We start from the raw sequence: 125,240 nt of genomic DNA on the forward strand, positions 1-125,240 counted from the left end.
TCCTCTGTCTCACTTGCCCCGTCTGTTTGTTCAGTTTCATCATTTCTTACTTCTTTGGTAGAAAATGTAGTAATAATCTCATCAGGTTCATCGTTAGTAATGCTCTCTCTTCGAGAAGCATTTGTTTCGATAAAATTCACATGTTTAGCTTGGTAGTGATATTTTCCTTCCGCTGGATCATACAAAATATAGTTCTTTGAATGCGCATCAAAACCAACCAAAATGCATTCTGTAGCTTTGTCATCGAATTTCTTTCCTTGTCCATTTGTTATGTGAGCGAAAGCTTTACTCCCAAAAATCCGAACATGCTGTAAAGTAGGTTTCTTTCCTATAACTTGTTCGTATGGAGTTTTTTCTGTATTTTTTGTACTCAAGGTTCTGTTGAGTACGTAGCATGCAGTTCGGATTGCATCCTCCCAGTGCGATTCATGCAGCTGACTTTGGATCAGCATTGACCTCGCTGCATCTTGTTCGATTCGCATTTCACGTTCTACGAATCCATTACTGGGACTGCACTGAGGTGAGTTGAGACCGAATCGTATTCCTCGTTTAGAGAAGAAGGATACCAATTCTTGGCATTTGTACTCGCCCCCATTATCCGATCTGAACATCTTCACGTTATTTCCGGTCTGAGTACGCATGAAGTTAATCGCATCTATAACATTCATTGCGGTTTCACCTTTTTTCTTTTGGAAATATACTTGTCTAAAAGCTGATGCTTCGTCCTTTACTACAAGGAAGTACGAATTTCCATTTTTCGAAATTGCATTTGCATAACCAAGATCGGTTATGCTCAAAACCCTTATTTTAAAAAAATCTTGAAAACAATGCATTTTGACCCCGATAAAAAGTTAATTTCTTCACAAACCCCTATTTTCGTACGACTGTTGCCTTCTCCTCGTAAAATTTTGTCTTTTTATGTCACTTTTTATATCACCCCCCAGAAATCCAAAGCCTATGAATAAACTCGCTCAAAATACATTATTTTGCCCTCCTCTGAATCCTTGTGGTTAAATATAGTCGCTATTTATACCGAGAGTACTGTACATACGTACATAGTGCAACGACATATGTATGCGAAAATATGTAAGTGCCTTACTTGTTCCGAGCAAGATCTCGTTTGCAAAATGCGATGCTTTCTGAATAAGTGATGACGACTGGCTGGAAATGAAGTCATGCACATCAAGATCTGAATAATTAACCTGCAAGTCAAGTCCTCTTTTCAATATTGGATAATATCGAGGTTATTTAATCTACGGAAATTTTAGGCAAAATGAAATATGCTGAATTTCTCTACATATGTTCGATTTTCGAGTGAATCAGTGGCCGCAGAAGCTGTGGGGACATGTGGGGACATTAACATTGTAGGATAGAAGAGTTTGTATAACATGGGCAGATGATGTGGACATCGAATAACCGTGGGGACATTGTCCCTCCGTCCCCATCCACGCTTCCGCAGCCACTGTCCCCAGTAACTGTGTATCATGCAAATTTTCATACGCTACATATCCGATTATTGTATAACCTGTATGTTAAAAGGGGCACACAATGAGATATTTAACAAAATGGAGACATTCTAGCGTAGGAGTTAGATATTGTCAAAATCAGCACATTTTTTTATCATTTATGGGAATTTATTTTAAAATTCTGGACGACAAATTTGCCGTCAGTGAGTTGATTCTTACATAAGCATGTATTATTCTACAAATCTCTTCCTAAGAATTATTTATTGATTTGTCATTGTACTAAATAACGTGGTCATGAAGCAGAGTGAGTCAGAGGCAGTGTTTAATTCCTACCCCTGATGACACAAGTAAAGTCCTCCTCCCAAGAAGATCCACCGCCGTGGGAGACTTAACTGTAATAGGCATGTAATTTTACTTCTTGTATTAAGTTGCATTTGGCACATCTTTCCTAAATTCTTTTAAAGAACCTATAGAAATTTCAAAAAATGCGAGCGTACCCGGGTTGGGAAGGTTCTTTATTTTCAGTCATTTCCTAGCACTTGGCATCGGTAAGGTTAGGGACGCGTTGACATACCCACAGCCCCAGGGAGGATCCCAACCCATTACCTGGCGTCGTGGGTATGTCAACAACTTAGGTGTCAGGTTAGGCTGAATCTTCTTATTTCCTTATCAGATAAAGCCATTTCTTTCAGTTTTTCGTGAATGAATGAAATACGAAATTATATCTCTAAGTTTTCGGCATATTTTAAATCATGGCCTAATTATAGCTGCATTTGTATGATGATTATTCCGTTTTTTTAGAATAGTTGTGTTTGGAATTCTCATTGTACGATCTAATCTTAAATATATGTAATAAAGGGTTGAAATTCCCTAAATTTATTTGAATCGAAAAAAAAGTGAGTTGATTAATGGAATGGCGTCGAGTTTTTTGAGCCAGTTTCGACGAGTTCCAATTTTTCTGAAGGCTTCTTAACCTTGAGATCTCCTCCTTCAAAAAGTGTCAAAATCATAAGTGTATTTTTCTTAAAAAAATAGGCAACTCCCTGCTCTACAAATTTACCGTCCAGAATTTTAAAATAAATTCCCAGAGGCGAGAAATGATGAAAAATCTGCTGATTTTTATACCGAGTCATCAACTTCTACGTTATCTAACTTTGTCAAAACGGATCACATAACGTTACCCATTTTTTATGAAATTTAATGAAATTCCGTAACAAATCTCAGACACAAATATGACACAAGTTTTTTACGGATTTTATTATAAAAACAATTAGAACATGAGGTAACACGAGACAATTTCGTAATTAAAAGTTACACAATATTTACGTGATGACAAAACTATGCGCTAAATACTTAAATACTTACGTACATACATATTTACATAAATATTGACCCATTCATTCTCACGGTACGACAGTTCAGGTAAGTAAATTACAGATTACAGACGGTGTAAATATTTAATGTAGAACAATTTGTATACATATTTACATATTTTTTTAACCACAGCTTTTTTGACATTTTCGTAAACATACATAGAATTAATTAATTCGGGCAGTACCAGTAACATTAAATACATTCAGGTTCGGATTAATATTACGTTTAAATACACAAAATATACAACACCTTGACCAGAATTTGAAGACAATTACATATCATATGTTACTGTTTAATATTTACCTATTATGCAAATATGGAGTCAGTTTTTCACGTGCGAGTAACCACGTGCAAGAAACCACGTGTAAGAAATAAGGGGGACAAAGTGGTTTCTTGCAGCTGGACCTATAAGAAACGCACGGCGCGCCCCGCCGCTGTAAATTTTTCATACCGCGCATGGCTAGATGGCGCTTATTTCTTCCACTTTCTCCCAGTTTCTTGCACCTCGCATTTCCTGCCTTGCAATGCATTCCAGCCATGTCATTTTCAATGCAAGAAATAGCCGCAAGATAACCATTTCTTGCAGGTATTTTGACCCGCAAGAAAGCAAGGCGCAAGAGACTATGCCCCGCCGCTTTAAATAGTTCATACAGCGCGTGGCTAGATGGCGCACATTTCTCCCACTTTCTCACAGTTTCTTGCATTATTTTTGTTTCGGCAAGAAATGTGGCAAGAAACGAAACACTATTTGTACTTAGCTTATACACATAAATGAGACAATAAATGGTTAAAATATGTATAACTTTACTGTAAAAAAACTTGTGCTCTCTTATTTAGATGACGGACGTTTTTCTACTCTCTGCACCACCCCCACCACGTCCCGGGTACAGATTATTCGTCAAGATGACGCTCGACATTGTCGTCGCCCCACCGGGAACTCCTCTTCCGCCAAGAATGCTCCTTCTCTGTTGCGACGTGGACGGGGATGGATCCCGCTTTCTCGTCACGTAGTTTTCATACCGGCTGAAAGGATAATTAACCATTTTAATTATCGTATTTAACTAATTACAGGGGTTTTCGTGCAAGTAACCACTTGGAAGAAATATAGGGGAGAAAGCAGCTAAATATTTTGACCTGCAAGAAATGCAGGGTGCAAGAAAGGACGCCCCGCTGCCTTACTACATACGGCGCGTGGCTAGATGGTACACATTTCTTGCACATTCTGGAACCTTGAATTTCTTGCTTTGCAGTGCAAGATTTAACGACAAACAAGTGGTTTCTTGCGGCTATTTCGACCTGCAAGAAATGCAAGGCGCAAGAAACGACGCCCCGCCGCTGTAAATATTTCATACGGCGCGTGGCTAGCTTGATAGCGCATATTTCTTGCACTTTCTCCCAATTTCTTGCACCTCACATTTCTTGCGTGGCTTGCTTTGCATTACAGGAAATAAATATGGCATAAAACGAAAAACTGGTTAATTACCTGGCATGTCCACCTCCCGACCCTCGTCGACAATCGCTGCTGCCATAAGTCCCATAAATTAATGGGTTGACCACCGAGTTTGACACTGCCATGAGAAAGAGACCTTCTTGAAGACGCTTGTCCACCAACTTGGCTCCCTCCCGGTCGATCATATACCTGCGGAAAAGGAAAACCCATCAATGGAAACGTTCACCCCTTCATTTTCACACCGTCGTCCTCGTGCCGTCTCAAAATTGCATGTTGTTTTGTTGTCAATCGCTTTATATGCAAAGCCAGTCAGACAGATAAAGGGGTAATAATAACACCGCCCGTGACGACACGTGCGCAACCTTGACTTTGATGAGAACTACATCCACGGTACATACACAATAGTACGTAATTAGAATCGGGTGTGGATGCGGATGACAGAAAAATCTCATCCTCAACTCATCGTCGTCGTCGTTCTCAGTCCTCCCAATCAGTGGCCGCGGAAGGGTGGGTTGGGACAGGGGGACAATGTCCCCACGGTTGTTCGATTTCTGGATCATCTGCCCATCTTATACAAACCCCGCCCTCCCCCATCCTAAAATGGTAATATCCCCAGATGTCCCCACGGCTTCCGCGGCCACTGGGAACGACGAGGGCGCAATAAAGTGAGGATACTTGTGAGGACCAGTGGCCGCGGAAGCATGAATGGGGACAGAGGGACAATGTCCCCACGGTTATTCAATGTCCGCATCATCCGCCCATGTTATTCAAACCCCACCCTCCCCTTATCCCTCAATGTTAAGGTCCCCACATGTCCCCACGGCTTCCGCGGCCACTGAAACCTCCTCTCAATCGTTGGGACGCATTGTGCGGAGTGAGATGAAAGACGCCACGGTTCGTTGATGATCTTACGAATGATCAGAAAAACATTGTTTGTTCTTTTTCCTTGTGCAAGCGAGTCATTATTGACGTAAATTCGAAGCGTCTACGCAGGGATGGCATCCCAGAATGAGAGGAAAATTAGTCGGGTCCGTCTCTTTTGTTCCGGGAGTGGAGAAAGTTAGGGAAAAATGAGACTAACTGATTTTGGGAAACGGTATGAAGTAGCAAGTTCGAGAGAAAGCAACAACTTTAAAAGCAGTGTTTCGGATGTACAGTAAAGTAACCAGTTGCAATAAACCACTTGAATTAAGGGCAAGAACGTGTTTTTTTTGCACCTGTATATTATGACCTGGGAGAAATGTACGGCGCAAGAAACCACGCCCCGCCCCGCCCGCTATACTCATACCTCTTCACCTTCATTCATGTGACTGATTATGATAGAGAATGAGAGTGAATGAAAATGAATTTTCTGTGATGTGAATGAAAATGATTGAAAGATTCCGTCATTTCAGATGAATGACTGTGAATGAAAGGATTTCTCACTTATTTCATTTTTCACCCTATGCTTAATACATGGGCGAAGTTAGAAATGGAGTCCGATGAAGTGAAATGAAATGAATTTGAACGAAAATGACTGAATGTGAATGAAAATCTTCAATAAGAAATCGGGATGACTGAACTTTGAATGAAAATTGTTTTTTTGAACAGGTATAGTAACCATTTGCAAGAAATAATCGAAACAAAGTGGTTTCTTACAGGTAAATATTTTGACCTGGAAGAAATGTAAGGCGCAAGAAACTCCTTCCCACCGCTATAAATACTTCATACGGCGCGTGGCTAAATGGCGCATATTTCTACCGCTTTCTACAAGTTTCTTGCACCTGCAAGGAATGTCAAACCAGCCCGAAACGAAACACTGTTTGAAAGCTTGTACAACGCAATTAACGAGAGAAAGTTGGCACAGGTTTTGTCTATTTACTTTCACTCAGCACGAGGAAAACATGACTTGTTGTTACGGCACGAAATTTAGGCAGGTTTATTTGTCCACAGTGGCCGCGGAAGCATGGGTGGGAACATTGTCCCTTTGTCCCCACGGTTATTCGATGTCCCCATGATCTGCCCATTTTATGTAAACCACTCAATCCCCTATCCTACAATGCTAATGTCCCCACATATCCCCCCAGCTTCCGCGGCCACTGTTTGTGCAGAGGGAAGAAGAAGAAAAGGGCAAGGTTGCCTTTTTAGGGGACTCGTTGGCTAATTATTGTCTTGAGAAAGCAGGCAGAAAACTAAATACACGGCCCTGACTCGAATTACGAAACGAGTTTTAAACAGATTTCAGGTCTCTGAATTCATTACGAACTTTGCGAAGATTTTGCATCCTTGCTTAATAATCTCATTCATAATGGATTACGTAATTTTTACTTATACTAGATTTTTCGCAAATGTCAAGTTAGTATCTCAAACGCTGTCCTCGTTTAAATTGCAAATATGTAAATGTGATTATGCAAACCTGTCAATTGTATCATAACTCAAGAATTAAGTAAACAAGTCGCCCACTGTGGACAACTTGTCTCAGAAATGGACCATGGAGGTCGACCAGCGTATGCGATCCGATTTTGAGCAAATTAATCTCAAATTTAATTAGGATGAAATTTGCAAAAGAAGCGATCTCCCAATGGGCACGTTTGGCAGAGATATTTGCATCCAAAGAGGAGAAAATGCGCCTTAAAGTCGCCAAATTTTACACTCGCCAAATTTAATGCGCGATTTCTCCTTTTGGGATGCAAATATCTGCGAAAATTGCACATTGGGAGATCGTATCTTTCGCAAATTTCATCCTAATTAAATTTGCCATCGATTGACATTAACTACTCAAGATTTATGAGAAGATGCTAATTTGGCAGAGATATTTGCATCCGAAGAGGAGTAAACGTACAGTAAATTTGGAAAGTGTAAATTTTGTCAACATTAGGGCGCGTTTTCTCCTCTTGGCATGCAAATATCTTCGCCAAGCGTGCCCATTGGGAGATCGTGTCTTTCGCAAATTTCATCCTAATCAAAATTGTACTTGATTTGCACTAATTTTCTCAAATCTGGGGGCATACTCTGGGAAACCTCCATTGAAGGTGGTCGTGTTCTTCCAACCTGTCAGTTTTCATCACGACTACAAATCTCTCACTTTAGAGAGTTAGAGATTCCTTGTACTTCGACTGTAGACTGTACTGTGGACTCTAGATGATGACGTCATCAGCTTTTTGTACTAATTCTACAGTCTACAGTACACAAATTGAAACACGGGCTCAGTTTGTACTACTGTGGAAAAATCAAGGGTTGGCAAGTATGATATCTCCAGAACGCCTCAATATAATCAGACGCTGTTTGCGCCATTTTGCTTCTAATTTTTGACCCTAGGTCGAGTTCGAAGATGGGCGCCCTGTGGTCAAGGTCAAGGTCACCCTGGCGTGAAGTAAACGCAAAATTCAACCTTAATTTTCATATGCGGTGTCATTTTAAAGGAAATTTCACGAAGAATTCATCGTCGTCAATACGTTTGACCTCCGACCAACCCATAATCGAGAGGACGAGGTCAAAGGTCAAAATTGAAGTGTCGACTGTTTTAGACTTTGGTTTGGGCGCGAATTTCAGAAATTGACACAGTTTTAACGTGCGAAGACCCCGAGACCACGTAGACCAGGTCAAAGGTCAAAAATATTTATTTTTTATTTGGACCGTTGCAGACGTGTTTAGTTTGAGGCGAGGAGTTCAAAAATCACTATCGTTTCGGATTACATCAGCCTGGTGATTGTTGTAAACGAGGTCAAAGGTCAAAAATATCGAATTTTAAGTTTTGAACATTTTAGACACAATTTGTGGAAGGAGGTTCATTTCGTATATCATGAGTTGATTTGTCTCAATTTTTGACGCATCTATTTCGCGGAGTTCTACAATACAATTTTTCAGAGTACAAAATAATGGAAATTCTCTAGGTCTTTTGAATTTTGTACTAATTTTTGTATTGTATTGTAGTCACAGTACAGTACAAGTAAAAATACAAAAAATCTCTTTTATCAACTATTTATTTTCCCCGATTCCTTCCACTAACCAACACACATCCCGGGCCGGATATGTAGATGCAGCAGCTTGCTTCGTTCGTGTGAATAATGCAGAGCTGAGCAAAACTGGAAATAATGCGGAATAATCTTATTATGATGCCACCCACGGGACGAAATTTCTCAACTTTTTCGACAGGTACACATACATATGTAAGTTGCATCGTTTTGTGTTATTTACTTGGCAGAGGGCGGATATGTATTTATTTTCGACTTTTTCATTTAATCACGCCCGACGGTCAAACTTTTTGTGGGTGTGTTGCCTAACTCGCATAGAGCACAAAAATTTCGAAATATTTTTTTTACATGTCACATATTTCTAAGTTTTCTGAAATATTATATCCACTATTGTTTGAAAAATGCATAAATCTTGTACATATGTACACATATTTTGTGAATAGTTCAACGACGTGAGGCAAATTTTTTTTTGTTCGTAGATTAACGCATAAAAAATAGGTATACATACATACATAATAATACATATATATTTATTTATCAATATCGACAGAAGGGCGGATATGCATTTATCTTCGACTTTTTTATTGGATGATGACCCACGGTCAAACTTTGTCGGTGTGTCCGCTAACTCGCATGCAGCACAAAAATTTCAAAATATTTTTACATAATGGAACATATTTCTAAGTATTTTAAAAATGTGTAAATTTTACATGTTTTTTTACACATATTTTATAAATACTATATGATATGAGACGATTTTTTTTATTCAAAGAAATTGGACCACAAAAAAATCAAGAGCATTATTTCAATAGTATAAATTTTTTCAAAAATTCTTACTTTTATGTTTTTTGTACTTATTTACATATTTTGACGTTTTTTAGTAAATTGATATCCGCCCTCTGTCTGGTACTTACATATAAATATTTTAACTTTCTCCCAGTTTGTGGCCTCTTTCTGATATTGAGGGAGGAAATAAGTGGGATTGGAGATTCAGTTTGTTAGTGGGAAACATCACTTTTTTATGAATTGTGACGTTGTTGTTCTCTAATACAGAAGTATTTATTTTCGTGGTTTTGCACAGTGCTTCGTTTCTTGTTGGTGGTTTGCTACATTTCTTGGACTGCAAAGCAAGCCAGGCAAGAAATGCGAGGTGCAAGAAACTGCAAGAAACTACAAGGAGCTGCAATAAAGTGCAAGAAATATGCTGCGTATATATTTTACCACCTTATTCTTGCAAAGCCCATTGATATGAATTAGCTATAGATTAGCGATATGCGTCTTGTAAATTATTTAACTCTATGAATTAAAAGCACATTTATCTATGTAAATGTAACATTTTAAGAGGCAAGAAGACACGCACTGGCTTAGTTACTACCCATTATGGCCACAATTCGAGAAGAAGTCGCCTCAATGGTTAATAAAGGATATGTAATTGGTGATTCAATTGATACTTAATTTGAATAAATTCGTACGTTTTGTTATGCAAAAAAGTGTGAGAAATACGCGCCGCGCCAGTTTCTTGCGCCTTGCATTTCAGGCAAATCAAAATATCTACCTGCAGGAAACCACTTTTTTCCAGTTAATTCTTGCAAATGGTTGGTTACAAGCCCTACTTTTGCGGTTCTGTGGGTGGAAGGAAATGAAGTGGGATGTCGAAATTAACAAAGTCGAGTTTCCAACTTGACATAATCCCATTCTGGGAAATCAGTCGTAACTAAATTCGACAAACTTTTTAACAAAGACATATTTCCGAAACCTACATAAATTCTAAATTCTGTCAAAATATTTTATGACAGGAAATGGAAACCAGACCTCAAAAAAAGATTGTATAACGACCTAAAAAAATGATGGAAATGCGACATTTTTCCGAAATTAAGTCTACCCAGTCGTCATTCAATTGTAATGCGTATGACGTCATGACGACCTTTCTCTATTTTAATGCGATTATGTATGTTATGTCATAACACACTTACCAGAGCGTCATCACGACGTATGGCGTCCAACAAAAGACGAACGTGAGAACGATAACTGCTGTCAATCGGAGCGTCCTAATTCTCGCTCGGGCCATCAGAACGCCTGGAAATTCGGATAAGAAAATACATATATTTTAAAAAATCACGATCAGGTAATTTTAAAAAATACAATTTTTAAGACACGCCCTTAAAATTCAGGTAATTTCTTAAAAAAGAGACGACTTTTATGCGGCGCCTTGAAATTTATGTAATTTTGAGAGTTTTTTCTAAGGCGCCTTGAAATTCATGTATTTTTTTTTTTAAAAAGAGATGATTTTCATGACCAAAACACAATTTTTATTTTTACTCACCACCGCTAATGCTCGTTCTCAGAAACATTTTCTGTCCCAGGGTCACTTCCTCCAGTTGCGGGGGTGATGCTGCTGTCGAGGAGGATCCCGCCGCTTCTGTAAACAAAATCGGATTAATAACATATCAAAAATAAGTACATATTTATCTTTTGTCAATATTGACATTTGACAATCAGTGGCCGCGGACGCTGTGGGAGCATCTGGGGACATTGCCATTGTAGTTTAGGGGAGGGAGGGGTTTATATAAGATGGGCAGATGATGCGGACATCGAACAACCGTGGTGACATTGTCCCTCTGTCCCCACCCACGCTTCCGCGGCCACTGCATAAAAGTATGTTATACTCGTGTAATTAGTGGCGCGGAAGCTGTGGGGACATGTGGGGACATTGCCATTGTAGGATAGGGGGGGAGGGAGGGATTAATATAACATGGGGACATCGAACAACCTTGGGGACATTGTCCCTCTGTCCCCACCCACGCTTCCGCGGCCACTGTTTCGCGACACCCATGCACCCGTCGTCATACCTCCGTTCGGAGTAGGTCGCAGACTACTTCTTGATCCTGTTCCATTTTTGGCGGAATTATTATTCGACGACCCGGCGGCGAGGGTGGTGGTGTCGTCGTCGTCGTCGTCATCGTCATCATCCTCGTCACCGGTCCGTTCCGTTGGGGAGACGCCATTGTTCTGGGGGATAATCGTGACGGAGGGTTTTTTCTTACTCTTGGAGAAGGAGACCTTGTGGACTGGGGGTTGTTGACGGCCGAGCAGTTTGTGCGAAATTTTTAGCAGGATTCGCGCATAGGTGAAGATGATGATGAGCAAGGGGACGAAGTAGAGGACGGAGACGGAGAACACGTTGTAGACGAGTTCCTGTTCCACATCGGAGCGGAGAAATGCTTCGGTGACGCATTGTTTGAACGGGTAGCGGGGATGTTGTTCAACGTGGAAGATGATGCTCTAAAGAGAAAAGGGGAGGATTTTGGTCAAATGGTGCAAAATTTTGGGGAATTCGGCACGTTTTTTAAGTTTAATTATGTCGATAACAAGATATGCAAAATTTTTGGAAAGAAAATCTGAAAAAATTTGGGAAAAAAATGATAACATGTTGTCAAATCGTTTAAAAGTGCGAAATAATTTCAGAAAAATTTCGACTTGTTTACGATTACAATGACGCTATATTTACAAAATTTTCCCAAAAAATTCTGAAATTGGGGAAAAAGATAGCGACATGTGGTCAAATGGTTCAAAAATATGCAAGAATTTCGGAAAAATTTTCCCAAAACATGCGAAATCGTGCCGAAAAATATGGCCTCAAATGGTTTAAAAATGCGCAAAAATTTCAGAAATTCTACAACAAGACACCCTAAACTCCCAAAATTATCCAACAAAACTCTAAAATTTCACATACCTGCGGCGCCGCACAAATCAACGCGCACCCCCACGCAATCGCCAACGTGATCTTCGCCCTCTCCGCCGCCCTGGCCAACTTGAGTGGATAAATAATCGCAAAATACCGATCCAACGAGATACAAATGACCACCATGGAGCTCGCGTAGAGACCAAAAGCTCGCAAAAACTGGCACGCCTTGCACATCACGTCGCCTCCGTACCACTGAATCGTGACACGCCAAATGACCTCGAGCGGCATCGCGGTAAAGGTGACGACCAGGTCGGCAATGCAGAGGTGCAGGATAAGCAAGGAAATCCGATTCTTGGCGTGACGAAGCTGTTTGTAAACGCTGCAAAAAACGGAAATATTGCCCGTCGCCGAGATCACGAAGATGATCGAGTACGCAATCACGCAGTAGAAGGAGAGATCCGACATCGTGCTGAAGGAGGACGGCATCGCGTCGACGAACGGTGGCGTTGTGGAGTTGGTGGCGTTGGCGTCGTCGGGGTCAAGGTCAAGGTCAACTGGGGGGTCGCCCGGATCGTTTAAGAGGAGGAGGCCGGAGGGCGGAGGGGTGGCTACTTGTTGTACTTCCATGGTCGGGGGTCAGATGAGACGAGATGAGACTGAGATGAGACTGAGAGGATGAGGATGAGGCAAGATGAGAAATTTGCTGCGAAATTGACCACGTCTTCCAAGCGACTGAAGACTTTCCCCACTTTCTCCTCGTACTTATATCAAGCAACGACTCGATCGCTCACCGACTGATTCGGGCAGGGAAATTATGTACGTGGGGAACTGACATTTACTCAAAATCGGGGACAAGATGAGACTTTGTCTGCGCCCACCTGGAGAAACTTGTCACTGATTTGGCAGGGAAACATTGCGTATTTACATGGAGAACTCGACTGCGACGTTTACTTGTGTATCTGCACAGCAGGGGAAATTATGGAACTCGGGGACAAGATGAGACTTTCTCTCCGGGAGAGACTTGTTGGCATGTGTGTCATTTACGGAGTGTGTAATTATATGTACCTACTTGCTTTCCACTACCTGTCGCACACCCCTTTGTACAGATTTCTTGGCCACGTGGTAGCCCCCGTGGTAGCCACGATTTGTCCCATTTTATTGTCCAGGGAAGAAGAAGAGGACACCATTTTCATACCAGTTTTAGACTAAACTAATGCGCAAAAAACTGTAACGCACGCTTTAAGGACACCATTTCAGTCCTAAAAACGGTCACTCTTTTATTGTACAAATTTATTATCCACGTTTCTTGATAAGTACGACTTGTCCCATTTTCTTGTCCAGGGAAGAAGAAGAGGACGCCGTTTTCATGCCAGTTTTACACTCAACTTATTCGTAAGTAGGTATACGAAAAAACGGTAACGCACTAATTGAGAACACAATTTCAGACTCAAAAAAGGGTCACTTTCACTTTTCAGAAAATCAGTTGTTTTTCATAAAAAATAAGTTCCCACTTTCTCGTCCACTGGAGAAGACACCATTTTCATACCAGTTTTCGCGTCACCTTACTCAAAAAACGGTAACCCACAACACAAGCAGTCCTTGTCCGACACCATTTCAGTCTCTAACTAGGGTCACTTTTCCTTTCAAAGGAAAATCAGTTCTTTTAAAAAAATTGAGTTTATTTTTCCATTACGCCACGAAATGTGTCACACACGTTGCTAAATCTGTCCCAATTTGCGAATAGTGCTCCATTTTGCGTGCTATACATAAATGATGCATGTATCTGGTCACATTTTCCTCTGTACTCACATGTCTATGTGTATTACACTGTTAGAAATCGGGTAAAGTCACGCAAGTATTGATTCTTCGGGTAGTAAAGGTGCTACCACTTGGTATCAAAATTTGTTACCGATGTGGTACGTAAAACTATACGGTAGTACTTTTCGATACCGTTTGGTATTATTTTAATACTGGATTTCCACACTGTTTAAAATCTGAGGACTTTTTTTTGCTATGGACCCCCTGAAACATTTGTATTTAAATTTTGATAAATGATAACACTAGCTAGTGAAGTACGTCCAAACAATACAAAAAATGGGTGCTAAAAAAATCCACATGTCAAGGGTACCTCTGAGGGACCCATAATACCTTTTACACATATCCCTTCATTGTGGGCCAACCAGAAGTCGTAAAAATATGGGGTTTGGATATTTTTTATCTACATGCGATTGTCTAAAACGAACTTCAGTAAGGAGCCGCTACGTGACCTTTTTGACCTAAGGTTTGACCTCTATAAAAAATAAGTTTTACAGTTTATTAGCATGCCAATTTTGTCGCAATACATGTAAATTTAAAAAGTCAAACTTTAGGTCAAAAAGGTCACGTAGCGGCTCCTTACTGAAGTTCGTTTTAGACAATCGCATGTAGATAAAAAATATCCAAACCCCATATTTTTACGACTTCTGGTTGGCCCACAATGAAGGGATATGTGTAAAAGGTATTATGGGTCCCTCAGAGGTACCCTTGATATACGGATTTTTTTAGCACGCATTTTTTGCATTGTTTGGACGTACTTCACTAGCTAATAGTATAATTTATCAAAATTTAAATACAAATGTTTTGGGGGGTTCATAGCAAAAAAAGTCCTCATCTGATATAGTCACGCAGGTATTGATTTCTCTGTATTAAAGTTGCTACCGCTTGGTACTAAAATTATACGTAACACCGAACTATTACTACACGGTATTACTTGTCAATACCTCTTGGAATTATTTTAGTAAATGCTGGATTTCTGCACTGTTAGAAATCTGGCAAAGTCACGCAGGTATTGATTCCTCGGTAGTAAATGTGCTACCACTTGGTATTAAAATTATGTATACAGGTTCACAAAAATTTGTTACTGATGTGGTAAAACTCTAATTCCGATCAATTACTACACCATATTACTTACCAATTGGTATTATTATTATTTTAGCTTGGTATTATTATTATTTTGGCTTGGTATTATTTTAATCCTGGATTTCTAAGAGTGTACATAAATCGGATTACAATCTGACTCAATTTTTTGTCTGAGATCACATACCGACCCGACGTAAATAGCAGATGTGCAGAAAGGGGGAATCTTTCCTATGACATTTGCATTATATTTGTGACACGGAGAGATTGATAAGATCACATTTCGAGACGATCTGAGTGGAAGATTTTGATCCAATTTCCTCTCCCAGAATCTGGTTAAATGACCATTTACCTTGGTTTGTACATATCCATTTACATAATATGTACATATAACAGTACTTACTACACGTACATATCATTCAGTGGCCGCGGAAGCGGTGCGGACATTGGGGGACATTAAAATTGTGGGATAGGGGAGGGAGGTGTTTATATAAGATGGGCAGATGATGCGGACATCGAACAATTGTGGGGGCATTTCCCCTCTGTCCCTACTCACGCTTCCGCGGCCACTGTTCTTTTGGCATTATTATCACTGTACATACAGTGGCCGCGGAAGCCGGGGACATCGGGGACATTGACATTGTAGAATGGTGGAAGGACCGGGTTTGTATAACATGGGCAGATGATGTGGACATCGAACAACCATGGGGACATTGTCGTTTTGTCCCCACCCACGCTTCCGCCGCCACTGAGATGGTATTACTAAAGTTGAGCGGATTTAAGATGTGTCGCAATGCTGAATATGTTGTCGTCGTCAGTGTTATTGTCACTCATCGTCAGGTTCAAGTTGAATACATATTTACGTATATACGGGCTCTGAGAACATCAGGCTTAAAAGGTCTAGTCCTCTTAAAGAAATAGATCGCAATTCATTTAATTAATAAGAGTATAATATGCATATGACACATAATTATACAATGTGTCTTGTTTTTTTCCCCTAAATTTTAGACATGCATACGTCTAATTTTAGTAATTTTTAACTAAATATGTTGCAAAAAGGTTGAAATATTTAAGACATACGTACAAACGTCTCATTTTTAGCCAAATATTTTGCAAAAAGGTTGAAATTGTTTTATTTTTTCCTTGCTTAATTTTAAGGGAGAATATGCGCTTCGATGCCAAATGGAACTTTCAAACTTTAAATCATCTGAACAGAGGAAGTTATCTGCAAAATGTGTACATTTGGGTAAACTAAATTATGGAATTCGTTTTTATGGCGTTAAAAATCTCCGTTATCCTAAAAACAAATTTTATAAAACTTTTCTCATAATATTTAAAACTATCCTTGAGGAAAATATTTAAATATTGTGGCCGAGGGAGCCGTGAGGACACGTGGGGACATTAATATTGTATGCAATGGGAAGGCAGGGATTTATATAACAAGGGGGAGACGATGGGGACATCGAATAACGGTGGGGACATTGCAAAACTGCATATGATTTATCAGTGGAAGTGATAATACGTATCGTCGGAAGATTGGTTTCTAGATTTTTCTATATACACATGTATATACATATACATATGTATGTATATCATGATTATCCAGGCAGTGCTTACGTGCTTATCCTGGTAATACCTACGTGCTTGAATTTATGCGTACGTGCTTGTACGTAATTAATTAATGACCTATTGACAAATGATGTAAGTACGAAAGTCGTAGGCAGTACCTTTTATTCATTAGAGTAACTAAATTATTGAGTCTCAATATAAAGAAGCCAAAAATACATATTTCTTTCATTCCAACGTCACCCCTCTAAGAAGCACATACACCTAGTTCTTCTCAACGGGTTCGAACCCCTCATACGAAATCCTTCATCCGAACCCGATCATTTAACATATCTAAGAAATATATGAAACCAGAAATGGAAAATTTCTACATTGCTGACGACCAAACAAACTCAACTCGAGTTTGTTTGGCTGTCAGAAGTGGACCAAATTATTGTGAGCTATGAACAGACCACCTGTCAAATACATATGTATATGAAATGATTCCTTCACCACCTTCTTGCGTAGTATTGTTTACATTCAAATACACGCCAACAATGCGAACCAATATTGTCCTCCAGCCAAGAAACATGTGTATGGAACGCCCTGCCACGCGTTTCACTGATGTACTCAAACAAAGGAAAGTGGGCCAGATCGTATTAAATACATCAGATATAGCTCAATTGTACATTATTGGATCCATCCATGATTTGTAAAATGAATCTCCAGCGCCTGAAGATGAATTTAGCCAAATAATGAAACCAAATGAAATATGAAGCCGTAGAGAGAAAGTAAAATGGCGCTCTTTTGACACGACACAATAATTCGAGACCCAGATAAGTATTTAGTGCTAGAAATTTAATTTTGGATCAAATTAGATTTATGACAACGTTTCATTGTGCGTAACGAAACTGGAACAAATTACAATTCAATCATAAATTTGACAGACACCAAAATCTGGCACGTGTACGCACTTGGAAAAATTTGAGATGATCGAATGATGATTTCTGTAGGAAAGGATGAATATTCTCTAAAATATCGTATTCGGAACATTATTGTCATTTAGCTTTCACTTTCACCGTTCAAATTTTGCATTCAGACACAATATTCCCAAAATATTTTTTTATTTTAATTATATCCCCAATTTTCAAAATATATGTGTTCAGATTCCTAATATGTAGAAAATCGGAGCTGTATAATGTTGATGTTAGATTGTGTTGCTGGTTCAGTCTTCATTTAAGATTGAACGCAGTTTAGAAGCATGCAAATCATGTTTATCTGCACAGAAAAGTGCAAATGATGAGCAGTGTGTTACACGGTATCACTGTCACAGTTTGCAAACTCATCTTATGCAGATGGACTTGTTTAGCGATGTAGTTGCTAAACAGGTAGAAATGCAGTATTTAATGTATGCATGTATTTGTTCCAATGTTCAGTTCAACAAACAATTGTATTTATGTATATCATTTTCTTTCAGTTCTTGTCATTCACTGGTGCCTACTGCCTGCCAATCTGACCTGCAGGCAGGGACCCCAAATAACATGTAATAACTTCTCAGAGCTTTACAACCTCTGCACAAGATTGTGGCTCATGTTTCAGCTTGCCTTAAAATGAGAAAATGAACTGGCGAATTACTAATTTGTTAATTATTAATTTTATTACTAATTATTTTTCTTAGTGAGGAAAATACCTAACAACGAAAAAAATTTACTAAGTATGCATTTACCCCACCCCAAAAAAGTGACCATCTGCGATATCTCAGTCATTTCTCAACCGATTTTGATGAAATTTTGCACCGATTATTTTTACATAATTTAGAAACGGGATCTGGTCCGACTTAGCGAATGCTTGATTTTTACGCGAGTTATGGGCAAAAATATACCCCTGGAAACGTATTTATATTTATAGCTAATTAATGGCGTATCGTAATGAAAAACGAATTGCACAAATTTTAGAGTAAATTTTTGTGCAAATTTTAAGGGTAGTGTGATCAAAATCGGTTCATAAATGACAAAGTTTTTCCTATAAGAGGTGCAAAAACTTGGATGAAGCTTAAGGGGTGGTAAAAAAACAAACGCCATTGACAACAACTAATGGAATGAATATATGTATAAGTTCCACATACTCGAGTTACATATGTGGCAAAATATTTGCAAACTACATGCAAAATTAAATTTCGGGCATGCGTTGTGTTTAGTATCTAAATAACTCAATTACAAGTATTAAATAAACAAGCCCCCAAGAAAGGGAAATCTTAGTGAGGCTGGGTGCAGCTATCAATAGTAAATAAATTTTTCGGAACAGCATTTGCATCACCACTCTTAAAACTATGTATCTATTCCCACATTAATTTTTACTGATCAGAATATGGATTCCTGTTGTCTTCATTCGAAATCTTTAGTTCAATATATTTAATTGCCGTAATTTGTTAATAATTATGTAATTAAGTCCGTCCTGATGACGATCGCAACCGAGATCGAAAACTTGACACCATTAAAAAACAATAAAGTTTTTCATTGTTATTCAATTTGTACATCTACAATGTACGTAATCAATATTTCTACCAGTAATTAAATCATCTAGGCTAAAATAGTTTGGAGAGTCGTGATTCAAATGCTGTTCCGAAAAATGTATTTAATATTGATAGCTGCATCCAGCCTCACTAAGATTTCCCTTTTTTGGGGGCTTGTTTATTATTAATATATATTATTATATTTATATATTAAATTATTTTTTATTAATAATTTTTACTAATTATTAATTTTACAGTTGGCAGTAAATAAATTCTATTCCCAATGTAATAATTGACAAAACTCCACCACTATCATTTAAATTAACACAAAATCTTCCATCAAAATGAATAATGAATATATATGTGTGAATATATATATATATATATATATATATATATATATAAATAAAAACTAGACTATTATTATTAAATATACAATATTAATGTTAAACATAATGTTAAATTAATATAATATATAATATATATTAATATAATATTAAATATATAATATTAATATTATATAAAATCATTAAATTTCTCAAAGTTTAGAGACAATTTTTATGCCAAAATAAAAATAAACTGCGTAAATATAAGAAATATTTATTTAACTTAGACTATCCGCGTTTCACCATTTATCTATTTTGCCCAGAATAATATCAAAACGTATTTCTGTTATTCTCAGATTTAGAGAGAAAAGTTCGATTAACGTCGAGAGTTTCAACGCAGAAATCTTGAGATCAGAGATCCTGGTTGGAAAGAGAGGTCATTCATTACATTCATATTTAGAGATTGGGATGCAATTTCTTTTAACGGGAAAAATAACACTTGGAGAAAGTTAGTAGCGCAAATCAGTGGCCGCGGAAAAGTGAGGTCAGAAGGACAATGTCCCCACAGTCATTCGATGTCCCTATCATTCTCCCATGTAATATGTCTGAAAATGTGCCCACAGCTTCCGCGACCACTGGCGCAAATGTCTTCCTGATTTGACTTCATGTATTATAAAATTGTTTATTAGGAACACGGTTTTTTATTATTTTTTATGGTTCAGCTGGAAATTTATAGTTAAAAAAGTTTGGGGTGTATGTATGTACATACTCTTAGAAATCCGGTATTAAAATAATACCAAGTGGATTTGATAAGTAATAAGGCGTAGTAATAGCTTGTAGTTTTATCATATACATTACCAATTTTTTACGGGCCAGTATAATTCTAATACCAAACGGTAGCAAGTTTAATAATCTATACCTTCGTCACTACATACATATACCAGATTTCTAACAGTGCACTTATTAAAGGGCTGGCATTTGAATGAAACAAATATGTATTTTCGGCTTGTACATTTATTCAGAGTAATCAATAATTGAGTTATCATTTCGTTAAAAACTTTTTCTCCTTCCAAGTATTGGCACAGACAAAAAGTGAAAAACACGGCTTTCATGGTACGCCACGTGTAAGCTTTTAAGGGCACAAAGTTCATCGTGTAAAATGAAAAAATATTTAGCAAGAAGATAACTTCAAAACAAGTCCTACCGATAACAAGGTTAACAAAATATTTGCATAATTAGAAGGGAATTAAATTGTATCAAGTTTAAAATAGTTTAATAAACATCGTAATTGCCATTTAAGCATTATACCAAAATAGCACATTATTTCGTATTTATATCGTTCGCCAATAATTAATTAACCAATTAATTAATTCAAGCAGATAAACATTATCTGGATAATCATCAGAGGGTGACCAAAATAAATAAAAATTGGGTGTGTCACCTAACTCGCATAGATCACAAAAATTTCACAATGTTTTTACATATTTCTACGTTTTCAAGCATATTTCCGCTATTATTTGAAAAATATGTAAATCTTTCACATATGCATTCGTTCAGAAATACATATACATACGTATTTTGTAAATATTTCAAAGATGTGAGACGAAATTTTTTGCTCAAAGAAATTGGACCACAAGAAAAAATCCAGCTTCATGCAAAAACACAAATTTTGCGAAAATGCTTATTTTTATGGTTCTTTTCGTACATACAAGCTCGTAAATATTTTGGCAATTTTTTCGTAAATATTAAATACATACATACATGTTTGAGGGATTTTTCCTAAATAGATAACCACCGTCTGATAATTATTGTGTAGAGAAAAATCTAGAAATCGCTCTTCCGATGATCATTTCCGATGGCAAAAATTATTTGCACAATTATTCAGTCGAGTACTCATGGAGACGGCACGAATTAATTTCATATGTCAACAAACTTGTCTCCAAAATTCTTCATCTCGGAAAATTCCAATATCATATTCTTTTCAAAATTTTTAATTATTCTAATCAATAAAACTACCACCACCACCACCACCACCGCTTCTCGCCCCCAGCCGACATCCTCCCCGTTTTCGTAACCTAAAACTAGCCAAACATGAGGTGACGACCGTATTTGCATATTATTTGTGTGCCCATTTTTTCAGGAAACTTATTTTCTTTCATCTTCTCCCTTTCCAGCTCAAGTTGCAGCGTGTCCCCCGCAGCGGCGACGGCGGCCACAACGACGGCCTCCGTGGTTTCGAAACCTGTCGTGAAATTGGGGAAAGGATCCGTATCTCGAGCAATCGCTGGGACGGCGGCGCTTTCCGGGGCGACGGTAAGTTTTTAATTGTCTCGACAGTGTTTCGTTTGAAACGTTTCTTGAACTGGGAAGTAAACAATGCAAGAAATGTGAGGTGCAAGAAACGGCGAGAGATTTGCGCCATCCCGCCACGCGCCATATGAAGTATAGCGGCGAAGCGTAGTTTCTGGCGCCATGCATTTCTTGCGGGTCGAAATAGCTGCGAAAAACCACTTTCTTGCAGTTAAATATTTCTTACAAGTGGTCACTTGCACGTGAAACACTATCGTATCTCAATTTGAATAATTATATCCCGACATTTCTGAACTTTAATTGCTTCTCTAATAATTCTGTGTAATTGTTTACCCAGCTAAAAACCATTCTTCCCTCCGGGTATGGCTTCGTCGTCCTCACAGCGATCGGATCGGTCATGCTGCTCACTTGGAAGTCAATCAAAGTACATAAATAAATAACTAATTAACTAATTAATTAATTTGGCCGATATTTAACCTAATTATTGTCCCAATTAAGGTCGGGATCGCCCGTGAAGAGTACAAGGTGCCCTACCCGCAGATGTACTCGCAGGAAAACATGGCCTTCAACTGCGTCCAACGCGCACATCAGAACACGCTGGAAAATTACCCCCAGTTTCTCCTCACCTTGATGATTGGGGGCTTGGAAATGCCGTACTTTTGCACGGTCGGAGGTTGTATCTGGATCATGGGGAGGATCTGTTATGCACGCGGGTATTACACCGGCGACCCGTACAAACGGTAAGCGATAATTTTTGTGGCGCAGTGTTTCGATAGGAGGTCTCCCAGCGGATGCGATCCGATTTTGAGCAAATTAGTGTCAATCGATCACAAATTTAAGTAGGATGGAATTTGCGAAAGACGCGATCTCCCAATGGGCACGTTTGGCAGAGATATTTGCATCCAAAGAGGAGAAAACGCGTCAAAAAGTCGACAAATTTTACACTTTCCAAATTTACTGGGCGTTTTCTCCTCTTCGGATGCAAATATCTCGGCCAAATGTGCCCATTGAGAGATCACGTCTTTCGCAAATTTCATCCTAATTAAATTTGTGATCGATTGATACGAATTTTGCCAAAATCTGAGAAAATACGCTGGGAGACCTCAATTGCGAGTATACTTGTAAGAAATAACGAAAAGAAAGTGGTTTGTAGTGCAAGAAATGCAGCAAACCCGCAAGAAACGAAACACTGTTTTGATCATCAATTTTTGTCCAAGTTTTAAAAATGTATCCTTATCATCTTCCAGGTCACGCGGATCTTTCAGCATGTTCGGAATGGTGATGTGTCTCGCGGCCACGACGCGCTTCGCTTTGAAACATTTGGGATGGTCGGGTTGATAAGGGATTGAGCGATAAGGACAAGTAACAACGACATAGATAGAAGCGGCTAAATTTTTGTACCGGCTAAATTTATATATGGATTTCTAGTAATCTCTTTGAAAGATTTATCATGTAAATCAATTTCATCTCTGAAATAGTAAAAGTACAATTTCTCGCTTTAACTCAATCTCAATCTGCCTCATGAACTCATTTTCATTAAAGTGCAACACAACATACTCTATTTAGGTGACTTATCAATTAATTTGCATACGAAATTCACAGTTAATTTTAATCTACTGTAAAACGTTTGACATATTTTTAAAATTATTTATCCTTATTTCATTGTACTTTTCGTTTTCACCAATTGTATCCCCTTCTCACGTGAGCATGTATATTTTAAATGAAAATGTAACACGCATTAGTCTATTTACTTAAATAACTGATCAATTAATTTGCATGCGTAATAGTTAATTTTCATTTAATTTAAAACGTTCGCCGTATAATTACCTATTTTTTTAAATTCCTTAATTAATTGTAGTTTTCGTTTTCACCAATTTTATTATATCACGATGATTCCTCGTGAAGGTGCAACACGCATTAATCTATTTACTTAAATAACTCATGATTAATCAATTCACGTGCGAAATATTTAATTTGTATTTAATTTAAAACGTTCCCCACATAATTACCTCAGTTTAAAATTCCTTATTTATTTATTCCAGTTTTCGTTTTTTACCAATTTTACTATTATTACACACAACTCACGTCATCGCGATGATGATCAATCAAAGATCATGATCCTGCATAATATTTGCTTTGTTCTGCATTGCACATACACAGTTCAAGTGTCTCTCTCATTTTGAAATATGTAATTTACAAGATTTGTGCTTGTAGCAGGAGAGATAAGATACTCGTGGTTTGCTGATTGACAGCACTACTTGTAAAATACAAGCATATTTTTTATAGATAATTGTACACAAACAAATACGTTCCCGCAAAAAAAGTATTGATTTATTGTTCCGACGAAATTTTATCAATTATTTGCAATCTCAATTATTGTACTCACTCATTTAGTACATAAATAATCCTGATAAAATTCATTCATTTTAATGTGCAACGTCCATCCTCAACTACTTATGATGTGCTTTCATATGCACAAATTCAGGCTTTTATGGTGTTTACAATTGCAGTCGTGCTAAATATTTGATACTTACACACAATAAAACATTACGTATCTAATTACACTTTTGGGAATTAGTATAAAAACAAAGGCACACTTTTTTGCGGAGTGCAGTGCAAAATCGCAGCATCAAAGAGCTACAAACAGTAGTCGATTCATTCACGCAGAAAACTTGACGCATAAATAAATAATTACATATTTACACAAAATACTTCATAACAATTAGTCAGAAATCCTTCTGAGTTTTGGTTTCGTTTGTGATTTTCCATTCGATCGAGTCACACAAAATAAGAGTCAGCCATACACACACAAAATCAGGAATTTTACGTCATCGTATTTAACCAAATCAGACTGGTTAAGGAGTAGGTCATCATCCTTGAATACACAGAATTTCTGAGTCAGAGACGCTCACAGACACGTGCCAGATCTTCGTCAATTATTCATCCAGCGTCTCGTTGGCAAGGTGTTAGTCTCTGTTCTTTTTAAGAAATTTTTACAAGGGGAATTTCCTCAGAAAAATTAATTCCCCCAATTCCAGCAAATTTCAGACCTGAAACTGATAACTACTTTCGGAAAATTTCTACTTTTTGACTCCAACCAAATAACGAGAGAAGAATTAGTTCTACAAATTCCTGCAAGCTTCAAACTTGAAATTTATCACTTTTTTCGAAAAATTTCTGCCTTTTTGAACTCCAAACGAATGGATAAGATGGACACGTCGAATGAGATGATGACAATGGATTCGAATAATAACAATGGCGTCACAAAAATCTGGTGCGATGGGTGTTATGATATCACGCATTTTGGTCACTCAAACAATTTACGCCAGGCGAAAGAGTTGGGCGACGTGCTTATCGTCGGGGTCCACTCGGATGCAGAGTAAAATTTGCATAAATATTAATATTTTGTCACTTTGTACATAAATAAACTTATCGAAAATTTGGTATTTTTTTCAGAATTGAGAAAAATAAGGGATCCCGACCCGTCTTCACGGAGGAGGAAAGGTATTTAACAAAATTAAAATTCCGATATTTTTTGGAAGTAAATCATGATAATTTTTAGATACGCGCTTATCCGAGGGATCAAATGGGTCGACCAAGTTATCGAAAATGCCCCTTACTGTACCACTCTTGAGACCCTGGATAAGTACGAGTGTCAATTCTGCGCACATGGGAATGACATCACCACCACGGATGCGGGGGTCGACACTTATCAAATGGTAAGAATGACATGCTTAACGTATGTAGATGCGAAAACGTATGTAAGACTCGATGATCACAATCGTCAAAATCAGCACATATTTTATCGCTTCTCCGCTCTGGGAACTTTTTTTAAAATTCTGGACGACAAATTGGTAGAGCAGGTCGTTCCCAGTTTTTAAAAAATATACACTCCAGATTTTGACACTTTTTGAAGGAGTAGATCTCAAGTTTAAGAAGCTTTCAGAAAAATTGGAACTGTTCAAAACTGGCTTGAAAACCTTACCCCAAATCATTAATCAACTCACTGACTGCAAATTAGTCGTCCAGAATTTTAAAATAAATTCCCGGAGGCGAGAAACGAGTAAAATGTGCAGATTTTTGGCGATGAGTTATCGAGTCCTATGTTAACTTTATTAGAGTTAGTGACGAAAATTTTCAAATTTTCAAATTATCAAAATTTGTGCTCCCACAGGTAAAAGATGCTGGACGGTACAAAGAGGTCGATCGGACACAAGGCGTCTCAACTACTGATTTGGTAAAACGCATCCTCAAATCGGATCCGACCAAAAATTCGGATAATTCCACCGTCCCAGAGATCATCTCTCCCTACACGGGCAGCACCCAGTTCCTCGCCACGACGAGGAAGCTGAAGCAATTCGCGGCCATGAAGGATCCCCCGGTAATTAATTAACTAATTACATAATTAACTAATTAATACTTAATTAACTAGTTAACCTCAATTAACTCACTGATTTTCTATGCAAACAGCCCAATGCACGCGTCGTCTATGTCGCTGGAACCTTTGATCTCTTTCACCCAGGACATTTGGCATTCCTCGAGGCAGCGAGGGCACTCGGTAATTTTTTTGAAAATTGTTTGAAATTTTGACCCTAAGTTTATCTGTGTTTACTTTCTTGTGGGTTTTCTACCTTTCATGCACTGCAAATCAAGCAACGCAAGAAATGCGAGGTGCAAGAAACTGTGAGAAAGTGCAAGAAATACGCGCCGTATTAATTACTTACCGCGGCGGGGCGTAGTTTCTTGCACCTTGCATTTCTTGCAGGTCAAAACATCTACCTGCAAGAAACCACTTTCTCCCCGTTATTTCTTGCGAGTGGTTACTTTCACCCAAAACACTGAATTTTATCTTATGTAAATTTTTTTAGGCGATTTCTTAATCGTTGGACTCTACGATGACACCATTTCCGCCCGAACGAGCCCAACTGGCATCCAATTTCCCATTATGACCTTGTTGGAACGAGTCCAGAACATTTTGGGGTATCGCGTCGTGGACGAAGTCGTGATCGGGGCACCCTTCACGATTTCACGAGATCTCCTGGACCACCTCCAAGTCGCCGTGGTGGCGCATGGGATCGAGACTCAGATCCTGCCCGACCCCGATACGCGAAAGGTACAAAGAAAAATTGATGTCGGGTTGGAAAAATACTTTGTCAAAATTTGTACAGTATTTTGAGCTCCGTTCATTCCAGGGTTTGGATTTCCGGGGGTGTTACACCCACAAAAATACGAAAATCTACGTGGAGAAGGCAACAGTTGTATGAAAATACGGATTTTTTTAAGAAATTAACTTTTTATCGGGGTCGAAATACTTTGTTATTCGGAAATTGTGAAAACCATGTATTTTGACACCAACAAAAAGTCAATTTCTTCACAAAACCCGTATTTTCATACGACAGCTGCATTTTCCATACAGATCGTCGTCCATTCTTACAACAGCTTGGATTTTCGGGGGCTGTTACACTCTAAAATCTAAATACATGGAAAAGAAAGCAGTCAGTCAAGAATCCGTGTTTTGTGAAGAAATTAACTTTTTATCATTGTCAGAATACTTAATTTTAAAAAATTCATGAAAAATGCATTTTGAAGTTAATTTCTTCACAAAACCCGTATTTTCGTACGACTGCTACCTTCTCCACGTTGATTCTCGTCATTTTATGGATGTAACAGCCCCCGATATCCAACCTCTTGGACGGAAGACCTCAAAATCCAGTACCTTTGACCCCTATTTTTCCCACCCTTGCCAAAAATTCATGACAAAACCCATCATAAATATTTAATCGCTTGCTTATCATTTCTGTTTCAGGATCCCTACGAGGTTCCTAAAAGTCTCGGAATCTTCGCCGAAGTAGACTCCGGCTCGACCCTGGTCACTCGCGACTTGCTCGATCGCGTCCTCGCCAATCGGGCCGTGTACGAGAAACGAAACGCGGACAAGGAACGCAAAGAACTCGCCCGACTTCACGCAGATCTTGGAAAACAAGAACAAATCATGGCAAACATGCAGGCGGAAGATTAATTAGCAAGAAAATTAACGTACAACTCTAAACAAAAAGAAGACACCGGTTTTTTCGCGTCGGAAATCAAGATTTTAATCGATACGTACTTATCTAAACTATGAAAAGTCTTACCTTATAATTATCTACTTGAATCCTTTAAGAAGTGTGAATTTTAAGCTTACATAATTATTTATTGTACATAATAGGACTAATTAAATGCAAATATTTACGTGTAATCAGAACTATTAGACGATGAATAAAGAAAGGTGAGTAAGTTAAAGAAATGGAGAAAGTGTTCACTTTTTCAAGCCCCGAGCCGGGGCTTATGTACGCGTCATAGTTGTCTGTCTGTCTATCGATTACGCTCGCAAAACTTATGCAAATCGATTTGAAATTTTGCACACACGTACATAAATAGAACATGCAAAATTAGGAGTGAAGTTCGAGGATGATATTTAAAATTTGTCCGGAAATGAAAAAAAAAGATCCACCTAAATTATTAAGAACAATCTGCCTCGGGTACTGCATATATAGGTCATAAATCTGTATCACTTTTGTTATAGATTCATGGGGTACAACCTTTGTGTCACATTTCTGTCAAAATTCAAGGTCACCAAGCTGCCCGACAATTGATGCTGAACAATCAAGAAATATCAAGTGGGGGCAGTGGCCGCGGAAGCCGGGTGGACATTAAAATTTAAAATTATGGGATAGGGGAGAGAGGGGTTTATATGATATGGGCAGATGATGCGCACATCGAACAACCGGGGGGACATTGTTCCTCTGTCCCCACCCACCCTTCCGCGGCCACTACTACCAACAAGCAGTCTTATCCTGATCTTTAGACGTAAAGTGACATAAAAGAATTTTTCATCATATGATAACCCATGATGTCGACAACTCATAAAAAAAGAGGGTCATCGGTTTCTCTTACAATCCTTCCACATTTTTGGACGTGTTGCTCATCGACACATCTCATTGAAGAAACATGTATTTCATTCTGCATTAATTAATCAGAGGCATCAGATTTCTTACTTTCTACCTTTAGTGAATTTTCAATTAGCTACTTTGCACTACATACTTATTTATCTTATTGTCTGTAATAATAATTGGACTGCGAATTTTGTGACCAATTAAGACCACGATCTTGTAGTCCAAATCGCACGGAAACTTTTCATGACTAACTAACTTTCGCTCACAAGGGACACTCACGACCTGTCGTTTGAGTCCAGGGTACCCACTATGTTTTTTAGAATCTACTAGGACCCCAGATGAAGGATTCATTCATATTTCCGTGTAAAACTCATATTTGGCGACGTGGCGTGGCGCCAAATTCGCCAAAATTGAATGTTTTTATTTTTGAAACCGCCATAACTTTTGAAATCCTGGACGGATTTTCAAAATTTTTGGCAGAAATCATGACAAAGAGTTCAACTTTCTTATTCCATGAAATTTTTTCTAAAATTATCGCTTTTAACTTTTCGCAAAATTTCGTAATTTTCTTCGAAATGGGGGTTCGTCGAAAAAATCCTAAAAATATTGCAAAAATTAGAAATTTTTTATTTTTATTTTTTCGTCAAAAATTTCGACTTTTGTGATCATTTTAAGCATAAAATTTTGAAAATCCGACATAAAATGCAAAAGTTATGGGGGTTTGAAGTTGGTCGAAAATGCAAATTTTTAAGTTTGGCGCCACGCCATGGCGCCAAATATGAATTTTACACGGAAATATGAATGGATCCTTCATCTGGGGTCCTAGTAGATTCTAAAAAACATAGTGGGTACTCTGGACTCAAACGACAGGTCGTGAGTGTCCCTTGTCAGACACGTTCTTACATATATGCATTATGCTGATGAGTTGTACACAAAAGTAAACTTTGTATTGCATGACATGACGCAAATTTAGTAAATGGCTGTCTCATAGAAATAAAGCCAGTATTTACATATGCATCCATGTACGTAATGTATCTTGGGTCATCCAGCCAATCAAATTCCATTCCAATTCTGTACTCTACCTGCAAAATAGGAAGTGTTTGAGAACGGAAATTACCGAATTTGGCCACGTATCCATATCTTATTGTTTTACCATGCTACATACATATTTCTTAGAACAATGGGTCACAATCCCACCGCGTGCAAATGTTCTTGTCGCCCAACCCTGGAAAACAGTGACAAAAGCTTGGTTCCGTCCAGGCTTGGTGGGATCCTTCCGGCAGCGCTCGGCCAATTTCACCCATAATTGCATGAATCTCTCACTTAATCTGGTTTGAAATTTGAGATAAACTCCTTCCTTAAATTGAACTTTCACGATGCAGATTTTGATAAGAATCAAGGCCAAGATCTTGTAGTAAATATTAAGCGCATGGAAATTTATAATGGCTGATTTCTCATCAGACATGCTCATATTCTGTTGATGCGTGGGTTCGTTATACATAAAAGTAAACTGCGTACGTATTGCATGAGACGAATTTATCGCATATAAATAAAGCTATCACTGTACATATCTTGGATCATGGAGTGGATCGAATACCATTCCAATTCTATTGTAGTTATCTCCAAAACAAGACGCATATTTAAGAACGTACCGAATTTGGCCACGTATTCTTTGCCTGTTTTTACCATACATATTTCTTAAAACAAAAGGGTCACAGTCACCATCCCGGGGTGTGGTCACATACAATGTCCGCGGAAGCGTGGCTGGGGACAGGGGGACAATGTCCCCACGGTTATTCGATGTCCGCATCACCTACCCATTTTATATAATCCCCTCCCAACCTGCAATTCTAATGTCCCCACGGCTTCCGCAGCGACTGGTCACATAGATGTAAAGCCATCCATGCATTTTGGCTTGGATCATCGCGTCAATCGAATCCAGTTCTACTGCAAATCTAAGAACGTACAGAATTTAGCCACGTATTCTTCGCTTATTTTTGTTATGCTATTTCTTAAAACAAAGGGTCACAATTCCGGGGAGTGGTCACATAAGTAAAGCTATTCATATGTTTTGCATAGCTTGGATCATCGCGTCGATAAATAGAATTCAGTTCCAACTCTTGTATTGAAGAATGTACAGAACTTGGCCATGTATGTATTCTTAGCTTATTTTTGTCATGCTATTTCTTAAAACAAAGGGTCACAATCGGGAGCGTGCAAATCTTCGTAGCTACACCACCACCCCGAAAAACCGTGGATTCCGGACTCCTCTCCACGTACTTCGCCCAATTAATTACATACCATGCATGTCAATCTGGCTGGTTTGAAAATCGAAGTAAAATTCCTTTGTTCAATTCTGTTTACAGATATTGCTTGAATCGTGTGACCATCAACCCGGCGTCATGACTCATATGTATCGATACCATTGGCCATCGGGGTGTGGTCACATAAGTAATGCTATAGATGTATCTATTTTAGCTTGAATCGTCAAAATCGATCGAATTCACTCCCAATTCTACTGTACCTTTAAATCTAAGTCTAAGAAGAACGTACCGAACTTAGCCACGTTTGCTTATTTACCTTGTTTTTACATATTTCTTAGAACAAAGGACCACAATCGGGACCGTGCAAATCTTCGGATGTCCACCAACCCCCGAAAAACCGTGACAAAAAGTTGGTTCCGTCCTCGCACCGGATGCATGCATCTCGCCCATAATTGTCTTGTATGTATGTCAGGTTTGAAAATCGAAATACAATTCCTTTGTTCAAATCTGTTGTTCAAATCGTATGACCAGCGTCATGTCATGACTCACTTGTATCGATACCAGTGGTCATCGTCAGGTGCCATGAACCAATTTCGGATTAGTGTCTAATGCACTTCCACCTGGTTATCGCATCCTTCTCGTCTAGTCTTGAAAATAACTTGAAATTTCAAAGCTCAAAATTCGAATTCCAAATTAAAGAAGTCGAACTCGAACGCTTGAACTCAAACTCGAACGCTCGAACTCGAACGTTATCGTAATTCTGAAAGGTGAGTTTTTGAGCACTTTCATACATATTTTTTAAATTGATAGTGGCGAGGCGGCGGCTGACCAGTGTTTCTCGTACAAAGTAACCTCTTGAAAGAAAGTGGTTTATTGAAGCTAAATATTTTGACCTGCAAGAAAAGCATGGTGCAAGAAACGACGCCCCGCCGCTATATTTCTTGGCTAGATAGCGCACATTTCTTGCACTTTCTCCCAGTTTCGTGCACCCCGCATTTCTTGCATTGTATTGCTTGCTTCGAGTGCAAGAAAGGGAAACACTGGTTAAGACACGATTAAAAAGACTGCCTATTTCAACTTACATAATTTCATTCTTCTCAATTGACTCAATTTTAAGATGCGTCGACATTCGCCACATTGTCTGGAGGAGTATGCCATGGAGCCAGTGGGACAGGTTGTACCTGACCCCACTCCTCCTCCCCCCGCGCGGAGGGACAACATTGCAATCGACATGCTGGAAGAATGCTACGCAGAAAGTCGATCCCGTTGCGAATCCGTCATCCGGTCAGAGTACCAACCCAACCAAGGGAATTTTCTCGTCCAAGCCCTTAAAAATCTGCCCGGGTTTAGGGAATGCTTTGCGAACGACATAAATATTTGGATGAGGTAAGCTCTTATCAACATGTTCAAATTATAATCACACCAGTGGCCGCGGAAACGTACGTGGGGTCAGAGGGACAATTTCTTCATTATCTCTTTTCATCGAATGGCGACAAAAGTAGCCCCACCCGGGGACAATTTGTCACCATGCGGTGAAAAACATGTCGTAAAGTCACATTTGCACACCGTTCGGTCATGAGTAACACTTGCAAGCACCCTTTTAAAACTGGCATTAAATCATTACTGACCGCGTATTAAGGCACAATTTTAAATGTGTTACAGATGCATATGTAATGGAAGGCTTTGAATTTTTGGGAATTTTTGAAATTCTGCTTGGAGGCCGTTCATAAATTGTGTAATGCGAGAGGGGTGCAAGGCTTCAATGATATCATGGGACAAAGGGGGGAGGGGTCTAGAAAATCGCGATTTTTGCGTTACATAATTTACGAACGGTTCATTGTTCGCCCAAAATACGTACATAATTGTTAATAAAAGTGGACAAGCTAAGAAGTAGACTAACTAGAAATAAATTTTTTACTGATACATCTGAATTTATTATGGGTTACATTATTTGAAGGTGTGGCAAATTTCAGGTGTACAAAATTTTAAACCAATAATTGTCTAACAAATATTTCTGCGTCTTCGTCAGCGTCACGACCTTATGCAATCTCTTGAACGATGCGATTCACAGTGGGGGCATGGAGATCCGTCAAATTTTTTAGTCATTACACCGCATTTTTGTCCGTTTGCTGCACAGTTTTCTTGTTGAATTGCTTTTTTCCGTCCATTAACGCACCTCACGACGCCTTCCGGGGCACATTTGTTGGGTTTGAGTTCACGGCCACAGAAAAAAAAGAAAGTTCCCGTCGTGTTCATATCTGTTGGGCACAGGCAACCCGGCTCCGATTCGTTTGGCTCTACAAAATTAAACGCGTCGAAAGCCCCCTTCGAATGGAATGGAATTGAAGTGCAAATGACAAGTAGCATTGCCATCAGCAGAAGCAATAATTTAGCTTGCATTATTTGTAGGGGAAGGTGTAAAGGCAGAGACCTGGAATCAAATAAATCAGGTTTAAAAAATTTAAATCATGAATTTTGAGACGGAAATTTCACAAAACACTTTCGCATAACACACTATTATATAATATTTATTGCATGAACACAATATGACTAAATTTCAGATAAAAGAATCTAACTTTAACCCTTTAATTACGGTTTACTAAGGGGTGACGCGAAGCGAAATCCCTTTATGGAAATGGATTGTCTGTCTGTCTGTCCGTCCGTCCGTCTGTCTGTCCGTATCCACGATAACTTTAGAACGGATTCAAATTATTATTTCGACATGCGGTTTTCGCGAACGTCTTTCTAATTTTTGAAGTACGGAGGGGTTTCGAAGATGGGTGCTGTAGGTCATAAGGTCACGGTGATGACGCCAACAGTTAAAAGTGTCGAATTTTTTTTCCACCGTTTTAGACGTTTTTTTGGACGGGGATTTCAGAAATCGCCAGCCATTTCTACGTTCTATGACCCCATGACCGTGTGGGCGGTGTCGAATGTTGAAAAAATGATTTGTCATGTGGGGTGTTTATTGAAAGGTATGGTGTACGTTCGAAGTACGGGGTTGCGTGTTAAAACGGGGAAAATGAGACGAGGATATTGTGGGGTGATGTGAAGCAATGACGGGAAAGTAGTGAAAGGCGATGTGACAAAGACAATTCCGTGTGTTTTCAGTGAAAACTTTTCACCCCTTTGCTACATTTCATTCGCAACGGTTTACAATGAAAGCACGTCATAGTGTTAACTGGGAATTTACCTACAAATCACTTTATTTTCAGTTTTACAAATGAATACTTACCAATAGTGAAATTAATCGCAAGACCAACTACTCCCCGATTTATCAAGTTTATAAAATTGGATTTTTGCAATACTTAATGATTCGTCAATAGCTCAATTATGTGTAAAAACGTATGTAAAACATTTCGTTTCTTTTACTAAATATCGTTTTTCTTTCCTTTGTTTTGTTTTAGAGTGTTTTGGACAATCATTATTGCGGTATTAAGTGCCATTGTGTACTTAATTGTTCAAATGGGACAGACGAGAACAATGGGACATCCGCTAGTAATTAACCCTGAAACGAAGGAAACGTACATCGGAAATGTTGCATTTCCCAGGGTCACCGTTGCTCCTCCGGGGGGCTTCAAGAGTGCCCAAGTTTTTGACGCGATAAGGTAACAATCTCACTCTACCCCAATCCAATGTCTTTAAAGGCAAATAGTTTTGAGAGAAATGCAACTTTTTGTACTTTTGATTAGGAAAAAAATAGCGAATTATTTTTAAAAAATAAATTTACTCAAAAATGAACTCGCTATTTTTTTAATTGACTTGTAATTTCTCTCAAAAAAACCGAAGAAGTTGATGTCATTTTATTTCTGCATTTAAAGCCATGTAGATCGAGATTTAAAAAATCACGGAGAGTTTTGATAAGATTTTTATAATTGGTTTTAGACATTTAATCTTAGTCTTCTATACAGTAATTACGGCCGCCTAGTCTATGGGTATCCCGGTATTACTAATTGGACGTATAATGAGGCCCTGGGAGTGTTTCGAATCCTTGATCAAGTTTGCTCCCCCAACACAACTTTTGCTGGTTTGAATAACATCGAGCATGAGGACAATATTAACTGGGAATTAGGATATGAGGACATTAATAAGAGCGTAACGGACAATGAGTTACAGAAGAGTGAAAGAGTTGCCCCATTCATTCGACAGGTTAGGAAAAATAAAATCACGCATTAATTTCGGGGGCATGTGTTTTTATTTTATCATCAATAATGCACTCTATTCCATCTTATCTTTTGTCTTAGGGAATGATAAACTGTTCGGAATTATTTGAACGTTGCTTTCTCAATGGACGGAAATTAGATTGCGGGGAGGTTTTCAAAGGGCATTTTTCTGAGAGGGGAAGTTCTTGCATCTTTAATGGAATTCCAACCGCAGCAACGCGACGGTAAGATTACAAACTCATCTGGTATCTTTATTTTGTGCAAAATTATTTTTTTCATAGTCCGAAATATTTTTTAGAAATACAATGCTACAATCAGCACTTGGTCGGCAGTACAAAGCTGACGAGCTCACTGAATGGAAACACGTAAAATCTGATCGAGACAGCGACTCTGTTGCGGAAAAGAGACAAAATAGAACGATTCCAATTCCCTGGAAGCAATATTTCCCCGGTAAAACTTCCGGGTTAATTTTCGTCATCAAACGCGAAAACGATTCTGATAAAGCCTGCGTCCACGGTGAAGGGGATGGATTAATGGTAAATAACATTGTCGCTAAGAATGATGGTCTCCTAGCGTATGCATGCATTTTGAGTAAATTAGTGTCAATCCATAAGAAATTTAGTTAAGATGAAATTTTCGAAAGTCACGATCTGCAAAGTTTTGGCAGAAACTTTTGCATCCGAAGAGAAAAAAAACACCAAGTAAATTTGGAAAGGGTCAAATATCTCGACGTCAAGGCGCATTTTCTTCTCTTCAGATGCAAATATCTCTACAAAACGTGCCCATTGTGAGATCGTCTCTTTCGCAAAGTTCATCCTCATTAAATTTGCATTGATTGGTTAATTGGCATTTCCTCAAAATCGGGGAGAATACCCCTTGGATTTAAATAAAGACGGGAATTAACTTACAATTAGCATAAATTTCAGCTTACCGTAAATCATCCGTTTGACGAGCCTCAAATTCAACGCTTTGGGGCTCCCATTCCGTTTGGGGTGGAAGCCCACGTCGCCGTGCGTCCAACAGTTATCTTGGCCGATAATGAGATAAAAGACATCGATCCAAATAACCGTGATTGCTATTTCAGCGACGAAACTGCCAAGGCTAATTTAGACTATTATGAAAAGTATTCCAAGCAAAACTGCTTGTCAGAATGTTTCGCAAAGAAAATTACGAAGCAATGCAAGTGCACAATGGTCACATATCCGGGTACAAAAGGCAAAAAATGCTCTCGTGTTGACATAACTTAAATACGGTCTATTTAACCTAAAATTCCAGGAATTCCGGGATATATGTAGATTGTGTACGGTTGAAGAGATGAAAATCTGCGTCCATGAGCAAGAACGTACGTTAAACATTAAATTTACATATTACTCGTTGAGATGAATAGGTATGTATGCCCAAAAGTGCAGGAATATGTAAAACCAGTAAATTTATGCTATACAATATGCAAATTAAAGGATTAAATAATTACATTAATAATTGATAAAATTATTACTAGTATTATGTAAAATTATTAATATCACATTTGAAATTTGTACATGATATTTAATTTTTTACAGAAGAAATTTTCAAGACAGGACTTACAACGTTGTGTTCAAACTGTCATCCAAACTGCAGGGATACAAAGTACGAGATGTCAATATCTTGGAGCCCCATGACCCAGAAAACCATGAAGGACTGGAATATACCGTAAGATGTTTAATTTACGGACCAAGTGCATACAATGGAGGATTTTGAGCAAAATAGTGTCAATCGATCACAAATTTAATTAGGATGAAATTTGAGAAAGACACGATCTCCCTCTGGGGACGTTTGGCAGAGAGATTAGCATCCCAAGAGGAGAAAATGCGCCCTAATGGGTGCAAATTTTACATTTTCTAAATTTGCAGCGCGTTTTCTCCTCTTCGGATGCAAATCTCTCCGCCAAACATGCCCAGAGGGAGACGGTGTCTTTCGCAAATTTCATCCTAATTAAATTTGGGATCGATTGACACTAATTTGCTCAAAATCGGAGAACATACGCTGGGAGACCTCCTTTGTTAGTAATACGAATTTTAGACGATTTTTTCGGCTATTTTTCTGCTTTATTATGTAGAAACAACGCCAACTTTTCTCTTGTTCACGTCTACTTCGCCACGGATTCTGTCCAAGCCCTGAGAAGGAGCTCGCGTTACAATTGGTTCGAAGTAATAGGTGCGCATATATATCTAATAGTGCCGAATTAATTACATATTGTATTTAATTGAGAATTATTCACAGGTTTAAACGGAGGGACAATTTCAATGGTGACGGGAATCTCTTTGTTGGACGTCATCAAAGGTATTGTGACAGGTATTTTGGTCTTAGGTGGGCAGTATTTTATAATGAGCCAGCAACCGGATGGATGCGTGGAGGAGCCTCCTCCACGAGCTTCCTCCTCCTCCTCCGAGGTGGAGGAAACGAGTGAGTCATTTTTTACTGGAATTTTTTAATTAATTAGCCTATGATTTAATAAACATATCGTCAAAATCCGCACATTTTTAATCATTTCTCGCCTCTGGGAACTTATTTCCAAATTATGGACGTCAAATTTGTAGAGCAGGTCGTTCCCAACTTTTTGAAAATTCACACACCAGATTTTGACCCTTTTTGAAGGAGGAGATCTCAAGTTTAAGAAGCCTTCAGAAAAATTGGAACTCGTCGAAACTGGCTCAAAAAACTCAACGCCTACGCCATTCCATCAATCAACTCACCGACTACAAATTCGTCGTCCAGAATTTTAAAATAAATTCCCAGACCCATGAAACAATTTTAAAAATGTGCTGATTTTAATGATTTGGGAGATAAATTGAATGAAAACACGGCTTTCATAATAATATTTACTTATTAGCGACCAATTCAACCCAAATACGCAATGGGGTCGTCGTAGTTCCTCCTCCTTCACAGATTACCTATGTCCAACCACGACGCAATCCACCCACACCGCCGCCGCAGGATCGTCCAGTCGAGCCTGAACCTGACCAATAAAAAATGCCATTAATAAACTTAATTATTGCCAAACGTGCTAGTCTGAAAAATGATTGTGATAATTGTGCTCACAGCAGAAATTATGTAAATAGTTTTCGAGCTTGTAAATTAATTTAAGTAATTAAGGAAATGCTCAATTAGTCTTTTCTTGTATAAATTACCTAAAAATTACAGCGTACTTATTATTATTATAAATTAATTGAAATCGTGTCATGTCACCAATTTATAATTATAAGTATAATTAGTATAATTACTGTTGGAACTTATTTAGATAATAATGTAACTATTTTTACACATTTATTTGCATTTCACGAGATAATTTACACCATATTTTTTATAACGAATTTTTCCACCTGATGATAATATTTAGCAATACCACAATGCAAATAAATTGTTACGCTCATCTTGTCACTTGCATTATCGTTTTTATGAGGTTTTTAAAAAAAATTGTTAAAAATTCAATTAAAAATTAAAGTAAATTCTTAATACCATTGAATTACTATTAATATGAACCTTGTGTAAAATTATGTAGATTACGATGTATTTAATAAAGATTGAAAAAGTTTGCGATATTTCGCACCAATTTTTCGGAAAAGTTGACGACGGTTTTTTCAGAAACTTTTTAAAATGAGAAACTGGTCCATTGTGTGACAATGACAAAATTCTAAGAATATTATGATATTATTCGAACAAAAAAATCTAATTTTTCGAAATTTTCACTCATTTTAAAACTTTTATTACTTTTTACTCCTCCATACATAATTTTATTTATGACTGGATTTCCACACTTTTTGACTATATTTTTTTCCCAGTCTGGCATCTCAACCATTTCATTTCACTCATTAAAAATATTACAGGATAAAATTATTACACATTTTTAAGTAATAAATAAGTAGGTAAAATTTGTAGCTGACTAGATTAATTAACGTATTTTTTATATCATAATAATTAATTTGTGTGGTAGCATCTTTAAGAAGTAAATCTGTATGTAGATACGTGCTGAGGAAATTCGTCGTATTGCTTGCTGGTAATTTTCAATGTTCAGGTATTCTTAGCAGAGGAAGAAGTCACAACAGGTAGGCAGAAGATAAGCACATAAGAAACTATCGATAAGTCAATTAAAACTAATGGTGAACAAATTAACAGATTTTAAAAAGAACACTTGTTTTTACAAAATGCATCAAAAATTTCTGGATGTTTAAAAAGTGAAGCTGGTGAGAGGCAGAAAAAGTAATTATGTAAATATTTATCACGACATATGCAATTCTACACAAAAAGATATCAAAAACAGAGGAACGGTTGAAGAGAAGGAAGTAAAAATAAGTCGAGAGTAGATCAAAAAGTTTACATAAATTTTAAATAGGTATTTAAATACATGGATGAAAGGACATTGGTAACTTTGGCGTTGTTTGGAATGGCATGGCACGATAAGCATGGTGTGTATTAAGTAAGTAGATAAGCTATATTTTCCAACAAGAAAACAACGTAACGAACGACGAAAACTCTAGAAATATGTATACATGCAAGAAATGCGAGTAGTAAATAATATCCACTTTTGTCTTTGTTCGTTCATTCATGTTTATAGTTTCTGCATCTTTCTTAACTTAACGTAGGACTCGTCACCAAAATCATCAAATTCAACTAATTGTAATCATTTCTCGCTTCTGGGAACTTATTTTAAAATTCTGGACGACAAATTCGTAGTCAGTGAGTTGATTAATTGAATTGCGCTGAGTTTTTGAGCCAGTTTCGACGAGTTCCAATTTTTCTGAAGGCTCCCTAAACTTGAGATCTCCTCCTTCAAAAAGTGTCAAAATCTGAAGGATATATTTCCAAAAACTGGGAACTCCCTGCTCTACAAATTTGTCGTCCAGAATTTTAAAATAAATTCCCAGAACGGAGAAATGATTAAAAATATGCTGATTAAACGATCGTGATGAAGAGATTCCAAGCTACGTTAATATCTGGATTATTGTTGAAGGCTCAGATTATTCTTCTTCGTCGTGGATGCTAAGACAATTCCCGTGAGAATTTTCCTCCTCCGCGCCCACCACCATGTCATCGCCTTGAGGAGAAAGTGGACAGCGAAAGGCCACATGAGTAAGAATGCGATGGCAGAGTAGGACATGTTCCCGAAGAAAGCGGGCCCCCGTCGGCGTCGTCCCAGCTCCAGCATCCCCTCATCGCCACCCCCACCGTTGGAGACACTGGCGGCGTAAGCGGTCTCCAAAATCCGTAACCGAGCCATGATATGGTCGACGTCTCGGTTTAATCGGTCCACGGTGGAGGACAGGATGGCGTCCGATGAGAGGAGTCCCTCAATCCCGGAGGATTTTGGGCTGGATTTCCGATTTCTGCTCCCGTTGGAGAACGTGACGACCGACTTTTTCAAAGAGGAGGACGACGTTCCTACCGTCGACGTTGGCGGTGGTGAAGTAGAAACGCCACGTGTCACGACGAGGGGGGAGGACCTGTCGTGAAAAGAACTTTGTCCCAGGAGGAAATTTCTCGAGTGTCCGGCAACCGCGGGGGGAAAGTTGTCCAGGTGATGGTAGCCGTTAAATTTGTCGTCGAAATCGGGTTCGCTGTCGCCACTGTAGTATTTCTCGGATTCTGTGCCGGACGTCGTGGCGGCGGCCGCAGAATTTTCGAGCATTGTCACTTCCTGTTCGGGATCCTTTTCTAAATCTTCTTGACAAGTTATTGTTCCAGTGCCGTTTAAAGTGATGGCTATCATGTCGTCGTTTTGCTGTTCTTGGTCGTCGATTTCGTTGATTTCGTGAGGGAGAAGGGGGACGCTGTTCTTTCGGTAGGTGTGTTGTGGAGTGGGGAGGATTGGGTGGTGGTGATGGTGGGGTTGAAATCCGTTAGTGTACAAGGAGGGGGAACTTCCATTTGTCGTGATGTGGTTCGTCTCGTAAGTTGCAGTTCTAGAAAGGAATGATAAATTAGAAATTTGAATCTCACAATGGATGTGTCACAGCGCATGCCCTCCAATTTTGAGCAAATTAGTCATAAGAGGAGAAAACGCGCCGTAAATTCGTAGAATTTTACGTTTCTAAATTTATTGCACGTTTTCTCCTCTTCGGATGCAAATATCTCTATCAAACGTGCTCATTGGGAGGTCATGGCTTTCGCAAATTTCATACTAATTCAATTTTGATCTATTATTTTTCTGAAATGTGATTTCACGACATTATGAGCACTTTGCACCACCACGTCACTTCGTTAAGAATAAGAATTGCACTTCCGCTATTATTAAAGCACACGTCTCCGGTTACGCTGTTGAATATATTGCGTTGTAATGTTATAACGTTTAAGATCTCGTAACTTTACGTAAGATTGTGATGAAAAACTTAAAGTAACTTGTTAATCATGTAATTAAATTGATCAACCTGCAATGTACTTTATAGGCGATTGCCTGAAAAAGTTCAGAAATAAACCGAAAACATACTAATAATATTTGTGATCGATTGACATTAATTTGCTCTGAATTGGAAATCATACGCTGGGAGATCTTGATTGTTAGCAGATTTCATATCTCATCACTCACCTCGTTTCAACCTGAACTTGTGCCCTCGCCTCGGTATTATTTTCAATCATCGTGGTCCCAGAAGTGGAAGAGCTTTCATTATCCGTGAGACTTTTTAGGGGGGAATTTGGGCAAGAGTTTATCGGTGTGGGGACAATGGAGCTGATCGCACTGCTACTTCCAGAACTCGAGCTGCTGCCAGTACCACTGCTACTGCTGCTACTGCCGCTGCTGGTTAAACGGTCAATGGTTTCTTTGACATGACTCATTTCGGAACCTTGCAAGTTGACAAATTCATAAAATGGGCCGATCGAATCTAGGAAATCTTGGACGTTTCCGTCCCACGACATGGTCTCGATAATCTGAAAGTACAGATAACCCGGATTTCATTACGCTTGAGATTTTTTTAAGTTAATGCTCATCGTCAAAATCATCACATTTTTAATCATTTCTCGGCCCTGGCAATTTATTTTAAAATTCTGGACGACAAATTTGTAAAGTAGGTCGTTGCCAATTTTTAAAAATACAGATTTTGACCCTTTTTGAAGGAGGAGATCTCAAGTTTAGGAAACCTTCAGAAAAACTAGAACTCGTCGAAACTGGCTTACAGAGTAGAAAAATGATTTAAAATCTGAGAATTTTGACGATTTTGAGGACGAGCTATGTGCGTTAAACAATGGATCACCGACCTCTTTAAGACCTTCAATATACTTGAGCATAGCTTCCTCTTTGGTCAATTGGCCCAAATCGTGCCACGCTTCCCACTTGTATTTTCCAACAACGTCCCAAAAACTTGGCTTCGGGATGGTACATATTCCTTCCGTGGCTTGTTTGAAAAGTCCATAAAATTTGAGTTTTGTCCCGTTCGAGGGTTGATAAGGACCTGACCAGCAAAAATTAAATTAGAATCTTAATTATTCAATAATAACTAACAATGGAGGTTCCCAAAGCATGCTCTTTTTTTGGTAAATTAGTGTGAATCGGTCACAAATTTAATTAGTATGAAATTTGCAAAAGACACGATCTCCCATGGGCACGTTTGGCAGAAATTTTTACACCCAAAGAGGAGAAAACGCGTCCTAAGGTTGACAAATTATACACTTCGAAAATTTTATGTGAATTTTCTCATGTTCGGATGCAAATATCTCTGCGAGACGTGTCCATTAGGAGATCGTGTCTTTTCGTCCTAATTAAATTTGTGATCAATTGACACTAGTTTTTTTTCAAAATCGGAGAGCTGGTAGACTCCATTATTGTAACCAAATGAGTTAAAATTTACCATCTTTCGGTAAACTGTGTATAACTTTGACCGCAGCTTTGAACTTGTCCTCGAGCGACATATTGTTGGAATTTGGTCGTGATGGTGGTGGGGGAAATGTTGGGAGAAGGGCGACTTCCTTCTCGTTGCTTATCGGCATCGATAAACTGTTCGAATCTGACAACCAGGACTGAACACTTTGTAAAATTATGTAATTATTGTTGTGATTGCGGAGACATTTTATTTCCGGTGGTGCAGATTTTTCCACAGAATTTGCATAGAAGAACGAATAATTAGTTGACCAGTAGTAGCCTAAAAATGACCACAACCACGAAGAGAAAAAATTGTGTTCCAGTGACGATTCGGAATTGTTATCGTCCTTCTTGTTGACTTGATTCGTATGTGAACGTGACTTGTCTACGTGGTCGTGTGCTTGTTCTTCTTTGCGAGATCGAGTGAGCAGATAGGATTGGAGGAGGAGAAGGGTCAACATCTATTTATTTCTACGACGCACTTATCTTCGGCATTTTTCATGGTTCAAAATCCAACTTGTTTTTCAAACTATTGTCCAGTTTTGACTATTAAATACGTCACATCACTTCCCAGTTCCCTTCCAAATCAAAAGACGTGACCAGAAATTTTGTAGAATCTTCAAATCCAGATGACGATGACCCAGTTCGAGTGGACAAACAGTTTTTAGCAGTGGGAGCTGGAGTCTGAAAAGGATAAACTATTTACCAGTTGAGTTAAACATAACAAACAGACATTGATAAGTCAAATTGTACCTCTGAACTCAAACTCACATACACACAGCATGTGGATTTGATGTTGGACGTGGAATGAAGAGCAGGATTGGATTGTTTGGTAAAATTTCGTGGTGTGATTTTGCTTAACATTTGGTAAGTGAGATATATATTCCACCAATTACTTCAGTTATGTAGTAGTCTTTCCTCGCCTTTTTTAAATATTGCCGTTGCATCCATCAGTATTAAGTAAATGTGTATATGTATGATTAATCGTATTGAGTAGTCTTCATCTGGATTGGTTGTTGGGATGACATTGATGACATTGATCCAACCTAACGAATGATCTCGATGGATAGATAACCCCGTTGTCCACTCACTCACGTTTATGACGGGAAGGACTGACCATGTATTTATTGCAGTAGCTTATCCTTCTATTTGCCGATGTGATGATCCAACCTATAAAAAGAACAAAGCAACCCAGTAAAAAATAGTTATTATTATTACGGATTAATTTATTATTTTACTTTTTCAAATTGTACAGGAAGTACTTAAAAAAGACCGAATCGTCGTTCGTACACATGCATATTTTAGTAAGTCGTACCTCTTTTTGCACGGCGTGTTCACTTCTTCGGCGGCGTATTATTGATGGATCGTTCTAGATTGAGGTTTGGTTAGCAATATAAGTGGTGAATTTATGAAGAAACTACTCCCCATTCCGTTCTATGGCTTCGTCAATAAATAAATGTAATTACTCTTAATCTATGGCGGACTGACTAGAGGGGTCGGTACTGCTCGATTGACTTGTGAGCCTATGAAAACCAAAACAAAAAAGTGATTAATAATAAATCCTTCTTCTCGACCCCGGCGTCCGTCCGTTCGTCCCATCGATCACAAAAGATCAATAAAAGTTGCAAAATATTATTTATTATTGTGCGAATCATAGAAAGAAAGAAAGAGCGATCAATTTCCACTCACCTCACTCTTTTTTACTGTCTGGTCTTCCTTTCCTTAAAATGTGGACATTTCTGGAGGATGCACTTCCGGAATGAACATGTCGAAAATGTCAAAGATAAACGAACCTGCTGACAAGAAAATGTAAATAATCAAAAGTTTAAAACCAATATTTGTCAAGAATCAACTCTGACAGGAATCCTGTCACAGGATTATTTATCTAAAGATAAATAAATTAACTAATTCCTCGACAAGAGCGAGCATGAACAAATACAAATTATCAATTAACAATAGAAAATCATCACATTACGATTTCTTTAACTGTGGTAAAAATTAGTTAATTTTCTGGGCTATTTATTTACAAATCCAAAATCAGAGCAAATTTTATATTTATTCCTTACCAATTTACCGTCCAGCAGTTAACCCGTAATTTACACCTTTGTTTACTTAACTATTCCTTCCCCCCAATTAAATAGGGAATTAAATAATTAAATAATTTAGAATTCCATTCCAACTTCCACTTCCGTCCCGATCTTTTCTTCCGGGCTGCTGCTGCTGGTCTGCTGGTGAGACAGCAAAATGCAATAAGAAATCGGGTGCAACTACTTTTTTCCCACGGTATAGACAACGACCAGAAAGCAACACGCCACCAGCATAGCAAAACCATATAACATGCAATTCCTATATTGAAATATCGTCTCAATATCAAAATTTCGAAAACTTCACGATACTTTTTCAAAATCAGAATTAAGCAAGAAATTCGATCTGTTTTGACAGCTTTTCATGTTGAAGTTTAAAACGGTTGTGACGAAGTAGATTAGAAAAAACATACACTTCTTATATGGAAATCCGTCTCAATATCAAAATTTCGAAAACTTTTCAAAATCAGAAGTACATAATTAATTGGATGACACGAAAGTTTTCCTCAGAAAATTAGGAAAAAAGTTTACTTTATTCGAACGCTATCTCCACTTCATTATCAAAACATGGGTAGAAAATGACCCACAAATTATGATGAAATTTCGATAATTTTATATTTTCAAAATCAGAATTAGATAATTAATTGGATGACACGTGGAAAAATGAGGAAAAAAGTTTACCTTATTTCTTTATCAAGATTTCGAACGCTATCTGCAATTCATTATCAACACATGCGTAGAAAATGACACAAAAATTATGATATTTCTACTAATTTAATTTATTAATCATTTTACTTGATAATTAATTGACAAGATTTTTATGATTTCTCAATTTCACGGCAAGTAGCAGTTACGCATCTCGTATTTAATTATTCAGTTTGGTTTTGGCGTTTTAAAATACTTGAACTTAAATAAGCATTTCAAAAGATAATGGATATTTAAAATTTCGCCTAGCTGAAGACTACTACTAGTTTTTGGAAAATGTGTACCACTAAATAATGGACTTACGTCTAGTTACATAAATATAATTGCATATTTAACGGATTTATATTTCCATTTTGCATAGATAGAATTTGCTAAATTTTAGCACTACGTAGATAATTTACATCTAAAATGATACTAATATTAGAACAAAAAATTGTCCTACAAAACGGGACCGCTCATTTAGGACAATTAACTCAAGAAAGTGTTAAATGCGTTATAATTAGCTTCTTAATTATTTCAGTGTCAGTCATAAATAATAATTGACCGTCATAAATAGTAAATAATTGACTAATTGAGGACTCTCCAACAAGGATTATTCATTCATATTTTTAACCCAGAGTCAGCAGATCTCTACGAAAAAATCCAGTCTAAAGAATTTTACAATCATTTTTTGGTAAATACGCGACAGCTTTAATGTTGTTTTTCTAATTTTAGCAAAACACGACACAATTTCAGAGATAGGATATTATTAATAGCACGAATTTAACATTATTTAGGTCACGCTGTCAATGTTTTCTTCGTTAAAACGCAAAATACAACGATTTCCTTCCTTCATTCGAGATAAAACATAATATAAATTGCTGCATGTTGACGTTTTAGCAGGGATGTAGCCGTTGTTTCGGACCGCCGGGTGGGCTTATTCCTCCCGTCGTGGTGGGTTTTGTAGCAGGGAGAAGAATTTTTTCCTTTTTGTGATGTGGGACTGGGGGTGGTTGACCGGCGAGGATGGCCTAATCAATCGGATAATTAGAATTAATCAAGGTCTACTACATACAATTAATGACTAACGTAATGACTCATCGCCAAAATCAGCATGTTTTTCATTTCTCAGCTGTAGGAATTTATTTAAAATTCTGGACGACAAATTCATAGACCAGGTAGTTCCCAATGTTTTTTTTAAATCCATTAATCAATTCATTGACTGCAAATTTGTGGTCCAGAATTTTAAAATAAATTCACAGAGTCGAGAAATGTGCTAATTTTGACGATTTAGGTGTTGAATAATGAAGTCCTACATTAATCAAGTTTACTACAATTAGTAATTAAACATAAATCATGTCTACCTTGACATCTTCCGCGTCCAAAGTTTCATACATCATCAACGCTTCGGCCAAAGCTTTATGCTCTTTCGCGTGCGATTTCAATATAAACTTTGCTCTTTCATAGGACTCTGCGAGGAGGCGTTTAATTTCTGCGTCGATTAATTCCGTCGTTTGTGGGCCGAGGTCATTCACGGCGACCAAGGCTTTGCTGCTGTCTTCAACCGTGCGAAGTCCAACCTTATCCGACATTCCCCACTCTTTCACCATGTGTGTCGCGATAGAGGTGGCTTGCTGTTGGTTAATTTAATTACAATTAGAATCTTAGTTAACTAATTACATACTACTTGAATTTGGATAATCCGAACCTTCAAATCCGACGAGGCACCCGACGTGATTTTATCCACGCCAAAAATTAACTCTTCCGCAGCTCGGCCTCCCATCATGGTGTCCATCAACGCCATGAGTTGTGACTTGGTGACGTGGTACTGCTCCTTGTCCGGGATGTAGGCGGTATGTCCGAGCGAAGCGCCGCGAGGGATTATCGTTACCTGATTTACATTATTATTAGCTTGCTTATCATGAATTTGTTGAGCATTAATGTCCATTTACTTTGTGAATTGGATTAGAATCTTTGGTAAAATATGATGCAATTGCATGTCCTGCTTCATGATAGGCTGTGATTTTATTCGTTTCCTCGTCTGGGATACGGTTCTTTCGGGATGGGCCTAACAATAATTAGTCAAGTTAATTGTCATCAATTTACATACGTACAAAAATTGGTTATAAATTATTTCACAAACCCATGATCACTTTATCTCTAGCGAAATCCAAATGTTTCTTGGACACGCTGTCCGCTCCGTCAATCGCTGCTTTGAGTGCGGCCTGATTAAGATAAATTAGTTTTTAGATTAACAAACAACCCGACGAAATTTGACCTTTAAACCCAACCTGATTAATCATATTTTCCAAATCTGCCCCCGTGAAACCAGTCGTTCCCCTCGCCAAGAGTTCCACGTCGACATCATTCCCAATCTTTACCTTGCTCAGGTACAGTTCCAAGATGTCTTTGCGACCTTGATATTCTGGGGCGGGAACGGGAACCTCGACGTCGAATCGACCCGGTCGAAGGAGCGCTTTGTCCAAATCTTCGCGACGATTTGTAGCTCCGAGAACGATGACGCCCTCGTTTTGACGAAATCCGTCCATTTCAGAGAGGAGTTGGTTAATCGTCTGATTAGCGTAGGGATGAAGGACAGAGTTTGTCCGCTTTGCACCAACAGAGTCAATCTCGTCGATAAATACGACACATGGGGCTTTTAGTTTGGCAGCCTCTGCATAAATTAAGATAAGTTAAATTCAGTTATCAGAATTTATATATTATGCATATCGACTCACTAAACAAGTCTCGCACTCTTCGGGCTCCCTGCCCCACAAGGATTTCGTCAAACTCGGGACCAGCCGCGTGGAAAAATGGGACACCAGCCTCGCCTAATAATCAAACACAATTAAAGACAGCGATCAGACCTAAGGTTTTTGCAATTGGGGGAATAATTTCCGGTTAAAATATCCTGATTTGTAGAATTCGAAAAATAACCGATTAAAGCATTTGTAAAGTTTAAAATCAAGTATGCAATTTTGAAATTTTTTAAATGCTACAAATCCGAATAGTTTACACATTTTACACCCCCAAATTCAAAAACCTTCCACCAACACAGTCGTTTGTAAACAGTAACTCACCAGCGACCGCTCTTGCCAACAAAGTCTTTCCGGTTCCTACACAATTAAAAAAATCCAAATTATGAACAATTACACAAAGCACTTTAATCGAATTCAAAAACCAACTAACCTGGCGGTCCAACGAGTAGCACCCCTTTCGGTAACTTTCCACCCAGTGCGACAAATCTAGCAGGGTTTTTGAGAAATTCAACGATATCTTGAAGTTCTTGCTTTGCTTCGTCCACCTTCATAGTCAGTTAAAAAATTAGTTTCACTGATAAACGAACTTGCACCCAAATTGTACGAAACTTCTACATACCCCTTTAACATCATCAAAAGTAACATTGATGTCTTCCGGTTGAACCTCGTTCCCATTTCCTACACTAACTCGGAACATTCCACTCCCAAAAGATCCTAAATTAATTAAACGAAATATATAAATAAGAAACAATTTAAAATCACTGAAAATAATAGTCTTTCAGCGTATGCTCTTAGATTTTGGCCAGATTAGTGTCAACCTATCGCAAATTAAGTTAACATGAAATTTGCAAAAGGCACGATCTGCCAATGCTCACGTTTGGCAGAGATATTTGCATCCAACGAGTAGAAAACGTGCTTAAAAGTTGGCTGATTTTACACTTTCCAAATTTACTGCGTGTCTTCTCTTCTTCGGATGCAAATATCTCTGCCAAACGTGCTTATTGGAAGATCGTGTCTTTCGCATATTTCATCCTAATTAAATTTATGATCCATTGACACTAATTTGCTCAAAATCTGGAAACGTACGCTGGAGACCTCCATTTAAAAAAAACAGCAAGTGAACATATTATATGCTCACCCATTAACGAAGCCAGAATCGCAGTAAACACCGCAATCGCCAAGATTTGTTGGAGTGTCCTCAACCAGCGATAAGCTCTGCCTTTTTCACCCTGCCCACTCCCACCACCTCCCGTCCCAGACATGTATCCCTCAGCAAATGCGATTTTCAACTTGTCGGCATCATTTTGAGGTAGATCTGCCACCATTGCTGTGACAAAAACATGAACAAAATTTATACAAATATAAATCTCTGTAAAACGGAAATTCGTCGGTTCGATTTGTGGTGTACATAAACGTTCAAACTCGTCTGTCGGGAAAGCGAGGGGCGACCCTTGTTTAGGGTCAATTTATGGGAATTTTGTCCAATTTTGTTCCCCGTTTTAAAAAAAAACAGAAATCGAACCCACGCCAAAATTTTTAGTAATTAAGCACCTTTCAACTTATCACTGCTTAAAGGAGCACCCGGTCCGCCAGGCGTTGTTGAATCCTTGCCAGGAAAAAACTTGTCCTTGACACGTGCCAACAAGCTTGGATTCCTCTCTCTCGCCGCGTCCAGGTCTCGTTGTGTTTTGAAGGTGCGGAATGGGACTAAATTTGTTAACCAATTATTTATTTATCTAATTAAATTGTTAAATTAATTTTATAAATAAATTTACCAGCTTGATAAAGACCACCGTTCGTGGGGTGGAGAAACCTCTTGTCCAGGTCGAATAGACCGTTCTTGCTGAATCTGAGATACGGTGAGGAAGCAAATTCCTCACGGGAGGATGACCTCTCCACAGATTTGACCTGCTTCAGCATCACTGTTTTTAAATACTTGTCCGACCATCCAGTCATGGATGAGGGGAAGTCGACGTTGACGGTCTATGAATTAATTATGATTAATTAAATATATTTATTGCGGAAAGACAATTGTATGACATTTACGATGACCATCACCACAATCGTCAAATCACCACCTTTTTAATCATTTCTCGGCCCTGGGAATTTATTTTAAAATTCTGGATGACAAATTTGTAGAGCAGAAGGTCGTTCTCAATTTTATAAAAAATATACACTCCAGATTTTGACAGTTTTTGAAGGAGATTTCAAGTTTAAGAAGCCTTCAGAAAAATTGGAACCTATCGAAATTGACTTAAAAACTCACCCCCATTCCATTAATCAACTCACAGACTACAAATTTGTCGTTCAGAATTTTAAAATAAATTCCCAGAGGCGAGAAATGATTACAAACTTGTTGATTTTGACGATTTTCGTAATGTGCTATCGAGTCCTACGTTAATTAATATTATGTAAAATTACTTGGACGACATCCTCCCAAATCTGGTTAACCAATCTGAATTGTTCTTCACTTCGAAATTTATCCTTTACCGATGAGTTATAATTCTGTCCAGTGTTCGCCTTGTTAATGACCCTGTCCGCCAAGAGGGTAACGACTTGATTAAACTCTGCATCCGTTTTGAACTCGGTGAGTCCTAATTTTGAGAACTGTGCGGAGAGGAGCGGTCCGAGAAGATTTTTATTCGAGATTCCAGACGGTAAATTTTCTCCAGTTGATGATGAATTTGCATTATGACCAAGTTCTCCAGCCGCGGCGGCGGCGGAAGGGGGCAAAAAATTGTGGCGTTGTTGCTGTTGTTGGGTCGATTTAGCGTTTAACTTGAGTTTTCTTGGGCGAACTCTGGTATTCGTGACGGTCGCGACGACGCCGCATGTTAGTTGGGTTAGTTGTTGGAGAAGCTGGAATTAGGATAATTAGATTGATAAGCAAAATTATGCACGTATGTGGACAGTAATTGTTTAATTAATTAGACGATTAATTACCTGATTATGCTGAACAGAATACATTAAAGATGGTTGTACAACTAATTGAGGATTACTCTTGATGCCTGATGCTTATCTTGTGCCTCTGGTCTGAAGTAAGTGAAGAAATATAATGTTATGTAATCCAATTTATTTGTAATTCTGACGGTATTTCGCCTTCTGTAAACAAATAGGAAAGAATGTAACTATTCTTAACCTGATATTATCACCGATAAGATAACTTGCTCTGGATTATAACATTGACAATTTAGAATTTAGATTTTTATTCCCGTATTTCGATTTTACCAAATTCATGGAAAATTACCAATTTTAATTTGTCCAGAACAAAAACTATCCTAAACCTGACAAGTTGCCATTGACAGTATTATAGTTAACCACACATATTTCACTTATCAAGTGTCTTCTTACCTTATCCAGAATGAAATGCTTATCGAAATTCAAGACAACACCAAAAACCAAAACGTACTACGTTGTGGATGAGAAATCGGAGGAAAGAGACGTCTGTGAAGCTGTACCTGGGTTTGAGTGCACTGCTTCCGCCCACCGTCCTGCTTCCTACCGCCAACCGCCGCCTCTCTTCCTACCGCATACCCGCAGATGCCACTTCCAAAAAACCGTGTAATCGACTTCCCTCACCCTAAGCCGTATCATAATACCCCAAAATGTTAATTTTACTCTAAATTCCTAAAAAAATCCAGAAAACTAACTAATAAACTAATAAAATAATCCGCATAGGTTCCTACAGCGGGATTCCAAACTACCGCCTCCATGCTTGCATATATTACTGATCACACCCCCGGTCATCATTTAATGCGGACCCGCACCCGCCAGATCCCTTTGGTCAAAATTAGCAAGCCGGTAAAAGTCATAACTTGGAGTTTTTGCTAATTTTGACTTTGTTGCCGTTTCCTACAGCGGGATTTCAAACTACCGCCTCCACGCTCACATATGTTATCGACCGCACCCCCGGTCATCATTTAATGCAGACCCGCACCCGCCAAATCCCACTGGTCAAAATTAGCAAGCCGGTAAAAGTCATAACTTGGAGTTTTTGCTAATTTTGAGTTTGTCGCCGTTTCCTACAGCGGGATTTCAAACTACCGCCTCCATGCTTGCATGTATTACCGACCACACCCCTGGTCATCTTTTGGTGTGGACCCGCACCCTCCAGATGGATCGGATCCATATAAACCATATAAATAAACTCAGAGTTACTTTTGCCTTCTTCCTTAGTTTTACTTTGATTCTCAATAATGAACATGTACTATAGATTCGTATAACTTAAATTTATAAGCTTATCAAGTTAGTCAAATGGCGAGATGTTGGAAAGCTCTTTTCTTGCTTGGTGAAGTGGTATTTTCAAGACATCAGAGTAAATTAGCTCCAGTGTTTCGGGAAGCAGAACGGTTGTTACTTAAATGTAAATTGTGAAATAATCATTGTAAAGATACTTCAAATCCTAGAGCAGAGATGTTTTTAAGCTTTTGGAGGAAACTGTGGAACATATCTTAGAGCAAGATTTTGTGGTAAATGGATATGATACCACCATTTGCTGCAAATTTCCAGAAAAGTTTGGCTTTCGTTCCACCCACATCTGCGTAAATAATGTATTAGAATATTACTATATCAGGTTCTAGTTAAATAGCTGGGAAAATTTAGCGACCTTTTGTCGAGCACATTTGTAGCCGCCGACAAATTCATCCCGATTGGCCACGTAAAGTTCCATTATGTCTTCTTTAATGTTGGAGTAAGCCATCATGAGTGAATCCTCAGTAAGATTCTCAACGATTCTGTACAATAATTACGATTAAATTCATCGTCCATATTATTATGTATTTGCAAGTTACTTATATCGCTGATATTGTTGTTTCTCCTGGGTGACAAATTCTTCACCCCAAACTTGCTTCCGCAGCGATTGCTTAGCTAAGAATATAAGAGATTTTTATTGTTATAACTGTTATAAGAAATTTGGCAATAAACGTTTGCAAAAATTCAATTAGGCTAATCAGACCAGAATTCCCTTGCTGATCCGTCAGAATGTCAGAGACTATTTTCCTGAACTTTGACTCCAGGTTAGCTGTGGTAGTCTCCTCTTCTTCCGCGGATGTTTTATTACGCCTTTGCCTATTTTTCCCGAATTTGTATAGGAAGAAATTAGTATTTACACTATAATAAAACATCTTTCAGTCGGGTATTTTTATAGAATACGATGTTAAGCGGTTATTAAAGTTTGTTTAAATATTAAATACTACATTACCGAGTCTCCAAACATCCATCCATAGTTCGTGCTACATTATTTTGATTGTTCAGAGTAAGAACTTGTTGGAGGGGTTGAGAAGACCTGTCTCTCCCAATCTTTTGAACCCTTGCATTCTCTCTTGCCTTCTCCTCGTCAAGCTTGGTAAGCTCAGTCCTATTATGTAAATATCTATTTTTTCGTTCGCCTTTTTTTCTTTTGCTCCATGTCTCCTTGCATTCTTGAACTTCTTCTTGAATTAGTCCCTTTGGAATATCTCCACGTTCGATTTCGTCGTCATTTTGCAGCGTTTTTGTAACTAGCTTAACTTCTTTGCTTGCTGTTTTCTTTGGTAGATTGTCGAATAAAAATTTTTTGTTTTTACCATTTGTAATTTCAAAGCGATGCCGAACAAAGTCGGCGACATTTTCCGGTTCCACGATAAGATTTTGCTTTGATAGCCGAAACTCTGATTCACATGATCCATTCGTTGCCCGGACAAAGTTGGCGTTCTTGGTTTGCTGCACAACTCCACGTGCGAAAATTCCAACGTATGGGGCGTATGTGTTTTCAAACACGTTCAGCACAGCAGGATTGTAAAATGGGTTCAACTCTGCATCCTCATTCACGTGTTTTTCTTCAATTCTTCTTATTTTCTGAAAAGTGTGGTAGAATGGCAACTTCTCACGTAATAACCTACTTGCGTTTACTTCTTCCTCGTCTGATCCTGCATAGTCATCCACTATAACGTCCCCATCCACCCATTCTTCAAGAGAAATTGACTTGATTCGCGCGAGGTTGTGTTGGACATCTTCGGGGGACATCTTCTCCTTCCCAAATAGGGTACATATACCCTTCATGGCGATTTCCACGTCGTTTAACGTTGACGCCTCTTGTAATTTGGCTAACCCTCGTACGCTTGCGTCCACGATCTCATTTCGAAATTTATGCCCAACGGTTTTCTTGCGAACATTGTCAAGAAATGACTTTGTCAAATGAGATGCACACAATTGTATGCACGCCGTATCTCCAGCAAACGTGTCCTCGTTTTTGAGGACGGCGTAACTTTTCTTCAAATATTCTTCTAGTTTCATTGTGTTATATCCCTCAGACACAGCATGAAGCATGGCGAAATTAAAGTCGGTAATATTACATCAGGGGCACTCTTGGTCTGATATGGGCGTAATTTTTCACGCCTCGCTTGATGCTAGTAAGAGGACCCGCAATATCATTGGATTGACCTCGCATTAAAACACTGTCAGCCACAATGAAGCTTCCCTGCTTCGTTTGTGCCACAATAGTGTACAATAACAATGTGTTCCTTTTGTTCCTGTGAGTTTTGTCAGCAGGATCATTGCTAGGATATAGGGCATCTCGTGGTAGGGGCTTTAAAATACCTCCTGTCGCATCAATTCCCACAATAACATGTTCTCGTGAAATTGTGTCCGTAAATAATTTTATTGATTGCTGGTCGAAAAGATCCAGCCTAAAAAGTTTTGCATCCAAGTTAAAATCTTGGATGTAACCACAAATTGTGGCGTTGGCGTTGTGGCTTGTCTGGTAGTGATTTTTCAACAACCTCAAGTCGTCGAATATATTAGAAGCTAGTCTGACTTTTCCTTTGGACTCTGATTTCACAGTTCGTAGAGCGTCTGCACTGGGAGGAACGCTTTTATGTAAAAGCTGGAGCCCTTTCACATGGCTCAAGTCTGTGAGAAATATCTTTGCTGCCGATGTAGTTGATAATTGGTTTGATAGTTTTTCTCGTTCGATCCCCGTGATTGGCCTTGACGTCCTTTTTCCTTGGACGAGGGTGAAAACTCCGAAAGATTCCAAGGTAGTTTCCAAGGCCTCTCCCTGGATTGGTTTGCATGGGAAAGTTACTTGAAATTTGATTCCACATGAGCAGTATCCTTCCTGTCGAGCGAATGGCTGATCTTTTTTCCTCTCCGAATAATAATAGGGCTCCCGCCTATTCTTAAAAGGGCAAAGGATGCCAGCTTCCCGAAGTTTCTGCGAAATAACGTCCTCACGAATCTTGTTTTCTACAAATTTTGAGGTTTTGTAGTCAAAAAATTTGGAAACTTCGTTTGGGGAAAATATAACTGTCATTTTTTTAGGCGGAATATAATTCAGTTCTTCCTGAGAAATGCCAAGGACAGTACAAACTGTGTCCACATCGAGTTGTACATCAGCTAAAGGTGCGTGAACTCGTACGGTTTCATTTTCGTTTTCAGAGGGATCTGGCGGGTGCGGGTCCGCATTAAATGATGACCGGGGATGCGGTCGATAACATATGTAAGCATGGAGGCGGTAGTTTGAAATCCCGCTTGAGGAAACGGAGACAAAGTCGAAACTAGCAAAAAGTCAAGTCATGACTTTTACCGGTTTGGTAATTTTGACCAGAGGGATCTGGCGGGTGCGGGTCCGCATTAAATGATGACCGGGGGTGCGGTCGATAACATATGTGAGCATGGAGGCGGTAGTTTGAAATCCCGCGCTAGGAACCTATGCGGACTATTTTATTAGTTTGTTGTTTGGTTTTCGGGATTTCTTGAGTATTTTAGAGTAAAATTAACATTTTGTGGTATTATGGTACGGCATAGGGTGAGAGAAGTCCATGTACAAGGTTTTTTAGCATTGGCATCTGCGGGTAGGCGGTAGGAAGATAGGCGGCGGTTGGCGGTAGGAAGCTGGACGGTGGGCGGCAGCAGTGCACTCAAACCCAGGTACAGCTTCACAGACGTAGGAAAGAGTGACGTGAGTTTCACTGCCCAGTTTCTCATTCAACCTCTGCGCTTACAAATCCCGTCTCAATTTTGATCCCATGTTACATAATCTCAAGTTTCCAAGATATTATGCAAAGATAACATCTTATCGACTAAACTTAACAATAGTTAACTAACTATTAATTATCTTACAAGAAAAGCAATCCACCAATTTCACCCACAATTATTTTAACAATTGAAAAACATGCCGGTTTTACTTTTCATTTTCATTTCATACATAAAATAAATACCATCATTTCATTTTCATTTTACATGCGATGTAAATACAATTACGAAGCTCATTTCATTATTACACACTTTTAAAAACGATTGAATTAAAAATTTAGGCTGATTTTGTCGTTGATTTATTTCCTCTTCTTCTTTAAGCATCTTCACCTTCGCCTTCTTCCTCCTCGAATTCGCCTTCCTCCTCGGCCGTGGCGTCTTGATACTGTTGATACTCGGACACCAAGTCGTTCATGTTGGACTCTGCTTCGGTGAACTCCATCTCGTCCATCCCCTCGCCCGTGTACCAATGGAGGAACGCCTTTCGCCGGAACATGGCCGTGAATTGTTCCGAAACTCGCTTGAAGAGTTCTTGGATCGATGTACTGTTTCCGATGAAGGTGGCAGACATTTTCAATCCTCGGGGAGGGATGTCACACACGGCGGTCTTGACGTTGTTCGGGATCCATTCGACGAAGTAGGATGAGTTCTTGTTTTGGACGTTGAGCATCTAAATTTGGGAAGATAAGTTGGTGAGATAAAGTCGGAAATTGGAGGGGTTGTTGGCAAAATAGTTCAAAATACAGTATTTTTGAGCTCCGTTCTTCCCAGGGTTTGGATGTTACACCCACAAAAAGACAAAAATCTACGTGGAGAAGGTAGCAGTCAGGCCTTACGATAAAAGTTAATTTATTCATAAAACCCGTATTTTCGTACGACTTTTGCCTTCTCTACGTAGATTTTCGTCTTTTTTTTCTGGGTGTAACAGCCCGGAAAACCAAATTCCTGAGAAATTATTTCATTTTATGGCTCACCTGTTCATCCACCTCCTTCATTGAGAGGCGCCCCCTGAAGATAGCGGCAACCGTCAGGTATCGTCCATGTCTGGGGTCACAGGCAGCCATCATGTTCTTGGCGTCAAACATTTGCTGCGTGAGTTCTGGGACGGTGAGAGCTCGGTATTGTTGTGATCCTCGCGACGTGAGTGGGGCGAATCCCGGCATGAAAAAGTGGAGACGAGGGAAGGGGACCATGTTGACGGCCAATTTCCTCAAGTCAGCGTTTAGTTGACCTACACAAAACATACACAATTAATTTATGTCTGTCCTAATTTGTATTTAATTACCAATACTATTATTTTACTCACCAGGGAAGCGGAGACAGGTCGTGACACCGGACATTGTGGCGGAGACGAGATGGTTCAAATCTCCATAGGTGGGGGTGGTCAGCTTCAAAGTTCGGAAACAGATGTCATACAGGGCTTCGTTGTCAATGCAGTAGGTTTCATCCGTATTTTCGACGAGCTGGTGGACCGATAAGGTGCAATTGTACGGCTCGACGACGGTGTCAGATACCTGCATACACAGCAAATAGTTAGTTAGCGAATCATCCACAATTACATGTCATAGTGTCAATCGATCACAAATTTAATTCGTATGAAATTTTCAAAAGAAACGATCTCCCAGTGGGCACGTTTGGTAGAAATATTTGCATCTGAAGAGGAGAACACACCCAGTAAATTTGGAAAGCGAAAAAATTAGCTAACTTTGGGGCACATTTTCTCCTCTTTGGATGGAAATATATCTAATTCTTTGTTACCTTTGGGGAGGGGACGACGCTAAACGTGCACATAATCCTGTCCGGGTATTCTTCACGGATTTTAGAGATTAGCAAAGTTCCCAGTCCGGATCCGGTTCCACCTCCGAGAGAGTGCGTCATTTGGAAGCCTTGCAGACAATCACAGCTCTCCGCCTCCTTCCGTACGACGTCCAGGACAGAGTCGACCAGCTCTGCGCCTTCGGTGTAGTGACCCTTCGCCCAATTATTTCCAGCTCCAGATTGACCAAAGACGAAGTTGTCGGGGCGGAAGAGTTGACCGAACGGACCAGATCGAACAGAGTCCATGGTACCAGGTTCAAGATCGATTAAAATGGCACGGGGGACGTACTTTCCACCTGGGGAAAAAATTAATTAGATGCTGCATAATTATCTACTATTATAACTTACCGGTGGCTTCATTATAGTAGACATTAATTCGCTCCAGTTGGAGATCCGAGTCGCCTCTGTACGTTCCGGTGGGGTCGATACCATGCTCATCGGAGATGACTTCCCAAAACTGGAAAAATAATAGAAAACAAACTTTTTAATTTAGAATTTAAGTGGTTATCAACATCCACCACGATATCCATAAATAGGTTATCATATTCGTCACAAAGGTGAAAGGTCATTGACCCCTTTTTCACCTCGTCCCTCACCAATTTTTCTTATCTAATCCCCCTATTTTTCCCAAATCCCCGAACTTCTACGACCCTCTATGAAACAAATGCCCTCTAAAAATGCTCGGAAATCTCAAAATTTTCGAACCCCTTCACATAATTACCTTTGCTCCAATCTGATTTCCACACTGGCCAGCCTGAATATGAACGATTTCCCTCATGATTGACTATTGATAAACGAAATGTTATTTAGACAGCTAGATTTCCACAGGGGGAGGAGAACGAGAAGATAAGAGATTATCCAGAAAATTTCTTGGCAAAAGGAGAAAATTTTTCAAAAAGTGGGAGAGAGAGAAGGAGACACGTCTGTCGTCTGCAAAGACCGAGGGGCAACTGATCTCAAATTTATGACGAAGTTTTTGAAGTATTTTGCTGCAAATTTCCGTTGGCAGGGTTAATTGCAAAATTGCAATTATTTCGAAGAATGCATAGATTCCGATGAGGATTTATTGTAAAAATGATAAATTCTATTTATCTGATAAATAGAATGAATAAACAAACTAAATTGCTTTATACCCAGAACAAAGCAAATCACCATTGTTCATTCATATTTTGTCTTTTTAACTCTGAAAAGTTCCAAGAAAAGGGAGGAAATGAGACAATTATCATAAAATGAATCTGCATACTGAACAAATACCTTGCATTGTAATAATCCAACCAAGGAAAAAAATACTTACTTCCAAATAATTCATATCCAAGTAAAATGCTTACTTTTTAGACGCATCCATCAATTTTCCACCTCGGAGAAAATCTACATGCTAAGTTGCGCAGGAGTAAAACAACGCTTGGAAAGAAAGACAATGGGTTGGCGTTCACACTCCTTGTTCCATAGAACTTGCTGGGTCGGTTAGTGTGTGGGCGTCGTGTTGTGCTTTCAGAATGCACATTCCTTCATTTACAAATTTTGTAAATTATGAAAATTAATTATAACAATTATTATTTTTTTTAATGGATAATTTTACTTTAATTTTCAATAAATGAGCGACTTTTTTACCTTCAAAAATTTTACTTTCAAAAATAGATAATACATTAATTATTTCATACATAATTCAGAGATTTGTACAACCAAAGAGTCCATTGTTAAATATTTAAATATTTATCATTTTTTTAGACCATAACTTATAGATCGGATTCATCTCGAAAGAAGTTAAAAATTTGCACAAAATGTGGAAAAATTGAAATTGTAGTTACATTCGTTTCATGACTCATTAAAAAAATAGATACGTAAAAAATTGCATAAAATTTATGTATGAATTCGATTTTAGCTGTTAAAACTACTTATTTCTACTAATTCAAAATTTTCCTAGTTTTTAGCCATTCAATATGCTTGCATATATTAACACAATTTCGACAAATTTCGCCATTATCGTCGCCAAACGTGATAAGTTTTGCATTCTTCATCGTATGAAAGCATGACTGACTTTTTATTCCATTTCATCGTTTCACTTTGCCCGTTCGTCCTCTTGAAGTTGAATCATACACAAAAATCTTCATATGACAGTGATTCTATTTATTTGTGGGTGTTTTACTTGCTCCAAAAATTTACTATTAAAATTAACTAACTAATTAATTAGGAAACAAATTATCTTTTAAAGATGAGCATATTCTACACGGGGGACTGGCACAATGTGGGGAAAGATTATTATCGAAAGGTTGAACTCTACTCGATGGGATGGAGTCCGGGAGTCGATGTCGAAAACTTTTGTGTCGTCGGTGCCTCCTACGGCGGACCATTGGCGACTATTCGAGATGATAAAAAGTTCCTTAAAGTGACGCAAAATGTTCCGGTTAAACCAATCATTAACTTGTACACGTCATCGGGAGGGAATATTGCATCAATTAAGGTACTAAATCATCGTCTGGTTTATAAATTGTTTATAAATGGGTTAAATAACTAATTAATTGACTCGCTAATTTCAGTGGGACTCGGGCACCTTGGTTAAAATGGGGTGGTCAACATCCGAGGATTTACTATGTGTTCAAGAAGACGGAAACGTCCTGGTGTACGATTTGTTTGGGAGATCGAAACAAACGGTTAAATGTCCGCTCGGAAATGTAATGCAAAAAATTGTTTATCAATTCCGTACCATATTCATAATCATTTAACTTTAATTTAACGTAGAGGACTCGATGACTAATCACCAAAATCAGCACATTTTTAATCATTTCTCAGCTCTGGGAATTTATTTTAAAATTCTGGACGACAAATTTATGGCCAGCAAGTTGATTGCTCAATGACCGTGCTTTTTTTGAGCCAGTTTCGACGAGTTTAAATTTTTCTGAAGTCTTCTTAAACTCTCCTCCTTCAAAAAGTGTCGAAATCTGGAGCGTATATTTTTTTTAATAGGCAACGACCAGCTCTACAAATTTGTCGTGTAAAATTTAAAATTTTAAAATCAATTCTCACAGCCGATGAATCATTAAAAATGTGCTGCTTTTGATTAATATTTTGGCCATGAGTTAAGAATCATCACTTAACTAAATAACATTTTTTAATCTAAACAGGAAGCGAAAGAAAAAGCGTACGAAGCCGAAATATTTCTCTCCAGTTCCGGCACCGGGGTCGCCTACCTCACCACTCGGGACAACTTTGTCGTCATGAACAATTACAAGAACGCTCGGGTCAAACGGTACTGTCCCGTTGCTGGAAGTGGCATCGCCATCACGGCCTGGACGGTGATTTCATCTTCATCGTCCAACCAACCTCAGAAACCCACCCAAGTTCTCGTCGCGAGAGGATCCCTCACTTATCTCGTCGATGGATCCGAATGCACCCAGGTTTGCCCCGAGTTCAGCTCGGCCGCAGGAACAAACGCGTCAATAACGTGTGTCGCTGCGTCCCTGAATGGACTCCATATCGCAATGTTAACCGATTCCGGGGTGCTTTGGCTAGGATCGTCCGATTTGGAGAACAAATATTGCGAACATGCTGCCGGACTGAGGACAAAACCGAGACAAATGGTTTGGTAGGTTAATAAGTGGGTGCGGACAGAGGGACAATGTCCACACAGTTATTCGATTATCGATTATGCTGATATCCCCACGGCTTCCCACTGACGTTTATATTTGAATTATTTTGTGAGGACGAGGCTTATCTAAAATTCATCCTTGTGTTATCTTCATAGGTGCGGTTCTAAAGCGGTCGTGATAAGTTGGGACAATTCCCTCCTTCTAGTCAGCCTTAACGGAAACACGCTCACCTTCACGATGGACAGTCAGTTCGCCCTTGTTCCTGAAATCGACTGCGTCCGCGTTGTGGGCAACTATACGCACGAAATAATACAAAAAGTCCCCAAAGAAAGTAACGACATATTCGGGATTGGTTCCGTCGCACCGGGATCCGTGTTGCTCGAAGCGTCGAAAAAGTTTAATGAAGGAAGTCACAAGGCGGACGAGTACATCAGGATGATCACTGACATTAAAACGGCCGTGGAACAATGCGTCACTGCAGCGGGACACGAATTTTATCCACCCACACAGAAAATGTTGCTAAAAGTAGGAAAATAATTGTCCCCCGTAACGTAGAACTGGATGACTTTTCGCCAAAATCGTCTAAATCAACGCATTGCTAATTATTTCTCGGGTCTGGGAATTTATTTTAAAATTCTGAACAAATTTGTAGTCAGTTAGTTGATTGATGGAATGACCGTGAGTTTTTTAAACCGGTTTCGGTCAGTTTCAATTTTTCTGAAGGCTTCTTAAACTTGACATGTCCACCGTCAAAAACTCAAAATCTGGAGTGTATATTTTTAATAAACTGGACTTGCTCTACAAATTTGTCGTCCAAGATTTTAAAATAAATTCCCAGGGTCAAGGAAGATTTAAGATGTGGCGATATTGGCGATGAGTCAAGTTAACATAAGTTACGATTATTATTTCTAATTATTCTAATTATTCTTATAGGCCGCCCAATTCGGAAAATGTTTCTTGACAAAGTACAGCCCCGAAGATTATGTCCACATGTGCCAAATGTTACGCGTTTTGAATGCCGTCAAGGATTACAAGATTGCCATTCCACTCACGTACACGCAGTAAGTTTTACATTTGTAAATGTTGAAAGTAATGCTTTAAAACAAGTTTATTAAAAATCTTGATAGATTGGACAATATGGGAATTCAAGTTTTAATTGATCGCCTAGTTCTCAGAAGACAATACGCATTAGCAATTAAAATTGCGGAATTTTTAAAATTACGAGAAACACAAGGAAGATCACGGATTTTGGCGCATTGGGCGTGTTACAAGGTTTTAGAAAGACAAGCAAATCATATTTTTTAATGGATCACCAATCTACAATGTATTTATCAATCCGCAGGTTGGACAAACTCACGTCGAAGAGAGCAGATTAGCGTCGGAAATTTATGCCAAATTAAAATCTGATACAAACATCAGTTACAGTGAAATAGCAAATAAAGCTTCTGAAGCTGGGAGAAAAAGGCTCGCGTTGCATGTGGGTTTTTTAACGTTGTCAATTCTTACAATGGAGGTCTCCCAGCATATGCTGTCCGATTTTGAGCAAATTAGTGTCAATCGATCACAACTTTAATTAATATGAAATTAATTTGCAAAGAATACGATCTCCCAATGACACATTTGGAGTTTGGCAGAGATATTTGCATCCCAAGAGGACAAAACGAGTCCTATCGTCGACAAATTTTACAATTTCCAAATTTACTGCGCGTTTTCTCCTCTTGGTATGCAAATATCTCTGCCAAACGTGCCCATTGGGAGATCGAGCCTTTCGTAAAATTTCATATTAATTAAACTTGTGATCGATAGGCACTAGTTTGGTCAAAATAGGATAGCATTCGCTGGGGGATCCGCATTATTAATTCCTTAATTAATTAAAAATAACTCCTTTCTAAATAGCTGGCCCAATTCGAAGTTCGTCGCAGCGTTCAAGTTCCTCTCTTCCTAAAACTTGGCGACTACACGACCGCCCTGCATAACGCGGTCGAGAGTGGCGATGCAAATATAATTTATGACGTTCTTCTCAATCTTAAACGCACCATGCAACTATCAGAGTTTCAGGTGGAAAAAAAAATCTGGAAACATGCCCCACATATTTTTGCAATTAACTAACTTTGCCTAATTTCAGATGCTAATTCGTAAATATCCAATTGCTCAAAATCTGTACATCAAATACTGCAAGACCTTTAACCCCGAAGCTGTTCGAGACATTTACGAACAGGAGGACGATTTCCAACAGCAAGGTGCCCTTTTTGTTCAAGAGAGTTATAAAGACACGGTACGGAAATGGTTATCAAAAATACGGTTATCAAAAATATTTTGATTTCGTTTAAGCTTTTTTTCAAAATTAATTTTCCTTCCCAAAAGCGAGTCGCCTCTCAACTCTCCGCCCTCGTCTCGGCTCAAGAAATGTACAAAAAGGGAAAAAACGACTTCCTCGCGAATCTCTGTGAAGAACAGCACAAGCTTTTAAAATATCAGCAACAATGGGATCAACAATTCGGACAAACTTTTACCAGCCTCTCGCTCCGTGACACAATTAAGGCAATGTTGGTTTTGAAACAGATCAAGTTAGCGGAAAAGTTAAAGAGCGAGTTTAAAGTTTCGGACAAGACGTAATTTTTAATAATTTTAATTCATACGATTTCCTGTCTAATTTGTATGCATTTCAATTTCTAATTTTTTGTCAAAATGTTTCAGGTATTGGAGCATTCGACTCCAAACGTATGCGGAACAAGGAGATTGGACAGAGATTGAAAAGATGGCGAAAACCAAGAAAACGTTGGGTGGTTTTGAGGTATGTAGAGTTTTGTCAAATTGCATAAAAATTGGGTGGTAAACAAAATTATGTTTACAATTAATATGGAAATTTAGGAATTTGTCGAAATCTGTGTCCAATTCGGAAATCGGCGAGAGGCCAACAAATACTTGCCTAAAGTGAGGGATGAACTTCAAGTTAAATATTATTGCATGGCAAAGTAAGTACATTTAGTCAATAATTAACTTAATACTCGAGGATTTATCGTCAAAATTAGCACATTTTTAATCATTTCTCCACTCTGGGAATTTATTTTAAAATTCTGGACGCCAAATTTGTAGAGCAGGTCGTTCCCAATTTTGTTTAAAATATACACTCCAGATTTTGACACTTTTTGAAAGAGGAGATCTCAAGTTTAAGAAGCCTTCAGAAATATTGGAACATGTCGAAACTGGCTTAAAAAACTCAACGCCATTCCATCAATTAACGCTCTGACTACAAATTTGTCGTCCAGAATTTTAAAATAAATTTCCAAAGCCGAGAAATAATTTAAAAATGTGACGATTTTAATGATAAGTCCTACGTTAAACTAAACACAATCTGTTGATAATTTTAACTTTTGTCCCCAGATTTTTCGAGGAAGCCGCTAAGCTCGCTATGGACAGGAAAAATGAAGAAGACCTTCGCTACGTTCGACTTCAGTGCCTTGGAACGGATCGTGACCTTGCGGACAAAATTGTCGACATGATTGAACAATTGAGAACAAACCCACCGGAAAGATCTGGTCGCAGATAATAATCATAATACAAAAACTTCCTTAGATAAGTGTCTCCTGCTGACCAAAGCAACTAATTATCTGTAATTAACTTTTATATTATTGCCATAATACTATTTACATACATAACTGTATCGATAAGCCATTCCAGAAGAACGTACAATTTGTAATTACTTCATTTTTATATAGAATATTTTGAGAAATGGATAAAAAGAGAAATAAAAAGTTATTTAAAAACACACTTTATTATTCTTTCACATTTTTTGAACAGTATAAAAATACGGGTTAAAATTTGCCATGCATATATTGCATAGAATTTCTATATAAAAACAGCAATTTTTGATTAAAAGCAAACCCTGGTTAGGTTGCACTTCTTAAAAACAATAAATTTTAACAAAAGAACACGATTTAAGAACAGAACTCGAGAACAAACAAGAACAAATAAACAAATAAATTTTAACAAGCAAACACAATTCAGGAACACAAAACACAACCCAAGAACAAATAAATATTGACTAAAATTTTTGAACATGATTAACTAAAATTCACAGAATTAAATCACCAATTTGCAATTAAAGCTCTGAATATAACTTTTGACTGAATAACTTGACTTGTTTTGACTGAATAATAATACTAAATGGTAGACGAAGTAATTGAGTTCCTAATTTTGATAGTACATGTTCGACTGGGGTCCAGCCCGTTCATGGAAGTACATTTGCGACGCCGTCATTGGAGCGGATGACCTATCCTTTCGCTTCAGTTGGGGCGGAAGTCCGTATGTCCTTTCGTACTGCAAATTCGAAAAAAATGACACGATTTAGCAAAATGAGACAAAACTAATTTAATTAATTAATTGTTCACTGTTAGAAATCTAGTAAAGTCACGCAGGTATTGATTTCTCGGTATTAAATTTGCTACCACTTGGCATTAAAATTATACCGGTCCGCAAAAATTTGCTACCGAAACTTTAACAGCGAGCTAACTAGGCCACTTTTTAATACTGGATTTCTAAGATTGTCTCTATTTATTTACCTGTGGCGCCGCTTTACGCGGCGTATGCATGACCAGCTCAAGTTTCGGCATGCTTGGATACAACATGCTGTCCTGGAAGGCAGCCCCGACATCGGAAGAATCATTGCTGTCTTCCAAAACCTCATTCGACAAGAGGGACGGATCAAAATCGAGATCAAACGAGATTGGACTGGAAGTCGGAATAGCACGAAGTTCTTCAACCTCACGGTGATCCGGAGTCTTGATAGAATCTCCACCACAACTGCTCGAATACAGTGAACCAGACGAGTGCTGTTGTTGTTGTGGTGGTGGACGTTGTCCAAAATGTTGTTGATGGAAGTATGGGTAATTTTCAAACTGAGAAAGTCCTGAGGAAGATGATGACGACGACGACGATGCACTTGGTGACTCCCAGGCTGGCATGGGGGTCACGATGGGGGTGACAGTGGGTTGTGGTTGTGGTGGAACGATAGTTTGTTGAACCTGTTGCTGCTCCTTGGTTCCGTGATCAACTTCCGTTTCTGATTCAGTATCCGAAGGTTGGCTTGTCGTTGGGGTGACTGCGACTGCCTTCCTCTTGGGCGCTGGTGGGTGCAATTTTCCGCTGCGAGAACTGTTCGCCGGTACTGCTCGAGGAGGTTGAGTGTGCGCCTTGATATGCTTGTCGAGACTGCTCTTCGTCTGGTACAATTTGCTGCACTGGTCGCATTTGTAAATTTGCGGAGGGTTGTGAGCATTAATGGCGTGATACTTGAGCCCGTTCGCGTTCTTGTAGGTTTTTGGACAGTCCGGGACTGGGCAGTGGTACGGCTTTTGATTTCCACTTTGTCTGTAAGTATATATAATAATAAATTTGTATAAATTGTTACGAAAAATTGTAAAAATTAAATTTTTACACTAAAAATTGTAAAAATTAAATAAAAATTTCCAAAACTCACGCAAATTTGGGCTTATTTTTCAGTCCAGTCTCGTAAATGAAGCTGTACGAGTAGTAAAGTGGGCCCTCTTGATGAGGAGCAACTGGAGCAACAGAAATTGAAGGGGGCGTAACTACAGGAGCAACAAAAGTTGATCTGGGTGCAACTGGAGCAGCAGAAATTGGAGGGGGTGCAACCGTGCTTCGAACGACAGGCACATCTTCTTTTTCCTTATCCTCCTCCGTCTCGATCTTGACCCGTCGTTTAGTCTCAGCCGAGCACGATTCTTCCGTAGGTTGCATGATTTCATCCTTATCTTGACCCATTTCCATCCTCTGTTTTTCTTCAAGTTCGGCCCGAGCTTTTTTTTCTCTGTGTACAACTCTTCGATGCTTGGCCATTTCTCTCTCTGGCAATTTTGGTAGAGTTTTCCAATTTCGTCTCGAGGGAATACGACCTCGTCCCACAATCTTGGCGCTAGATTCCAACATGCTTTCTAGAGTAATATTGTCTAGCTTGATGGGCTTGTCACTAGAAGAGCAGCCAACGTTGTAACCGGCATCCAAGAGTTGTAATAATCCTAAAGACCTGCCTCCGACACTGCTGCTACTAGTTGAAGGACAGTTTGAAGAGGAAGAAGAAGAAGAAGAGTAAGAGCAACAAGGACGCTCCTCCGTTTTGTTGGACGAGTTGTCGCTCGTTTTTTCAAGTTTCAACTGCAAAATTTTAGTAAAAAAATGCTAACAATTAAGGTCTCAAAACGTATGCGTACAGATTTTGGCAAAACTTGTGTTAATCGATAATGAATTTAATTAGTAATTAGTATGAAATTTGCACCAGACACGATCTCCCAATAGGAACGTTCGGCCGAGATGTTTGCATCCGAAGAGGAGAAAACCCGCCGTAAAGTTGACAAATTATCTACTTTCCAAATTTACTGCGGGTTTTCTCCTCTTCAGATGCAAATATCTCGGCCAAACGTGCCCATTGGGAAATGGTGTCAAATTTCATACTAATTATTAATTAAATTCATCATCGATTAACACTAGATTGGCCAAAATCTGTACACATCCACCCACTGGGAGACCCAGACCATTCTGGAAACTCTCGAAATAATTCAAATCAATAATAACTCACCTGATCACTCGTCTTGATCGTAATTCCACCAACACTTGCTTCATCGTAGATATCCATCCACTTCATCTTCCGCAATTCTTCCTTCGAATACTTGCCATACTTGCCATGCAAATAGCTGCCACGCAGTGGAGCTTGAAGGATTGAATTGAAACAACTGGGTTCAGTCTCCATCAAATTCTTCAAACCCTCGAAATCTTCTAGAATCGCGCTGTCATCGAAGAATGCATCAACTTGGCTCGTATCAATTTGCATGTCGCCAGTATGATCGTCCTCATCGTCGTCCTCCCCGTCTTCTGAAGAAGAAGAAGAAACGTCTACTTCCCCAACACTGGTTTCTTTCAACTTCCGAGTGCATTCTTCAAACTTGGCGTAGAAGTTCTGGGACATTTCAGCCTCCGATTGACCCATGATGGTGGCCAGATCATGATCCTCTTGAGGAGGAGTATCACCAATAAAAAGGCGACGAAACTTGTTGGATGGCTTGACCAACCCTGTATCATGAAATTTAGACCCTGTATTTAAGTTTCTGACGGAAATTTTAAAAGTGCTGTCTCATCTCATCTCATCGATCGTCATGAATCTAATTACGACTTTTTTTACAGGTTAATGATTCATGGACGAGGCAAAATGAGACAGTACTTTGGTCGGAAACATGTCAAAAATCAAGAAAAAAAATAACACCACTCACCAAAACGGATGTGTTGCTCCAAATCGAACTTGTTCACATGGTGGAGGGCATCTTCCCTTTTTCGAAAAATCGTAGCACATTCGCTAAAGATGCATTTAAATCCGCGTTTATCGTTATGTGTTGCACTAAACTTGCACCAGTTGAACGTGCCCAACGTGGGGTCAGTGACTTGAGTCCGTTCTAATTTCATCTTCTCGTCTTGGAAGGTAAAATAGGAAAATTGTGTATTTTTAGGAACCCCCACTCAAAAAGAATTGATAACCGATAAGCCAAACCGCGATGATGACCACACCCTTTCAAAATTCCGACCTTTTTTTAAAAAAATTGGAATCAATAAATTTACTACAGTTTGTAAAAAGCAAAGAAACTAATAGAGAAAATTATTTTGATAAGGTAGAAAAGACTTGTTACCTTATCTTCTTCGAAAGTAAAAAAATAAGTTTCCAGAATTTCCAGCAGAGAGAAGAGGTCATTGACCGGTTGAACTGAAGAAGGTGAGAAAATCAAAAATCCACCCGATTTTGAGATGAAATGAATAAAAAAAACTATTTCGATAAGGTAGCAAAGACTTGTCATGTTTACCTTATCTTCTTCCCAAGTAAAAAATAAGTTTCCAGCAGAATTTCCACAAGAGAGAGAAGAAGACCACCAGTTGAGCCAAGGAGAGAAGGTGAGAAAACCAAAAATCCAGCAGATTTCCAGATGAAACTGCAGAAAAACTATTTAAATAAGGGGGACAAGGAACAGATAACCAGCTTACTTACCTTATCTTCTTTCTTGAAAAGTAAAAAAAAATAAGTTTCCAGCAGAATTTCCAGTCCAGCGAGAGAGGAAAGAAGAGGTGACCGGTTGAGCCGAAGAGTGAATCCAAGTGAGAAATAAAATCCAGCAGCAGCCGAATTGGAGACTTTGGCGTCCACTTGGGGGTAATGCACTCTACTCGATTTCTGACTCCGGCATGGTTCCAGTCTCAATTTGGGAACTTTGCAGATCGGCACTGACCTCAAGCATCCGTCTCGATCTTTCCTTTCAACAGGTCAATGCTTCGTGATAATGATGAGACAGCACTTTTAAAATTTCCGTCGGGAATATATATTTTAAATAGATCGGGAATATTGAAAATTGTCAAATTAATATATGCATCACGAAATTTTATTTAAACTCATCCTCATCAATATCATCTTTACTAATCCTTATCATCATCATCATCTTTAGTAAATTAATTAATGTAATTTCCAATGTTCTCGAGCTACTTTAAATATATCAAATTGAAATATGTTTCCGATGAAGATATGTTAGATAGCTAGCATTGGTCGGTAATTAATTGATAAATATTTTTTTAATGTACCCAATTGGGCTTCTTATTTCATTCTAGTCTCAATTTGGGAACTTTGCAGATCGGCACTGACCTCAAGCATACATCAGTCACGATCTTTCCTTACAGGTCAATGCTTCGTGATGATGAGACAGCACTTTAAAAAAATTTCCGTCGGAAATATATTTATTTAAAGTAGATCGGGAATTTTGGAAATTATTAAAGGATGATATTTATGAGACGTGTTATCCATCCGTCTTTGCAGGCTAATCATTCGTCATAATCGGTGAGATTAGATGAGATGAGATGAGACAGCACATTTTTAAAATTTCCGTCGTAATATAAAATAGCTCAGAAACATTGGAAAATTATTGATAAGCAGTTTTATAATTGATGGTTCAACTCAATTTTTTTATGTAGATCGGCATTGATATCAAGCATCTGTCTCGATCTTTTCTTACAGGTCAATGTTTCGTGAAGAGACAGCACTTAAAATTTCTGTCGGGAACATATTTTAAGTATATCGGGAATTTTGGAAATTATTGCATTGTATTATTAATTTAGATTATATATTTTAGGGTTTACAGGTCAATGCTTCGTGATGATTGATGAGACAGCACTTTTAAAATTTCCGTCGGGAACATAAAGTAGGTCGGAATGGAAATTACTTATTGCATCAATTAATTTGCATTATTGGGGATGAATTTGATGAGGATGCGTTTTATGAGATAAAAATTGAATAAAATTTCGTAGAATCAAAAATTACAATTGACAATTCATTTTCAGTATTCCCGAATTATCCTTGTGAGGTAAAACGTGAAAACATTGAAATTGAATAAAATTTCGTAATATCTAAATTAATTTATCAATTTTCCTTCTTCCCGAGTTAAAATCTAATAAAATTCCTCAACAATCAATTAATTAAATGCGCTAACTATGTAATACGACGTGAAACTTTGTCATAAAAATAATTATCCCGGAACTAAAAATTTAAAAGCGTTGAAAATGAAAAACTGAAGGAATAAGTTTCCGAAATAAGATACCAAGATTTTCACAATTTTCACAATTTTATTTCGTTCATTGATTCATTAATTATTTCGTGATTTCAACCGCGATTACTTACTTAATTATTTTACACTATAATTAAATTAGTTCTGGTGTGTACTGTGGCTTGAATTTATCAGAACGTTGACTAGATATTGCCCTCAGTTAAGTTGTAAATAACTCTCTTTTTTCGCTTACCTAAATATTTACATAATTGCTCGAAAAAGTTGAAGAATATTTAGTTCGTATAAAAAATATATAATACTTTTCGCAAATACTGAACAGATTATTACTGGAAGGAGTTTAATTAATTAAATATAAATATTGAGAATATTTAGAATACTACAAATTACGATGCGAATTACAAAATTGCGAAAATTAATAGAAGATAATAATTTTCCGACGGTTTTATTACGCCAGGAAGAAAAAGTTCGGTCCAGGAAGATTTCTAAAGAGAAAATCATACAATAATTAATCTAAAATGCGTAATTACTTAATTATATTAAAATATTAATTAAAAGCAAGCAAGTTAATTATATAGGAAATGCAGGGGGATAAAAAAAACTGCAAAAAGCGAGTGTAAGCAAGTCCGGAAATATTCCAAATTTTCTAATAGCGAGCAAGCAAGTCAAGAAATATTACAAAGTTTCAAAAAGCGAGTGAACAAGTCCAGAAATATTCAAAGTTTTTCAAAAGCGAGCTAAGAAATTCCAAATTTTCAAAAAAAAACTATGAAAAAAAGTCAACTACAAAAATGATTCATTGAAACTATTCAAACCTAAATTAACCACTAAATCAAATCCATTTAATTACGATACAGTATTTTCTCACGAAAAAAACTTATTTACATTTGAATACTGACTTTGTGAGCATGCAGTGCATTGCATTTTTTATTTTACACATATTTGTGGCGTAGCGTGGCTTGGCGTTGCAGTGCATTGTCGTCACGTCGGCATCATGGTCGAATTTGACGTTGGCAAAAAATATAAGTCATTAATTAAGATTTTCGTCACAAAAGTGTCCATGTTTGTGGTTTAGAAATGGTGATGGTAAATCTGCGGAGGTGGGGGTGCCTGATAGCGGGAATATATCATCATATTTTGTAAAAACCTGAGTGGTGAGGTCATACACATAGCCTGCAAAATACGTAAAACAAAAACAACTTTAAAATAATTTCGTAATTTCGATTTCATTCGAATTTTAGCGTGACATACTCTCGAACGTGGACAAGGATACTTCCTCAGGCACTGAGCAAATTGACGGTCGCACTCACACAAGTTGGCACCACAGACGCCTTTCCATCCCCGGTACTCGGTCACTGCGGAAAAATCATCGTACATAAAAAAGGACAAAGTAATTAACGACTCAGCACCTTAATTATCAAAATCTCTACACATTTTTAATAATCTTTCCCCTCTGGGAACTTATTTTAAAATTCTGGACGACAAATTTGCCGTCAGTGAGTTGATTGATGGAATGGCGTTGAGTTTTCTGAGCCAGTTTCGAAGAGTTCCAATTTTTCTGAAGGCTTCTTAAACTTGAGATCTCCTCCTTCAAAATGTGTCAAAATCTGGAGTGTATACTTTGCAAAAAATTGGCAACTCCCTGCTCTACAAATTCGTGGTCCAGAATTTTAAAATAAATTCCCAGAGGCGAGAAATGATTAAAAATGTGCTGATTTTTACGATTTTGGTGGTGAGTCAAGCAATCAGTGATCAAGCAAATATTGCAGGAAATAAATAGCATACCACATCTTGGCCGTCCATCATTACAAGTCCAATAATATGGCACGAAATAGGTCAAAAATGGGGGACATTTGGCATGATGATAGCACCAGTCTGGACACCATTGGATCAATTTACATTCATTCTACATACTTAATTCCCATTACGAAATAATGGATATTTTTAGTCGTTGCATATTATAATTTCGATCCAATTAGCATCTCAGGAAAATACATGTAAAATATATATAAATACATATAATACAAATACATATAATGAGAAAATACATAAAACAGACGAAAAATAATCACTAAAACTTAAATATTTTCCCATGGAAGAAAAAATCAAAATCAGACCAGCCTAACTTTGTAAACCTAAAAATTATCGATTTTTATGTGCATTCAAATCTTCATATTGTAAAAAACTCACGGAGATGATCAGGTTTCAAAATCGCCATTTGAATATATAGAAGAAGGGAAAGTTGAGACGCAACAATTCAAACTCAAAACCCGCATACTATACCACCTTAAACCTAATCAAAGAGATTTTGGTGTCACTGAGTCGACTGAAGATGATTTTCACTGATCATGTCGACTCATCGACACCAGAACCTTTAATTTTCATTAGGTTTAAATTTATTGCCAGAAATGTTTTATGGCGTTAAAGTTAGGTAAAAATATTTTGATGAAAATGAGCCAAATTTTGGCAAAAGTTTCTGAATGTTTGTTAAAAGTGTCGAGTTAAAAAATGATGCTAATTACATATTCTCTAAAATGGAATCGGTCACAAAAAAGGTGGATTTCTGGAATCTTTCAAAGGTAGAAGTTTTTGATACAAATTTATGAAAAGTTTGTATTTTTATACATTTTATATTTTTTACGAGTTTTTTTTAATATATAAATAATTTCAGTTGTATATAATTCTTTCTTAAATTTTGAGATCAACATGTCCCCAGAAATTTCCAAACAGTTCAAAATTGCAATTCCAAAGTTTGCTAAGGATTTTATCCGAAATGAAATTCAATTATGCAACGAACATCCATATTTCAATAAATAAAAATAAAAAAAAAACAAGCAAAATTCACCCACCATGTTTGGCACAGCATCTAAATTTTCAAAAAATGCCCAAAATTTACAATTTTTTTTTTCAAAAATCCTTCAAAAACTTCTAAAAAAATACCTATCAATCCCATCCACGGTCAATCCCGACCCCAAAAACCCACAGTAGCATCCATACCCTTTATACGCCAAGGGATTACAGCCCGTCGCACAAACCACCATGTCATACAAATGGACCACACTTCGTCTCGGGCGTCGTCTCCTGGTCAAATCACGACCTTCGGAATCCTCACCCCCCTCGGTCCCCCTCCCATTGTCAAAATTCAGGGACAAACTGACATCCTCCAAACTGGACCCAAAACCCGTCCCAACACTTGCATTATCTTTTTTCGGGTAAAAATTCCCAGAAATTTTCTTCGATTCGAAAAAATCTTCACCAAGCTCATCATCGTCGTCGCTATCATTATCATTTTGATAATCACCAAAATAATGGTCGTTATTCTTCTCACTTTTATTATCCCCAACCACCAAAAAACTGTCACTTTTACCGCGAGTCGTACTATTTTTATTTTTATTTCTTCTCAGCTGCTCGTCATAATTGTTATTATTATTATTCTTATTATTTTGTCTCGTTCTCGTTCTCATTGTTGCTGTGTTCTTATTGTTGTTAAAACCACCACCACCACCACCACTAAAACTGGTAGAATCGTCGTGACTAATTTGTGGGTAATCGTGCTCAGTGAAGAAATTATTTCTATTTTGCGGCTGCATTATTTTCCTTTTCGAATTGGTCTTCTTAATATGCGACGAGGATTTCGCATTTTGCGAGGAATTCTTCTTTTCGGCACGATTGTTATCATTATTGTGATGATGATGTAAAAATGTGTCACTTTTTGAATACTTTTGGATTTGCGTCCCAGCCGAAACTGATTGGTCGTTGTCGTCCCCCATTTCTGTGTAAAGGTTGAAATCGTTGTCGAAATTGTGACCGTCTTCGTCGTCGACGTTGTCGAAATCCTGGAAAAAGATGGTTTGGTCGCGATAATGGGACGGATTTCTGACGTCTTTTTGCGTAGTTTTGAAGGGGAGGATGATTTTGGAAAAGTCCGTTTTCATCAAATTTTTGAGGGAGGAGGTCGGATCGTCGGTGTAGTGGTAGTGCAAGGTGGCGTTTGGTGGGGGCAGTTGGATCGGGACGACGGGGACGGAATCATCGTCTTTATTTTCAAAATTTTGATTATTTTTTGTCTTCTTCTTCACGGTGGTCACTTTTGTGACGAAATCATCGTCATTTTGATTGTTAAAATTTTTTACGTTTGTCTTCTTGACCACTTTTTTCTTCTGTTCGGGAAGAACAAGTTTGTTTCCGACGGGGACGGAATGGTCGTTGGTTTTATTATTTTCAAAATTCTGAACATTTTTATTATCCGCCTTTTTCTTCTTGGGCACATTCGCCACTTTTTTCTTCTTGTCCAGAGGAACAAGTACGGAACCCTCGTTGTCCTGATTATTTTCAAAATTTTGAACATTTTTATTATCCGTCTTCTTCCTGTTCACTTTTTTATTCTTATCTGGAGGAAGAAGTTTGTCTTCTGTTTTCGTTTTTTGACTGGATTTTGTATTATGAGGTGCATTTCTTCTTCTCGTTGGGTTTAGGGTCTCGTTTGTGGGGGCAATTGCTGGCAGATTTTGGGGGGTAAGTCGGTCCTTTTCGAGGGGGAGGAGAAGGAGAAGTGCGTCATCTTGGGGAATTTGTGGTGGGTGGTGATTTCCTGAAAAAATGGAATAATTATTATGATTTTGTAGACAAATATATAGAATATTTCATCTCCCAAATTTTCGATTGGTTCCAAAACATAAGTACATTTCTGGACCGAAAATATCATAATTATTAAATTGCATGATCGAAGTGTGACGATTTCCTATAAAAATATATGTGTCTAGAAATCATACAATTTGTATGTCTAAAATTTTCAATTTATATTCCTGCATATATAAATTTCCAGTCAGAAAATAATTTAATTCGAATGAAAATTATTTATATATCATGAACAATGGGTGATGTGCAAAAAAATAATAATTTGCAAAAAATTTCATACGTAATAAATAGGACATAAATAGTTACTCAGGAAGATCTACACGCACCTACAAAATTTTAATGTTACTTTTATTACGCATCGCAAAAATTAATATGTGGGCGTAGAAATCATACAATTTGGATCCAATTTGTTTCTCCAAAATATATAAATTTCCAGCCAGAAACTAATTTGTCAATCATAATTATTACATCACAATATAAATACCGATGATGCAACAAATTTCAATACATTATTTGTCCCCTAGAATCTAATCAATCTCTCTCTTCTGCCAAACTCTTGCAAAAAAGGAAACATTGCAAATATTTTTCATGCAATTTTCTCTCCCTCAAAATTTCCCATTCGTTCCTCCAAAATACAAATTTCCAGCCAGAAACTTATCAAATCCCAATTATTACATCACGCCCTAAATAACGCAACAAATTTGCCTATAATAATTTGTCCCCTACAATCTACTCAACCTCTCTCATCTTCTACAAACCCTTGCAAAAAATAAACATTTGCAAATATTTATCAGCACTTATCATCACATGAAACTCCCCATTTTGATTATCATGTCCCATTTTCTCACCACACTAAAACTAAACCTAACCCAAGCCATAATTCCCACCATAAAAAAAAAAGATACATCATCAATCCGCAATAATTCGCATACATACATAATAAAAAAATCCTGACAACAATGAAAATGCAAATGCAACACGTGGACACAAATTTCCCATCATTCACTTCTCCTTTTTTCAAAATCTTTTTTTAGCCCTTTCCGGAAGGAAGTTTTATGCAAATTTTTGCAAATCGTGCCTCCTTGCATGGCTAAACTTAACTTTATTATTATGCAAAAGAAGACAAAAAAATGGGTCACTTCATCCCCTGGTTTACTTTACTTGCACTTTTTAATCATCATCAATTATTTAACTCACGAGTTTAATGGTAATCATCATGTGCAAGTTAAGTGAGCGGAAAATGGTGCACTTTTTTTTGTCTGAGAATTCAAACAATCTTCAATCTTTAAAGTTTTTTTTCTAAATTAAGCAGTTAAAAAAAGTGCAAGTATATTATTTATTTTAACTGACTTTAAATTTAACTCACTTCTTTCTTGGCCATTAATTTGCCTTTTATGAACTATCAGATTTCACAGTTTGTAACATGGTCGGTCGGTTAGTTAGTTATAAAGTTTTAAATAAGTATCACATTAATATTACTTAATCTTTCAGGTTTATATCGTGTTAAACGATTTGATTTTTTAAAACTTCTCGTGCAAAAATCTAGTAAAACGCATTGCATAGGTAACGCTCTGTTTCACCCGGTGTTAAAAATCGTTAGAATGCACACATACTAATAATTTGTTATTTTATTTGGTTTACACGTGTACCGTGAAAGACAAAAAAATGAGTGAATGAATGAGCGTTAATTGTCAAAATTAAGGAAGTTTTATCCAAATTTTGATTGGCCGGCCACCAATTTGTTGAATTTCATAAGAAGAAGTCAGAAAAAGTATGAAAGGATGAGATGCGAATTCAGAATTCTTGTGCAAAAATCTAGTAAACTGCATACATTAGAGTCGAATTATTTGTGCGTGTCACCTCATTTGCATAAAACCATTTTCAGCGATACTGGCGTTCCATGTTGAATAAGCTCGGTCTCGCGAATTTGACAAAATATGTAAATGAGGTGACAAGCATAAATAATTCCACTGCAGTTTCACCCAGTGCTCAAAATAGGTATAATTGCATAATGCTAATTTGTCACTATTTACATATTTGCACATCCGTGAAAGACAAAAAACTTAATAATTTTCAAAATAATGTAAATAAGGAAGTTTTATAATTCCAAATTTTTATTGACCGTCCACCAATTTCACAAGAAAAAGTCAGGAAAAGTATGAGATGAGCCGAGATGCGAATCCAGAATTATGTGGAACACGACCACGAGGCGTCGTACATATCTATTTAACACAAAGGAATTGCGTCTTCTTCTCATTATTGCACAAATTCAGTAGTATTTCGCAAAAAAGGAAATACACATACAACTTGTTGCAGAAATTGACATTTTGTCGCCTTCTTATTACGCCGCCCGCCCAGAGTTAAAAGAATAAAAGACAACAATGCGAAATAATTGCGAGCCGTGCATGCATGCAAAACTCCCACGATGCGAGAAACCAACAATCTTCTTGTATTATTACGATTTGTGCTAAATTGTATGCAAACAGAGGAAGAGATAATCGAATCAATTACACAATAAGAGAAGAATAAGTAGAGTGAAGTTTACGACAAATTGGTGACGACGGAGTGATGCAAGGGGTTTAATGGGAATAGGTATGTGTGGATTAATGCTTTTGTGTGCTTATCTTGACGATAAGGAAGGTAAAGTTTGCACATTTCGTAGTAAAAATAGTTTTTTAATGGGTGGGATGGCAAACAAATTGTAGTTGAAACATTGACAAGAAGATTTGCAGTCGATATTTCTGTAAAATTTTTGGCAAAAATCGCGAAAATCTGGGATTGCAAAAAAATTGTAGTTGAAGCATTGACAAAAAGATCGCGAAAATATTGGTTGGATTTTATGAAATTTTTAAACAAATATTTTCAAAATTGTGAGATTTTAGGGTCGGATTTAAAAAGATATATGAAAATTATTTCATAATTAATTGTAGATTTCGAGTTTGGGCAATTTTAAGTTAAAATTAACTTTTACGTAGATCTGAAAAAATGAGAATTTTTGATTTTGAAAAAACGAAAATCCAACCCGATTTGTTGTAATTTAATTCAACACAAAAATACTGTCAATATATTTTCCTACATATTAAAAAAAATGGCCGAGTTCGTTACATTGTTATAACATTTATTGCTAACTTAATCCGGGCAATCTTCATGAATAATTCCCAATAAAGATGGACCTCCAATTTTTTTTATAGGAAAACCATGCTAAAAAGGTTTTAAAATTTAAGCTAAATTTTAAATTTTATTTATTTTGCTTTGGTTTTAGGTACCTACCTAAACAAATAAATAGCGGAAAATTTGTACCAAATTGCACATAGAATCCTACAATTTTTCCTCTTGTTTTTCATTTTTGCCACATCTCTTCAACATTTGAAATATTTCCTAAATCTTCATCAGTGGCCGCGGAAGGGTGGGTTGGGACAGAGGGACAATGTCCCCACGGTTATTAAATGTCCCCATCATCTCCCCCATGTTATATAAACCCCTCCCTCCCTCATCCTACAATGTTAATGCCCCCGATGTCCCCACAGCTTCCGCGGCCACTGATCTTCATCATCAATCACCGTGCAAATAAATAAATAAAGTACGTTAACATTACTATATTTTCCCCAAAATCCACAATAAAAATCCACGTTAACATTGCTTATTTACACAAAATCGCAAAAATCTACGCACGCACTCGAGCGAATAATTGTTTTTATTTTCTTCCTTTCATTTCATTTCTATTTTTGACACCCAAACAATAAACTTGTTAAAGTAAACCTTCCCTCAGAATTGAAGTAAATAAGTTCCTGCACATATAATAAATAAGCAGGACGAAATTAATGCCAAATAAATGACTGACTAACAATGAGTACATCGTTATCCGGTTAAAATAACAATAAAAACTTGTCAACAAAGTTTCATTCCTTCTTTTTTAACAAAGAAGTAACGTTTAACAAAATAAATAAAGAATGATAATTTCTTAATTTTGTAAATAAACTTTGTTACTCTTTGAAATTATGAACTTTCAATTTTACTAAAAAAAACTATGGGAAGTAGATATTTTTAGAATAATTTATTAAACCTTAATTATTTTCAAATTTAATCTTGAAATTAATTATGACGGGATTGCATCTTCTTTATCTTAAAATAAAAATGTTACAGTTTGGCGTTTAAACACACCAAAAATAATATTAATTTTTTCTAAATCTTTCATCTTAAAATAATAATATAATAATACTTTTTTGGAGCATTTAACATAGAAGTAAAGTAACGTTGAACAAAATAAATAGACAATAATGATTTCTTAATTTTGTAAATAATTTATGTCACCCTTTGAAATTTGAAATTTTTGAAATTTTGTTCGAAGTATTTTTTAGAATAAATTTTAAATTCTAATTCTTTTCTAACTTCGTTATCAGTATTTAATCTTGAACTTAATTTTAAACGTATTTAAAAAGCGGTATAATTTTATGTGACCGAAGACAAAATAAAGTTTTTTGATCTTAAAATCAAAATGTACGACAATTCTTCAGAATTTTTTTATTTGGCGTCAAAAACTAAAAAATTATTAGGTATTTCCAAAAAGTTCGCCATTTTTTATATCTTAAAATCAAAATAATATTACTTTTCTTTACTAATAAAGAAGTAACGTTTGACAAAATAAATTATGATAATTTCCAAATTTTGTACATAAATGCTTCTCTTTGAAATTGTGGACTTTCAATTTTTATAAAAATTTATCGGCCATAATTTTAGAATAATTTAAACTTAAATTATTTTCTAATTTCGCAAAGATATAAATTTAAAAATTTTAACACTAAGATACGATTAGTTTTCTTTCAAATTTTTCTATTTGGCGTCAAACCCTTAAAAAATTATTCCTCATTATCCAATTTTTCATCTGGCAAATAAATTATTTTTGTAAATAAATTCTGTAAAATTGTGAACTTTCAATTTTTCTACAAATTCATGGTATATATTTTTAGAATAATTATTTTCACATTTCGAATCAAATTTAAGACGGAATAACCTGAAACTTAAAGTAAAATTGTAATAAATCTCTTCAAAATTTTTCTATTTGGTGTCGAACAATCCAAAAATTATCCTTATTTTCAGAACTTCTCATCTTAAAATCAAAACCTAATACTTTTCTCCATTTTTTTCCGATTTGTCGTCTGAAACTACAAAAATCATTCAATATATCCAACTTTTTATCTTACAATCAAAATTTTATACTTTTTTTAAAAAAAATTTTTAATTTGTCGTCAATCAAAGTACTTACAACTCAAAAAAATATTAATTAATCTTCCACGAGTTGCTGATCTTCAAATAAAATTTCAGTATTTTTTCGAAATTTTATTATTTGGCGTGTAAGCCCTCCAATATTTTTCTATTTGTCGTCAAACCCTGAAAAATTAAATTACTAACACTCCAAAAATTATTAATCTTCCCTGAATTTATTATTGATCTTCAGATCAGGTAGTAACATGTTTCTTTAAAAATTTGGATTTGGCGTGTAAGCAATTTTTACCCCGGGTAAACTAAAATTGTTCAAAAGTTACAAACCTTTCTGATTAATTTGACCAAAAAAACTTGTAATCTCCATCTCTCTCAGCGTCCTCCAAAAATTATTCAAATTTTTGCAACGAGTTAACTTGAATTGTACGAAAATTTGATCAAATTGCCAAGTTGTCTGATTATCTAATTTGACCAAAATAATTTCAGACGTTTTCCACCTTCAAATCAAAATTTAATATTTTCTTCAAAATTTTTCTAACCCTTCAAAATTTATTCCCCAATTTTAGCCCAAGTATATAATCGTAAATTGTCCAAAACTAAATCAAATTACAAACTTTTCTGATTAATTTAACCAAAAAACGTTTCCCAAGCATACATGTTCACATTCATTCATTTAATGATGGATGAATAAATTATTCATTCAATATTCAAAATTTGGATGAATATTGAATGAATATTTTATTCTGCTTTTTGAATAAATGAATATTGAGTGAATATCTATTCAATTCGTGTGAATAAATAATGAATGAATATTTTTTTAATTATTCATTTTTAACTCAATGCTTAATACATAGGGAAAGTTGAAAAATTCATATAATACTGTGAATTTTTAGTAACATAAATATTAAAGGAATGGTGAATAATGAATAAATGTTGAATAATTAATGAATATTTTGAATATTTTGTGAATGAGTGAATAAGGACTGAATATTTTTTTCAAGGCTTTGAATGAATGAACTTTGAATGAATAAATATTTTTTGAACATGCATGTTCCCAAGCATCAATCTTCGAATCATAATTTAATATTTTTTTAAAAATATTTTTCTTTTGGCGTGTAAACCCTCCAAAATTTATTTCTCAATTTTTACTTATAATCTTAAATTTTACAAAATTTTCATAAAATTTCAAACTTTTCTTATTAATTTGACCAAAAAAACTTGTAAGCTCAATCTCTTTGCGGCGTCCTCTAAATAAATCCTCATCGTTTTTCTTACTCACTCCTGACACTGATTGCACTTTTCAATCAATCAAACACTAAACCATTATTTGAATCAATGTCATAATTTATCCTTCCATTTAGAAGAATGTGAAAAATAAAATTGCATAATGCAAATTCAGGTACTTTAAAAATTTCGAGTCTTTTTTTCTGTTCTGCTCATTGATTAATGTCAATCTCAAGATCGAAGTCTTTTATTTGGTTTTTCTCCTCGTCATCAATGCCATATTTTAAGGATCGATTCACTCGTGACGTAGATTGAGTCACATTCACTTAAGAAAGTGGAGTGGTCAATATTTATTTGTGTAACAAGGCCCGTTGACCAATTGACCATCAGCTCAATTGTGTTACGTCAAGTTCAAAATGAGTCTAATTTTAATACAGATTGATATTTAATTTTAACTGCTGACTAATCTATGGTCTCATTAAGACGAGAACAAAGGAATAGCACCTTGTTACGTTTTTTTTTTGGGTAATTAAGAAATCTCAAGTATGTATGTATTTATGTCATGCATTGTGATAAATTATTATGCGGTAATAAACAGTCACCGAGCAAGGTTAGCTTGCAGAAAATTCGGTATTGACACGGTAAACATTTGCTACCGAGAGGTAAGTAAGCAAGAAATTGGCTCCAATTTTCTACCAAAGCTGCCGAAATGCAAGGAAAAATGTGCAAAATGTGTATGTTTAGTATCTACTCGGTAACAATTTTGTTACCACATCATTTATCACCCACCCTGCTGCATGACAGATATTGATCCAATGAACATTTGCTATAGAAGAGTGTAGTGATATCAGCAAAGTTGCAGAAATTCGTGAATGCAAAGTGTCAATCTTTTTGTCGCAAAATTGCAGAAATTCGTGCAAAATGTCACCCTTTACTCGTACCTAAATCTTGACTAATATGGTCCCGTAAATTTAGCAGCTACTCGGTAACAATCTTATTACCACATCATTCATCATCTTGCTTGCATGACAAATGAGATGTCTAAATTACCCAAAAAGACGTAGTATATAAGACTCGATTAGTGTCGTGATAAAGATGACATGACACACCGTAAAATAAATATAAAAACATACATGAATATACATGAATATACATGAATAACATGAATTCTAAATTCAAAAAACAAAAAAAATTGACGTGAATCACAAGTACAAAAATATGCAAAAAAAAATTGACATAAGTCCTAAATATAAAAATATGCAAAAAAATTTGACATAACTCCTAAATACAAAAATATGCCAAAAAAATTGACGTGAATCACAAGTACAAAAATATGCAAAAAAAATTGACATAAGTCCTAAATACAAAAATATGCCAAAAAAATTGACGTGAATCTTACCTAATGCGTCCTGATGACCACTTCCACCACCACCGGAAGTAGCAGATCCGATACACGTCATCGCGAGAAGGATGAAAACGAGAGGAAATTTGACACACACCTTTCTCCAGGTTGACCACGATTTTTGCACATTTTTCTTCTTCGATTTCCACTTTTTTTGCTCACTCAATTTAAACTTGTTTTTAAACTTTTTCCAGAAATATATATTATTCATCGTAATAAAAAATTGAGAAATTTTAGTATTTCTCAAAATGCACTTGTGGTTAAAAATCTCAATCTGCCTCCTCCTCGTCTTGTCTCCATTTCTTCTGTCTCATAATAATCGTCAACATCATCATCACTTTACTACTCGTCTCACTTTGATGATTTCCATTTCACTCGAAGAATCACGATTTTTGCAACTTCTTTTTAAAACAAAACGGTTTTAGTGTCTCGAAAGATTGAGTTATTGATCCTTATCGATGATTAATTATTAATTACGTATCGATTTTTTAGATGACATAATAATAATGGTAAAAATAGCTTTTATCTTCACTTTCGCTGCCGTCATTTTTACATAATTTCTCTCTCTCCTACACTTATTAAGTAATTATTTTTACAGTGTAAATGACTGCTTGACTAATGACATAATAATTGAAATAATATCACTACCTCATTTTTTTCGAAAAATTGAAACAAAAAAATGAATATTTTTTTGCTCTCCTAAAACTGAATTTACTTGTATCATTGTCCCATTTTAAAAAAAGTTGTATATTTTTGAGCTCCACTCTTAAAACTGGATTGATTTTTCATATCAGTCTCATTTTTATTCAGATTTTATTCATTTTGAACTAATTCATAAAAAAATGTTAAAAAAACTTTCATAAGTATTTTTGCCCTCGTCTCCTATCCTAATTAAAACTCCTAATTAAAACTGGGTTAATATCACTGTTTCAGAAATTCAAAAAAGAAAAAATATTTTGAAAAAAATTTCGAGCCAACTTCACATGGTGCCTTCATTACCTCGACTGAGGCTTAAAAGCAGAGATAAATATAGAAATACCACTGTATAACTAATAATTACACACAATTGGTCACCAACTAACTAACCAACTCTACCTACGCTATGCAGATATTGTATTGCGTGTAGTGCATGAAATAAATTGCATGGACGAGACGAGATTGCTCCAATTCTGACTGACTTTTGCTTGCTTGCACTTCTGTTTATTATCACTCACTGTATTAACTTTTGCTTAATAATTGCCCCCTCCGGAAGGAAGTCGAGAAGTAGTCTTATTGTATCTCTTCTTGTTGAACTGAAATCTGAATTTGAAATCCACCCCAAAAAAGCCTTATAATAATTTTCAACAATAAAAAAACGTGTGTGCCGACTGACTTTTTAAAAAATGAGGAAGCCTTTTATTATTACTTATTTATTTAGTTAGTTCCTTTCATGCAAAATTTTTGCGAGTTATGTTACGTAATTCGCCAAAATTTGAAATATCATTGCACAAAATGGAGGAAGAATTGATCTTCTCTTAAAACTTGCCAAATAATGCTGCTCCCAAACTTTGGGGACGAAACGCGTACTAACAATAAAAGTAAGAGTTTTAAGGTCTCTCTGATTTCTTGCTTGGATTAAAGTGTTGCAGTTAAAAAAAGAAGAAATCAAATTTTGATCATTTAAATTCCTCCCTTAATACAAAAAGAAGAAGAAGAAGAAGCAGTCTTCTTTCTTGATGCGGTGGAGTGAGACTGAAAATAAGTAAGTAAAGATTGAAACTGAAAGTAAGTAAGGTAGGTTTTAAGCTTTAAAATTGACTAGATGGACTTTTCTTAACGAGTTGGAGAGAGAGAGAGAGGTTAGTTAACTGTTGTCTGTCTGTCAACCATTAAAACGTCGCGTTGCGGTTTTGTCGATTGGTGTTTTTGGATGGAAGAAGTTGTCATCAAGAAATAACTGACTATGGAGGCGCAAACCATGTTCAGCGCAGATAATTTTTTGACCTTATTAGTTTGAAAGAGCAAGTCTTTACAAACAACATTTGGCTCGGCACTTGGGCAGATGCGCAAATTTCAGCACGTTATGGGCGCCGCAAGTTCGCAAAAACGCACGATTTTTCGGGCAATGCCCAGCGCGAGCTCAACTTCGTGCGTTTTTGCGAACTTGCGGCGCCCATAACGTGCTGAAATTTGCGCATCTGCCTAAGTGCCGAGCCAAATGTTGTTTGTAAAGACTTGCTCTTTCAAACTAATAAGGTCAAAAAATTATCTGCGCTGAACATGGTTTGCGCCTCCATTGTGAGATGATTCCATTGTGTTTACTTTGTCGTAGGCATCAGATTAGGAGGGGAAATAATAATGGAATGTGTGTAATAATGTGATTTTTAGCGACCCACATATATTTTAGGGATTAAAAAAAAATTTATGTATGTACACAGACACAATTTCATTGTGTGCCACGTGGTTTTTTGGAAATACGTTAGATGCAGGACTTTTTTTGGGGATAATTATATATTTAAATTATATATTTACATATTTGGGGTCACTGCGGGTTAGTGTGTTGCAGTGGCCGCGGAAGCCGTGGGGACATCTGGGGACATTAATATTGCAGAATAGGCGAGGGAGAGTGGTTTACATAAGATGGGTAAATGAAGGGGGCAACTGGTATTGAATTATTGCGAATCGTTACCGGACGGAGTACATATCTGACTCTATCGGCATCGGTAATATCGATCGGCGTGGTAATGTGGTGGTAATGAAATCTTTACCACTCAGAATCAAATTATAACCAATCCGGTAAGGAATTATTACCAAATCAATACCAGTACGGAGTACATATATGACTCTACCGGATGCTTTGCAGTGTACGCAACCCTCGCAAAAAAAGATGCGAGTGAAATGTCCAAGAAGCTAGATTTTTCGTAGAATTGGACTTTATATATATTTTTTAATTGGATGGATTCCAGGTTATCAAGAATTTCTGAAACTGTGTGAAGCATAAAATATATGCGTCAAATATGAAGAATTGCACTTACATAATTTTATTAATAAATTTGAAAAAAATGTATAATATAAACGTCAGAAAGAATTTATATTAGAAAAATGTAATTAATAAAATAAATTTTAGATTTCTTTTTGGTTGTTCATTTTCGTTTTTGTAATTTTCATTTTCGTTTTCCACTCGATATAATTTTTATTTTTAATCTTCTCACAAAATTTCTTGTTCGGAATTATTTAGGATTTTCTGAAATGAAATTTCCAAGCTATACTTATTTCCTATTATAGTGAAGAAAAGCATGCAAATATGAAGAAATGCACTTATTTTTTTAATTTAGAAGATTATGTAAAATATGTAAAACACAAACGCCAGAAAGACAATTAAAAGAAAAATTTAATTTATACAATAAATATCAGGTGGTAAATTTCAAAGCCATTTCATTATGTTCAATTTGAAATTTACGATTTGAAACAAGTTTTTATTTACTCATCCCAAATTCCCATGTTCAAAATCATTTAGGATTTTCGGGAATTTTTCTGCAATTTTCAAATTGCACATAGTTTTTATTACCTAAGAATAAAAAAGCATCAAATATGAAGAAATAGTACACTTGAACATTTTAATAAATTTGAAACAAAATGTAAAATATAAATATAGTCAGAAAAAATAATCATAACAAAAATGTGTTTCAAAAAAGAAGTATTAGATGGCTAATTAATTGGAAAGTTACGATTTGAAACAATTTTTTGCAAATTTCCAGGCTCAAAATTAGTTCGGATTTTTAATCATTTTCTGAAATTTTACAATTTCATTTAATTTTTCACATTTTCTGAAATTTCCAAGTTGCTCATACATATTATTAAAGAAACATATCATTTATCGCTCCTTTTCCTTCCTTTCCTTCCCCTCACTAATTTATCACGAATTAAAATCTAGCTCGAAATTATTATGCCACCAACAACAAACCCAAAAAAAACTATTAATTTTAATGACGTAAAAAAATCCGAGTCTCTCAATCTTTTTCAGATGGAGGATGGATAACACTAATTGAAATTTAGGTAGGTTTGCTGAAGTTCTCTTAATTAATATTAGACCTGTCTCTTATTCCTTTGTTCCTTCAGTGGCCGCGGAAGGGTGCGTGGGGACAGAGGGACAATGTCCCCATGATTGTTCGAAGTCTCCATCACCTCACCATGTTACATAAACCCCTCCCTCCCCCCATCCTACAATGGCAATGTCCCCAGATGTCCCCACGACTTCCACGGCCAGTGTGTTTCCCTTTATTATTTAACTAAAATATTTAGTTTAACTAATAGAAGAATGCAGTTAGTTAGTTAATAATTGTTACTACTACTCGGCTTTTAGTCACTGTTTGTTTATTGTGTGGTGACATTTTTTTACATACTGGGCTGTGTCTCGTCTCTTAAGTAATGATCAGAGGGCGGATATGTATTTACGAAAAAATGGCTGAAACCTGTATTTAATATTTATGAAAAAAAAATTGTATATAAAAATAAGGATTTTCACAAAATATTTTAGGATTTAATGCCGTTAATTTTTCTTGTCTGATTTCTTTAAGCAAACAAATTTCGTCTCTCAGATGTTAAAATATTTTCAAAAAATATATATTTTTGAACAAATATACAAAAGATTTACGCATTTTACGAATAATAGCTGAAATATTTATATTTCCGAATATGTTCCAATATGTAAAAATATTTGGAAATTTTTGTTCCCTATGGGAGTTAGGGAACAAACCCACAAAGTTTGACCATCGGCATCAAATGAAATAAACTTCAAACATAAATACATATCCGCCCTCTGGTCATAATTCATGTTTAGTTTACTTTAGTTAACTAATTCATTAAAAGTTGCGTTGGTTAGTGTCACGTGGCCGACGACGACGACGACACACATTTTCTTGCACATGACTTCCTTCCTCTCCACTTCTTTTTTTAGTGCATTGTTAGCTTTTCTGTCTGTCTGTTACTTCACATCGCAATATTAGCTTAATCTTGACACGATATCGGCTCCTGAGACCTACTTTATGCATATTTACATTTTGTGCAAATAATTTGCATATTTTTTCACCCCAGAAAGAAGAAAATGGTGCAATTGATGAGATGAAGATGTCGATATGTACGTAAATAAGATTGCAATTGTATGCTGATTTAATGACAATAATTAAAGTGATATTTGTGGTGGTGTGGTGGTGGTCGAGGTGTAAAAAATTGTGTAAAAGATGTGATTGTAAGAAATAATTATAAATAAAGATGTTTTAAATATTTTTGCAAAATTGTAAATTTCATGTTCTACAAATTTTTCGTCCAGAATTTTGAAATAAATTCCCAGAGCCGAGAAACGATTAAAAACGTGTTGATTTTGACGATAAATCGTCAAGTCCAACACTAATATAACATGCATTTTACGCTTTTTTAGTGCATTTTTCTGTCTGTTACTTCACATCTCATTATTAGCTTAATCTTGACACGATATTGGCTGCTGAGACCTATATACTTATGCATATTTTGTGCAAATAATTTGCACACTTTTTTCACCCAGACAGAAGAAAATCATGCAATTGATGAGATGAAGATGTCGATATGTATGGTCCGACAAGATTGCGTTTGATACCCTGTTGTGTTGTGTAATTGATTTAATGACATTAATTATTGTAATTAAAGCGATAATTTTAATTGTGGTGGTTGGTGGTGGTCGAGGTGTAAAAAATTGTGTAAAAGATGCGATTCTACGAAATTATTATGAATAAAGATGTGTTGACTTCTTTACTATTTGTACAATTTCATATAAAGTGTTACATAAATATGGACGATTTTGGTAAATAAAAAAAATATGCAAAAAATCAGATTTTTGTATGTATGATAATTTCGTCATTAATAAAAATTAAAATGAGAAAACGTGTCACTGGTAATATTTTAAAGATGTAAATCTCATTTTTTTTGTTTAGATTTCCACTTTTTCAGTTTTCCAGATTGTCAAATTATTTCCATTCCAGTAAAAATTTGAGTCGCAAACAATTTGAATAATTAGTTAGCAAAAATAAATTTTTGCAATTAAAATTATGTGAAATAATGAACATTTTATTATTTTGTTCCCACTAATAAACAATTTTAATAGGAGAACTTCTATTAATTATTTAGATCCTTAGTCGACGTTCTTTATAATTATTATTTTTTTCAGTTAGAGTTTTATGAAATAAGGTTTTGTTACTATTTGAAAACAAAAATATACTTATTTATTATTTGTTTCTACAATTGCTTGACTTTTACACGGGCGAGTTTGGTAAAATTTAATAAAAAATTTGGAAAAAATTTCAGATTTTTGTTTTCATCATAAATACAAATTGAAATGGAAAACTCTTCTAGCAAAATTTTTAAGATGTCAGATTCAAATTTTATTTTGATGTAAATAATTGCAAAATATTTCCAGTTGAAAATGTGAAAACCTGGCAAGTTTGTATGATTTTAATCCCACTAAGAAAATATTAAAATTTGAAAACTACATATTTTTTTATTATTTAGATTCTTGATAGCTAATTTATTTTTTAATTTTCGAAATTAGACTTTAGTGTAGCAAGTTTGTGTTATGATTTTGAAAACAAAAATATATTAATCTCCGATTTGTACAAATTCATAACGTGTTACGGATGAGTTTGGTAAAATAAAATAAAAATATAAGGAAAAAATACAGATATTTGTTGTTTTATGATATTTCACAAAAATTAAAGTGATCAAATTTTCGATAAGGTTTGAGATGAGAATTCCCTATTTCAAATAAAGGTTTAGAGTCACAAATAATAGAATAACAAAAAATGCTTATAAAATTGGAATCATATGAAAACCTGATAATTTTTGTGTGATTCCGTTTCCACTAAAAATATATTAAAACTAGCCTATAAGCCCGTCCTAAAGACGGGCCACATTAAATTTTTGAACGTTGCTAAGGATTTTTTTTTATTTTGCCACGGATTTTTTTTTACGTTGCTAAGGAAATTTTTTTATGTTGCTAAGGAATTTTTTTTATGCTGCTAAGCAATTTTTCTTACGTTGCTAAGGAAATTTTTTTATGCTGCTAAGCAATTTTTTGACATTGCTAAGGAAATTTTTTTATGTTGCTAAGGAATTTTTTTTATGCTGCTAAGCAATTTTTCTTACGTTGCTAAGGAAATTTTTTTATGTTGCTAAGCAATTTTTTTGACGTTGCTAAGGAATTTTTGTTTATGTTGCTAAGCAATTTTTTTGACCTTGCTAAGGAAATTTTTTTATGTTGCCAAGCATTTTTTTGACCTTGCTAAGGAAATTTTTTTATGTTGCCAAGCATTTTTTTGACCTTGCTAAGGAAAATTTTTTATGCTGCTAAGCAATTTTTTTGACGTTGCTAAGGAAATTCGTTTATGTTGCTAAGCAATTTTTTCGACGTTGCTAAGGAAATTTTTTTATGCTGCTAAGCAATTTTTTTGACATTGCTAAGGAAATTTTTTTATGTTGCTAAGGAATTTTTTTTTATGCTGCTAAGCAATTTTTTTGACGTTGCTAAGGAAATTTTTTTATGTTGCTAAGCAATTTTTTTGACGTTGCTAAGGAATTTTTGTTTATGTTGCTAAGCAATTTTTTTGACCTTGCTAAGGAAATTTTTTTATGTTGCCAAGCATTTTTTTGACCTTGCTAAGGAAAATTTTTTATGCTGCTAAGCAATTTTTTTGACGTTGCTAAGGAAATTCGTTTATGTTGCTAAGCAATTTTTTCGACGTTGCTAAGGAAATTTTTTTATGTTGCTAAGCAAATTTTTTGACATTGCTAAGGAAATTTTTTTATGTTGCTAAGGAATTTTTTTTATGCTGCTAAGCAATTTTTTTGACGTTGCTAAGGAAATTTTTTTATGTTGCTAAGCAATTTTTTTGACGTTGCTAAGGAATTTTTGTTTATGTTGCTAAGCAATTTTTTTGACCTTGCTAAGGAAATTTTTTTATGTTGCCAAGCATTTTTTTGACCTTGCTAAGGAAAATTTTTTATGCTGCTAAGCAATTTTTTTGACGTTGCTAAGGAAATTCGTTTATGTTGCTAAGCAATTTTTTCGACGTTGCTAAGGAAATTTTTTTATGCTGCTAAGCAATTTTTTTGACATTGCTAAGGAAATTTTTTTATGTTGCTAAGGAATTTTTTTTTATGCTGCTAAGCAATTTTTTTGACGTTGCTAAGGAAATTTTTTTATGTTGCTAAGCAATTTTTTTGACCTTGCTAAGGAAATTTTTTTATGTTGCCAAGCATTTTTTTGACCTTGCTAAGGAAAATTTTTTATGCTGCTAAGCAATTTTTTTGACGTTGCTAAGGAAATTCGTTTATGCTGCTAAGCAATTTTTTTGACGTTGCTAAGGAAATTTTTTTATGTTGCTAAGCAATTTTTTTGACGTTGCTAAGGAATTTTTGTTTATGTTGCTAAGCAATTTTTTTGACCTTGCTAAGGAAATTTTTTTATGTTGCCAAGCATTTTTTTGACCTTGCTAAGGAAAATTTTTTATGCTGCTAAGCAATTTTTTTGACGTTGCTAAGGAAATTCGTTTATGTTGCTAAGCAATTTTTTCGACGTTGCTAAGGAAAGTTTTTTATGTTGCTAAGCAAATTTTTTAACGTTGCTAGGGGAATTTGTTAATGTTGCTAAGGAAATTTTTCATAATCATATTCATAATCATATTCATAATCATATCCTAAATCATAACCCAAATCATAACCGAAATCATAACCGAAATTATAACCGAAATCATAATCGAAATCATAACCGAAATCATAACCGAAATCATAACCGAAATTATAACCTAAATCATAACCGAAATCATAACCGAAATCATAACCGAAATCATAACCTAAATCATAACCGAAATCATAACCGAAATCATAACCGAAATTATAACCTAAATCATAACCGAAATCATAACCGAAATCATAACCGAAATCATAACCTAAATCATAACCGAAATCATAACCGAAATCATAACCGAAATCATAACCGAAATCATAACCTAAATCATAACCGAAATCATAACCGTAATCATAACATAACCGAAATTATAACCCTTTGGTGGAGCCAGAATTTCAACAGCCAATCAGAATGCAGGGATGTCACGGAAAATTCCACGGGACGGACTTTTCGAAATTATAATATAGATATGAGAATCTCTATTAATTGTTCAGATCTTGGTCGATTTTGGCATACATTTTTTCATTATTCGAAATAAGCCCTTCCGGTTAGTGTAATAATTCGATGCCAATATTTCTAAATAAAAATGCATTAATGTTCGATTTGTACAAGTATAACACAAATAAAAACGAGGTCAGTAAATTGAAAAAAATATGGAAAAAATGCACATTTTTGTTTGTATGATATTTAATTAAAATTAAAATGACTTAAATAATAATAATAATTAAAATTAAAAGGTTTAAGAAAAGGATTCTCATTCCAATAAAATTTTATTGTCCAAAATAATTTGTTTAAAAGATTTTTGCAATTAAAATTATGTAAAAAAATCTATCATTTTTCGAAATCATTTCATTTTTGATGAAACATTTTGGAATTTTTCGAGTTTAGTGTAATAATTTGGTGTTCTTATTTGCAAGTCAAAATGTATTAATGCTCTATTTTGAAGCACAATTTCGAAGCAATTAAATGTTTCATAAATAAATATGTATTTGTTAATTTCCTAAAAAAAATTGATTAGGTATTGACGCCATTAATTTAAAATTGAAGTTATATAACATTGCTATTCATTGCCTCAGATTTTTTTTCTGTATTTAGAAATTTGTTCCGTAATTAATTTTGAATAATTCTTACGATTATAATTATAGCAAAAAATTACGATTTTGATGCCATTAATGAAATATTAAATTTGGACAATCTCAAGTTTATAATTGTTCAGATCTCTCGTCCATTCTTGGCTGATTGGTTCATAATTTCTATCATTTTTCGAAATCATTTCATTTTTCATCTTTCTAGTTTAGTGTATAAATTGTCTGTCAATATTTTCAAATAAACTTTATTAATTGTTTATTAATTTACACAATTTCGAAACAATTAAATCTTGCATAAATACGTAATTGTATGAATTTTTTTTTAAATTAATGGAAAATTTTATCCTTTTTTATGGTATTGACGCCATGAATTAAAAAATTAAGGTTACAACATTTATTATCTTTTTTTTAGATGTGCTGACAGTTTGATGTGTACTTGAAGAACTTGAAGAAGTACAAATTCAGTATAATAAATAATTTGAATAATTTTTTCGATTAAAATTATGTCAAAACTTATGATTTTGTTGTCAATATTAAAATTGGAGAATATCACTTAATCGCTTAGATCTCTCGTCCATTCTTGCCTGATTGGTTTATAATTTATATCATTTTTCGAAATCCTTTCATTTATCATCCAGCATTTTATCATTTTTCGAGTTTAGTGTAATAATTTGCTGTTATATAATATTTGCAGATAATCGTTAGTAATTATTTATTAATTTGCACAATTTCGAAGCTATTAAATATTAGAAAAATATTGATTTGCGCGAATTTCCTAAAAAAATGTGGAAAAATTACACATTTTTAATGTTATTGACGCGATTAATTACAAAATTCAAGTTTTAACATTCCCACTAATTGTTTTCAGATGGGATGGCATTCTAGTTTAATAAGTAGGAATTTAGTGTCACAGATAATTTGAATTATTTTTACGATTTAAATTATGACAAAAAAAATACAATTTTGATGCCATTAATGAAATATTAAATTTGGAGAATCTCAACTAATTGTTTAGATCTATTTTTGGTTTATAATTTATATCATTTTTCGAAATCATTTCATTTTTCATTAAGCATTTTATCATTTTTCCAGTTTATAGTAATAATTTGATGTTATATAAAATTTGCAGATAATAGTTATTAATTATTTATTAATTTTCACAATTTCGGGCTTTTAAATATAGCAAAAATATGTATTTGTGTGACTTTTCTAAAAAAAAAATCAAGTTTTAACATTCCCACTAATTGTTTTCAGATAGCATGGTATTCAAGTTTAATAAGTAGAAATTTAGTGTCACAAATAGGTTGAATAATTTTTATGATTGAAATTATGGCCAAAAATTACAATTTTGATGCCATTAATGAAATATTAAATTTGGAGAATCTCAATTATATAATTTTTCAGATCTCTCGTCCATTCTTGGATAATTTTAATCATATTTCGAAATCATTTCATTTTTCATCATTCATTTTATCATCTTTCTAGTTTAGTTTAGTGAATAAATTGTCTGTCAATATTTTCAAATAAAATTTATTAATTTACACAAATTCGAAACAATTAAATGTTGCATAAATACGTATTTGTATTGTATGAAATTTCTAAAAAAACGTATGGAAAAATTACACATTTTTTATGGTATTGACGCCATGAATTTAAAAATTAAAGTAGAGCATTTAGTATCATTGTTTTCAGATATGATGGGTTGGAATTGTGCTTGATGAAGTACAAATTTAGTATGATATAAAATTTGAATAATTTCTACCATTAAAATTATGGCAAAACTGATGATTTTGTTGTCAATATTAAAATTGAAGAATATCACTTAATCGTTTAGATCTCTCGTCCATTCTTGCCTGATTGGTCTATAATTTCTATAATTTTTCGAAATCATTTCATTTTTCATCAATTATTTTTTCTAGTTTAGTATAACACTTTTCTTTTAATATTTGCAAGTAAAATTTATTAATCGTTTATTAATTTGCACAATTAAATGTTCCATAAATACATACGTATTTGTATTAATTTCGTTAAAAAATATGAAAGACTGATATTTTTTGAATGGTATTTATTAATAAGTATTGACGCCATTAATTAAAAAATTGAGGTTAGAACATTAACAATAATTGTTTTAAGATATTATTATTATCGAGATTATTTATTTCGAGTTGGCAAAAACCTAAAGTTCATGAAAAGATTTGTCATAAAAATCCATTTGCGAATCTCCAGGACTAATATTTAGTTTGCAAAATATTTTTAAAAGTTATTTTGCAATGCGAACAAGCATGCAAACTCGTATTGAATACCCTCATTCAAGTTTTTAGTTGCATAAATAATAATTTGAATAATTTTTACGATTAAAATTATGTCAAAAAAAGAGACAATTTTGTCGCCACTCACTGAAAAAATATCAAAATTTTGAGAAACTCAATTAATTGTTTAGATCTCTGGACTGGATACTCGAAGAAAAAAAACTTTAGTATAATAATTTGGTGATATTTGAATATAAAATTCTAGAATGACTCGATTTCCATACTTTCGAATCGAATAAATACATACCTGTTCACTTTCATTCATTTCAGTGATTATGATGGTGAATGATAGTGAATGAAAATGAATTTCCTGTCATTTGAATAAAAGTGATTTCAGATGAATGACTGTGAATGAAAAGATTATTCACTCATTTCATTTTTCACCCTATGCTTAATACATGGGGCGCAGTAAGAAATGAAGTCCTATGAAGTGAAATGAAATGAATTTGAAATGAGGACTGACTTTTGAATGAAAACTAAATTTTTGAACAGGATTAAATATTTTGCACTGAATATATGCACTTATAATTATTATAACAAAAGATTATGACAAATTATAAATGTAATGGTTTTGACGTCATGAGTAAAAAATTGAAGCACAAAAACTATTCTTGAATCGTTTAAGATTTTAGAGTTCGGACGAAGAAAATTCAGTGCTACAAATAATTTTAATAATTTCTTTAAAAATATATTTGCAATTTAAATTATAGGAAAAACTCAGAATTTGTGTCTGCATTTTGAGTCCAGTATGATTTTGATTCCACCAATAACAAATTAAAATAGGAGAATATCTACAAATTGTATAGATATTACCTGCCTAATGTCCTCTTATTTTTTTCGTTTTTCGAAATAAGACAGTCCAGTTAGTGTAATAATTCGATGCTAATATTTGTAAATCAAAATGTACGAATACTCGATTTGTACAGGTTCGTAACATTATGTGTTACATAAATATTTATGTAACACATTTAACGCTTCGACTTGAAACTGGTCTAATTCAATACGGACGAATCTGGTAAATTTTTTAAAAATTATAAAAAAATTGTAAATTTTTGTTTGTATAATATTAAATAAAAATTTAAATGACTCCAGTAAAAAAAAATAATAATTAAAATTAAAACTAAAACTAAAAGGATTTTCCTTTGCAATAAATGTTTAGTTAGTGTCACAAATAATTTGTTTAATTTGTTTAAAAGTGATATTTGTTTAAAAATGATATTTAACAAATATAAAAGCGAGAAAACTTTCGATAAATTTTGAGATGAGAATTTCTTATTTCAAAACAGGTCACAAATAATTAGAATTTTTAAAAATGCTTCCAAAATTTGAATTGTGAAAGCCTGCCCATTTTTGTGTGATTTTGTAGCCACTAATACGTACAATATTAAAATTGGAGAATCTCAATTAATTGTTCAGATCTCTGGATGCTGAAAGAACGAAATTTTAGTTTAGTAATTTGGTAATATTTGTAAATAAAAATTTAAAAATTCCACAATTTCGAATCAATTAAATGTTGTATTTATTTGGGAATTTGTTAAAAGAAAATTATCGAAAAATTATATTTTTTTTGCATAATTTGACGCCATTAGTAAAAATTAAGGTACGAGAATTACTAGTAATTCTTGTAATTTTAGTTATTATTGATAACTTATCAGCCTTGTAGAAATTTAGTGTCACATATAATTTGAATAATTATTCCAAAAATGTTCTCTTCGAAATCTACATAAACCAAAGTTACTGACAATTTGCAAAAACAATGAGGGTATTCATTATTTCTTCGTATCCATCGTATCGTAAAATAGTTTACGAAGAAAAAACAAGGGGTCAAGTTTAGTAAAATTAGTAAAAATTAAGGTACGAGAATTACTAGTAATTCTTGTAATTTTAGTTATTATTGATAACTTATCAGCCTTGTAGAAATTTAGTGTCACATATAATTTGAATAATTATTCCAAAAATGTTCTCTTCGAAATCTACATAAACCAAAGTTACTGACAATTTGCAAAAACAATGAGGGTATTCATTATTTCTTCGTATCCATCGTATCGTAAAATAGTTTACGAAGAAAAAACAAGGGGTCAAGTTTAGTAAAATTAGTAAAAATTAAGGTACGAGAATTACTAGTAATTCTTGTAATTTTAGTTATTATTGATAACTTATCAGCCTTGTAGAAATTTAGTGTCACATATAATTTGAATAATTATTCCAAAAATGTTCTCTTCGAAATCTACATAAACCAAAGTTACTGACAATTTGCAAAAACAATGAGGGTATTCATTATTTCTTCGTATCCATCGTATCGTAAAATAGTTTACGAAGAAAAAACAAGGGGTCAAGTTTAGTAAAAATCGTAAGCGTAGTAACGTGATTTTCGATGACAAAATCTTACGACGCTTACAAAATCTCGTAAGCTTCGTAAAGGTGCGTTTATGCTTCACGTAATCGTCAAAAAATCGGATTTGGAGGAGGACGTGACGATGACGTGAAGCATAAACACCACTTAAGTTATTTTACGATACGAAGAATACTAAGGATACGAAGAAATAATGAATACCCTCATTATTTATAATTCAAATTGTGGCAAAAAATTGAATAATAATTTGTTTGTTTGGCATCATTGAAAAATTAAAACACTTACTTTATACAATGGTTTAAAAGATAGTTTGGCAGGTGTGCAGAAATTAATGTCGCAAATAATTTGCAAAAAAATATTTTCAATTAAAATGGCACCTAAAAATTGAATAATTTTTTTGCTTTGTGTGGTGGCCATTAATTAAAATAATAACACCAATTTGATTAACTTTTCTTTAAGATATTGCAAAAATCACACAGGAAATGTGCAAAAAATATTAAAAATATATAAAAATATTGAAGTTAAAATTATTTGAATACACAAATTTGACAACAAATTTGAATACAAATTTGTTGCAAAAAATTGAAAAACTGAATTTTGTTTGCTTTGTATTACTGCCATTAATAAAAACAAAAACAAAATTATTGTTAACTTGGTTTTAAGATGCATCCACAATTTTGAGTTATGCAAAAGTCACAAATAATTTGCAAAAAAATTGCAATATTTCAATTGGATTATTGACCTAGCTAAAAAAACGCCATAAACAATTGCATGCAATTTCTGCTCTAATAATCACTTTTTTTCTACAAATATCGCAAATGACACGCCTCGCAAGTTGGTCTCTTCCTCAAAGAAAAAAAAGTTACATAATATTTAGCGATGCGGCGGCTTAACAAGTAATTTGCATAATTTGCATATCCATCCCAGTCACGGTCACTTTGCACAGAATTGTTGAGAAATATATTTGTCCACACGCATGCATTACGTACACAATAATTTGTTGCTAATTACAACATTATACTTGCAAGAAGTCCAGTGAGGCAGGTAGTTAAACTTAGAATGGAGGTCTCCCAGCGTATGCGATCCGATCTTGTGCAAATTAGTGTCAATCGATTGCAAATTTAATTAGGATGAAATTTGCGAAAGACGCGATCTCCCAATGGGCACGTTTGGCAGAGATATTTGCATCCCAAGAGGAGAAAATGCCAAGTAAATTTGCAAATCGTTAATTTTGTCGTCTTTAGGGTGCGTTTTGCAATGCAAATAAATCTGCGAAACATGCAAATATCTCCGCCAAATCTGCGCATTGGTAGATTGTCACAAATTTAATTAGGATGCAATTTTGCAAAAAAAAACGCGATCTCCCAAGGGGCTCGTTTGGCAGGAATATTTGCATCCCAAGAGGATAAAAAGTCCTCTAAAGTCGACAAATTTTGCAATTTTGCAAATTTACTGTGCATTTTCTCCTAATCGGATTCAAATATCTCTGCCAATCGTGCCAATTTGGAGATCGTGTCTTTCGCAAATTTCATCCGAATTAAATTTTGTCATCGAATTGACACTAATTTGCTCAAAATCGGATCGCATACGCTGGGAGACCTCCATTCTTAAATGGTTGGTTACATTTGCAATAATTATTGGTTTGGGTGACGCTGGGTTTAATTTAAGACTTAAAATGTCTAGGCCATACTTTCACACTTTGCTTTACTAATTAGCAATCCATCCATTACATATTTTGTGGTGAGTGAAGTGGTCATTTCGCATATATTTATAAACAAGCACAGAAAAGTTTGGCAAAAAAAAATTGACAAATTTTGCAAATTTTTACAAATCTGCTTCTGTATCAATTAGATTAATTACAAAAATTTGTATATACAATTATTTAAAACTGGGCCAAAAAATTATACATGCAAATTCAAAATGTTATGCAATATAATATGCAAAATGCAAATTCAAAAATAAAATTTTAAAATAAAATTTTAAAACAAAGTTTCAAAATTCTAAAATTGATTGCGACATAAATTGCATAATTAGAAATCCGATTTGGAAAAATATATTAATTAATAACTTTTATGTAATTTTTATATAGTGATTGCATTTCAGATTATGAAATTGTATTTTAAAAAACGTGAAATTTTTACACAATTACAAAAAAATAGTTGCGAAATATAATCTGACACGATTTTAAAAAAGTCGAAAAAAAATGAAATTCCAGGTGCACGAAATGAAACTAAAAGTATTTCATGCTTTTAAAAAAAGGAAGCCATTTCATTGTTGGGGGCTATGTATTGTCCATTTTTGCCTTTGCTGGGCCAGGGTCACGCTTGCTTGTATAATAATGTCGTCAAAGTGAAGTGCGTATAATTAGTGGTGCCACTCTCTGTCACCAACCACTTGTTAATTATAGACCCCCTTTTCTGGCCTTATGAAGTCAGCATGTCTGTCCGTCTGTCTGTCTCTCCTCCACTTATCCCATGGAGTTGAAATTTTGCACAGAATTTTTGCACATATAAAAATTTAGTTTGAATATGAAGTCTAATTATAATTGTATTTTTTTCTGGACTTACAAAGTCAGCATGTCCGTCATCAATAATTCATCACGAAAGCTATATAATGCTTATCGAGATGAAATTTTGCACATAATTTCTGCACACGTGAAAATTTGTTTCGAAGATGCGGTCCATGTCGAGGGTCAAAATTTAAATTGTAATTAATTGTATGGGCGTAATCTTTTTCTCGCCTTATGAACCCGGCATGTCCGTCTGTCTGTCGCCCATTTAATATGAAAACTAACTAACTTATCCGATCAAGTTGAAATTATCCACAGAATTTTTGCACATGCACATAAAGGTTTTGTTGAAGCTGGCGTTCCATTATATGTAATTGAGTGCTCGTAACTTTGTTCTGCGCAAAATATTCGCAAAAAATTTCCCCTCGTTCGGGCTTGGCAGAGTTGCACCTGTACATAATTCACACTCTTTGAAAGAGTCGTCATTACGATATCTTTTGAAATTGAGACGTATTCCTGTTTACCTTCGAATAGAAAAATAATAATAATAATAATTACATAACAAAGAATTCGCACATAATACCGACCACGAAACGAAACTATCTATGTATACAGCTTCTCAGGAGGAGAGCGTCACCACCTGCCCTTCACAGATCTCGATGCCCTTTGGATATGTGGTAGGGTCCTATGAGTGTGCTAAAAGCCTGAAGTGGTTTGACTCCATGGCCACATTTGCGCCCGCCACACCCACTCAAAGGGATGAAAACCACAAAAGTTACCAACTTCAAAAATCCACCAAAAATCCAATTTTGCGCGGATTTTGATAAAATTTGCATTTTTGTGATTCCAGATACTTGCCTGATAATATTCAATAGCAATCTCAACCTTTTTGAAATTTTTGAAATTTTCCAGCTGATGAACTATTCAAAAAAATTCAAAATTTCCAAAAAGTTGGGATATCTACTGGATATGATCACACAAGTATCTGGGATCACAAAAATGCAAATTTTATCAAAATCCGAGCAAAATTGGATTTTTGGTGACATTTAAAGTACATGAAAACAGGGCTTTTTCCGTGTTTTTGGCGCCTTTGAGTGGGTGTGGCGGGCGCAAATGTGGCCATGGAGTCAAACCACTTCAGGGTTTTAGTACACTCATAGGACCCTACCACATATCCAAAGGGCATCGAGATCTGTGAAGGGCAGGTGGTGACGCTCTCCTCCTCAGTGTGATGTGAACAACCACGTGCAATAAGCAATTAACCGTCACCTAAAAAAATATATAATACAATATTTTACGATGGAGTAAAGCAAAAAAAATCGCAATAAAATAAAGGAACACCTCATCATGAATATGAAACTAATGGATTTTGAATACAGATTTCCACTTCGCAAAGACAGCAGGTAGAAATAAAATTCTACGCTGATTATGGTACCTAAAACTGCATGGGGAAATATGCATATTTGCACATTCTGTAACAATGTACGTTCGTAAATAATAACGATAACAATGCGCACTTAAAGATTACTTAAAGCTGTCAAGCGTATTTATCTGATAGCCAGTCTCGTTTAGTAATTGGCATCTTATTTATGACGACGATTTTACGAGAGGTGTGCAATTATGTAACGTTGCGTTGCATGGAGTGGACCCTGATGGATAAGTGGTAACGCTGTTCTGGTACTTATGCAAATACCTGGTTGATGATTATTGTGTGCAAAAATAAATATGCACTTCTGTCTGTCGAGGGCGAAAAGTAGTCTTGTATTATGTACAAGCGGATTGTAATAATGAGGATGAACAAAATAATGGAAGTGCAGATTTGCAGAATTATTTGCCGATTTCAACCGATGAAAAATAATTCAAGATTTAAATCTCTATATACTTTTTGAAAGTTGAGAAAATTGGGGAATAATTTTTGGCGTAGATTTCATACTTATTTTTTCATGTGGCGTCCTCTGCAATATTTTGGTCCACCTATAAGCGTGGTTCTCTATTTTTTGCAAATTTATGGTGTGGTTCTCAATTTTTTAAAATTTTGGGGAAGTTTTCATAACTATTTTTCATATGGCATTCTCTCCAATATTTTGGTCTACCTGCATGCATGCCTAGTTCCCCATTTTTCCCAAGTTTGGCAAAATTGGTGGGGTTAATTTTTGGAGTAGTTTTCATAACTATTTTTCATATAGCATCCTCTCCAATATTTCTGAAAAAAAATTTGACCCACCCACAAACCTTGTTTCCAAGCGACCAAAATCAACTTGTTGTTATCATCCACTTCCGGTTCAAGTTTAAAAACTTATTTTAGCCCCACACTTATCCTAAAAACTAAACCCTCCGAAATGACGAAACACGGGCACAAATTGAGCAATGAGAGTAGCCGAGTACACCGAGCAGGTGACCATCGCGGCGGCGGCGGCGGTGGTGGTGTCGCGGGGGGCGCAAATCTACTTCAAGTCCAAGAATCCACTGGGACCTCCCAGGACCCCCACGACGTAATTGTCGACGACGCTGCTGCTGAAAATGTCGCCCCTGTCGAAAAATCTCAGGAACGCTTAGGCGAAGGAGATGAGCAGGAAGAGGGCGAATATTCGGGTAAAAAATCTACTTAAAACTGATAAGTGGTTATCAACCAGCGTTTCGGATGCAAGTCACCAATCACTTGCAAGAAATAAGGGGAAAAAAGTGGTTTCCTGCAGCTATATATTTTGACCTGCAAGAAATGCAAGGCGTAAGAAACTAAGCCCGGTCGTTATAAATACTTCATAAAGTACGTGGCATGGCGTTTATTCTTGCAATTTCTTGCAATTTCTTGCAAATTTCTTGCGTTTATTGCTTCCCACTGCAAGAAATATGGCAAACCCGCAAGAAACTGAGCACTATTGTCCAACCAAATAATTATTGCCCCTCATTTTGCAGGCGAAGATGGCGAAGGGGGCGACGCCGTTAAAGTCAAGCTCCTTCAAGTTCAAGGCGTTGGGCGTCCTCTGGTTTGGGTCAGAATCAGACCAACGGAACCTTTCGACACTTCAATTTTCCAAGTCGGCGAGGATGAAAAGGTTTATTTATTTAAAAATCACAGATTTATTTAAAAATCTGGTCTACAATTTCTGGAAATTTAAAATTTTAGAAACTCCGCATAATTATCGAACCGGAGGATCGCCTCCTGCAAAAGAAAACTGGGGCTACCTCTGCTTTCACCTTCTTTTCGGATGGAATCCTTCAAACCTCGGAGCAAGAAGAAGTACAAAATTACATGCAATTTTGAAATAACTCACAAAAATTCAGTGCTTCGTTTCTTGTGGGTTTGGTTGGGGGAGTCGTTTCTTGCACCTTGCATTTCTTATAGGTCAAAATATTTAGCTGCAAGAAAGAAACCACTTTCTTCCCGTTATTTCTTCCAAGTCGTTACTTGTACCTGAAACACTGCGCAGTTAGTAACTGACTTTCCCTCATTTTTTCCAAAAATTTTGTCAGGTTTTTCAAAAAACTGTGAAGCAACTCGTCGAAAAGGGAATGGAGGGCGTCTCGGGTGCCGTGCTTTGCGTAGGACCCGAAATCTCGGGCAAGAATTACACTCTTTTCGGTCCCATGTCGAAATATCAGGTAGAAAAAAATTGTCAATTTGTTTATTATGAAAATATTCAAAATTCCCCAAAATTTTCAATTCCATTCTTATAAAAAATACTCAAAATTTCCCCAAATTTCAGCATCGCGGCCTCGTCCCTCGCTCTTTAGAACTTATCTTCGACACGATTCAAGCCAAACAAGAGGACCTCGAGTACCACGTGATTCTTTCCATGTTCGAAATCCACACGGGCAAAATTAAGGACTTGTTCACCCTGGGCCCTTACGATCTCAATCGCGTCGGAGAATTTGGGCCGAAGGGACTTTTTTACGAGGAAATCTCCTCCCTGGAACACGGTCTGAGCCTCATCCTCCGAGGACTCACGGGTCAAGGGCTCCTCCACCCGGAACCTTTTCAAACCCGGTACCACACCATCGTCTACGTCGACATTTTAGCCAAGGAGAAAAAGCTACAAAGAAATAAGGGCGATGTGAAGGAGTGGAGATCACGGGTACACATTTTTATTCACGAAAGTTTCCAATTTTTCACGAAATTTCCACTAAATTTTACCTGTTTTCACTAAATTTCCCCATTTTTTGTAAAATTTCTACTAAATTTTCCCATTTTTCATTAAATTTCCACCAAATTTTCACATTTTTATAGATCACTTTCCAACAATCGTAATTCGTAATTACTTATTTTGGAAAAAAATTGGATAGAATCGCATCTATCCCAGATGTTTTTTACTAAATTGTACAAAAATTGTACAAAATTTTATAAGAAATTTACACTGAATTTCATCATTTTTAACAAAAACTTCGATTTTTAAAGAAATTATGGGTGTATTTTTTTAAATTTTACTTTTATGCCAGTACCTACTTTTACAATAATTAAACAATGGTATGAAATCCCGTCTATTCTTTTTCAAGGAAATTATAAGTAATAAGTACTTACTCGATTTTTTTTGTAAATTTTGAAAAACCCATATCGATCTACTTTTTACCAAAATTTTACCAGATTTTTTTTTATTTGGACTAAATTTTATGCCCAAAAATAGTTAACTTTTAGCAAAATCGCGTCCATCCCACTCCGCGAGAAGGCCATTTCAAAGGCGAAAGATCCGTCTCCTTCCGCGCCAAACGCGTTTTCCTGTCCGCAACAGAACTGTTTCGAACCGCAACAAGCCCCAGAAGAGGAACGCCTTGAGCTACCCGCCGATCCGAATCCGGATCCCCGATTAAAACCGAAATGTTGTCGCGGTCCGAGCGGTGAACTCGCGGAAGGAATCAGCATTCGCAGAGATATGTATTTTCTCGAACAAATGTTCCTCAGATCGCATGAACTTCGCAAAATTCACGATTATTACAATAAGGTAGCAAAAATAATCACTAATTAATAATTAATCGATAATGAATTCACGGATATTTATTGATGATTTTAGAACTGATCCAAACTTTGGACACTGAAATTTCAAAATATTTTTCAGTATTTCTCACATTTCTCAATACTTTTCAAACTACTTCAATATTTCTACACTTTCTCAAGTATCTGTTTAATATTTTACTGAACATTTCTGAAATCCAAAAAACAAATTAATTTTATCATTTCGAAATGAATTTAGTCAAAAACAAAATGGGCAATACTACATTAAATTACTATAAAAATCTCTGTAAAATTTGTAAATATCAAAATCGTATCAATTTTGCTAAAAAAATATCAACTTTGCAATTAATTCGACGATTTTTTACCAAATTTTTTACAAAAAAAGACTACCAAAAAATTAGCGTTTCATTTTTCAAAATCAAATTGCTGAAACCGTCTCTAAAAATCTGTTTTTTTAAGTTTTTCATAAATATTCCATTAATAATTTTCAAAAATATTTACATATTATATATCCCTGCAGCTCCAAAGCATGGGAATGTATATGCTAATCCGTCCCCCGAAACTGGCCCCTTCGCAATACTTCCGCCAATCCAAGTTGACCCATTGTCTCAAAGATATCGTTTCTGGGAACACGATCGTCCGCGTCATCCTGCACGTCCGACCGGACCGCGCTTTTCTCCAGTCCACCCTGGAATCCATGCGCTTCGCGGCACGCGCGCGCTGCATCCCGGTCGATCCGGTCAGGACGCGAAAGGCGGGAAAAGGCTGCGGGGACGATGACTGTCTCACCTTCGAGGAGAAGATTAACAACATGTGTCAAGAGATGGGAATCCCGAATCCGGGTAGAATCGATGGTGGTGCCGGGATTGAAGGGGACGACGGTGCGGGTGCTGGGGCCAATGTCAACGTCAATAATTTCGGACAGCTTGCAGGAGATGTGTAATTAATTAGAGATTCGTAGCCAAAATTGTCAAAATTAGCACATTTTTTAAATCATTTCTCGCCTCTGGGAACTTATTTTAAAATTCTGGACGACAAATTTGCAGAGCTGGAAGTTCCCAATTTTTTGAAAATATACATTCTATATTTTGAAACATTTTTAAGGAGTATTTTTTAAATTCTGGACGTTCGTTCCCAAATTTTTAAAAATATACACTCCAAATTTTGACACTTTTTGGCGGAGGACATCTTAAGTTTAAGAAACCTTCAGAAAAATAGGAACTCGTCGAAACTGGCTCAAAAAACTCGACGCCATTCCTTCAATCAACTCACTGACTTCAAATTTGTCGTTCAGAATTTTAAAATAAATTCCCAGAGGGGAGAAATGACTAAAAATGTGCTGATTTTCAAGATTTTGGCGATGACTTATCGAGTCTTATGTTAATCTAAAATTTTTAAATTTCTGAGGTCAATAAACGTACTTTTTCACAGAAAAATCAGCCCGGACCAGCTAAAAATGGTGCTGACCCAAGCCACCGCATTTTTTGACGAGAAATTGGACCAATTAGAAGGACAATGTAAAGACCAAGTGAAATCCCTGTTTGAAACTTTTCGAGAAACTTTGATCCACGTGTTTGACAAGGACAGAGAAAATTTTTACGAATTTGAACATCGACAAAGTGCAGGTCAGTGAGCACATATGTACATCAAAATTTAACGCAGGATTCGATGCCTCATCACCAAAATCGGCCAAATTAGAACATTTTAATTATTACTCGACTCTGGGAATTCTAAACAAGAAATTTGTAGCTTTTTTGATATGCACAAAAAGGCGCAGCAAAAATGCAAATTTTCGCACTTCTATAATTATTATTTGCTGGCGAGTCGAGAGTGCTCGGATAAAGAAAATGACTCCAAAACGGAGAGAGATTCAACGGATAGGGAGATGGGCGAATGATTTTATTTAAGTGATTTACAAGCGTATTGTAAAAGTAGTAAACCAGATTTATTTAAAGCATAAAAGTCCTTTCCAGCTAGAAAACAATATTACTTACTTACGCCATTAAGCCAAAGAATGGCATTACCATTGTACAGGCTGAAGGATAATTTAAAAACCAACATCATTAATCGTTCCGTTGCCCTGTAATAAAATCACTTTTTTTGATGTTGATGATCTGAATACAATGAACACACACGTGAAGAAAGGAAAGAGAAATTACGTGAAAAATTATGCAAGTGTTGTGTACTTTCTGTAGGAGCATTATTATCTGCACATTTTTAATCAATTCTCGCCTCTGGGAATTTATTTTAAAATTCTGGACGACAAATTTGCAGTCAGTGAGTTGATTGATGGAATGGCGTTGAGTTTTTTGACCCAGTTTCGGCGAGGTCCAATTTTTCTGAAGGCTTCATAAACTTGAGATCTCCTCCTTCAAAAAGTGTCAAAATCTGGAGTGTAGATTTTTAAAAAATTGGGAACTCTCTGCCCTACAAATTTGTCGTTCAGAATTGTTAAATAATTTCCCAGAAGCAAGAACTAATTAAAAATGAGTTGATTTTGGCAATATTATTAGCGTCACACGTTGCGAAATTACAAAATTACGAGAAATTTATACCCTTTCAAAAATAACATGCGAATGATTAAAAATGTGCGGATTTTGACCATTTTTCGGCTCCTTCGTTAACAAATTATGACCAATTTTTAACCCCTTCCACCCAAAAACAGACATCGACCAACTCGACGACCACGATCCTTTCGACCACCGAAACTCAACCTCCAATCGAAAAGGCCCTCGTAAAGATAAGCAAGGCGGAAAAGGGGTCACCACCCCCAAAAAAGGGAAGAGCCGAGGGAACCACCGGGTCAGTGGGGCCGTCAACAAACGGCAGCACAACAGCCACCTCAGCGCCGAGCAGGACGACGACAAAAGTGGGGGCGAGGGGGGTGGTGGCGCCGAGTCGTCCGATGGGTCACCCAGAACGGACAAGAAATCGGGCGGTGGCGAAAAATCCCCGCAATTTAACAGCGCCATCGTCACCGTTCCGGGCGAGGACGGCGTCACGGAGGAGATCGATGCCCCCTCAATCGTGACGGAGGATGGAGACAATTTCGAAGATGGAGGAGGAAATAGTAGGGAAAATAGGGCAAAGTCGATCGAGTAAGGAAAATTAATTAGCGAATTAATTAATTAATTAACGAGTTTGATTAATTCTACAACGAAAAATGGTTTTAAAACAATGATGAAATCGAATTGCCAAACAATTCCTGAAAAATTCAAAGATTAAAATTAAAATGGATCGAAATAATGCCAATTTTCCCAAAAATTAACGATTTAAAATTATAATGATCCCAATTAATTAACAAAATTTCCAAAAAAAATTATCAGTTTAAAATTAAAATGATCCCAACTAATTAATAAATTTTCCGAAAAATTAACAGTTTAAAATTTAATAATTCAAACTAATGCAAAGTTTCCTAAAAATTAACGATTTAAAATTAAAATGATCCAAATTAAGTAACCATTTTTTTATAAATTAACATCATTCTAATTAATGGCAATTTTCCGTAAATTTCACGGTTAAAAATTAAAATGATTTGAATTAATACACATTTTCTGAAAAATTTACACTTTAAAATAAAGATGATTCGTATTGGTTGAAAGTTTCCGAAAAATTCGTATTCACAATTTAAAATTAACCCAAATTTCCCCAATTTTTTCCAGACCTCGAAAAACTCCTGACCACCACGAAGCGCACCAGTTTCAAGAAAAGTGTTGGAACGATTTCATCAAGAGTGATTCAGGATCCCAAGTTTTGGACCAATTTTCCCAAAAGCAGGACGCCGTCCGAAAAATACTCACCGATCATGACGAAGCACAACAAAATTTGGCCATTGGAATGGGAAAATTGACCCATTTACAACTCCAACTCGACATTTTGGAGCAGGATCGGAAATTTAAGGGGAGATTATTGGACGAACATGGCATCCCCATGATTATCACGTCCCCACAAGAGCAACAAGTCCGCCTGGAAATTCAGGTATGTAAATTTTATTTTTTACAAAAAATTTCAGGAAACATAAATTATTTTTTTTGCAGGGCGTTTTAAAAACTGAACAAGAACTCATGACCAAACTGAAAGAAATTCGAGTTTCCATTGAAGAATGCAAGTGTCGATTGGATGCTGCGAAACGGGAAGTGGAACATGTTTTCCAAGCGTTTTGTATGGTATGGAAATTCACTATTTTTCCCATTTGTCCCGTTTCTTCCGGGTTTTCTACATTTCTTGCAATGCAAAGCAACCCACGAAAGAAATGTGAGTGCAAGAAACTGCAAGAAATAAGCATCATCAAGCCACCCGCCGTCTGAACTATTTGTAGTTTCTTGCACCGTGTATTTCTTGCAGGTCAAAACAGCTGCGCACGTGGTTACTTGCACCCAGTGTTTAGTTTCTTATGGGTTTGCCACATTTGCTACATTTCTTGCAGTAACGCAAGAAATGCAGGGTGCAAGAAATTGCAAGAAGTATGGCGGTCGGGCGTAGTTTTTTTGCGTCGTGTACATAATTCTTGCAAATCAAAGTAGCTGCAAAAACGCACTTTCTTGCTGTTGTTTATTACACAGAAACGCAAGAAATGCAAGGTGCAAGAAATGCAAGGTACACGAAACTGCAAGAAATTCTAAGAAATTTGCGCCATCCCGCCACGCGCCATAGGAAATATTTGTCGCGGCGGGGCGTGGTTTCTTGCGCCTTGCATTTCTTGCGGGTCAAAATATTTACCTGCAAGAAACCACTTTCTCCCCCTTATTTCTTGCAAGTGGAAAAAACTTACACGGCTTTTTATTCCTTTAAAATTTTAGGACGCCCACGGAAAACACGCCGATTTGACTCATCTGCCCCTGAGCACCCTGACCCACGGCGTAACCACCACGTTGAACCGATGGAGTCGCGTGCACCGGGTGAAGTCTGTCCCAAAACCGGACGCAGACCACGAACCCGCCCTGTCCGACGACATGCTGGGCGCCAACGAGAAGGACATCGCGATGGCAAGAGAATTCGAGTATTTGAAGAGATTGGCACGCCAACAGGTGGAAACATTGATGGCGGCGTATCCTAAAAGACCACCCTGGGTTTCGTACTACTAGATAAATACATGCATAAGAATAATTAATCACGAATTGTTGGTCATGTCCAATTAAAAATAAAGCATTTAAAGACTATTTTCGCTACTATTTTGTGTTCTAACGAGAAAAACAATACTATTTCTTATTAATATTATATGATACTCGTACTTATCATTAGTGTTTCGGGTGAATGAAACCACGTGCAAGAAATAACGGGGGAGAAAGTGGTTTCTTGCAGGTAAATATTTTGACCTGGAAGAAATGCACAGTGCAAGAAACTACGCCCCGCCGCTGTAAATACTTCGTACAGCGCGTGGCTAAATGACGCTTATTTCGTGCACTTCCTCCCAATTTCTTGCACCTCGCATTTCTCCCGTTTCTTACTTTACAGTGGAAGAAATGCAGCAAATCTGAAGGAAACGAAACACTGCTCGTACTTTCTTGACACGCACATTGCACTCTTATTTTTACCAAAAGTTCATTAGCATAATAAGTAAACATGCACACATAAATCGTTTAAAGTATTTAACTGACAGGTGAAGCTAGACGGATAAAATAATGTCACGTCTAATACACAACTAATTAATGAATGAGTATCGATTTTACCGTGTTTTTGGCCGTAACATTTATTGTTTTCCTTGTGTAAACACACGTTCCGATATGCAAATAAGGTCACTGGATTGAGTTCTTGTCCTCTTTTTGAATTTACACGGTTCCATTTGCCCACAAGTTGTTTGTTTGTAGTTCAAACATTAGCTAACTTTTTAGGACGCATGGTATTATCGTTTAGTGACGAATGTAATGTAATACTTCCGGTGGTATAAATTGTAATTCTTGAACGTGAACTTTTACTGACATGAAATGATACCCGTTCGGCTAAATAAGTTCACTGGATTAGATCCTTGTCTCATTTTGAGTTCGCATTTGGCCACAAGTTGTTTGCACACATTGGGTAGCAATGCCCGCGGAAGGGTGGCGACAGAGGGTCAATCATACCTGTTCACCTTCATTCATTTGAGTGATTATGATGGTAATAGTGAATGAATGAAAATGAAATTCCTATGATTTGAATGAAAATGAATGAAGGATTCCTTTATTTCAGATGAATGACTGTGAATGAAAGGATTTCTCACGCATTTCATTTTTCACCCTATTCTTAGTACATAGGGCGAAGTAAGAAATGAAGTTAGATGAAGTGAAATGAAATGAATTTGAAAGAAAATGAGTGAATGTGAATGAAAAACTTCAGTCAGAAATCGGGATGACTGACTTTTGAATGAAAACTAAATTTTTGAACAGGTATGGGGACAATGTCCCCACGGTTGTTGGATGTCCGTATCATCTGCCCATGTTACACAAATCCCTTCCTCCCCTATCTTATAATGTTATTGTCCCCACATGTCCCCACGGCTTCCACGGTCATTGCTTTTTAGGACGCATGGCTTCATTTAGAGTGACCAACGAACCATCAAAATCCAGGTTGTGTAAATATCTGTATTGTAAATAATGCTTGAACTTTGCGAGGATAAAACGAGAATGAAATTTGAACCGAATTGAATAATGGGTTCAAAATAAATCTAATTTTAAACCGTAAGGAACAATCGTTTATTGAACTGCGAGTCTTGTCGCATGAGTTTTGTTTAAGTATTTTTGTTTCCCATGTAAATAGGCAAAATTCCGGGATTTTGTCAAATTTTATACCAACTTATTTAATGCAAAAAAAACATGTACCTTTGCTCAATAAGTTTCCAATTTTATTTTTCCCAGAAACTTTCCAATCATCAAATGTATTTAATTTTTGTTCTTCAACTTCCCTCGAACTTTGACCTGCGAGGGATAAGTCACGAGTTTTGTTTAAGGACATATTTTTGTTTCTGATGTACATAAATAAGCAAAATTCCGGGAATTTATCAAATTTTTGTATCAACTTCTTATTTATTTAATGCAAAAAAAACGTGTGCTAAATAAGTTTCCAATTTTATTTTTTCCCAGAAACTTTCCAATCATCAAATTTATTTACTTTATTTTCTTCTTACACCAACTTTTCTCGAACTTTGACACTGACTTTGATACATACATTCTAAAATTATCCTTATTTATTCATGCTGCTGCTGCCACACTTAATTTTTTAATTTTTACTGAGAATCATGCAACACAAAATAAATAAATTTCTTTAAAAAAAAAATCATTAAAATCAGTGGAAAATTGGATTGGAATTTTGATTCCACGTGTCTTTCTCTAAAAGTTTATAATTTACTAATAAAACTTATTAAACTTATGTATCTCTCACCATTTGCGTTACATTTACATGAATAAATCCCAACTTATTTGTTGGAGTATTAAATATTTCTCGTAATAAATAAGTAACTTTAAAATCTAAAATCTAAGAAAATGTTAAATAAATTCTCTAAGAAGAACTGTGTGTAATCACAATATTTTTTATGCTGCATAATAATTACGTATGTACATACATATCTTTAAGAAGAAGAAAAAACCCACATATTTAATTCTAAAGTTTAATAAATACTTGGAATTTCCAAAATTCTGGAATTACTTAATCCATATTTTCTTACCTGTACATCAAGATTTCACAATTTGTGACTATGTGACATTAGAAAGATGAATTTTTTTCAAGAATTCCCAAAATTTTGAAATTATTACATACATATTTTCTTCTGTACATTAAACTTTCACAATTTTTGACTGTTTAAATTTAAGATGACATTTTTTAAAAGAATTTCCAAAATTCTGAAACAATTACATACATATTTTCCTATCTGTACATCAAGATTTCACAATTTATGACTGACTACATATGTAGATTTTTTAGAAGATATGACATTTTCCAAGAAATTACAGACATTATTTTGCAAGAGATGGAGAAGATGAAGGTAAAAGTTAATTAATAATTAATAATTATCTTCTAATAATAAATCACCCCACGTGTGTAACTAACTATTTAACTGGGTTAAATTAAACACATATTATGTCCTTATTTACATATTTGCTTATTTCATGTGTGTTTATCTGTATGTCCACCCGGAAAATATTTACCTAAATAATTCCCCGATTTGTGGGTTATGAATGTATCTGTTTACTTTCTCTTTTCCGCCTCCACGCATATATAATTTATTGAATTAGTAAATTCCCCATTTATAGGTTATCATCAAGTAAGATAAGCGGTAATCAATCAATGGAAGGAAAAAGGCTACATCTATTTTCCTACATAGACACATACATATTCTTCCTGTGCAAATTCTAGTCTAAGCAAATATCGCTAATATTCATCCATTTTTTGCTTGCTGCTGCCTGGACTTGTTTTTTGTTTTGTTTTTTTGAATATTTTTTTATGAAAAAATGCATTTTTTGAAATTTTTGACAGATTGATAAGTTAGTTATCCGAGCTGCCGGATCCGGACGAGGGAACGGTGTCGATAATGCTGGTTCGGGTGAGGGAAGGTGACCCCCCGCCGTATGAAGAAGAAGACGGCGACATTTCCATGTCTTCCGCGGGGTCGTGGTCACTTCCGCCAGAACTGAATGCTGATTCAGACCTGTAACAGATTTTATGAATTTTGGATGAAATTAAAAATTTGGAAATTTCAAAAAGTGTCGAAAACTTCAAATTTAGTGATAGTGTGATGTCAAAAGAAATTGAATTTATTACGCGAAGTTGCAAATTCTTCAGATATATTAATGATTTTTATTAGAATTGTGTTTTTTGGAAACTTATTGCGAATTTAGAAATTTTTAATTTAGCTACAATAGAATTTGAAAATGGTCAAAATTATTTCTGGAATAGACATTTCAAAAAGTGTCCAAATTTATGAGGTTAAATAGCCTGACGCCGAAAGAAATTATGGTGCAAATTTACTATATAATTACCCCTAGTCTTAGATATTTTACGAAGTTTTGGTGAAATTTCATGGAAATTTTCAGAATTTTTTTGTAATTTTAAATTTACTGACAAAATGCAGAAGAAATTGGTCAAAATTTAATGAAACATTCAAAACATTCCAAATTTAATGAAACATGAAACATCTTTTTTTTTACCTGAGAACGCCACACCGAATTCCGACGTACGGCAAGTAAACGCAATCGTACGGGGATGCATTATTAGCTCCGGAATCAAGTGATGAATCGACATCTGAAAAATATTTTCGAATTTTAAAAAAATTCTTCGTAACTTTAAGTTTCTTATGGATGAAAAAAAATTTGAATTTCTTTTCTTGAAAATTTTCGTATTTTAGTAATTTTTTTCTTACCACTCTGCATCAAACTGGGCCAATAACTGCGCTTCCCACCGTATCGGCTGCCAGCATAAAACCTGGCTTGAGAACGGGATTGTATCGTTCTTGGTCCGGAGGAACGTCCCACGATTCGACTCACTTCTCCACCTACGCATAAAAAATATTCGATATTCGATACCGCTTTTATTTATTTTCCCTTCTCGAATTCATATCCATTCTTTTTTTCAGAAGTCATCCGTCATTAAAAATGAGAAAAGCGAACGATCTTTTTTGCGAGGAGTGCGGACACTTGGAAATATTTACATTTTGCATGACTTTGAAATTTAAAACGTCACCCACTTCCGATAAGATGAAAATGTGAACGAGTCATACAATAATACATAACTTTTGCGAAAATAGAATTTCGTGTTTACTCATGAAAACAATACATAATACAAATTTGTACATAATACAATGCAAATATCGTAACCTTTGCAATATTATCAAAAAAAAACAACAAACCATTAGAAAATTCCAGGGAAGAAATAAATACAAGAAACTTCTTCTTCAGCAAAAGTTTACAAAAATCACGGGAAAGTTGGGACTTTCCACGGAGAGAAAGTCGCCCCATTTCATTCATTTTAAGGCCCCACTAAATACATGCGGGTCTTGAGTTTGCATTTTTTCGTCTCAATTTTCCCTTCTTTCAAATCCTACGAAATGGAGCATCTCGCTATTTATTGCTGTATATGTACGCGACATTATTCCATCTAGTGATCTCAACGGTTCTCGGTTCTCATAGAACCGAACCTGAACCGATGGCTCGGTTCGGTTCCGGTTTATACGGAGAACCGAACCGAACCGAAACTTTTATTACCGGTTCGGTTCCGGTTCCAAGTCTTAGAGAACCGAACCGAACCGGCCGGTTCGGGTTGAACCGAACTACACACATAAATACATTAGCGAAGTTGATCATATTTCCGAAAAAGTTTTACGAATTTCCCGAAATACACCTAGTTTCCAAAATGAAATTTTGACGTGGCCGTACCTCCAAAGTTCCCAAAATGAAATTTTGACATGGCCACACCCCCCAAGTTACCCAAAACGAAATTTTGACCTGGTTACAGTTACATCCACAATGTTTGCAAAACCAAATTTGGACTTGATGACACCTCCAAAGTTTCCAAAATGAAATTTTCACCCCCAAAGTTTCCTAAACGAAATTTTTACCCCCAAAAGTTTCCGAAATGAAATTTTGACGTGACTGCACCCCAAACTTTCCAAAATGAAATTTTGACTTGGTTACACCCCCCATGTTTCCAAAATGAAATCTTTACTTGGTCACACCCCAAAGTTTCAAAAATGAAATTTTGACTTGGTTACACCCCCAATGTTTCCAAAATGAAATTTTTACTTGGTCACACCCCAAATGTTTCAAAAATGGAATTTTGACTTGGTTACACCCCCAATGTTTCCAAAATGAAATTTTTACTTGGTCACACCCCAAAGTTTCCAAAATGGAATTTTGACTTGGTTGCACCCCAAACTTGGAATTGTTTTCTAACTTCAATAATACATACATAAGTGGTTTTGCTGTTGACATGTGTTAGAATTTGCTTGTTTAAATACAGATAAGTTATTGGCTTGCATGTGAAATTTCATCAGAAACACGTGAATTAGCATTGTTTGTTGTTTATTGCATATTAATAACACTACCGGTTTGACCCGAACCGCCGGTTCGGTCACGGTTTGGTCCGGTTCCGGTTCGGTTCCAGCTAAAAATAGTTCGGTTCTGTTTCGGTTCTTCAATTCTGGTTCTCGGTTCCATACCGGTTCTTCCAAGAACCGAACCGAACCGCACCGTTGAGACCACTAATTCCATCCCATATGATAATTCCACCAGATTAAATCGAATCTGTCCTCGTATGAAAAATTTCACTTAAAAATGTTGAAAAAAATATTTTCTAAAAATCCTAATTGAAAGGGCTACACACCAATAAAAAATAATTAATAGTGATGATGTCGCCTTAATAAGATTAACAGATAATAATTTTACTTCATATGTATGTATCTGAAGTTACATACATAGTTTACTTTACTCTCTCAAACAAGCCAAAAACGCGTAGAGTTGTGCAATGTCAAGGGCATGCAAATAAATTGCCAAACTAATAATTAATTTGTGCCGGAAATGTTACCCATTTATTGGCTATACATATGTGGGCATAAATTTTAACGGCCAGAAATGACCAATTCCTCTCTTGACATGGTACATCCAATCCAGCTCAGTGTTTCGGGTGCAAGAAATAACGGAAAGAAAGTAGTTTCTTGCAGGTGAATATTTTGACCTGCAAGAAATGCACGATGCTAGAAACCTCTACTTCATACGGCGCGTGACTGGATGGCACATATTTCTTGCACTTTCTCCCAGTTTCGTGCACCCTTCATTTCTTGCACTTTCTTCCCTGTCCAAGAAATGCGCAAGAAACGAAACACTGGATCAAATGTGTAGACAGCGAGACCCACATTTCTATTTTTTGCACTTTTGTATCTAGTTCCATGCATTTTTTTATAGAAAAAGTTGTATCCACTGCGGAAACAAAAACTTATTATTGCCTCCTCCATCTCTGAAGATGAGTAAGATTGGGTCATTGTGTTAGTTTAGTTTAGTTTACTGAACTCTCTGACACACCCCACGTGACACGATGTATCTACATAATCTAATCTGTCTGCAAAGTTGTGTATGTACATATAACGATGAGCTAGAAAGAAAGAAGCCAACTTTCCCTATTTTTTGTACTTTTATACACTCCCAAATGAAAATGGGATTATTATATGGCCTCACAAATTGGCAGAGATCAAAGCGAGGGTGAAATCAGGTCCTTATTGTTTCTATAAGACTGCTTATGTACATACATACTTCTAATATTTGCATATTTACACACGATACATGACATAAGTGCGTAATTAAAAAAATGCGTACGGAAATAATCAGGCCAATTTGTAAGATTGTGTACATGCAGTGTTTCTGGTGTAAGTAACGACTTTCAAGAAATAAGGGGAAGAATTTGACCGGTTTTTGCGCGTATTTTGACCTTAAAAGCGCAAGAAACTACGCCCCGCCGCTGTAAATACTTCATACGGCACGTGGCTAGGTGGTGCACATTTCTCCCACTTTTTTGCACTTCTCAGTTATTGCTTTGAAGTGCAAGAAATGTGGCAAACCCACAAGAAACAAAGCTTTATTCTCCAAAAAGATTTTTGAGAAAAAAACTGTCACACAGAAATATTTCGAAAATAAAATAAATGAAATATTTCGAAATTAATACGTAAATAATGACAAAGTTATGTACGTAAATCAAATAAATTTACTAAGCAGATTTCTGTTCGATGAGACGTGCTGCTCTTAAAAAAGAGACACTACCTAACTGGTCACGCGGAAATATATATATTTCTCTATATTGGGATACTTTTTCTATAGAGAAAGTATCCCAATGACGAGAAAAACCACTTATTCAACTTTCCTAAACAAATGCAGCACATCTCACAACGGAGGTCTCCCAACGTATGCTCACAGATTTGGACCAAACTAGTGTCAATCGATCACAAATATAATTAGTATGAAATTTGCAAATGGAACTATCTGTCACTGCGCAGGATTGGCGGAGATATTTGCATAAAAAGCTGAAAAAATGCGCAGTAAATTCGGAAAATTAAAAATTTGCCAGTCTTGAGGGTGCGTTTTCTGCTGTTTTTATGCAAATATCTCTGCTAAACTTGAGCATTGGTGGATAGTTCCATTTGCAAATTTCATACTAATTATATTTGTGATCGATTGACGCTAGTTTGGTCCAAATCTGTGAGCATACGTTGGGAGACCTCCATTGTGAGTGAACCCAACCACCTGCTGTGGAGAAAATAATACCAGACCCAAACCAAACCACTAATTGGTGCATCCAAATTAGAGAGAAAGCGGCGTCATCAAAGCCTAAATTAAGTATCCCAGTTTCTTATTACGCAATCCCGTATTCATGTGTAAATTAGGTAATTAATTACGGAAATAAGTATTTTAAGCTAGAGGAAAATGTCAAGAATTAAAATAGAATACGGGACATTTTTTCCATCTATTTTTATACCTTTCCCGACTACTGGTTTCATTCCCGAAAAAAATTGGAACTTTAGTAAATTATGAAAAAATCAAGTGATATTTTTCAAACTATTTTTTGTATGACTTATTTTTCGTAAAAACTATCCACCTTTCCCTCACTACATAGAATTTGGTTTCATTTTCGTCAAGAAATAACATTTTTGGTAATTTATGAAAAAATAAATGTACAAAATGTGATATTTTTCAAATTATTTTTTATACGACATATTTTTCATAAAAACTTTCCACCTTTCCCTCACTACATAGAGTTTGGAATTTGGTTTCATTTTCGCTAAGAAATAACATTTTTGGTGAATTATGAAAAAATCAAGACACAAAATTTTACAAATTTCTGAAACGATTTTTTTTATGACTGGAATATTGTTCATATTTTAGTAAATAAAAGTACGAAATATGTTCTAACCTTGCATCGGGAGTGGCAGCCTCTTGCCGTAGCGCGGACCCAAATAGCCAGCCCCACTGACCAGCACGCTGTACAGCGTCAGCATGGCCAACGTCACGAGCAGGACTTTCGACATGGGTGGCATCGACGATGACGACGACCAATGGATGCACGTCGACGTCTGAGAGGAAGGTGACGATGCTTTGGGATGCATTCTAAATCTGCAAAAAAAATCCAAAAAATTTAGAAAGTGAGATCAAATAAAATATTTATGAAATTTATCGAAAAATTGAAATTCATTAAAAAAAATACAGTTCATACATCTTGATAACTATTATTAACTTAAACCTTTTCCAGAAATGGAATTCGTCGCAAAACTACAACAAGAATTTTTACAAAAATTTGCGAAAATTTAAAAACAAGGAAAGTGAGATCGAAAATATATTTAAAAACAAATTGGAAAGTGAGATCGAATAAAATATTTTACAAAATTTATCAAAAAATTTAAACTCGTCCAAAATCCCGAAGAAATTGATCTTAATAAATAGCAAGTCGTTAAACTATTTTGCTAGAAATATAATTAATTAATCGCAAAAATCCGACAATAATTTGCGCCCAGCTTTTAAACCTGCCAAAATAGGGACAAAGGTGGGAAATAAGATAAAATAAGATTTTTATGAAATTTTTCTAAAATTTGAAATGGTGAAAAAACACGAAATTTCATATAAAATAAAAAATAATCTTCTTAAGCCTTGTGAATTATTAACTTTTTCCAGAAACTGAATTCGTCGTTAAAATCTATCTATTTTTGTAAAAGCTGGTAAAAAATCGTTTTTGGTAAAAATCAAGGAAAACCAAAGTAAATAATTTTACACATTTTTCAAATTATTCCTAATCGATCAGTAATTTGTGGTTGTGAAAATTTAAAAAAATGAAAAAATAAGAGCAAATCTATAGTATTGAAATTTTTCAAAAAATTTTAATGGTCCAAAAACAATCTTTATCAGAATATTATATAATTAAACATTCCCCAGAAAAACAATTAGTCGCCAAAATCGACAATAATTTACACTCAGCTTCTAAACCTCCAAAATAAAGAAAAAATTGGAAAGTAAGATAAACTAAAATTTTTATGAAATTTATCAGAAAATTGAAATTGGTAAAAAAAATATGAACATTTATGGCAATGCCATGCAACCTTTCTTTGCATAGTACTGAATTAAACTTTCTCAAGAAATAGAATTCGTCGCCAAAATTTATCAATAATTTTCTACTCAAAATTCTCTTCTAAATCTCTTCTAAATCTGCGAAAATATTTTTTAAAAAGTTGAAAAGTGAGATGAGATCAAATAAAATATTGATTTTTTTCAAAAAAATGAAATTGGTCTAAAAAAACACAAAACAAGCAAAGATTGACATCTTGGTGAATATAACGCACTTAATCTTTTTCCAGAAATAGAATTCGTCGCCAAAATCATAATTTATACTCAAATCTGCCAAAATATAAAAAAATTGAAAACCGATATGAAATAAAATGTTGAATTTTTCCAAAAAAATTGAAATTTTTCCAAGAAAAACAGAAGATTTAGCAGTGTTAGAGATCTGGATGAGTATGTAACATGCTTAAACTTTTCCAGAAATAGAATGCGTCGCCAAAATGCGCCATTAATTTAAACTTACCTTTTAAATTTGCCCAAATAATTAAAAAAAATTGAAATAAATAAATTATTTATGAAATTATTTTTTTTATTAGTAAAAAAACACGAAAATTATCAAGACCTATCTTTATGAGTATATTCTGTAATTAATCTTTCCCCTAAAATATAATTTGCCCCCAAAATCTACCAATTTTTTTAACTAATCTTCCAAATCTACGAAAATATATTTTTTTTAAGTTGAAAAAATGAGATCAAATAGAATATTGGTATTTTTTTAAATTCAAATTTGTCCAAAAAAACAAGACATCGCAAAACTCGAGATCTTCATGAGCACAACGTACTTGAACTTTTTCCAGAAATACAATTCGTGGCCAAAATCCGACAATAATTTTCTACGTACCTTCTAAATTTGTGAAAATAAAAAAAGTTGAAAACTGCGATCAAATAAAACATTCAATTTTGTTAAAAATTTGAAATTTGACAATCACCCGTTAACTCTATCTTGATGAGATAATATGAGCATTGAATTTCTCCAGAAACAAAATTCGTCGTCAAAATCTCCCAATAATTTTTATACTCACCTTAAAATCCTAGTTTATTTACGAATATATATTTCTGATCAATTCCGTATTTTGAAAAGTTTCCGAAACTCCACTAAAATAAATTTCTTCTCAATAAAATCTCTTCTCAATTCTTCTTCACTCTTATCCCAACTTTGTCCAGTCTCGGTCGGCCCCTTTCTTGGAGAGTATTGGGTGAAAGTGAGGCAAGTTGAGACGGTGGTGGAGTGGATGGATGGATGGGAGATGAGACGGGTAGCGTGTCTGGGACGAGACTCTGCTCTCCGTTTTATCATCCCCGGAGTAAAAGTGGGTAGAAAGCAGACCCGGATTTTGGTATCTAACCACACCACGAAGTATGTATTCAAATCGTGATGACGATGCAAATGAGGTGCGAGGTGAGAAAACAGGTGGGAGAGAAATTTGGCTCGACTGGACATTTGCATACATACTTTCCCCCCGATGAATTGATACTTCGGGAGTGGAATATTGATACCCGGTTGAAAGAAACGTGACGGTGGACAGTTTTGGTGGACGACGTGGACGTAATAAAATTGTCACAAGGCGTGACGACACGTCATAAACCAACAAAACCACCCTTTAACAAAATTTCGTTGGTCATCACCCTCAAGATTATAATTAGTATAATAAGTCCCCAATATGACCGAACCTTCTCTACAAACCTCGCCCCCGATTACATCACACTCTGATGTTATCCGAAGATGTGACGTTATCTGATCTCACTTTGCCCCCAATATTATCATTGTAGTGCATACATTTATATCTGCTATGAAAGCATAAGAGATTAAGAGAGAGAGCAATTTGTATGTATATAATAAGTCAAACTTTCTCCACAAATCTCACCTCGCCCCCGACTGTATCATGTTATCCGAAGACGACAGGTTATCAGATGTCACTTGGCCCCCAATAGTTAATATAATGCATACCTTTCTGTTCGTTATCGTTATGCGTGGGTTATCTTCTGGGCAAGCTATCCGTTCATCCATCTAATCCACCCACGCGTTTTTTTTTACATTGTCACAGTTCAATTCGCATAATAATAAGTCAAACTTTCTATACAAATCTCCCCTCACCCCCGATTCTATTGTTGTCCGAAGACGTGACGTTATCTCACTTTGCCCCAATTGCATCATGCCATGTAAAATGGAAACCTTTTTGTATGTCATTATGAAAGAAGATGTTATCTGCTGGACAAGTTATCCAATCCACCCACGTGTTTTTTTCCTCTCACATTGTCACAGTTTTCTATCGGGTGGTGAAAGTAGTGGTAGGAAATCTGCCCAAATTTTGGTGACGACGATGGCATGGTGGTCAGGTCACCTGCTGGTGGACTAGTTTAGCCCGGCTGGATTGGATTTATTACCCCCCCAAAAAAAGTAAACGCAACTAATTGAACGTAAACCAAAGTAATTTGTTTGATCTGCTAATCAATCCGATTCTGGGATTCTGGGACTGGAGGAGGTGTGTTTCCCGTCCGTTTTTGCGTCATGCAGATAATTGTAGTATTATTATTTCTAATCAGTTATCTCTTTCTCTCTCTCTTGTTAGACACGATTCCTCGCACCCAATAATCCCACCAGCACGACCTGTATTTTTTGGGTTTTAGTTCGAAAAATACGATTTTGAGACGATGTATTGTCAATACTTTGCGTTTTTTGGGGAGATTATTATGCTTTTTTCAATATTTTGTAGATTGCGAACAATTGTATTTTTTTTGATTTATTCTGCAAAAACAGACAATTTGGAACAATGTATTGTCAATATTTTGCATTTATTGAGGAAGTTCGTATCCCTTTTTAGAATATTTTTATCAAGTTTTCTGCCTTTTTGAGCATGTTTTTCGCATAAGTGTAATTGAAAAGTGAGTTTGGAACGATTCTTCAAAATTGATTTTCTACGCCATCATAATTTGGTTCTACATCATAATTTTATTCATGATGACGGGCAAATGCTATATATCATTTAATAAATTGATTGATTGATTTCTACGCCATTGATAAAAAATTTGCTAAATTAAGAACCCAACAAGTATAACAGGTAGTCAGGTATAAGCATGAGGATTTATGTGCAAAATAAAAATACAACTAGTATATAATTTTGCATAAATTTACATCAATAAAAGTATTTTGCACATATAATTGTACACATTGGAAATAAATATTGATCAAATTCTTCTAAAAATTTTGAAGATGTTCTTGAAAAGTTATCCTTTTGAAAAATCAAATAAAATAAGTATTTTTATTTCGTCAGCGTTTAAATAAATCATTTACATGGTCGAAATATGTATTTATGAAAAAAAAATTTACGAAATATAAAAATCTGAATTTTAAGGTATTTTTTGTTTCACCAAATTTTTACTTTGTCAACGTTTACACAAATCATTCACCTGGTCAAAATACGTATGAAAAAAAATATTTCCAAATAAATGTAAAAATAGGAAGTTTTACGTATTTTTTCCCACGAATTTCTTACCTATCGTTTCTCCAAATATTAAAAATTCTATAAAAAAACTTTATCATCCATCAGTTCCAAATTAAATTAATTGTCGTCCGTTCCGACCCAGATTTTAATCTTCCATCTAAAAATACCTTCCCAAAAGGCTTTCCTTCTGCTAAACCAAATCCATTATTTTATTTTCATTCCATTATTCACCCCAAACTTTTGAAGATTTTAAAGAGCAGAGTTTCGAAAACTAATTAATTCCAAAAAGTAAAAGTCAACTAGACAGATGGACAAAGAAAATCCTTGTGTAATTCTTCGTCACCAGACCAGACCACCACTGTCCACACGGTAAGATTATCATCATCAGAGGACGGCTATGTATTTAATCGCTGAAATATACATATGCTTAATATTTACGGAAAAAAACGTATATGCACGAAATATGTAAACAAGAAAAATTGAAAATATAAAATTTTTACAAAATTTTCACAAAATTTTGACTTCTGAATAAAACGCTGTATTTTTTGTGGTGGAATTTCTACGGGCAAAAAAATCGTCTCGTATCGTTGAAACATTTACAAAATATGTATACATACGTATTTTCGAAAAAAATTTGTAAAAGATTTACGTATTTTTAAATAATAGCAGAAATATTCCAACATATTTAAAAAATGTACAAAAAAAACAATAAAACAGAAGAAAAATGTGGGGAAGAAAAGTATGAGTGAGATTTGACGGGTGCATTGATATGGTGGTCGAGTAGTACAAAGGAGTACGTCTGGGGCTATACCGGGAAATGTTTCCTTCGATGGAGACCGGGGTCACCAAATTTTTGCACTATACCGTTATTTCTCATTCCTACAAAAAGCTCTGGATTTTTTGTGGTAGAATTTATTTGATCAAAATAATTTCGTCTCACATCGTTTAAATACTTACAAAACATATATATTTTCGAAAAAAATATCTAAAAGATTTCAATATTTTTCAAATAATACCGGAAATATTTATGTATCAATCTGGAAACCTCAAAATATATTCCAATACTTAAAAATATTTCGAAATTTTCGTGCTCTTTACGAGTTAG

The 125,240-nt window shown here is 35.9% G+C and overlaps 12 protein-coding genes and 1 long non-coding RNA gene across 20 annotated transcripts; 5 read left to right on the top strand and 8 right to left on the bottom strand.

The window, feature by feature from the left end:
- Nucleotides 1-2,697: 2,697 nt before the first annotated feature.
- On the bottom strand, nucleotides 2,698-13,655 carry LOC110861316 (gonadotropin-releasing hormone II receptor). Its single transcript, XM_022110421.2, has 6 exons — nucleotides 11,977-13,655; nucleotides 11,093-11,525; nucleotides 10,567-10,662; nucleotides 10,217-10,319; nucleotides 4,324-4,479; nucleotides 2,698-3,863 (listed from the first exon to the last, which is right to left on the bottom strand). Exons 1-6 carry the CDS (start codon nucleotides 12,553-12,555, stop codon nucleotides 3,674-3,676), a joined length of 1,557 nt encoding a protein of 518 aa, XP_021966113.1. The 5' UTR covers nucleotides 12,556-13,655; the 3' UTR covers nucleotides 2,698-3,673.
- Nucleotides 13,656-20,849: 7,194 nt separating this feature from the next.
- LOC110861317 (microsomal glutathione S-transferase 3) lies at nucleotides 20,850-22,998 on the top strand. The gene is made up of 5 exons (XM_022110422.2): nucleotides 20,850-21,302; nucleotides 21,381-21,519; nucleotides 21,854-21,940; nucleotides 22,015-22,256; nucleotides 22,764-22,998. The coding sequence occupies exons 1-5, from the start codon at nucleotides 21,298-21,300 to the stop codon at nucleotides 22,852-22,854; spliced, it is 564 nt and encodes a 187-aa protein (XP_021966114.1). The 5' UTR covers nucleotides 20,850-21,297; the 3' UTR covers nucleotides 22,855-22,998.
- A 1,011-nt stretch (nucleotides 22,999-24,009) lies between these two features.
- Nucleotides 24,010-27,799, top strand: LOC110861334 (ethanolamine-phosphate cytidylyltransferase). Its single transcript, XM_022110442.2, has 8 exons — nucleotides 24,010-24,479; nucleotides 24,555-24,895; nucleotides 24,973-25,020; nucleotides 25,079-25,235; nucleotides 25,691-25,897; nucleotides 25,987-26,074; nucleotides 26,385-26,629; nucleotides 27,323-27,799. Exons 2-8 carry the CDS (start codon nucleotides 24,717-24,719, stop codon nucleotides 27,533-27,535), a joined length of 1,137 nt encoding a protein of 378 aa, XP_021966134.1. The 5' UTR covers nucleotides 24,010-24,479; nucleotides 24,555-24,716; the 3' UTR covers nucleotides 27,536-27,799.
- Nucleotides 27,800-32,622: 4,823 nt separating this feature from the next.
- On the bottom strand, nucleotides 32,623-34,073 carry LOC118433062. The gene is made up of 2 exons (XR_004833164.1): nucleotides 33,948-34,073; nucleotides 32,623-33,143 (listed from the first exon to the last, which is right to left on the bottom strand). It is a non-coding gene; the product is annotated as an uncharacterized LOC118433062 (long non-coding RNA).
- Nucleotides 33,200-39,042, top strand: LOC110861318 (pickpocket protein 28). 3 transcript variants are annotated; one of them, XM_035844623.1, is made up of 8 exons: nucleotides 33,765-34,057; nucleotides 34,120-34,320; nucleotides 34,624-34,861; nucleotides 34,957-35,099; nucleotides 35,174-35,411; nucleotides 36,971-37,068; nucleotides 37,135-37,317; nucleotides 37,745-39,042. In XM_035844623.1, exons 2-8 carry the CDS (start codon nucleotides 34,178-34,180, stop codon nucleotides 37,866-37,868), a joined length of 1,167 nt encoding a protein of 388 aa, XP_035700516.1. In that variant the 5' UTR covers nucleotides 33,765-34,057; nucleotides 34,120-34,177; the 3' UTR covers nucleotides 37,869-39,042. The 3 variants fall into 3 exon arrangements, 2 of the variants coding, with proteins under 2 accessions (XP_035700517.1, XP_035700516.1); XM_035844624.1 differs by lacking the exons at nucleotides 36,971-37,068; nucleotides 37,135-37,317; nucleotides 37,745-39,042 and adding exons at nucleotides 35,802-36,081; nucleotides 36,151-36,217; nucleotides 36,435-36,564 and having other exon boundaries at nucleotides 33,200-34,320; XR_004833163.1 differs by lacking the exons at nucleotides 36,971-37,068; nucleotides 37,135-37,317; nucleotides 37,745-39,042 and adding exons at nucleotides 35,802-36,217; nucleotides 36,435-36,564 and having other exon boundaries at nucleotides 33,200-34,320.
- On the bottom strand, nucleotides 38,595-44,943 carry LOC110861337 (acyl-CoA-binding domain-containing protein 5). Of its 3 annotated transcripts, XM_035844621.1 has the most exons (10): nucleotides 44,770-44,943; nucleotides 44,393-44,499; nucleotides 44,170-44,226; nucleotides 44,019-44,072; nucleotides 43,457-43,873; nucleotides 42,693-43,401; nucleotides 42,103-42,296; nucleotides 41,435-41,775; nucleotides 39,811-40,811; nucleotides 38,595-39,510 (listed from the first exon to the last, which is right to left on the bottom strand). In XM_035844621.1, the coding sequence occupies exons 6-9, from the start codon at nucleotides 43,162-43,164 to the stop codon at nucleotides 39,851-39,853; spliced, it is 1,968 nt and encodes a 655-aa protein (XP_035700514.1). In that variant the 5' UTR covers nucleotides 43,165-43,401; nucleotides 43,457-43,873; nucleotides 44,019-44,072; nucleotides 44,170-44,226; nucleotides 44,393-44,499; nucleotides 44,770-44,943; the 3' UTR covers nucleotides 38,595-39,510; nucleotides 39,811-39,850. The 3 variants fall into 3 exon arrangements, with proteins under 3 accessions (XP_035700514.1, XP_035700513.1, XP_035700515.1); XM_035844620.1 differs by having other exon boundaries at nucleotides 44,019-44,226; nucleotides 44,393-44,496; XM_035844622.1 differs by having other exon boundaries at nucleotides 42,693-43,387; nucleotides 44,019-44,226.
- A 599-nt stretch (nucleotides 44,944-45,542) lies between these two features.
- LOC110861328 (ATP-dependent zinc metalloprotease YME1L) lies at nucleotides 45,543-51,730 on the bottom strand. 2 transcript variants are annotated; one of them, XM_022110434.2, is made up of 16 exons: nucleotides 51,582-51,730; nucleotides 51,174-51,332; nucleotides 50,652-51,089; nucleotides 50,006-50,213; nucleotides 49,782-49,937; nucleotides 49,369-49,557; nucleotides 48,850-48,944; nucleotides 48,661-48,775; nucleotides 48,552-48,587; nucleotides 48,210-48,302; nucleotides 47,763-48,145; nucleotides 47,615-47,696; nucleotides 47,424-47,539; nucleotides 47,180-47,362; nucleotides 46,836-47,105; nucleotides 45,543-46,502 (listed from the first exon to the last, which is right to left on the bottom strand). In XM_022110434.2, exons 2-16 carry the CDS (start codon nucleotides 51,195-51,197, stop codon nucleotides 46,368-46,370), a joined length of 2,523 nt encoding a protein of 840 aa, XP_021966126.1. In that variant the 5' UTR covers nucleotides 51,198-51,332; nucleotides 51,582-51,730; the 3' UTR covers nucleotides 45,543-46,367. The 2 variants fall into 2 exon arrangements, with proteins under 2 accessions (XP_021966126.1, XP_021966127.1); XM_022110435.2 differs by having other exon boundaries at nucleotides 51,174-51,263; nucleotides 51,582-51,702.
- A 4,677-nt stretch (nucleotides 51,731-56,407) lies between these two features.
- Nucleotides 56,408-59,619, bottom strand: LOC110861355 (tubulin beta-4B chain). Its single transcript, XM_022110464.2, has 6 exons — nucleotides 58,783-59,619; nucleotides 58,410-58,518; nucleotides 58,002-58,357; nucleotides 57,550-57,757; nucleotides 57,218-57,474; nucleotides 56,408-56,913 (listed from the first exon to the last, which is right to left on the bottom strand). Exons 1-6 carry the CDS (start codon nucleotides 58,837-58,839, stop codon nucleotides 56,560-56,562), a joined length of 1,341 nt encoding a protein of 446 aa, XP_021966156.1. The 5' UTR covers nucleotides 58,840-59,619; the 3' UTR covers nucleotides 56,408-56,559.
- A 544-nt stretch (nucleotides 59,620-60,163) lies between these two features.
- On the top strand, nucleotides 60,164-65,417 carry LOC110861338 (vacuolar protein sorting-associated protein 16 homolog). The gene is made up of 13 exons (XM_022110446.2): nucleotides 60,164-60,522; nucleotides 60,599-60,733; nucleotides 61,184-61,644; nucleotides 61,804-62,173; nucleotides 62,582-62,709; nucleotides 62,776-62,920; nucleotides 62,991-63,125; nucleotides 63,545-63,706; nucleotides 63,774-63,923; nucleotides 64,013-64,260; nucleotides 64,346-64,442; nucleotides 64,520-64,623; nucleotides 65,033-65,417. Exons 1-13 carry the CDS (start codon nucleotides 60,274-60,276, stop codon nucleotides 65,196-65,198), a joined length of 2,550 nt encoding a protein of 849 aa, XP_021966138.1. The 5' UTR covers nucleotides 60,164-60,273; the 3' UTR covers nucleotides 65,199-65,417.
- Nucleotides 65,418-65,526: 109 nt separating this feature from the next.
- On the bottom strand, nucleotides 65,527-69,814 carry LOC110861319. Its single transcript, XM_022110424.2, has 8 exons — nucleotides 69,696-69,814; nucleotides 69,514-69,639; nucleotides 69,343-69,416; nucleotides 68,932-69,240; nucleotides 68,244-68,734; nucleotides 67,128-67,822; nucleotides 66,211-67,018; nucleotides 65,527-65,968 (listed from the first exon to the last, which is right to left on the bottom strand). Exons 4-8 carry the CDS (start codon nucleotides 69,119-69,121, stop codon nucleotides 65,840-65,842), a joined length of 2,313 nt encoding a protein of 770 aa, XP_021966116.1. The 5' UTR covers nucleotides 69,122-69,240; nucleotides 69,343-69,416; nucleotides 69,514-69,639; nucleotides 69,696-69,814; the 3' UTR covers nucleotides 65,527-65,839.
- Nucleotides 69,815-71,329: 1,515 nt separating this feature from the next.
- On the bottom strand, nucleotides 71,330-85,573 carry LOC110861348 (putative uncharacterized protein DDB_G0282133). Of its 3 annotated transcripts, none has more exons than XR_004833165.1 (7): nucleotides 83,735-85,573; nucleotides 74,194-75,844; nucleotides 74,103-74,119; nucleotides 73,039-73,128; nucleotides 72,505-72,608; nucleotides 72,190-72,426; nucleotides 71,330-71,738 (listed from the first exon to the last, which is right to left on the bottom strand). XR_004833165.1 is itself a non-coding variant. In XM_022110457.2 (7 exons), the coding sequence occupies exons 1-7, from the start codon at nucleotides 83,946-83,948 to the stop codon at nucleotides 71,702-71,704; spliced, it is 2,139 nt and encodes a 712-aa protein (XP_021966149.2). In that variant the 5' UTR covers nucleotides 83,949-85,572; the 3' UTR covers nucleotides 71,330-71,701. The 3 variants fall into 3 exon arrangements, 2 of the variants coding, with proteins under 2 accessions (XP_021966149.2, XP_035700530.1); XM_022110457.2 differs by having other exon boundaries at nucleotides 72,401-72,426; nucleotides 83,735-85,572; XM_035844637.1 differs by having other exon boundaries at nucleotides 71,330-72,426.
- A 21,519-nt stretch (nucleotides 85,574-107,092) lies between these two features.
- LOC118433060 lies at nucleotides 107,093-110,724 on the top strand. Its single transcript, XM_035844618.1, has 5 exons — nucleotides 107,093-107,261; nucleotides 108,302-108,734; nucleotides 109,299-109,614; nucleotides 109,674-109,802; nucleotides 110,436-110,724. Exons 1-5 carry the CDS (start codon nucleotides 107,093-107,095, stop codon nucleotides 110,718-110,720), a joined length of 1,332 nt encoding a protein of 443 aa, XP_035700511.1. The 3' UTR covers nucleotides 110,721-110,724.
- A 3,305-nt stretch (nucleotides 110,725-114,029) lies between these two features.
- Nucleotides 114,030-121,974, bottom strand: LOC110861351. Its single transcript, XM_022110459.2, has 5 exons — nucleotides 121,715-121,974; nucleotides 119,497-119,696; nucleotides 114,965-115,096; nucleotides 114,753-114,846; nucleotides 114,030-114,253 (listed from the first exon to the last, which is right to left on the bottom strand). Exons 2-5 carry the CDS (start codon nucleotides 119,687-119,689, stop codon nucleotides 114,091-114,093), a joined length of 582 nt encoding a protein of 193 aa, XP_021966151.1. The 5' UTR covers nucleotides 119,690-119,696; nucleotides 121,715-121,974; the 3' UTR covers nucleotides 114,030-114,090.
- Nucleotides 121,975-125,240: the final 3,266 nt, after the last annotated feature.

The sequence above is a fragment of the Folsomia candida genome, unplaced genomic scaffold (genome assembly GCF_002217175.1).
Source record: "Folsomia candida strain VU population unplaced genomic scaffold, ASM221717v1 Fcan01_Sc040, whole genome shotgun sequence".
Lineage (NCBI taxonomy): Eukaryota > Metazoa > Arthropoda > Collembola > Entomobryomorpha > Isotomidae > Folsomia > Folsomia candida.

Bases quoted from the DNA above. Each gene is read 5' to 3' on its own strand.
- LOC110861316 (XM_022110421.2), bottom strand. From the start codon at position 12,555: ATGGAAGTACAACAAGTAGCCACCCCTCCGCCCTCCGGCCTCCTCCTC. The intron at 10,320-10,566 runs GTGAGTAAAAAT...CCGAATTTCCAG, and splicing joins GAGAACGAGCATTAGCGGTG to GCGTTCTGATGGCCCGAGCG. The intron at 3,864-4,323 runs GTAATTAACCAG...TTATCCTTTCAG, and splicing joins TCGGGAGGTGGACATGCCAG to CCGGTATGAAAACTACGTGA.
- LOC110861317 (XM_022110422.2), top strand. The intron at 21,520-21,853 runs GTAAGTTTTTAA...TTGTTTACCCAG, and splicing joins CGGCGCTTTCCGGGGCGACG to CTAAAAACCATTCTTCCCTC. The intron at 21,941-22,014 runs GTACATAAATAA...GTCCCAATTAAG, and splicing joins TCACTTGGAAGTCAATCAAA to GTCGGGATCGCCCGTGAAGA.
- LOC110861334 (XM_022110442.2), top strand. From the start codon at position 24,717: ATGGATAAGATGGACACGTCGAATGAGATGATGACAATGGATTCGAAT. The intron at 25,236-25,690 runs GTAAGAATGACA...GTGCTCCCACAG, and splicing joins GGGTCGACACTTATCAAATG to GTAAAAGATGCTGGACGGTA. The intron at 26,630-27,322 runs GTACAAAGAAAA...TTTCTGTTTCAG, and splicing joins CCGACCCCGATACGCGAAAG to GATCCCTACGAGGTTCCTAA.
- LOC110861318 (XM_035844623.1), top strand. From the start codon at position 34,178: ATGGGACAGACGAGAACAATGGGACATCCGCTAGTAATTAACCCTGAA. The intron at 34,862-34,956 runs GTTAGGAAAAAT...CTTTTGTCTTAG, and splicing joins TTGCCCCATTCATTCGACAG to GGAATGATAAACTGTTCGGA. The intron at 37,069-37,134 runs GTGCGCATATAT...AATTATTCACAG, and splicing joins CAATTGGTTCGAAGTAATAG to GTTTAAACGGAGGGACAATT.
- LOC110861337 (XM_035844620.1), bottom strand. From the start codon at position 43,164: ATGTTGACCCTTCTCCTCCTCCAATCCTATCTGCTCACTCGATCTCGC. The intron at 42,297-42,692 runs GTAAATTTTAAC...TTTGCTGGTCAG, and splicing joins ACACAGTTTACCGAAAGATG to GTCCTTATCAACCCTCGAAC. The intron at 41,776-42,102 runs GTCGGTGATCCA...CTGTACTTTCAG, and splicing joins ATATTGAAGGTCTTAAAGAG to ATTATCGAGACCATGTCGTG.
- LOC110861328 (XM_022110434.2), bottom strand. From the start codon at position 51,197: ATGTATTCTGTTCAGCATAATCAG. The intron at 48,146-48,209 runs GTGAGTCGATAT...TAATTTATGCAG, and splicing joins AAGAGTGCGAGACTTGTTTA to AGGCTGCCAAACTAAAAGCC. The intron at 47,106-47,179 runs GTTCGGATTATC...ATTAACCAACAG, and splicing joins GTGCCTCGTCGGATTTGAAG to CAAGCCACCTCTATCGCGAC.
- LOC110861355 (XM_022110464.2), bottom strand. From the start codon at position 58,839: ATGAGGGAAATCGTTCATATTCAGGCTGGCCAGTGTGGAAATCAGATT. The intron at 57,475-57,549 runs GTGAGTAAAATA...TGTTTTGTGTAG, and splicing joins GACCTGTCTCCGCTTCCCTG to GTCAACTAAACGCTGACTTG. The intron at 56,914-57,217 runs GTGAGCCATAAA...TCCCAAATTTAG, and splicing joins TGAAGGAGGTGGATGAACAG to ATGCTCAACGTCCAAAACAA.
- LOC110861338 (XM_022110446.2), top strand. From the start codon at position 60,274: ATGAGCATATTCTACACGGGGGACTGGCACAATGTGGGGAAAGATTAT. The intron at 61,645-61,803 runs GTAGGTTAATAA...TTATCTTCATAG, and splicing joins AAACCGAGACAAATGGTTTG to GTGCGGTTCTAAAGCGGTCG. The intron at 62,710-62,775 runs GTAAGTTTTACA...AAATCTTGATAG, and splicing joins ATTCCACTCACGTACACGCA to ATTGGACAATATGGGAATTC.
- LOC110861319 (XM_022110424.2), bottom strand. From the start codon at position 69,121: ATGAAATTAGAACGGACTCAAGTCACTGACCCCACGTTGGGCACGTTC. The intron at 67,823-68,243 runs GTGAGTTATTAT...AAAATTTTGCAG, and splicing joins CGATCAAGACGAGTGATCAG to TTGAAACTTGAAAAAACGAG. The intron at 65,969-66,210 runs GTAAATAAATAG...TCGAATTTGCAG, and splicing joins CGCGTAAAGCGGCGCCACAG to TACGAAAGGACATACGGACT.
- LOC110861348 (XM_035844637.1), bottom strand. From the start codon at position 83,948: ATGAATAATATATATTTCTGGAAAAAGTTTAAAAACAAGTTTAAATTG. The intron at 72,609-73,038 runs GTATGCTATTTA...ATTTTTCCGCAG, and splicing joins TGATGGACGGCCAAGATGTG to TGACCGAGTACCGGGGATGG. The intron at 72,427-72,504 runs GTATGTCACGCT...CGTATTTTGCAG, and splicing joins ATCCTTGTCCACGTTCGAGA to GCTATGTGTATGACCTCACC.
- LOC118433060 (XM_035844618.1), top strand. From the start codon at position 107,093: ATGGTGCTGACCCAAGCCACCGCATTTTTTGACGAGAAATTGGACCAA. The intron at 107,262-108,301 runs GTCAGTGAGCAC...ACCCAAAAACAG, and splicing joins TGAACATCGACAAAGTGCAG to ACATCGACCAACTCGACGAC. The intron at 109,615-109,673 runs GTATGTAAATTT...TTTTTTTTGCAG, and splicing joins AAGTCCGCCTGGAAATTCAG to GGCGTTTTAAAAACTGAACA.
- LOC110861351 (XM_022110459.2), bottom strand. From the start codon at position 119,689: ATGCATCCCAAAGCATCGTCACCTTCCTCTCAGACGTCGACGTGCATC. The intron at 115,097-119,496 runs GTTAGAACATAT...TTTTATGCGTAG, and splicing joins GCTGCCACTCCCGATGCAAG to GTGGAGAAGTGAGTCGAATC. The intron at 114,254-114,752 runs GTAAAAAAAAAG...AATCTGTTACAG, and splicing joins ATTCGGTGTGGCGTTCTCAG to GTCTGAATCAGCATTCAGTT.